General features: G+C 40.5%; 1 protein-coding gene across 1 annotated transcript; it reads left to right on the top strand.

Moving 5' to 3' along the window:
- The first annotated feature begins 25,083 nt into the window (after positions 1-25,083).
- MAOB (monoamine oxidase B) lies at positions 25,084-139,534 on the top strand. The gene is made up of 15 exons (XM_065915920.1): positions 25,084-25,244; positions 67,504-67,598; positions 69,195-69,332; positions 109,677-109,781; positions 110,474-110,565; positions 117,100-117,241; positions 118,701-118,850; positions 119,852-120,011; positions 125,380-125,476; positions 126,638-126,691; positions 129,947-130,004; positions 133,341-133,438; positions 136,357-136,468; positions 137,257-137,319; positions 138,532-139,534. Exons 1-15 carry the CDS (start codon positions 25,199-25,201, stop codon positions 138,682-138,684), a joined length of 1,563 nt encoding a protein of 520 aa, XP_065771992.1. The 5' UTR covers positions 25,084-25,198; the 3' UTR covers positions 138,685-139,534.
- The last annotated feature ends 4,645 nt before the right edge of the window (positions 139,535-144,179 follow it).

Here is a 144,179-nt window from a genome sequence, read left to right as displayed (position 1 = left end):
ACTCAGTTGTGTTCAACTCTTTGCAACCCCATGGACTGTAGCCAACCAGGCTCTGTCCATGGGATTCTCCAGGCAAGAATATTGGAGTGGGTTGCCATTCCCTTCTCCAGGGGATTTTCCCAACCCAGGGATCGAACCCTGGTCTCCTGCATTGCAGGCTAATTTTTTTTTTTTTTTTTTTTTTTTTTTTTTTTTTACTGTCTGAGCCACCTGGGAAGTCCCTCAAGGAAAGAAAGAAAGTTAAAAAAGAACTGCCTGCCCATTGAAGCTGTCACTGGGATGAGGCCAGAAGTGCTATAGGCTAATGGAAAGAGTGTTAAATTGAACTGAAGATTCACTTGAAAGCTTGTTGCTTATCATAAGGCAACTGCTTCTGGATCCTTTTTCTACTTGACCAAAACGCTGTATCAGACCCTTCAGGTGCATTGCCTCAAATCCTCCCAGCACATCGTTTATCTCCACTTTTGAAGTAACAACCAGTTTTGCCCAGGCATATGCTCATATTTCTCTCATTTATCAGTTGTATGATGCTGGAAAAGCCCCTATCCCTGGTATTCTTGATCTCGGGTGGCCCTTGGCCTACAGTGGTTTGAAGCGGGATTTCAGTTCCCAGCCAGAGACTGAGGTCAGGTCGTCGAGGTGAGAGCACCAAATTCAAGCCACTAGACTAGTAGTCAGTGACAAGGCCCTGGCCCTGTGGCTTTGCAGAAAAGATTTCCCACAAAGATGAAAAGCAGTGAAGCAAGTATTAGGGGGAGAAAAGAGTACAGTGTGTGTAGGTAGATACAACACATGGGCAGACTCAGAGGGAGGATTGTGCCCTCATGGTGGCTTGAGTCATGTTTTGGGGGCATTTCTTACAGGTTTCTTTTGGCTAATCATTTTCATTTGCTTGGTTCTGAGTTCATATTTGGTATGTCTCAAGGTCCTCCCATGTGTGCATGCTCATCTCTTAGCCAAGATGGATTCCAGAGAAGAAGTCTTTGGGTAGCTGACATCACTCATTATGAGGTGACTACTCCTCCTCCTTTTTTGACCTCCAAGGAGCCTTTCTGTGCATGCGTAGTTGGGGAGGTCTTCTTAACTTTGAGAATGAGGAATATGTGGCCTTTTATCTCTTATCTGGACAGGGCCCAGCCTCCTCCATCATCCTGCTTTTATGGAGTTTCTGCTATTATGGAGTTTCTGTCCACAGGGGAGAAACTGTTCAGTCTGGGGCCCATCTATCTCCTGCCTGCCAGTCTGTGTGTGTTTTTACTAAGGAGGTGACTTGGATTTCAAGTCACCTTATAAATAACCAAAGGTATTTCTGTGGCCTCTGGAATTTGGACTTTGCCATCATTGTCCCTCTGACATGAGGGCCTCTACCAGTTCCCACGCTGGGGTATGGTCACTCCCAGTTAAGAAGTCTCAGCCACTTTATTATTGCTTGCAAGGCTGTTATTTTTGCTCACAGTAATGGTGTATATATATCCTTTATTTTAGAATTATTTGTACCTTGGCATTTCTGGTTTTGTACACTCTTTATTTTGTTTTATTGTTGTTGTTCAGTTGCTAAGTTGTGACCGACTTTTTTGTGACACCCATGGACTGTAGCCCACTAGGTTCCTTTATACATGGGACTCCCCAGATGAGAATACTGGAGTGGATTGCCATTTCCTTCTCCAGGGGATCTTCCTGACCCAGAGATCAAATTGGCATCTACTGCATTGGCAGGTAAAGTCTTTGCCACTGAGCCACCTGGGAAGCCCCTTTACTCTGCTTAGCCTATTTTAAATTACTTTTTATGTATGAGTACACCATTTTCTAATCTTTGACTCTAAGATTTATTCCTTTAAAAATTCTTCCCTTTGATTATCTCTTCATTTTATATGATCTTTAATTTTAAAAATCACCTTTATAGTATTTTCATTCTTCTTTAATTTCAAGGCACTAACCAATTATTTTCATTTCCACTCCTTATATTTTCACCATTCTGTTTAATTTTGTGTAATTGTTTAATGTGCTAAATATCCCTTTTAATTATATGTTTTCAACTTTACTTTTCCCCATCATTTCTAGCATTCATTGTAACTGCAACCTGCTGTTACAGTTTTTTCAGAAAGAAACTTTCTTCCCCACATTCACATCTCAAGCTGAGATAAGTTCTTTTGCCTTTCATGCAGGTGGCTTGTTTTCAATGAACCCTTTCATTGAACCATTCTTTTCAGTGTTGTGGCTTCATCCAGTGGTCTCACCTGATGCAGCATGTATCCAAAGCACTGCCTCCTGCCCTGTGCTGCCCTTAAAACTCAATTCCCTTCATCAAGAAAATCATATAGCCCCACTAGAGCTATAGTTTCATATGATCACTTGCATTTCCATCTGTCTCTTAAGTTTTAGCTCCTCATGATTTCTACCACTTTATTATTAACCTGGCCACACATGTAAAAAGACGTCTGTTATGTCTCTCTCTGTTTTGTATTGAGAGAAATTCCACATAACATGAAATTAACTATTTCATAGTGTACAGTTTAGTGATATTTAGTACACTCACAGTGCTGTGCAATCACCACCTCTGTCTATTTCTACAAATTTTTATCACCCTCAAGGGAAACCCTGAACCCATCCAGCGGTTAATTCCCTGTTTTCCACCCCTCAGGCCCTGGCAATTGCTATACTGCCTTCTGTACTTATGGATTTACCTATTGCTTATATTTCATATAAATAGTATCATTCTATCTGTGACCTTTTGTGTCAGCCTTCTTTTGTGTTATGTGATGTCTGTTATATTTTATCTGGCATTTTTTTTTAGCTGTTTTGTATTGGAAAAATTTTCAGGGCATCTACTATATACATCATGTTGCTGGAAATAGAAATCCTATATCCAATTATTATCATGAGTAGGAAATTAAGGGACTTTACTGAAAATCCCTTTGACTGATTATCTCTTGGCGTTCCAAAACTTTCACTCAATGTTTTACTTTTTAAGGAAAGCAAGGATAAGAGAGTTTCTTCTAATATTTGGTCAATAATTCCCTAAAACAGTGTGCATTCAAAGTATACATTCATTTTATACATATCTTGAATCCATTAATCCATTGCACTTAATAAATTCCTAGAAAAAGTGATTTTTTTCTAACTTCACTAAAGGGAAATTTCTTGAATCAGGAAAAGTGTGCTATGAATACATCTTGCTTATCTCTCCCATAGAGATCAATTCTTAATGAGCTTCCAAATAGCAGTTTGCTGTTCTGTTGTTTAGTTGCTAAGTCGTCTCTGACTCCTTCGCTACCCCAGGCTCTTCAGTCCATTGGGTTTTCCAGGCAAGAATACTGGAGTGGGTAGCCATTCCCTTCTCCAGGGGCTCTTCCTGACCCAGGGATCAAACTCTCATCTCCTGCGTTGGTAGGCAGATTTTTCACCACTGAGCCACCAGGGAAGCTCCAAATAGTAGTTAGAAGTAGTAATTGTTTCTCAAAGTGAAGAAATGAACCCTCTAGGATAAGATAGCCAGAGATGAACAATATGACAACTACCTGTTTTGGTAGAATAATTTTGAATACGCAAAATTTTCAAGCATTTTTGAATTAACAGAAGTGTTTATCAGCTAAAGAGATATGCCTCTTGGGAGGGCCTCCAGATTTTCAAGGGTCTTTCTTTTTTTCCTTTATCATGGGCAATTTTTCTTCTCCCCCCAAATTGTAGATATAGAAGAATTTATTAAAGGTAATCATCTCTATAATTAGCCAGTAATGATTTCCCTTTCATTTTCAAATGCACTTATTTTAATGAGCAAGTCTGATGAGGTCAACACAGGACCACTGAAGTCAAGATCTTTGAAGTGAATGTGTGTGATCTTAATGGATATGATTCATCATTTGCCTTTTCATCATCATGTATTCATGTCTGGCAGTACCTTTATTCATCTTAGAAATGAGCTTTCCAAATGCATAGGCTTTATTTGCTCAAATTGTCCCTTATTTGTCTCAGTTGGATAGGAAAAAAATTATATTAGAGACTTGTTAGACATCTAATTCAATCAGTACAAGGTGCTTTCATCTAGACCAATGGTTCTCAGTGGGGGCTGCCCCCCCCCACCAGGGGACATTTGGCAATGTCTAGAGACATTTTTGTTTGTTGCATGCAAATGGTGGGGAAGGGGAGAGCAGTGGTGGTGCTACTGGTATCCAGTGGGTAGAAGCCTGGTGTATCATTTAGTGTTCTCCAGAGAAACAGAACCAGTAGAATGGAAATATATAGATGATGAGGAATTGGCTCACACCATTGTGAAGGGTGAGAAGTCCCACAATCTGATCTGCCATTTGCAAGATGGCAACCCAGGAAAGCCAAAAGATGTGATTCAGTCCAAATTGGAAAGCCTGAGAACCAGAAGAATCAATCAATGGTTTAAATTCCAGTCTGAGGGCTGGTAAAGATCAGACAAGATGTTCAAAGTCAAGCAAGCAGGCAGGAAACAAGAGGGGCAAATTCCTCCTGCCTTCACGTTTTGTCCTATTTAGGCCAGTGGATTGCACGATGCCCACTTACATTGGAGAGAGCAATCTGCCTTACTGAGTCCACAGATTCACATGCTAATCTCATCCAAAAACACTCTCACAGACACACCCAGAAATAATGTTTAATCTGGACACTCTGTGGCCAGTCAGTTTGACACAGAACATTGACCATGACACCAGGAGTCCTGCCAAGCATCCTGCAATGCTCAGGGCAGCCCCTATAACAAAGAATCTTCCTGTACAAAGGGTCAACTGGGCAGAGGTTGGGAAACCCTGATCTAGCCTGAAGCAATTTCAGAATTTAAATCATGTTCCTTTTGGTCTCAGATGATTTTAAAAGACTTATAAAAATGCATTTGAAGTCTTCCAGGCCAGAGAGTATGCTGTTCTATTAACACTTTCATATCAAAATGTTAGAGATTTAAGATTTAGTTTCTCACTTTTCAGTGTTCCAGTTCAAGAAACTTAACACCTATATTCTAGTTGGACATTTCCCAAAATACAATCCTTAAGCCACTAACGAGTGACAAGGGTTCCCTGCAAAGCTGTAAACATACCTAAAAATGTAAAATTTTAGTGTTTCTGATCACATATAATCCCATAGACTTTTACTGAATTTTGTTGCACTAGTTCTTTTCCCGCTGGAAAGTGCAATGTGTAGTTTCATCAACAGTTATGAAATCTTTTTCTCTGCTGAAATCTTTCTCAGTCAAAAAATGATTGAGAACCACTGCTATAAAGTTTTCTTTTGAACAGCTCCTCCCACTCAGACTCCTGCCAAAGTTAGTTCACTCCTTCTCTCTGCTACTTTTTACCAATAGATCTTGGTCTTCCTTCAAGACCCACCTCAAGTCCTCTAACACTCATGGATGTATTCGTTTACTTGCTCATTCATTACACACACTGAGAATCTAGTAAACACCTCTACCACTATGCCAAAGGCTGGGGACATCGAAAAACTCCCTAAAGACAGAGTTCCTTGAGTAACTCATTGCTGGAGGAATTCTAACCTCTGCTAACACTTCCCTTTCATTACAACCCACAATTTAAGAATTATATCTTGCTATTTATTACCCTCAAATTGACTTTTTTAGTATTGATTTCTCCTTCTGAATCATAACAAAATATCTTTTGGGGGCTAGGTTTGCCAGATAAAGTATGGGCCATCCAGTTAAATTTGAATTTTGGATAAACACCGTCTAATATTTTCAGTATGAGTATGCTGCAAATGTCATATGGAACACCTTTTGGGGATTTTCCAGGCAAGAATACTGGTGTGGGTTGCCATGCCCTCCTCTAGGGGATCTTCCCAAACCAGGGATTGATCCCAGATCTCCCACATTGCAGGCTCTTTATCCTGAGTCACCAGGGATGTTTTACCCTTATATTTTAAAAGTTTATTCAGACAACAAGATTCTACTATATAGCACAGGGAACTATATTCAATATCCTGTGATAAGCCATATTGCAAAAGAATATGAAGAGGAATTTATATATATATATATATATATACACACACACACACACATTGTATATTGCTGTACAGCAGATATTGACACAACATTGTAAATCAACTATACTTCAATAAAATAATTTTTTGAAAGACTATTCAAATGTAACTGAACATCTTGTATTTTTATTTGCCAAATGTGGCAATCCCATTTAGAGCAAGAGTTCTCTAGTATTTTTCCTACGTCTCCAAGGATATATGAGAGAGGTCTGGAATGTGCAGTCAGGACTCAAATGAGCACTCTTATTAGCAGTTGTCTCATTCCTTTGCGGAACACAGAAAGCTAAAATATTTTTTCCTCCAAAGGTAGGGACAGTGAGTAATTTGTTCTAGTTGATAGTGACATCATAGTTAAATCAGTTGTGATCTGATGCAGGAGCAGGCTGCCAGGAAATCATGGGGTTTAGGATGTAACTTCTAAAATATTAAAGTAGGAGAGAAGAGAATTCAGGCTCTAAGGATTTTTTTTTTCTCCCCCATAAGGATAGGGTGGGTGACAGTCTGTCTTTTAGTTCCATCCATTCCAGGGTGTTTCACACAGGGCATTGGTAATATTGATAATGCAGGGAAACAACTTGCTTCAGTCTCAATTATTTGGATAATCAATCATAGAAATTTAACCACAAATAGTATTTTCTTTTTATTTTTTTATTTTTTTTATTTTATTTTATTTTTTTTGACTATCTTTTTCAGGCCATATATTTTCTTTTTCTTTTTTTTTTTTTTAATAAATTTTTATTTTTCAGTGGGTTTTGTCATACATTGATATGAATCAGCCATAGAGTTACACGAATTCCCCATCCCAGTCTCCCATCCCATCTCCCTCTCCACCCGATTCCTCTGGATCTTCCCAGCCCAACAGGCCCGAGCACTTGACTCATGCCTCCCACCTGGGCTGGTGGTCTGTTTCACCACAGATAATATACATGCTGTTCTTTCTAAACATCCCACCCTCCCCTTCTCCTACACCATGGAATATTACTCAGCCGTTAAAAAGAATTCATTTGAATCAGTTCTAATGAGATGGATGAAACTGGAGCCCATTATACAGAGTGAGGTGAGCCAGAAAGATAAAGAACATTACAGTATACTAACACATATATACGGAATTTAGAAAGATGGTAACGATGGCCCTATATGCAGGGCAGAAGAAGAGACGCAGAAGTACAGTATTTTCTTTTTAATCTAGCACTTTGCAGTCAAAGAACACTATGCTTTCTCTACAGTCAATATTCTAACTGAAAATACCCAGAGTTGCTCCTGAAATCTCAGCATCGATGAAATGACTTGACTTAAATGCCCAGAAGGCATAAACAGCCATTGCTAAATAGCATCTATTTTGAGCCCAGCAGGTTTCTATTTGCAATCCCAACTACAAATATTGCTTTTTGGAGCCTGAAAATGCCCTGCTACATGGAGTGTAAGTGTCACACACACATAGATAGCCCAAGTATTGTATAAACAGGAATTACTGTCACACAAAATTATTGCCACGACAACTTCACGACGTGAGCTCTTTAATACTTGATTTTCATCGCCAGGAGTCCTGCACTCTAATCTTGGCTACATAAACGGTTGCTGCTGTTTTTAGGAGAAAGGGATGTCTGAGATGATATTGCTTCCTGTTCCTATTTAGAACCTTCTTTCTGTCCCACTGCCTCACTATTAGGGCCTACCTGACTCAGACCTTGGTCTGAGCCTTGGTCCCCAGGCTTACTTGTGGAGATGTAGACCAAATAGCTCCAAATGTCTTTTCTAGCTCTGTGGCCCACATCATCAGTCCTCTTAAGTTGGAAAAGTATTAACTTATCTGTCTTGAGGAAATGAAAATTTCATCTGAATTTGTTCCACATTATTCCAGGTGGAAAACCAAGTAACTGAATGATTTACAAGAGTAGGAAGTAAGGAAGTTGGAGAGGAAACTATTTCCTTTGAAATGCAGCAAATCCTCTATTATCCAACATGACTGGGCAGTATTTTTCAGATTAACACAAATTTATCAACCAATTACCAGTTTTTAAATCTTTTGAGCATAATGAAATATGCTTAACAAAATATAGTCAACAGATTTTTAAAACATTTAATTCTGAAAGTTTTCTTGAATGTACATAAGTAGAAATGTACACAAGTGAAGTAAGTCAAAGAAAGACAAATACCATATGACATCACTTATATGTGGAATGTAAAAAATGATACGAATGAACTCATTTACAAAGCACAAACAGACTCACAGACATAGAAAACAAACTTATGGTTACTAAAGGGGAAAGAGGGGGAGAGATAAATTAGGGGTTTGGGATTACCAGATACAAACTACTATATATAAAATAAATAAGCAACAAGGACCTGCTGTATAGCACAGGGAACTATATGCAATAGTTTGCAATAACTTATATGGGAAAAGAATCTGAAAAGGGTATACATATTATATTTTATATATATATATATATATATATACACACACACACAGCTGAATCACTTTGCAGTATGCCTAGAATATTGTAAATCAACTATATTTCAACTTAAAAATATAGAAAATAGTATAACTTTTTCTTCATGCACCTATCACCTAATTTCAATATCTGTCACTACTTTGCCAGTCTTATTTTATTTACATCAGTCACTATTTTCTATTTTCTCCTAGTGTATTTTAAAGCAAATCTTAAATATTACTTTGTTTTACAGTCTAAATATTTAGTATACATCTCTAACTGATAAGGTATTTTTATATAACCACTGTGCCCTTATCGCATATATCAAAATGAACAATAATTGCTTAATATAATCTAGCAGCCAATCCATAGTCAAATTTCTCCATCCATCCCCTAGATATAATTGGTTTACTCTAATTAAGATCCAAACAAGTTTACACATTGCATTTGGTTGAGTCTCTTAAGTTTCTTTTATAGTGAGCACAATTTAATCTCTTCACTGGACAATTTAGAAAACATTCCAGAATTTCAGAGACTTCTGGGATTCATAGTATAATAATAATTATAGTGCATTTGGCTGAATATCTGTGAGTAAGTGGTTAACAATATGCAGAATATGTGACTGTGGTTTAGGACTTTGGGATAGAGAGCATCTTCCAAGTGATACACAAAGAGAGATCATGGTTGGTCTTTGTCACGTAGTTTCTTTCAGAAAATGTGTAAAGGACTTAGTTGAACTTTGTTGACTTTGTCGTACAAATGCTTTAGCTAACATTTTCCATTTTAAAGCAAACACTTCCAAAATATCTACCTAAAATCAAGCCTTTTTATTAGAGAAATCGCAGTATTAGTAAAATTTGAAGAAGTTTTTACTGCAAAGTTTTTTATGGGTGTAAGCTATGTCAAGGAAGAGCTAATGGGTCTTTTGATTTGCTGAAAGAGAAAATACAGTATGTCCAGTAGGATAAGAGACTTCGTCAAAGCAGCTAGCTAGGTTCAGGAAATTGGGGAAACCACATGGCAGTGGACCAAGAGGGGAAAAAATCAAGCAGCAATAACACAGAAGGTACATGGGGCTTTAGCCAAATGACTCAGAAGAAGGTACCTGAAAAGGGCTAAGAGTAGAGGAGATAGAAAAATCCTGACATTGTGCATTAATCTGTCATAACAAAGTATCATACATTCAGTGGCTAAAACAACAGAAATGTCTCATTTTTGGAGGCTTGGAAATCTGAGATCAGCATGCCAACCTGGTTGGGTTGTGGTGAGGCTTCTTACCTTGTACTTGGCCACTTTCTCACTCCCTCTGCCTTCTCACTTGGCAAAGGGAGTGGGCGAGGGAGAGTGGGAGAGAGAGGAGAGGGAGAGAGCACAGAGGGTTTTGGTGTCTCTTTCCAACAAAGGCACTAATCCTATCATTAGGACCCTACCCTCATGACCTTGTCCAAACCTAAAGAAAGAAAGTGAAAGTGAAGTCGCTCAGTTGTGTGGACTCTTTGCATAACTACCTTCCAAAAACCCTACATTTAAATATCATCACAATGAAGAAAGGGCTTCAACATAGGACATTTTCCCATCTTTTCTCTTAATATTTCTGTATCTCAGTTATTGTTAGAAAAACTTTCCCTACTCCTAGTTTATAAAGTATTTCTTTGAGCACTTGTATAGTCTAATCTTTTACATTTAAATTGCTGATCTGTTTAGAATGTATCCTGGTATAAATGTGAGATATGGATTCAATTTTATCTTTTGCTTTAAGGCTATCTAGTTGTTTAAGTGCCATTTATTAATAGCTCAATCTTTGGGGAGACATATCAGAAAGACAAAGAAGTCAGCTTGAAGTGGCACCCCAACTCACAGACAATTTGAACATCAAAATAAATACAGTGTGGATTAGAATCTATTGAATAAAATAAGAATCCATGAGTTCATTCTGTTGTACATAATAAGGGAAATGCATTGACTATTTGATGAGGAATAAGATACAGGGTTTTTCAGATGACTCAGTGGAAAAGAATCCTCCTGCCAACGCAGGAGATAAAGGAGATGCAGGTTCAATCCCTGGGTTGGAAAAAACCCCTGGAGGAGGGCATGGCAACTCACTCCAGTATTCTTGCCTGAAGAATCCCCATGGACAGAGGATCCTGGTGGGTTACAGTTCATGGGGTTGCAAAGAGTCAGACACAACTGAAGCAACTAAGCATAGCACATAGTAGAGGTGAGAGCTTCCCAGGCGGCTCAGGGGTAAAGAATCCGCCCGCCAGTGCAGGAGATGCAGGTTCAACCCCTGGGCTGGAAAGAACCCTTGGAGGAGGGCATGGCAATCCACTCCAGGATTCTTGCCTGGAAAATCTCATGGACGAGGAGCCTGGTGGGCTATAGTTCATGGGGTCTCAAAGAGTTGGAAATGACTGAGCACATATGCATGCAAAATACAAGATATTTGTGTAGTCTCAAAGTAATTCTCCACTAAATAATTATTAACTACAGAAGAAAAAGTAACTTTATAAGAGGAGTCTAGAAGATACCACCTTAACCAAGAGACCAAAATTGATATCACTAAGAATGGGATCAATTGAAATTGTACCTGATAGGATGCAATTAGGAGAACACAGACAGGTTTCCGTGAAATTTCTGTCAAAGATGCATAAAATGAATCTAATCACAAGGGAATATTAGACAAATCCAAATTGAGGGACAGTCTACAAAATTCCTTGACTAGGGTCTTCTAAAGTGTCAAGGTGATGAATATCAAAGCAAGATTGAGAAGTGTTCCAAGTTAAAAGAGTCTAAAGAGACAGCACAACTAAATGCAATGTATGATTCAGGACTGGGTCATTTTTCTAGAAAGGACATTATTGGGACAACTGGCAAAATTTGAATGGAGTCTGAAGATTAGATTATAGTTGTGAGACAGTATTAATTTTCTAATTTTGAGAGCTGTATTATGGTATTGTAGGAGAATGACTTTGTTCCTAGGAAATACACACTAAAGTATTTGGGGGTTGTAGTAATGGAACATTGTGTCAACAGCTTATTCTCAAAAGCTTCAAGGAATAAAAGAATCCTTATACCATACTTGCAACTTTTCTGTAAGCTTAAGACTGTGTAAAACAACATAATTACAGGGAAAAAACAGTCTCCATCTTTTCCTGATTTGAGATTCACCCTTTTTCACATATAAATTTCCATATACAATTGAATCAATTTCTACAATTCTATTACATTGAGCTGTCTACTCATGAATTAATGCCCTCTGTTTTAATCACTGAAGCTTTTCTGTTAAAAAAAGCAAAATTCAACTAAGTTTAAAGATCAAATTGGCTTTATTCAATGATTCATGAATTGTACAGCATTTCATCTAGAAGGAGGGAGCTCTGTACAAAATAGAAGGCTTTTAAAGCCAGGGAGGGGGTGGGACAAGTAAATCATGAACAAAAGAATGGGGTTATTTCAGGCAAGGTCACCTTCCTTTGAGTGAAGGTGGGTCTCTTAGACAGATTATCTCTCTGGTGCTCCCAGAAAATTCTAGACTGACTAGTTATGGTTACCTTCCTGAAGAAGGTTGAAACTGCAATTAGGTAAGGTATTAATTCTTGATTTGGTGATATGGGTTAGCACATGTGACTCCATTTTGGGCATGTTGTTTCTTTTACTTTTTTTAACCAACACCTAGTAAGTTCAACCCTCTACTTCCCTTTTTTTTTTTCTTCTTTTTAAAGATTTTCCTAGCTATTCTAAGGTATTTGTCTCCATTTGCATATCTTTTTTGCAAAGCTCAAATCAATAGAAAAAAATGCAAATGAGAGATTCTTTTTACTATATATTTAAGTATAGTTGATTTACAATATCATATTAGTTTTAGGTGTAGAACATAGTGATTTAATATTTTTATAGATTACACTTTCCTTAAAGTTATTATGAAATATTGGCTATGTTTTTTGTACTATACAGTTTATCACTGTAGACAGATTTTAATAAAATAATAGGCTATAGAATAAATATACAAAAATGAAATTCCTCCATTTAAAATAAAGATATTATATTCAAAGATATAATGAGGACTTTCCAGGTGGCATTAATGGGAAAGAACCTGCATGACAATACAGGACACATAAGAGAGGTGAGTTCGATCCCTGGGTTGGGAAGATCCCCTGGAGGAGGGCATGGCAACCCACTCCAGTATTCTTGCCTGGGACATCCCATGGACAGAGGAGCCTGGCAGGCTACAGTCCATAGGGTCACAAAGAGTCAGACATGACTGAAACGACTTAGTACACATGCAAAATCTCAATAAAGCAATAGAAATGGAATATTCAAAGATATAATAAAACCAAAGACCTCATTCACAGTAGAAAAAAAATCTAGGCATAAAATTAACATCATACATCAAAAACCTATGTGAAAAAAATTACAAAACAGTTTGGAAATACACAAAATTATACTTGATTGAGTAGAAAAATATTTCATGTGCTTGGATAAAAAGAATCAATGTCATGGAAACATTGGTTTTTCCCAAGTTAATTTTATAAATTTAACAGATCCCAGTAAAATCTGTCAGCCTCCTTTAGGGATTGCCTCGGCTGTTAAAAGTCATGTCACCATCCCCAAGCAGCCCAAAACCAGCGGGGGATCAAGGCAAGAGTTCAAAGGCCTAGCCCCTGCTCCAAGGAGACACAAGTCTATAGGGGCAGTCCAGTCCCAGAATTCCCTGTGCAGTTGGCCAAACCTTCCAGTGGGATTGAATTACAGGTCAACTTCTTCAGCTTCCTGCTCCCTTGCTTTCCTTTTGGGGATCCTAGATCCTGAGAGCACCCCCTGAAAAATCTCCTGCTCACTAACCTCGGTTAAAGTGATTAAACACTCTGATGCTTTGCTAGCCTATGTGTGCAAACTGATACCTAACCCAGTTCACGCACATGTATCTGAGAAATGGAAATTTAGGAACAATCAGTCACAAACAGCCAACTAGGTTTTCCCAGATAGGCAACTGCTTAATCTCTAGCTAATTGAATGATTTCCTTGCTTTGCTTTCTTCTCTGCTGTGTAAAAAAGCCTTGCGTTTAGCACTGAATGCCTCCAATCACTTTCAGTTTGGCTTCCCTGGTGGCTCAGATGGTGAAGAATCTGCCTGCAATGCAGGAGACCTGGGTTTGATCCCTGGGTCATGAAGATCCCCCGGAGGAGGAAATGGCAACCCACTCCAGTATTCTGGCCTGGAGAATTCCATGGACAGAGGAGCCTGGGGGGCTGCAGTCCATGGAGTCGCAAAGAGACATGACTGAGTGACTAAGCACACCATTGGAAAAGATTTTTGCTCAAATAAACCCCTGAAACTTTACATGTTCCTCAGTTTATCTTTGAACACCTCTATTTCAGAGATTGTTTCCTTAGTAATCTAGGCCGTGACCCAGGCTGTAGGATTTGACTTGATCTGTGAGCACAGACTCCTCAATCCTGTGAGATTAGACATGGTACCCTCAGCCTCATGCTTTACTCTCTGTCCTTGAAGAAAATTATCTCGGTCTCAGTATGATACCACTATGTTCCTGAGGGACAGCAACTTCCTGCAGTGTCTCTAGTTTTCCCTCTCATGTGGAATATTTTTCTTCCTTATGAATGTGGGTGCCTGAATTTAAAAACATGATGATGTTATGTACATCTTCTAAAGAGCTCAGCTTTGCCTTCACATCCTCAGCTGCAGCTCTGCAGTCTGCCACAGACAAGAGGATTTCAGTGTGAGCTGTCAAACACCCATTTTAATTACTTGTGTTATATCTACTTAAGATGTATTATTGTGTGTGAATAGTTATAATACATAATTAATTAATATAGACCACATTAACATATGTATAAGTAATATATAGCTCTGGGCTTCCCAGGTGCCTCAGCAGTAAAGAATCTGCCTGCCAACACAGGAGACTCAAGGGATGTGAGTTTGATCCCTGGGTCAGGAAGACCCCCTGGAGATAGAACTGGCAACCCACTCCAGTATTCTTGCTTGGAGAAACCCCATGGACAGAGGAACCTGGTGGGCTACAGCCCATGGGGTTGCAAAAGAGTCAGACACAACTGAGCGACTAAAACAGCAATATGTAGTTCTATTATTATATTCAATATTACTATAGGTTATATATCAGAGGTATGCTCAGGTTTTCTACCTTTTGTAATACATTTCAGGTTTTTGCAGTAGATTGCCCAATTCCTGCCTCACTTATTTTTATAGTTATTTGTAGTTTAAATCCCTAAAAGTCACAACATCCATAGTGAGGAATAATTTTTTCCTTCTTTAATACCTTGATTTCAGTCATTTCATACAAAGTGAATGTCTACTACTGAGAAGAGTTCAAGTCAATGCAAACCTCAGGTATTAACATCATTTTGTAATGTGTAACCCTCCCCACCAGGAACATGTTTTGCTGTGGTAGCCATCCATAGGGGAGCTCCTCTTCTCATCCAATTACCATGGTTGCCAGACTTGATTGCAATCATCCTCTGGAGTCCATTTCTTAAAAGTAACACAAACGTCTATTTATAAGAAAACATGGCGGACTTTCCCGGTGGCCCAGTGGCTTATACTCTGCACTCCCAATGCAGGGGGCCTGGGTTCGATCCCTGGTCAGGGAGCTAGATCCCATATGCCACCCACAACTAAAGATCCCGTATGTTGCAACTAAGAGCTGGTGCAGTCAAATAAGTATTTAAAAAAAAAAAGAAAAGAAAGCATGGAGAGATTACTTAATGCAGCACTACATAAAGATAGCCAAAGGGTTCATTCTGCATCCATGACCTCACAGTATGAAATGAGAGTCATATAAAGAATAATTAATTGAAAATAACTTTATTGAATAACCAATAGCTAGCATATATAACGGAGAAGGCAATGGCACCCCACTCCAGTAATCTTGCCTGGAAAATCCCATGGATGGAGGAGCCTGGTAGGCTGCAGTCCATGGGGTCGCTAAGGGTCGGACACGACTGAGCGACTTCACTTTCACTTTTCACTTTTATGCATTGGAAAAGGAAATGTCAACCCACTCCAGTGTTCTTGCCTGGAGAATCCCAGGGATGGGGGAGCCTGGCGGGCTGCCGTCTATGGGGTTGCACAGAGTTGGACACGACTGAAGCGGCTTAGCAGCAGCAGCTTCCCCCAAAGAATTGGCGATAACGCTTAACACAGTGTTCTTGGGAAATGTTCTGAGCTTCTCTTCTTCTTGAGCTGAATATTTTGCAGTTTGCTCTTCATCTGTGGGTCCCCTACAATCCTTGTCTTCTGATAATCACCCTTGTTTAGGAAACTTTATTATGATTTCTGGAAATAGTCTCGACATACAGTCACTGTTAAAAAAAAATCACTTTGGTCCAGTTGGTTTAGCACTTATGTTGCAGATAAGAGTTGTTTTTCTTCATCAGACTCTGTAACATGTCTAGGTATGGCCTCTGTCTTTCTGAAGCCTTGTTGCTTTGTAGTTTTGGCTTGAGGCCACATGTTCTGGGGCCTGCCTCTGTCTGTTGTGCTCCTTTGTCCCATCCTTCTCTGTTGTGGCAATAAGGTCAAGGAGGAAAGAGCCATCCTTCGGTTCTTTGAGCAGCAAGAATCTTTTCTCTTCCCTCTCAATCTTGTGTCAATGAGCCAGCTCAGAGCATCCATCTTGCTGCCGGCCTGTTAAGGGAAGTCATGCAGACCCACCTGTTTTCTGCCTTGTACCCTGCCAACTGTACTTTGATCCAGTTCGTGACCAGTCCCTTGGCCTTTGGCATCTTAAACCAGCGTTTGGACTTTTGAGTTGGATCTCAAGCTTGTAGCCCAGTGCCCCATGAAGGGCTTTGACTTGGATTGCAGCTGGGCTCCCTCGACTCTCTGGCTGTTTGAGGATATGATTTCCCTCTAAAGTAAATCCTTGAAGCCAAAAGTAAGATCTTGGTCCAATGAAAGTTCCCCTACTGCCTTTTTGTTGTCCCCAAGGAGAGGATTTGGACACTCTCAGATTAGGATCCAAACTGATGACAGATTTTTTTTTACTGGGCAGAACCAGAGGTCCTATAACATTTAACCATTGCTAAAAGTTGTTAAAATTCATATTTAACATTGTTATAGAGAAGGCATGACTGAGACCCTTTCATCATTTGATCCTTCCATCTATGTTTCAAAAAAAGATTAACAGAGAAGTTGGGGAAAAGAAACTAGTAAACTCTAAAGAATCTAATTTTTAAACAAATTTTCTGTCCCCTGTCAAGCTTTCAGCATTCAAAAAAAAAAAAAGTGAAATGTACAACTTAGATAATATCTGGTGAACTCTGCTCTGCAGTCTGCCTCTTTATTGAAACCTCCTGTAGTATCATAGGAGACTCACTGAGATATCTGTTAATGAAAAGTCAGACAGCAAGAAAGAAGTAATAAGGACAGTTTATCTCTTTGGCAGGCTTCTAATAAAAAAAAATGAAAAGAAAGTAAGTTCATTTTAATTGATGAAAGAAACACGGATTTCATCAAGTTGGAAAAAGCAGATAAATACTGTTAAGGGCAAACAGCATTCCTCTGTGCTTCTTGGTTAAAGATGCTGAGCATCGTTCTATTGGAACATGAATTAGTTTCATGGTAATTGAAATTACCATGGAAATTTAAATATGAAAATATTTGTTTTTTTCCTAGGATTAGCATAGCTTCTTATTGATAAGGGCATATTTCCAATGATGAGCACAGTGACTGACAGAAAGTTGGTGCTCAACAAATCATTTTGGAATGGATGAATAAAAGATAATGCATGATCTCTTCCTGCAGGAATTTATTATCTACCTGGGAAGAGAAACATGCTTGCACACACACATACACACAATGGTTCCCACAATTTTATTCCTTGTTAATATTTTACTGTTGTTACTGATGCTTTCAAACTGTGGTGCTGGAGAAGACTCTTGAGAGTCTCTTGGACAGCAAGGAGATCAAACCAGTCCATCTTAAAGGAAATCAACCCTGAATATTCGTTCATATCAGAAAGGACTGATGCTGAAGCTGAAGCTCTAATACTTTAGCCACCTGATGTGAAGAGCTGACTCATTTAAAAAGCCCCTGATGCTGGAAAGATTGAGGGCAGGAGGAGAAGGGGACGACAGAGGATGAGATGGCTGGATGGTATCACCGACTCAATGGACATGAGTTTGAGCAAACTCCGGGGGTTATTGAAAGACAGGGAAGCCTGGTGTGCTGGAGTCCATGGGGTCGCAAAGAGACACACGACTGAGCGAGTGAACAACAGCAAGTTTGAGGGCAGAAGAAACTCAGGATTCTTTGGCAGCAAGTGGATATAGGCACTGGGGTGTGATAAGATGGGGGCTCACTTCAGGCTGTCATCAATTCACCAGACCTGGAGCCAGCCCCTTACCTGGCCCCCAGCTTCCCTATTTTGAACAGAAGAACTTCTGAATCAGTTCTTGAAAAGCCACCCTACATTGCTTCTTTCTGTTTTTGGTTCTCAGAGGTGGCTTTCTGAGTGGTCTGAAGAAATACACCTCTATTTTACTACTTCAGCTTAAACACCTGTCATCTTACTGAATCAACCTACTTTGGCAAAGCCCATATCCCAGGCTCATAGCTAATTCCCCCTTGCTGCTTCAGGGCAGGCTCTGAATTCCACTCTGCCCCTCCAAAGTCTTGCCTGGACATCACCAGTTTCCTGGGCTCCTGCCTTAGCAGCTCCCAGAGGGGACACACTGGGTTGCTCCAGGAGCAATTGTCTGTTTTGATCACTTGCAAACATGAGACTTTTTAAGATAACCTTTAGGTGTTGCATTTGCAACACTAGAGAAGAGCCTGCTTGAGTTCACTGGGGGCTTCAGGGCAGGGAGAATGGGGACAGAGTGGGTATCCAGAAGGAGGATGAGGGGGGCTTGTGCCGTGCTCAGTTGCTCCAGTTTGTCCGACTGTTTGCAGCCCCATGAACTGTAGCCCGCCAGACTCTTCTGTCCATGGGATTCTCCAGGAGACAATGCTGGAGTGGGTTGCCATTTCCTTTTCCAGGGGATCTTCCCAACCCAGGGATCAAACCCACATCTCATGTGTCTCCTGCACTGGCAGGTGGATTCTTTTCCACTGGACCACCTGGGAAGATCATGAGCGGGATTAAGGATTCCATTCAAGTTCAGTTCAGTTCAGTTCTGTCACTCAGTCATGTCTGACTCTTTGCAATCCCCATGGAATGCAGCATTCCAGGCTTGCCTGCCCATCCCCAACTCCCGGAGCTTACTCAAACTCATGTCCATCCAGTTGGTGATGCCATCCAACCATCTCATTCTCTGTCATCCCCTTCTCCTCCTGCCCTCAACCTTTCCCAGCATCAGTGTCTTTTCCAGTGAGTCAGGTCTTTGCATCAGGTGGCCAAAGTACTGAAGTTTCAGCTTCAGCATCAGTCCTTCAAATGAATATTCAGGACTGATTTCCTTTAGGATGGACTGGTTTGTTCTCCTTGCAGTCCAAGGGACTCTCAAGAGTCTTCTCCAACACCACAGTTCAAAAGCATCAATTTGGGACACTCCCCATCCCCCTTCTGATGTCTATGTCAGAAGCTTTCTCTGTCCATTTTTATACTTTAATAAAACTCTGCTACACAAAAGCTCTTGAGTGATCAAGCCTGGTTCCTTGTCCTGAAGTTAAATCTTCTTTGGAGATCATAAGTCTGAAACCATTCACTGTAAGCTATCTTGGGGGCTCATCCTGGGGGCTCATCTTGGGGGCTCATCTGGGATCTTCAGGACAAGGTAAGAACACTCAGAGCTCTAGCCTTTCTGCTTTCTCAGTATATGCATTTTTCTGCTTTACTTTACTAACTCTACAGTGTGCTTGTGTGAATGAATAACATGCCCTGCATGAAGCAAGTGATGAGTTCTGCTCTGTGGTTTTGCAGTGCCTCCTAATGACTGAAGGCAGTCCCAAAAAGGGGAGCCTTGTCAGGGGCTTATACCGACCTGCCAATGCTAAGAGACACCAAACATTCCTGTGAGGGGAGCAGCCAGAAATGGGCAAAGCAAGTGGGTTGAACTTTCCTTTCTTGGTCATCTTTTCCTGGTCTCTTTGACCATTTCATAATTATGTGGGGAATTAGAAGTACTAACCGAATCTGTCAGATCATAGATTTCTGAGGAACTTGTGATCCATGCCATTACTGTGTACTTTTTCTTAGACCCCAAGCTTGGAATAGTCATGTGACACCCAGACTTGCCAGGAGCACATTTGGGAATGAGGTGGAATTCTAGCTTCAGCAGCGTCTCTCTTGGCTGTCTGCCTCAGGGTCCAGCGACCTGAAAGTGAGTCTTTGTCATAGCTGTGCCTCCAAACTATATGGATGGAAGCACTGCTAGAGAGCATGAGGTTTCTAAGAACATAGGTCGAGAATCCCAGATTGGAAGTACAGCTGGCTTCTTCCTTTGGTAGCGCTGTTAGTGTATCAGAGGAGGCTCTCTGGCGGTTTTTGTCTCAACTCCTTAGATAATCCTTTTGTGGAATCTGTGGAAATGAACTGGAAGGATTGGTACTAATAATTTGAGGATGAAAAATCACTTTTTCCTCACTGGGTGACCCTTCACTACCTCTTTTGCTATCACATATACTGGTGTGGCAACTCTCAGAGAAGGGACATCTTGGTTGTTGCTCATCTCTTTGACTCACCGCTTCTACTATGGTCAGGACTGTACATAGAAATGTGCATAGACACACGTAAAGATGGATGCTTCCCCTAGTAGGCCTAGTTCAGGAAACATTTCTGGGAAAGCTACTCTGTTACACTTTGGGTGGCATCAGAGAAAAGGACAAATCAAGTCAAAGGTCTTGGTGGTATGAAACTAAATCAACTTGGGATGCCATCAGGTCTGCCTCTGGTGCATCTTCACCTCGCCTCAATGGTAGAACCGAGAGGGACAAGTAAGGCACCTGCATTGGTAAGGGACAGACCAAGTCCCTTGGAAAGCTTCAGTGGAGGAAAGCTTCAGTGGAAAGTTTGTCTCCACCCCCATCTAGAGCAGGGAGGGATGCCTTCAGTGGAAAGAAGCCACAGCTATGGAGGCCACTTTTTTCTTTCTTACAGTTGGGAGCTAACAGTCTCAGAACCACTCCTTTACAATGTATTTTTTAAAAACTGGGACAAGTTTGATTCCCAGAATTTAAAAAGACACACCTGATCTTCTGTGATACTGAATAGCTACAGTATCCTTTGGAAGATGGGGAATGCTGACCTGTTGAAGGATCTCAATTATTACTGTTTTACAACTGGACCAGTTCTGTAGAAAACAAGAGAAATGGGTAGAAGTGCCATATGTGTTGCTCTTTATTTCTCTGTGAGACATGCCAAACTTATGTCCTAAGGGTGAAGATTTGGGTGTAACACCTTCAGCTGCCTCCTGTTCTCTTACTTTGTCCCTGTATCTGGGGCTCCTGACTGAACAAACTGAGAATAAGGGCACTCTTCCAGGAGGAGTTGCCTCAGTCTCGGTAGAAATATTGCCGTCGAGACTATCGAGAGGATCCAGAAAGTACATAGAAGACTTTACGGTACTAACTTTACGTTATGACCTTACTTAGAGAGACACTTACTTGGGACAGACACTGACTCCTGACTCGAAAACTTGAGTTTTGGGAGAAGCTACTACTTTTGGAGATGAATGGCTTGGACGTGAGATAAGGGGAAAGAGGAAACACGAAATAGCCCTCCTCCCTACTGGGAGCCAAGCAGTTCCTATAACAGAGCCAGTTTGTCGGGTGTAGTCTTGAAGGACTCAAGTGAGCGCACATCCTGAGACTTTAGACTATGCTAAGTTGGTTAACATAAAACAGGGAGAGAAGAAACTCCTGGTAAATTCCTAGATAGACTACAGGAGGCTATCTGCAAGTTTACTGATGTTGATCCCGAAAGTTCAGAGGTAGAAACGATCTTAAAAGATAGATCACTCAGTTGGCTCCAGATACTTGCTGTACATTACAAAAACAGGAGTTTGGACCAAATCAGTCTTCTAAAAAACTGTTACAGCTGGCTCAGACAGTATATTATGGTAGAGAATACAAGGAGGAAAAAAGAACCAGACAAAAGAGTGAAGCCCCAACAATGACAGTTAGATCTGCTCTGAAACAGCCTGAGGAAAAGTGTCCAGAGGAACCCAGGTGAAAAGGGTTGGACTTCTTATTACTGTGGAAAAAAGGGGCATCTCAAGCAAGATTGCCTTCAGGCATCTAAGCTGCCCCTGGCTCCATGTCCAGTCTGTAGAGGACCATACTGGAGAAGAGACTGCCCTCCAAGGTGTAGGCCCCAGAGGTGGAATCTCAAGACAATTGGAACTGAAGGTGCCCAGGGGTCCCCACACAAGCCCATATTCTAATAACACCTGAGGAACTCCAGGTATTAATAACTGTGGAGGGCCTACCAGGGTCCTGTTGATATTCTTTTGGACACTGGGGCAACTTTCTGCTCACTAAAGCCCCTGGTCTGCTTTCCTCCTGATCCACTACTATAATGAGGCTGTCTGGATGACCCAAATGCTATTATTTCACTCATCCTTTAACCTGAAACTGGGACTCTGTGCTATTTTCTCGAGTTTCTAACCTTGCTAGAGTCTCCCTCACCCCTTCTTGGTAGGGATATACTAAGCAAGGTCCAGGCCTCTGTTTTCATAAATATGGAACTTGCCCTTTTAATTGAACAAAATGTAAATCCTAAAGTGTGGGCTGATGGAAAAACTGTGGGTCGAGCACAAAATACTGTTTCCGTCGTCATCAAGCTCAATGACCCTAACCTATTTTCACATTAAAGCAGTATCCATTAAAGCCTGAGGTGTTAAGGAAAGGTTAAAACCCATCACTGAAAATTTAAAGGAACAGGGGTTATTAATTCCCTGTAACAGTCCATACAACACTCCTATTTTGGGTGTAAAAAAGTCAAATGATAAATGGACACTTGTTCAAGATATACAAGTAATAAGTGTCTAATCCTTATACTTTATTGTCTGATATTCCTAAACAAGCCAAATATTTTTCAATCATTTATTTGAAGGATGCTTTCTAGAGTTAAACCTATGTTAGATCATCCTCTACCTATGATTTTAAGCCAATTGAGAGGATTCTTAGGCATTACAGGCTATTGCCGCATTTGGATTCTGGGTTATAGGGACTTGCCTAGCCTTTATATAAACTTATAACTGAGACTCAGCATGTGCAAACCCACTAGCTGGTTTGGTTCCCAGAGACTCAAAATGCTTTTAAGGCTCTTCAAACTGCTCTCTTGCAGGCTCCCATTTTGAGCTTGCCCACAGGATCAGAGTTTGTTTGTTACTGAAAAAAAACAGGCTATGGCCACATTGCTTAAGGGTAATTGTTACTATTGTTTTGCTAGCACCTAAAGCTCATAAGTTTACTAATGGGCGAAATTTTACTGTACTGACTTCTCATGATGTAAGTGGGATCTTAAACTCTAAAGTTCAGAGCAAAGATGCTCCACCTTTAAAGCTGCTGTAATTCAAGGGGTATCAAAAGCTCTAGGAATAGAATATCACTTACACTCTTCCTGAAAACCCCAATCTTCAGAAAAAGTTGGAAAGGCTAATGATATTATTAAAAGACATCCATGTAAGCTAATTCAGGAAACACAAGGCAGTTTAAAGCTTTACCCATAGCTTTAATGAGGGCTTGAACTGTCCCTAAGAAGGAGGGACTGTCCTAAAGCCTTATAAATAACTATTTGACTCAGATTTCAGCTTTTCAACCTCCTCATCTATTGAAGGCTTCCCATGGTGGGTTTCTCCACTTCAAGGAAAGGACTTTCTTCAGCTCTGCGAATAACTTTACCAACAACAATCATATGTGACACCTCTTCTTGGTCTGATGACATCTAGCAATCCTAAGATGGACTGATGTAATATAAACATAATGTAACTTTAAATTTTGATTAAGTTGTAACTTGATTTAATGATTATTTTGCCTTACATTGGAAACTACATAATGGGGTTTGTTTCTAACCGTGTGAAGGCTTTTAGGTTACAAATGGTTGTCCAGGCTCCTATGAGTGTCATAGCCTCCTCCAACTATTACTTAGGGCCTCTGGATCAGAAACCCTCAATATGAGGGTTAGGAGAAAATGTTGCCTCAACAATTTAGGGATGATGCCCTTCAACAGCAGGAAGTAGTTATGGAATGAGAATGATGCTCCTTTCCCTTTTCAACATAATTCTCCTAAAAGAAAAGGGGGAAATGAGAGAGTCAGTTCCTAGGCAGGTTGATAAGAAGTCCAGGGCCCTCAAGGAGAAAGGGGTCTGGGGCTCTCGAGGAGGAGATAAGGGTCTGGAATTCTCAAGGAGGAGGAAAGGGCAAACATCTTTTTTTTCCTCTACATTCCTTACTCTTAGTCACATAAGTTTTTTTTTTTTAAGCCCAGAACTGATGATTACACAACAAATAACTCAGTTTGAACTCTGTACTAAGGATTATATAACAACAACATATCCTGCTTGAGGACAGTTTCTCCTCCTGAAGACCTTCTGGCTCATCCTGTTATCTTAGAATGAAAGTTATGAGAGTGGATCCAGTAAAGATCAAGATCTTTACAACCTTGAGGCATTCTTTTGATTTATTGTAACAATTAATTAAAAAGTATATAACTCCCTTGCTAAAGACTAGCAGGGGGGCACTCTCTGTCCCCCTTCTGATGTCTATGTCAGAAGCTTTCTCTGTCCCTTTTTTATACTTTAATAAAACTCTGCTATACAAAAAAAAAAAGCATCAATTCTTCGGCACTCAGCTTTATGGTCCAACTCTTACATCCATACATGATCACTGGAAAAACCATAGCTTTGACTAGATGGACCATTGTCGGCAAAGTAATGTCTCTGCTTTTTAATATGCTGTCTAGGCTGATCATAGCTTTTCTCCCAAGGAGCAAGTATCTTTTAATCTCATGGCTTCAGACACCATCTGCAGTGACTTTCGAGCCCAGGAAAATAAAGTCTGTCACTGTTTTCGTTGTCTCCCCATCTATTTCCCATTCAAGCACAGTGCAAAGATGACAATCCTGGGTAGCAGATCAAGGTAGGGCTTGGAATTTTCCTGGCTCTCAGGAAATTGTTGTTTCTGACTCTTTATCGTGTCTTTGCCCCTCCTTAACGACTTTATCTCACTTACTTCATCCATAAAATGGGTTGTTGTAAGGTTTAACTGGAATTATGCATGTAAAATGCCGAGTACGGTGCCTGGTACCAGAAAAGCCTTCACACTAGTGAAGCAGGATACGTTGTTGTTATATAATCCTTAGTACAGAGTTCAAACTGAGTTATTTGTTGTTATTTGCTTGCCCTTCTCTACTGCTCCATTCCAGGGAGTAATTTGAGGTGCTGGAGGAGGACATCCCTATCTGCCATCCTCCCAGCCCCCCAACTGAACAGCGCACCAGGGAAGCTGATGGGGAAATACCCTGCAGTGCATAAGGCCAACGGGGAGTGGTGGCCCCAGGGATGGACTCTTGGAGGCCCTGGGTGACCTCTCTGCCCCGGTGTCCACCCTCCCCAGATTTAAGCCGCAGACCTCCGGGCGGGAAGGAGGGCGGTGCGCTCCAGCCCCGCCGGCGCGTAGGCGGGCGGGCGGGCGGGGCTCCGCGACCCGAAGCCCTCGGCCTCCAATATAGGCGCTCGGCGGAGGCGCTAGTACGTGGGGGCAGCGCTGCGGGCGGGGGCGAGATCCAGACACTGAAGCAGCTGGCACCCAGGTGGCCCGGAGAGGGGCGAGCAACATGAGCAACAAATGCGACGTGGTCGTGGTGGGGGGCGGCATCTCAGGTCAGTGGCGGCTGCGCGCCCTCCTTCCCCCTCCCCGGCTCCGACAAGTGGCCGCCCCGGGAGGCACGCGGGGCGGCCGTGCGGCGGGGTGTCCCCTGGAGCCCCTAGACAATCCGTGCGCAGGAGGGGATCTAGACGGTCCCAAGCGTCGTACACGGAATCCTCCCTCGGGGGGAGAAGGATTTGGTGGCCCCCTTCCCTCCCCGGACAGAAGCCGGAGGATGTCTTTTGAAGGTCTGGGGCTAGACTTTGAACTTCTGCCCCGGACAGCTGCCAAGCCTGAGACTGCTGGAATTTTCAAAGCGCCGAGGGGCGGGGAGAGAGGGCGGTGGTGGTGAGAAAACGGGCAGGGGAGAGACTCTTACTAGGGGGTGGCAAAAGGTCAGTCCCTTGCTCCCAAGCAAAGGTCAGTCCTTTTGCTCCAGCCCGACCTGGACACTCTACACCTTCACTCGGAGCAGGCATGGACCACGACGTGTTGTTATTCTGGAGCCAGGAAAACGACCTTGAACAGCTTCCCTTTCGAAAAGAAGGGATTGGACCCTGGGGCATCGACCTTCCTGACCCCGATTTTTTCTGATTCCACGATTGCCATGGGTCTGCCTGCAGCTGCAGGGCCTTCTTGTCAAATACCTCCTCTCCTTCTGCCCCTTCTTCTCCTCTCCCTCACACTCAGTGGAGGGTGGCCAAAAAGCTTGGAAGGGATGGGGGACAGAAAGTACCCTCATAGACACGGGGGAGGGAGGTGGGACTGGGCCTCAGGAAACAGATGCCAGAAGATGGATGGGGTCAGCAGGGGAACCCCCCCTCCCGAAGAGAGTCAGGCAGATCCTATGAGGTGGGGTCAGTGGAATATTAAGCGATGCTTCCAGAACAGCCTGTCTCACAGATCCCTGAGAATGCTTTGGTCCAACCCCCAGGACCTCCTGGTGCTTGAGCAATAATGAGGACACCTCCAAAATCCACCACTGTGTTGTCTAAGACGTGCCCTAACCAGACGTCAGGAGCCGGCCTCCAACTTGCTCCCTGGGGGGCGGGCAGGGCAGAGGCACTCAGATTCTCTTGTGGCAGGTTAAGAAAGCAAGGTGCTGGATGTTGGATGCCATGCCTCCATTCCAGCCTTCCTCACCTTTGAGTCAGATCTCAGGCTATCCCTTCTGTTTGCCTGGTTCCCCCACCCTCTCCCCAAGCTCACCCATACCAGGCTCTGTGCATGGTGCTACAGATGCTTTAAGTACAGCAGCATGCTGTGGTGGATTCTGGCTATATAGATTTCATTTTCATTCAGTATTTTTGACATCATCTCTCCTAGAGGAACTCAGTGCATGTCTGTGCTGCCTTGCACAGCACTCGCATCTTATGGAAGAGGAAACCTCTCTTTCTAGGCCTTCAAAGTCCTTTTCTTAACCAAACTATGTCTAACGTGTTCCAATTCTTCATTTCCCCCTTTATTTTGTTTTTTCTAATTCATTCTCCAAAACTTCACGCTCACTCAAATTATTCATGTAAGACTCGTACTGGAAGGATAGGTAAGGGTTTAGCTATCTTTTATAGCAGTGGTGAATCTCTGCTTTTGACTCCCAAACTCTCCAAACAAGGGACTGGTGAGTAGATCTTCCTTTTCTCAAGAATGTCACATGGAATAGGCATTGTTCTAAAAACTGAGAAAGCAGGGTTCCAAGGCCTTACTCAGTTGCTTTATCTGCTATGTGAGGATAACACCAACTAGTCATAGCTAGATTGCAAGGTCATTCTAAAAGGTAGGTGAAGCAATGTGTGTGAAAATGGCTTTGCAAAGTCTGACATATGTATGACACAAGGGATTACAAGAGTTTCGCTCATTTATTCAAACAGTACACATTAGGGCAGGCTGTGGTTGAGGATGCAAAACTAGATCATGTTTTTCTTGTCCCGGAAGATTTGTCAGTCTAGGAAAAGAGATGAAGTATCCAGACAAAGGCAATACAAGGTAGAAAGTGGTAGGTGCCACAAGAGAGGTCTATTCATTAGTTCATTATCCATTCATTCAAGGAACGTTTGCTTCCTGTCCCACATCCTATCCCAAAGGGAAGGAAAGATGAATTAGGCAGAGCCATTGCCCCTGGGATACTCACAAGCTGATGTGGGAGGCAGAGTCGTGAACAAGTGATACTAATGACCTATGATATATGCCTTTTCCTAGGACCTCCTACTGAAGGTTATAGGAAAAGTGAATGTTGAACTCTAGGTGAATGTTGAACTCCGCCTGAGAATATCCAGGCAGACTTCACAGGAGTGGTGAAGTAGATCTTAAGGAATGGATATGAATTCACCAGGAGACTGGATGAAGAAAGTATCTGAAGTTAAAGAATAGCTTAAATAAAATCACAAATATGTGAGATATTCTCATGCTTAGGAAAGATAAGAACTTTAGCACAGGGACTTCCTTGGTGTTTCAGTGGTTTAAGACTTGGCCTTCCAAAGCAGGGGGTTGCGGGTTCAATCCCTGGCCGGGGAGCTAAGATCCCACATGCCTCAAGGAAAAAACCCCAAAACATAAAACAGAAGCAATGTTGTAACAAATTCAATTAAGACTTTAAAAATGGTCCACAGGAAAAAAATCTTAAAAAAAACAACAACAAAATAAAGAACTTCAGTGTGGAGAACTGAGGGGGACTTGTGGGAGACCAAGCTACAAAGGTGGGTTGGGATGAGTTGTAGGTAGCCCTTGTATGTCATCACCCAAAGACTTAGCTCCCTAGTGGCTCAGATGGTACAAAATCCACCTACAATGCAGGAGACCCAGGTTCAATCCCTGGGTCAGGAAGATCCCCTGGAGAAGGGAATGGCTTCCTATTCCCACTCTAGTATTCTTACCTAGGAAATCCTATGGACAGAGGAGCCTGGTGGGCTACAGTCCACTTGGTCGCAAAGAGTTAGACACGACTGAGTGGCTAATTTTGGGGGCTTCCCAGGTAGCACTAGTAGTAAAGAACCCACCTGCCAATGCAGGAGACATAAGAGATGCCGGTTTGATTCCTGGGTCAGGAAGATCTCCTGGAGGAGGGCATGGCAACCCACTCCAGCATTCTTGCCTAGAGAATCCCATGGACAGTGGAGCCTGGCAGGCCACAGTCCATAGGGTCACAAAGAGTCAGACATGACTGAGTGACTTAGCACACATGTGGTCAATGAATAGCCACTAATGACTTTTTATTCACAAAGTGATATGTCAAGTGACAGGAATATGATGATACAAAAAGAGGAATGTGCAGAAGAGCAGGTTTGGGGAAAGATGGAGCATCTAGAGTTGAAGGTGCTGATGGAACACCCAGGGAGAGATGTCTAGCAGTTGGAAGTACAAAGAACAGGTTGGGCTAACAGATTTGTGTGACAGAGATGTTTTAGTTGAAGCCCCTGAAGTTCGTGAAATGACCCAAACCAAGAGTGGAGAGAGAAGAGAGGATGCCTAGGACAGAACTGGTTGAGGGGGTGCTCACGTCCTCCACTGGGAGGAAGATATTTCAGTCTTTATAGTTTGATGAGAGAGATGAGGAAACTGAGAAACTGAAAAATACTTGGTTAATCTCAAATCTTAGCTCATATGTCATTTACTGGGGGCAGCCTTCCTAAATTCCTCCAAATGGGTTGAGATGCCTTTGTTTAACTCTCCTCTGCCATCTTGTTATTTTCCTTGAGTTTTTAATTGCTCACATATTACTGTCATTTCTTGTTCAATCACTTTCTCCTCCACTAGGCTGTAAGCCCCTGGAGCCCTGGGAAGTGTTTCTATGTCTCTTGGAGAACCCCCAAACTCCAGCTCCAGAGCTCTGCCTGGCCTAGTTAGCACTCAACAAATGTGTTGAATGAACAAACTTTAACATTATCCCCACAAAGCAGCAATTGATTGCATCTGAAATTCACATCCACTTACTCCTGACCCTTTTGCATGTCCTGCCAAATCTTATTGAGTAAGGGAGAAATGGTAAAATCAGAATTTTAGGATTAGTTGGTGACTGACGCAGTTAACTTTGTTAATTATTAAACTTGGGCCATTCTGGTAGTTCTCTGATAGTTTTCGAAGCTGTCAGCAAATTTTAATCACTCCCTTTGGCATAAGCAGAGATGAACTGGGGGTATGGATGGTTAATATATAATCTTCCGTTTTAATGTTTGAAAAATTCCAAGGCGACTGTAGAACAGCTTTTTGTTTTGGAAAATGCATGTGGTATATAAACGCACACCTGCTGACATCTCTTTCACCCAAGGAGCAGATCATCTCTGGGGACTTGGCAGAGTAATGGCATTTCCCACATGGAGCTGGACAACAGCATACGGCTTCTGTTCCGAGTCTCGATTTTAATGTTTGGTTTGGTAGAACCATGGAAACTATCTTTTGTAATTCTGGAATGATTCTTGCTCAAGCCTCAAAATAAAACTAAAAAAGTGAAACTTGAAACAGAAAGGAGAATTTTTTTTCCAGGCTTGAGAGAAGTGATCTGGCTATCTGAGGGTGGCAGGAACTCGGCTAACAGCCTAGAAGAGTCAAAGTCAGCCTTCCAAGTGGTAATCAACACCTGGAAGGTGATCTCTGCAGTCAGAAGGGCTAGGAGGGCAAGGCTGCTGCAGGCTGGAGGGACTGGCCTAGACAGGGTGCATCAGAGAGGGCCCACAGGGGATCATGAGTTGAGGGATGTGATAGGCAGACGAGGCCTGTGTGTTAATGGCAAAGCTCCTGCCTCACCTTTGATGAAGAAAGATGGAGAACTTCCCTGAACACCTATAACCCACCTGAATGTTCTAAAAAATGGTAATTGGATGGAAGTGCTTGGAAATGTGTATATCCCAGTCAAAGACAGGATATAAAGAGACAGTATGCAATGTTAAAAGTGCATACGTCAGACATCAGACTCGTTATGAATTCCATTTCCTATACTTAGCTATTGTGTCACCTTAAAATTTTCCTCACCTCTCTGTTCTTCAGCTGCCTTTTAAAATGAGACTCCCAGTGCCATTATTGGCAGAGAGCTTGTTGCTAGGATTAGAAAGAATGCACATAACGGACTGTACACAGTGGCCATTATGGTGACAGCTTGTACCAAAAAGACAGCTTGTCTTTTTGGAAAAGACATCCGTTTTTTTTAGCTTCTAGGGTTTTTTAATCTGTGGGAGCAGAGGCAGGCATCTCTGTAATCACGTCTTCCTCTTTACTGACCAGTCATTTTTCTTGCTGTGAGGCATTTATGAGGTGACTACAGGATCCATACAGGCATCATTCCGACCTCATCCTGCCCCGCCCCCATCCCTTCAGTCCCTCCAGTGAGGAGCCTGCGAAGCTCAGGCTTACCCTGGGCTTCAGAGCCACCAAACCCATTGTGTTCCTTATCAGAAGAAATTTTCAAAGCCCTCGATCTGTATTTCATCACTACCCCAGCCTGGCTGCTCTTCCTCTTCCTACCTGGTCTTCATTTCAGCCACTTGACACCCGTCTTAATTATAAGAAATAATAAATGGGACTATTATTTCTCTCTTGAATAATATTAATTATTTAATAAATAATAGAAGAGTCAGCATTTTGAGTGCTGTCTATATGTTAAATTGAGTAACAGTGAGGTGATCTTAATATTAGCATCTGCCAGGCACCAAATGAATTCAAAATCTTAGTGTAGAAATCTGTTCTGTGTTTAGAATCTCTGACATATTTATCTCTTAACTATATACAAAAAATAGTTAGAATTTCAGATTTTTCTTTCAGTTTAGCTGCTACGTTTCTTACATCATCTGTGTTGGTAAATCACATACAAGCCAAGAAAGTAGGGCTGTGAAACAGCAGCCCTGTTATAAGACAATATTCCATGAGTGTGTGTGTGTGTGTGTGTGTGTGTTGGCACATGTACATGCACAGCCACTAAGCCACTAGCCACCTCCTCCAGCCAAAGTTTGACAGTGGAGTTGGCCGGCACGCTGACACTTCACTTCCACTAGTGGTTAGAGGCCATTTTGTCTGCCTGATTAGCAATAATAGCAAGGTCTACTGTATGCTTGCCAGATCCTAAGCCCCATTCCAAGCATTTTACATGCATTTTCTCCTTTAACCCTCTAGACCACTTTATGAAGTAGATACCTTTTTTATGCCTACTCTCCAGATGAGAAAACTAAGGCATCGAAAGGTTACCGATTTTGCTTAAGGTGACACAGTGAGTGGTGAAACCACAATAAATACCATGCTCTTAACCTCTGTACTCTACCACTGCTGATTTCTTCTGTTCCCAGTGATAATGTCACTACAGGAACAGTTCCTTCCAGTCTGTAGCAATAACTTAGGATTTGTTTTGATATAATTTGTTCACATTGGAACAGTGGAAAAGACATATATATTGAGTAATGTGAGTGATATGTATGTCATCAGTTTGAAAAATCAGTTGTTTTACAGCTCATACACCTTAATATAAAAAAAGTCTCAGTTAAAAAATGGGCAGAAGAGCTAGATAGACATTTCTCCAATGATAGGTGACCAATATGCACATGAAAAGATGCTGAATATGCTGATTGTTAGAGGAATGCAACAGAGAAGGCAATGACAACCCACTCCAGTATTCTTGCCTGGAAAATCCCATGGACGGAGGAGCCTGGTGGGCTGCAGTCCATGGGGTCGCTAAGAGTCGGACACGACTTAGCGACTTCACTTTCCCTTTTCACTTTCATGCATTGGAGAAGGAAATGTCAACCCACTCCAGTGTTCTTGCCTGGAGAATCCCAGGGACGGGGGAGCCTGGTGGGCTGCCGTCTCTGGGGTCGCACAGAGTCGGACACGACTGAAGCGACTTAGCAGCAGCAGAAGAATGCAAATCAAAACCACAATTAGTAGTTGATCTTACAGTAGCCAGAATGCCCATCATTAAAAAGTCTACAAATAATAAATGCTGGAGAGGGTGTGGAGAAAAAGGAACCCTCCTACACTGTTGGTGGGAATGTAAATTGGTGCAGCCACTATGGAGAATAGAATGGAGGTTCCTTAAAAAGCTAAAAATTGAGTTGCCATATCATCCTGAAATCCCACTCCTATACCCAGAAAAAACTCTAATTCTAATTCAAAAAGATAAATGCACACCAATGTGCACAGCACTGTTTACAATAGCCAAGACGTGGAAGTAGCCTAAATGTCCATCAACAGATGAATGGATTTAAGATGTAGTGTGTGTGTGTGTATACACACACACATACATACATACATATATGAGCTCCCTTGATGGCTCAGTGGGTAAAGAATCCACCTGCCAATTCAGGAGATGTAAGAGACATGGGTTCAATCCCTGGGTCATGAAGATCCCTTGGAAAAGGGTATGACTACTCACTCCAGTATTCTTGCCTGGAGAATCCCATGGACAGAGGCACCTGGAAGACTACAGTCCATAGGGTCACAAGAGTTGGACACAAGTGAAGCGACTGAGCACACACATGTATATTCAGCCATAAAAAAAGAATGAAAATACCATTTGCAACAACCTGGATGGACCTAAGTATTATCATACTAAGTGAAGTAAGTCAGACAGAGAAAGAAAAATTTATGTGATATTACTTATATGTGGAATATAAAAAATGATACAAGTGAACTTATTTACAAAACAGAAATAGACTCACAGACATAGAAAATAAATTTATGGTTACCAAAGGGGATAGTGATGGGGGAGAGATAAATTAGTTGTTTGGTATTAACAGATACACACTACTATATATAAAATAAATGAACAATAAAGACCTACTGTATAGCACAGGGAGCCATATTCAATATCTTGTAATAACTTGTAATGGAAAAGAATCTGAAAAAGAACATGCATATATATATATATATATATGCATACATATCTGAATCACTTTGATGTATACCTAAAACTAACACAGTATTGTACATTAAATATACTTCAACTTTAAAATGGTTAAGAGATAAAGAAAGGAAGAATATACAGATTACTGGATTATCACTGGGAAAAAAATCTGCTTTTAAATGCAACAAATAGGGCAAAAGAAAAAAGAAAAAATCAGCTGCTTTGTTGATTTCTACATTTTTGTCAATAAATGTACAGATGGGCTCTGACTCAAATTTATCCTGTGAACTTGATGAGATAATTTAGTTTCTAACTTATTTCTCTAACATTTTGGACTTCAGTGGCATTTTCATGTTCTAGTGACACAATAAAGTCAATAAAATGTTCCAGTATCAAGCATTTCTCCAGATATCAGTAATGACAACAAATGTTGCTATCACTGAATTCAAATGTTTGTACATTTCTTTATTCTTGTCAAGATTCAAAGTCTATATACACATGCCCTTAACTGATGTACACTGAATTAGAATTTCTGCATTTTAAATAACATTTAAAATTAGGTAATATTGAATTATTACAGGTGGCAAGGTCATATAGTATAATGTCACCTGGGACTGATGAAATGTGTACAGTAGCATGTCACTCTGAATTGGAACTCACACTAACTGTAGTTTCATCTTTGGATTTGATGGCCATTATACATATAGTCTTAGCAGTGTTCCGTGTGTGTCTATTACTGGATCTCACTTACCATGTTTAAATTACTTGTTTAACCATCCGTGAACCTTCACCTGATCATAGGCTGCTCAAAATCAAAGACTTTGTACAATGTGTCTCCCTATCTCTGGTGTTTAGCAAAAAACCCAGCTCGCTTTAGCCTTCAGAAATTGAATTAAATTGATAGAATTCCTTGATCAAAATTGTGGGTCTTCTCAGGCTTTGGGCTCAGAGAAGGTAAGCCTTACAACCAGAGAGCTGTTGGAAGAATGGGACTAACCTTTTACCTCTTGGAGGAAGCAGGATAACACAGAAGTTAAATGCAAGAACCCTAGGAGCCTAACACTTGGGTTCAGATCCTACCTGTGTCCCTAACTGTATAGCTTCGGTTAGTTACCTATTTCCTCAGCCTCCATATATTCACTTATTAAGTGGAGTGATGTTCCTGGGGCTAACTTCTGGGATGCTCAATCAGTGTTAACTCTGCTATTTTTACAAGTCAGCAGGCAGGGCTTAACTGAGGGGATCTTGGAAATGTACAAGATTGAATACACTTCTAGGTCCCCAAAACAGAGCCAAATGTAGAGGCCATATCCAAGGTGAGAGTTTTTGTCCCCATAACAGAATACTTTGGAAATTTCCTCATGTGAAAAGTACAGCATTATCATTTTGCAAGGACCCTAAGCCTCTTGGGCTTAGCTTTTTAGGGATGTATTCAGTAGCTCAGTTGGTAAAGAATCCGCCTGCAGTGTGGGAGACCTGGGTTCGATCCCTGGGTTGGGAAGATCCCCTGGAGAAGGGAATGGCTACTCACTCCAGTATTCTGGCTTGGAGAATTCCATGGACTCTTCCATGGGGTCACAAAGAGTCGGACACGATTGAGTGACTTTCACTGACTAGAAGTCGGTAATTCCCTTGATAATGGTATAAATTTTTTTCTTGACTTTAACGATCCAAATCCCATAAATTTCTTCTACTAAAAACATCTTCTAAGAAATTCCCTGGTAGTCCAGTGGTTAGGACTCTGTACTTTCACTTCAGCGGGGCATGGCTCCAATCCCTGGTAGGGGAATAGAAATCCTGCCTGCCATGTGGTGCAGAGAAAAAATTTTTTGCTCTAATAGAGTCATTGGTGACTGAAGATGGAAGCATCTTTAGTTTTATCTACTAGTGACAGCACCTGGTTTTCCAGTGAATAAAGTCCCTGTTCTGGAGGATGAACCCTCAGCTTTAGGAGAAAGGGCAGTTGGAACAAGAACCTGACCAAATGTTGCTATGTGGAAGATAAAAATGACTAACATTTCGAATGCACTGTTTTTACTTTCAAGTTTACAAAATGGATCCATGTTCAGTCTCTTCGGTTAACTCAGTAAACAAAGGTACTACAGAAAACGAAGATCAGTAAGCCATGATCTCAAGTCGTCATCTGACAGTTTACTTAAGGGGGATACAGAAATTCTTCTGTAAGACCAAGTTCTTACTCTCAGAAAACTTAAAATGCAATTGGAGACACAAGACCAGCACATACAGGCAATAAGAAATGACTAGAAATAATAAATAATTGAGTTCTGTATTGTGGGACCCAAGTAAATCACAGAAGAACTGGAGAAGTTCTTCTTAGAGGTGTGAAATTGGAACAGTTCCTGAAGAACAGTCAAGGTTTGGGGTTGGTAGAGAAGGAGAGGCTTTAAAGATGGGAAAGTGAAAGTGAAGTCACTCAGTGGTGTCAGACTCTTTGCGACCCCGTGGATTGTAGCCTACCAGGCTCCTCCATCCATGGGATTCTCCAGGCAAGAATACTGGAGTGGGTTACCATTTCCTTCTCCAGGGGATCTTCCTGACCCAGGGATCGAACCCAGGTCTCCCGCATTGGAGGCAGACACTTTAACCTCATAAGGCCATAGACTCCAGTTTGCAGGTGATATTTCTATTTATAGGAAGGTAGAAAGTGTAATAAGTCCAGGATAGTAGGCTAAGGAGATATGGGTGATAAATTTGGAAGGAGGAGGGCAGGATCAAGCAATGAAATGTTGAAAAGCAAAGTGAGTTCATTATGTTTTTCAGTGGTTGGAACTAAAGAAGCATTGACAGTTTTTGCTGAAAAGATAAGATGGGCAGTTGTGAAAGTGGGCAACCCTAGAGCCAAAGAAACAAAGAGATGGGTAGTAATTCAGGAATAGGTTGAGAGGTGATTAGCTGATTATAACAAATTGAGTTATCCTGAAGCTCAAAGCAGATTGCAAGAGAAAGAGAAGGGAGGCAAGAATAGGGAGAAGTTCTTCTGTTTTACTGAGAAAACACCTAGAAAAGAGGTATCACAAAAAGTAATTCGTATTTTCCCCCTGAAGTTTTACAGTTGAAATGGAAGGACTTGATTGTATTTAAAGTTTTCCTTTTTCAAAAAAGTAAGATCAAAGAGATTTTCTCCCTAAGGGTTGTGACCCAGCTTACTAAATGACAAACACACGTCTTGAGCAATTTCAAACACAAAGTGAATAGTTCATCCTATTTGTAATGTAAGAGTTTTCATTGAAACCTGTTGTTTTATGAGAGAGAGGGCAAAATCAGAAAGTAGGGTCAAAGTTTGACCTTTCGAATGTTAGTTATGTTACCAGACTCTCTGTTTAATGGCATCTTAAATGTCATATTCTGGTTATTTTCCATTTTAAGTCAGTTTACATTCTTGATCTTATGTTAGTCATCTCTTACCTGGGTCATTTTTCACTCTAGACTCATCATCAGCATCAATATTTAATCTAAAAAAATGATGCAAATGAACATATTTATAAAGTGGAAGCAGACTCCCAAACTTAGAAAAGGAAACTAGTGGCGCTAGTGGTGAAGAATCCACCTGCTAATGCAGAAGATGAAAGAGAAACAGGTTTGATCCCTGGTTCGGGAAGATTCCCTGGAGTAGGGAATGGCAACTCACTCCAGTGATATTCCATAGACAGAGGAGTCTGGTGGGCTATAGTCCGTGGAGCCACAAAGAGTTGGACACAACTGAGCGACTAAACACACACAGGGGAAAGTTTGGAGGAAAAGGATAGTTAGGGAGTTTGGGATTGACATGTACATACTGCTTTTAATATATATAATGATCTGTATGTTCATTCATTTTGAGAAGCATCCATTTGCACCTTGTACCTCAAGCTGTCTTAAAACCTTGTTATAAACTTAAAAAAAACACATTTGTCAGAATTGTACAATGCTAAATGTGTCCTTCTAGGTCCTTAGTTTTATTTGCTCTCCTTCCAACCTAAATAATACTCCCCTTTTTATTTATCTTGCAGACATTTCCAATGATTCATTTATAGTGAATTCAGAATCCTGACCTCATCTTTTGTATTTTTTTTTATTCCTGTGATCCCAATTGTGTTTCTGTCTTTAATTGTGTCTTTATAATCATGTTTAATTCTATCTCACTTTTTTGGGTTATTCTCCAGTTTTTTACATTAAAGCAACAAATTCTTTGGAAAAATTTTGTTATCCAACACAGCCACCTTTCAGATAACTTCAGGTAAAGAGTTAATAATCAAATTAATAACCAAAGTTCCCTCGAGAATTTTTAGGAAGCCAGGCCACTGATGTAAATGAAAGATGAAATCACATTCCTTCTTGGTTATTTACAGCTTAAGGAGCTTTTTTGGAGAGGTAGGAATGTTTTTTAATAGTGTGAATTGAGGAATAATACATACTTATTGTGAAAATGTGTAAATTAAAGAAAGGAGCAGAAAGAAAACGAAAATAGTCTATAATTGATTCCCACAAAAAAGCCACTGTTACAATTGTCACCTGTATTTTCTGTTTGCGAACCATCTACTGGATTTACCATACTCACTGGTAGTCCTTTTAACATAAATAACAACATATTATGAATGTTTAACCATGTCTTAAATGCTCTTCTATACAATATTGATAGCTTTATATTATTTCATCTGATTGTATTTATTTACCAGTCTTCTATTGCTGAACATTTGTGTTGTTTCCAAGTTTCTATTTTAAACAAAGCTATTGTGAATATCCTATACCTAAACCTTTGTGCATAATCCTGATTTCTTCTTTAGGAAATTCCTAGACATAAGTGCTGGGAATCATTTAAAGTCTTTTCTTAATGATTAAAAAATTGTTACTCCAAGAAAGTTTTGTCAGTTTAAGGTGGAATTTTAATAATGGGCTCCTTAGTTACTTCTCTAGGAAGCCAGTATTTTTCCATTTTTGACACAACACAAAGAAAATCAGGGATCTTCACCTGTTCAGAGTTGTAATTTAATGAAGTTGTAGGTACTAGTTTTTGTAAATGTTCTTTAGTTTTGTAAAAATTTCAGTGGTGGCATATAATTCTTGCTCTTTTTGCTCTCTATAACATGCAGGCAAACCACTTTTGCAATTAATGCTTTATGCCTACCACTATTTACTAGGTATTTATATATTATACAGTGCTTTAAAATTTTTTGAATACCGTTATCCTGTGCTTCTACAAGTTTGATATCATTAATTAGATCATTCTGTGTGTTTCAGTGCAGAAAAGAAAAAAGAATAGTCCTGTGGCAAACCATTTTCTATGATTATTTTTGCCCATCTATATAAGACATGAATATTGCCTATGTCCATAGTCCAACAGTCTGTTGTAAAAACTGATCAAACAGCTGCTTCATGTTTTACATTTTAATTTCCTCTCCAGTTTGCGTTCAAATCCTGTGATAGATTTTGGTTTGTTTAGGAGTCCTGTAAGATACAGTTGGCTGTTTCAGAATAGCCCTTTTATGCTATGCCAGTTTAAATGAAATAGCCCTTGTTAAGTAGTGATGATAAGCACCCATAAATGCATACGCTCAGATGAGTTATCCTCATTTCATCAAACATGTTTTATTTTGTTGTTTCTGCAGGGGAGGAAAAAAAGTCAAGTTTGTTCATTCAGTGATTCATTCATTCATCCAATAAACCCTTATCGAGGGCCCTATTTACCAAGCATGGGGCTAGACATGGGAATATACAGATGGGTAATCCATGTTTCTTTCTTCGAAGCATACACCAAGCAGAGGGAGGCACGTTCAGCTACATACAGGTGAATTCTCTAAGCGGTGGTGGGCGCTGAGAAAGATAAATTCATCTGGTTCAGGTGATACAGAAGAGAGGAATATGGCAGCTTCACCTCGGGGCCTCAGAGGACCCAAAGGAAGATTTGGTGATAGGATTTATTGGAGAGATAGTTAGCCAATTTAAATATTCTTTCATCAAATGGAGTGTTATGTGCTTGACATTTAAATCTACATTGGCATCTACCTCTATTCTTCCCCTAATCTACAATCATTTTATTCAGCTTCCTGTAGGATTTCTCACAAGGAATCAGAGATACTGAAAGTGATTACAGAAATGGATGATGGGATCCCAGATGAACAAGAGAGAAAGTGACACTGATAGGATTTAAGTGGAAAGGTTAATAGAATGAGGATCTTGGGTTAAAGGGCATTCATATTCGATGGATCTGAACAAGTGAACTAGAAAGATAGATCATGATTGCAAGGGAGAGTGCTATAGTGTTTTGACAGACAACCTTTTGATTGTACTTCTCGGAAATGATCATTAATAGCATTTATATGAGCTGCAACATCTTGAATCAGCATATCCAGAGATGGGATTCTCTGTGTGATTCAACAAATGGTTTAAAGGCCAGAAAAATGAATGCTGTAAAAAAAAGTAATTAATCTGATATTTTACAGTTGGGCAGAGGAGACAACTAGTCATTTAGTCTAAGTTTAGGGATGTCTGGAAGGCCCCTCTGCGGGACTGAGAAACACAAGAATCTTGAAGATGATTGGAAAAGCATAGAAAAAGGCAAGGACTATATATAATTCAGCATTACGTAAAGTCCAGTAGGAGCAACACATTGTCCCATTCCATGGCAAAACAGAGGAGAGAAAAAGAGAAAGTCCATTCTTCCCACGCCCCACCAGATCAAACATTTTAGAGCTAGACTATTAATATTATAATGACATTGACAATTGGAGGATTCTGTTCTCTGATTAAAAAAGATGAAGCCCATGACTTATGGAAATGTCTGTAAAAGGAAATTGTGTTCTAGTTTTTAATCCTGTGATTCAGCCTCTTTTGTTTACAATCTATCATAAAAATCTTGGCTGGAAGTATGCCAATCTGTCTCCATCCATCTGCTGCTAGTCTAGAATTGGGAAAACATTAAGTGAGAGCCTTTTTCACTCTCCTCTTTCACTTTCATCAAGAGGCTTTTTAGTTCCTCTTCACTTTCTGCCATAAGGGTGGTGTCATCTGCATATCTGAGGTTATTGATATTTCTCCCAGCAATCTTGATTCCAGCTTGTGCTTCCTCCAGCCCAGCATTTCGCATGATATAGTCTGCATATAAGTTGAATAAGCAGGGTGACAATGTACAGTCTTGACGTACTCCTTTCCTGATTTGGAACCAGTCTGTTGTTCCATGTCCAGTTCTAACTGCTGCTTCTTGACCTTCATACAAACTTCTCAGGAGGCAAGTAAGGTGATCTGGTATTTCCATCTCTTGAAGAATTTTCCACAGTTTGTTGTGATCCACACAGTCAAAGGCTTTGGCATAGTCAATAAAACAGAAGTAGATGTTTTTCTGAAACTCTCTTGCTTTTTTAATGATCCAGTGGATGCTGGCAGTTTGATCTCTGGTTCCTCTAACCTTTTCTAAATCCAGCTTGAACATCTGGAAGTTCACTGTTCATGTACTGTTGAAGTCTGGCTTGGAGAAATTTGAGCATTACTTTGCTAGGGTGTGAGATGATTACAATTGTGCGGTAGTTTGAGCATTCTTTGGCATTTCCTTTCTTTGGGATTGGAATGAAAACTGACCTTTTCCAGTCCTGTGGCCACTGCTGAGTTTTCCAAATTTGCTGGCATATTGAGTGCAGCACTTTCACTGCATCATCTTTTAGGATTTGAAATAGCTCAACTGGTATTCCATCACCTCCACTAGCTTTGCTCATCGTGATGCTTCCTAAGGCTCACTTGACTTCACATTCCAGGATGTCTGGCTCTAGCTGAGTGATCACACCTTTGTGGTTATCTGAGTCATGAAGATCTTTTTTGTACAGTTCTTCTGTGTATTCTTGCCACCTCTTCTTAATTTCTTCTGCTTCTGTCCTTTATTGTGCCCATCTTTGCATGAAATGTTCCCTTGGTATCTCTAATTTTCTTGAAGATATCTCTAGTCTTTCCCATTCTATTGTTTTCCTATATTTCTTTGCATTGATCGCTGAGGAAGACTTTCTTATCTCTCCTTGCTGTTCTTTGGAACTCTGCATTCAAATGTGTCTATCTTTCCGTTTCTCCTTTGCCTTTTGCTTCTCTTCTTTTCTCAGCTATTTGTAAGGCCTCCTCAGACAACCATTTTGCCTTTTGCATTTCTTTTTATTAGGGATAGTCTTGATCACTGCCTCCTGTACAATGTCATGAACCTCCGTCCATAGTTCTTCAGGCACCCTATGAGATCTAATCCCTTGAATCTATTTGTCACTTCCACTGTATCATAGTAAGGGATTTGATTTAGGTCATACCTGAATGGCCTAGTGGTTTCCCCTACTTTCTTCAATTTAAGTCTGAATTTGGCATAAGGAGTTTATGATCTGAGCCACAGTCAGCTCCCAGTCTTGTTTTTACTGACTGCATAGAGCTTTTCCATCTTTGGCTACAAAGAATATAATGAATCTGATTTCAGTATTGACCATCTGGTGATGTCCATGTGTAGAGTCTTCTTTTGTGTTGTTGGAAGAGGGTGTTTGCTATGACCAGTGCATTCTCTTGGCAGAACTCTGTTAGGCTTTGACCTGCTTCATTTTGTACTCCAAGACCAAATTTGCCTGTTACTCCAGCTATCTCTTGACTTCCTACTTTTGCATTCCAGTGCCCTATAATGAAAAGGACATCTTTTTTGGGTATTAGTTCTAGAAGATCTTGTAGGTGTTTATAGAACCATTCATCTTCAGCCTCTTCAGCATTGCTGGCCAGGGCACAGACTTGGATTACTGTGATATTGAATGGTTTGCCTTGGAAATGAACAGAGATCATTCTGTCATTTTTGAGACTGCATCCAAGTACTACATCTTGGACTCTTTTGTTTACTATGATGGCTACTCTATTTTTTTATAAAAGTGAAAGAGGAGAGTAAAAAAGTTGGCTTAAAACTCCAGGTTCAGAAAACGAAGATCATGGCATCTGGTCCCATCACTTCATGGCAAATACATGGGGAAACAATGGAAAGAGTGCGAGAGTTTATTTATTTATTTTTTTGGTCTCCAAACTCACCACAGATGGTGATTGTAGCCAAGAAATTAAAAGATGTTTACTCCTTGGAAGAAATGTTAAGACCAACCTAGACAGCATATTAAAAAGAAGAGACATTACTTCGCCGACAAAGGTCCGTCTTGTCAAAGCTATGGCTTTTCCAGTAGTCATGTATGATGTGAGAGTTAGACTATAAAGAAAACTGAGTGCCAAAGAATTGATGCTTCTGAACTGTTGTGTTGGAGAAGACTCTTGAGAGTCCCTTGGACTGCAAGGAGATCCAATCAGTCAATCCTAAAGAAAATCAGTCCTGAATATTCATTGGAATGACTGATGCTGAAGCTGAAACTCCAATATTTTGGCCTCCTGATGTGAAGACCTAACTCATTGGAAAAGACCCTGATGCCGGGAAAGATTGAAGGCAGGAGGAGAATGGACAGAGGAGGAGATGGTTGGATGGCATCACCAACTTGATGGACATGAGTTTGAGTAAGCTCTGGGAGTTGGTGATGGACAGGGAAGCCTGGTGTGCTGCAGTCCATGAAGTCACAGAGTTGGACAGGACTGGGCGACTGAACTGAACTGAACTGAACTGAAGTGAGAGCCTTCTACGTGCCAGGTGCTAGGAACAAACAGTCAAGAAACAGTTCCAGTTTAACACAGGTGCACACACAAGGAAAGATGTCAAGTTACATTTCTTGTGCCTATTTATTGTTATTGCATGTACCAAAATGTCCTTTTTTTCGATGAAAGAAGCTTCTGGGTACCTTTCAAGAGATCACCCTTGGACCAAGTCAGAATAGGTACTAAGATAACTTGGGGTTGAGTTTCCAAGTATTATGCTAGCTTTTAGTCTTACTCATAGATAGTGTGATATTTCTGGCCTCAGGAGGGGTAAGGAGAACATCACAAATGCCTTTTCTGTCATCAGAAATTGGGTTGCATGCAGGAACAGTCACAATTTGAAAGGAAATCACGTGGTCCACCCTAGTTGATAAAAGGCAGAACATCCAAAATACACTGTCTGTTGTCTGCTTTTCTCCCCTTGGTCCTTTCTCTCTGATTTCATGAAGAATATGTCCAAAGGGAAATGAGTTTTCAGTAGATAAATCAGTCTCTGGCCCACAATATTGCACTTCCAGTGGACAAGTCTGAGAAATGGGGAAAAGTACAAAAAGGTTGAGCTGACTGTAAGATAAGGGAGGCAAACATTTATTTGCAAAAGAAAAATCTTTTGGGTTTACGCTTGCTTTATTTCTGGGTTTTAGTTTGTAAACAGAATAGTATGAGAAGCGATGGAAATGAGACGAGATCGGACACGTTCAGGGTGGTATGGCCGTAGACTAGAAGTGATGGAAATGAGAAGGCATTTTCTTCTCCTACTGCATTCTTTTAAAAGGTATATTTCAGTAAACAGGTATCTTTTAAATCTGGCTTCCTTTCCATTAGGTAAATTTACAGGTTTTAAGATTATGCGAGAGCAAGTTTAAAACCAATCTTTAAAATTCTAAGCATTAGTGAATTATAATTTCCAATCAATGTTTGTGTGTTAGGGATTTTAATTTTCTTAGAAAAATAAGGATTTTAAACAGTATTAGCAAATAGAATTTAAATCAGTATTCAAATCATGCATTCTATATATAAACTCTTAGCATTATTTTTCAGTGTTTTTTAAATACAGTGGATGAAGACCTCAATGACAATGAAAAATGATGTCTGCATTTTTCAAGTTGCAAGTAATTGGTAAAGTGAGAACTTATTCCATCTTGTGAAACCGTTGGAACGAGATGTGAAGAACAAAGCATATGTGCAAAATATAGTAACAAAAATATCTGCCTGACATTGCTAAAGGACCTTGATTACAAACTAATATAAGGACCTTCTGTACATATAAGAACATATAAATAAAAGCAATTTTAGGATTTTTTTTCCTCCCCAAATACATCCTTCCTATAAGGTGGTATGTGCAATATATTGATTTGTATGATTTTACATATAGTGGAAGGTCAGAAAGAGGTGGACTGTGGAACTGCATTGGAAGCTTTTATTTCACTCACTGTGGGTTGTCTGGTTGAATAGTGTTTCCTCCATGTTTGACATCTGAGTCTTGTGGTACAGCACAGGATAAGGGTGTTTATTTTATGTATTTAACTAATACTGTGTAGTTTATTTAACTATAACCTTTTATTTAACTAATAACTGTTTTCCAAAAGAGTTCCCACTGTCTGAAAAAAGATTTTTCAGCTTCTTATGCTATGTATTAACCAAGAATTTTAAAACAGCACTTCTTCTTATCACTCCCACAATCCCACTGTTTTCTGCTTCCCTCCTCCTTCTCTAGCTGCTCCTTCCATCTCCTGTGGCAGCATTGACACCCTTCACCTCCAGTGTCCCCTGTTTTGGGAAACAGAATCACCTTCAGACCAGTTTTCCAGCCAAGACCCTTGACATTGGTAGCAGACATTGGAGGGGTCCCATTGTCCCCCCTGCATTCCCCTATATGGGGACCTATGGCTTCTGAGTGCTGCAAGTCTTTGCCTGAGGGCTTTCTCTGACCACTGGAAACCATAAGGGGCTTCCATTCAGGACAGGCCGGCAGTGGGGTGGGGTTAATGCCCCCAGGAGCAGCCATCTCCCTAAGACTGACACGATGGCTCACCGCTTAGTTGGAGTCACCGAGGCATGTTCCACGCAGTCTTCAGAGGTCCCAAGCATGATCAATCGTCAGTTGCCCACAGTGACAGTCTGGTGGATACTACACTTTTACTACCTCCCTTCCCTTCTTTGCCTCACCTCCCCTGAGCTCTACCTGGGCCTCTTGAGGTCTCCTTACAAATTAACTAGTGGCATCCAACTTCTTGTTTCACGGTCTGCTTTGGGATGTTAGACATTTTCTTCTTTTCTCCTTTTCTTTTTCTTAAAGCCCTGTTAGTTGCAGTTTCAAAATATAACTTGTATCTGTCCATCTCACCGCCTCTGTGTCCCTGTGAATCTGGGGTTCTGCACGTGGACCGCTCTAGTTCTGAGTCTGCTCATTTATGTCTGTCATTTGGTCCAGCCCTTCTCCAGGCCATTCTTTTTCTTTGTTTACAGTGATAATATATATAATGTAAAAAATACCATTTTAACCATTTTAAGTGTAAAATTCAGTAGTGTTATGTACATCTACACTGTACAACCATCACCACCAGCCATCTCCAGAATTTTGTCACCACCCTAAATTGAAACTCTGTCCCCATTTAACACTAACTCCCCATTCCTCACTCCTTTGAGCCCCTGGTAACCTCCATATTACTTCCTGCCTCTATGCATTCAACTACTCTGGGACTTCATGTAACTGAAATCATGCAACATTTGTCCTTTTGTGTCTGGTTTATTTCACTTAGCATAATACTCTCAAGATTCAGCCATCCAGTCCATTCTTACACTGAAGGAAGAAGAATAATTTGTCTTTAGTGGGAAAGCACAATTTGATGTTTCTAAGTGACAAAAAAATATTTATTGTCAGAAGTGATGTAAACAAAGTTGTTCAAAGACAAAGCTAACTACCTGTTAGACTTTACCCCATCTCAGTCCTTCAGAAGTGACTTGTCTTGACAGTCTGGCATGTATCTTTCCAGACTTTTCCCCTGGAAGGATAATCTTTCTAAAATATAAATTTCATGAGGTTACCCATGTGCTTCAAACCCTTCAGTGGCCTTCCATTACTCCCAAGATCAAGTCCAAAATGATGACTCTGGCCCAGACATGCTGCAAACCTGAGCCCTGCCTACAGTGGAAGCCTGATCTCCCACGACCTCTTTGGTTCACTCTCTAGCCACATTAGTCCACTTTCAAGTTCTCAGTCTACCACGGTCTCTGGCCATTGCACTTGCTCTTCGTGTGGATCTTTTCCTATCTCTTCTCCTTCCTACCTATCACTTTGGCAACTTGATTGTCTTTCAGAGTTTATTTCGAAACTCACTTTTTTGGGAGTCTCCTTATCTGACAACTTTCTGCACACTACCCTGCACCCCCCGCTTCTTCCTTCCTATAGCACCTTGTTTTATACCTTTCCTGCCCTCCCAGTAATCTACTTTCTGTCTCTAGATACTTGCTTGTTCTGGACATTGCATACAGATGCAATCATATCATAAATGGGTTTTGTGTCTGGCATTTTTCAGCATAAGGTTTTCAAGGTTCATCTACTTTGTAGCATGTATGAGCACTTGATTCCTTTTTATGACTGACTAATATTTCATTGTATGGATATACCACATTTTGTTTATCTGTTCATTAGTTGATGGGCATTTTGTTTGTTTCCACTTTGGAGTGGTCGTGGATAGTGATAGTGCAGCTATGAACGTTCATGCATGGGTGGCCTTATGCTTTCATTTTTTGGGGTGGTGGTTAGATGTCTAGAAGTGGAATTGCTAGGTTGTATGGCAAATCTATGTGTAACCTTCTGAGGATCATCTTCCTACGATTTCTTAAAATTTTATTGAAGAATAGTTGATTTACAATATTGTGTTAATTTCCTCTGTACAGCAAAGTGACTCAGTTTATATACATATATGTGTTATATTGTGGTTGTTTAGTTGCTCAGTCACGTCCGACTATTTGCAACCCCATGAACTGGGGCCCACAAGTCCCCTCTGTCCATAGAATCTCCAGGCAAGAATACTGGAGTGAGTTGCCATTCTCTTCTCCAGGGGATCTTCCCAACACAGGGATAGAATCCATATCTCCTGCATTGCAGGCAGCAGATTCCTTACCACCTAGCCACCTGGGAAGCCCCACATAGGTGTGTGTGTGTGTGTGTGTGTGTGTGTGTGTGTGTATGTGTGTGTGTGTGTGTACTTTTCCTTTATGGTTTGTCACAGAATGTTGAATATAGTTCCCTGTGCTATATGGTAGGACCTTACTGTTTATCTGTCCTGTATATAATAGCTTGCCTCTGCTAATACCAAACTCCCATTCCTTCCCTTGCCTATCCTAGCCCCCCCCCCCAACCTGGGAACCACAAATCTGTTTTCTATACCTAAGGTTTTTAAATGTCACCTTCAATGGTTTTCTGGATACCACATTGTATGGATGCACCTAGAAAGTTGGTATGTTTTGTTGCCTTCTGGGAGGAGAAGTTGACTGTATTAATCCAGAAAATTGGAATAAGACAGAGGGAACTTGACCAGCTAAGCTGCCTGCTTCTCCTGAATGCTTTCCCCAGATGATTGGAACTGAAAGAGATTCTTGGGGCAAAATGTTCCAACATTCACATGAAAACCCTAACCAAAGAAAATACTTACCTATATATTTAAGTATATGCTTATATAGAGAATGTGTATATTTACAGGAGTATGTGTATATTTAGATATTGTATTTAACATATAAGAAGTATTTTTCTCAGTTACAATTTTTCTATGAGCATTGGGGAATTTTAGCTGGCCTGTGAGCCTGGAATACAGATCATGATGCCAAATTCAGTCCTTTAATGGGTGAATGATAATTACATTGTATTCATCAGTTTAGAAAGCACAATATAAACAATATTACTAAGTTCCAAATTTTAGAGGGTAATCTAATAAAGATATATTGGTGGTGTTCAAAAAACAATTAAGGGAAGCAGGTCCTGAGCCTTGAAAAAATAATGTACATCCTTTGCTTTTTTCCCCCAATCCCATCATTAGGTTGTAATTGGAGTAAATTTCATAAAATATCAAGGAGTTGAGTTTATTAGATTTGACAGCTTTGGGTAAGCACATCTATGAATTTACTTGCATGTGATTTTCTTCTGAAATAGGGAGGGTTGGTGTCAATATAAAGGCAGACTATGATTTACAGAGAAGTTTCACAACTATGGGACTCTAAGTGCTTAATTTTAGGTCTCTAAAAAGTATAAATTTATAACAAAAAGTCAATCATTTACACAGTGAATCCTGGAAATAGCCCAATAAATTAAACCACTCATTTGGCATCACAATAATTTTTTCTTACTATTCCTGGATGAATTGTTTTCATAAGTTCATTTTTGAGTCTTACCATCCAAAGACAGCCACTCTTAACACTTGGATGTGTTTTCTTTCAGTCTTTTTTCATGCATTTGTTTGTTTTTTCTGCGTGTGTGTGTGTGACACATTGACATTTATAGTCATAATTTTATATCTTTTCACCTGATATTAAAACATGAACATTTTCTACATTTTTACAGTCTGTATGAACACAAATTAATATCATATAAGCTTACCATAGCTTACTTAACTAATACTAGATTATTGGACACTATTATTTTGCATGAGTGTTGTTATTATAAATGACATCAACCTAAAGATCTTCAGGAATAATATTTTTCCACATTTGATATTATTTCTTGGAATTAAATCATAAAGTAACAATGTCTGATTTAAAGATATGGACAGTTTAAAGGTTTTTATATATACTGCCAGATTGCTTTTCTCAAATGTTTTACCAATTACTATTCCAGCCAGCTTTGTTTCATCACATTGTCGGCAGCCTTTAATACCACCGTTTTTTTCCCAAAATTTCTTAAATTGTGAGTGAAAATGGTATTTCCCTGTTTCTCAAATTGAGAGGTGAACTGGTTGTTTGTAATTTTTACTTACTAAAAAGTTGAACATTTTTCTTGTACCTATTAGTCAATTACATTTTCTGGAAGGGCTACTATTATTTCATTATTTTTCTTAATTTGTGATTAGAATATGGGGTGGAATCTATTCTTTTTTAATAAACCAGTATTTATGTATATGTTTTGGAACTGGTAAGTAACTAATACTAGAAACATTTTAACCAAGATATTTAAATGCTCTTTGAGAGCCATTATGCATGCATGCATGCAGTCTTCTGTGAGCTTCTCAGTCCCTTTCAGGCTACAGATTTCACACCGAGGTGTATGGCCAGTAGCCATAAGGTGGTTCTGATGCTACAATTAAAGTGGTTTAATCCAATAAGTAAATGTCCTTGAACATGTTTTCCTTGAGGTATTATTCTATGCAAAATTTGTGCTGTGATTCTCCTGCTTTCACAAAGCACTCCTAGGGGAAAGGAGTGATTTCAAACTTTACCTGTGCTAAGAAGGGTCCCAAATCGCTATGTATTTTCAGCCAAAGTCAACAAATGGAAAAATGAATAAGTAACTATTGGCTTTGTAGTTGGGTCAGTTATCAGAGACAGAAGGAACTGGGGAAGTATGGGATATAGATTGACATAGTAAGACAGAGCTAAGAATGTATCAAATACATGGAGCCCCACACACTTAGAGGAGCCCCAGAAATGGACTCACTAGATCTATAGAAACTCAGGAGGACAGAGGAGCACAGAAAAACAGAATATCACAGCATAACTTTCCAGATTTAGAATTTTGTTACTAAAGGCTGTTAAATATTTTTGCAACTGCGGGTTATGAGTGGCGATGCTGGTATTTTCAGTTCCATTTGCTCCTTCATCTAGAAGGATTTTGTCAAAGATCACAGGATCCCCAGTTTTGGATTCTACCTCCCTTTAACAAGATGAAGTAGCCTTTCCCATTAGAAGTGGTTTCTCCTTTCAATTTGGAATGCAGGTTGATATTACAATTTGGGGCTATACCCACAGCTTGGGAGTACAGAGAGTTTGTTTAAGGTACTTAAACACACACACACAATTTCAGCTAGAATATATTAAAACACATTTAATGTATAAGAAATTTCTGTAAGTAGGTAGTTCAACATAGGCCAGGTACCTTTGTGTCCCATAATCTCATGGTACAGGCTTAGGATTTAAATGCCCCAGAGGATTTAGTAATTAACAAAGTCTTTAAAATATCTCTTTAAAATATCAGTAGCTCCAGTGATCTTTGATTGAGCTTAGTTTTCTGACCAGTGCCCATACTGTATTATTGATTAAAAGGAACTCTAAAGACTTTAGATGTGAGGAAGGCAGGCAGGTTATTGGAGCTGACATTGTACTGTTAATATTTGGGGGCCTATTTGAATCCTTAACCAGATGGAAGGCTCCATTTCTATACTGATACTTTTTCCCTTGAAAAATTTTATGTTAAGTTTGTGATTAAAAAGATATTTGGAACAGGAAATTTGGGGTTGAATATTTTAAAGGGCACTTGTGATCAAATGGTCACACTGACATTAAAATAAGTTTCATGATACATCAGATTTTGAGTAGAAATGCATTCTGATGAACCCACTAGAGTAAGTTCTTTGCAAGATGAGCCCCTCTTCGTCTTTCACAGCTGGGCTAACTAACTTGTCTGACTTGTTTCAAGCCAGCAACAAATATTGAGAATGCCTGCATGTCAGATACTCTCCCTGGTGCTGGGAATAAAGTAGGAAACAAAACAAGTAAGATCCATGCCTTCACAGAGCTTATGATCTAGTAAGGAAGATCGTACAATGGATAACCAATGAATCAACCAGACAAATTCCTATCTGCCTACATACATTTGTTGTTGTTGTTTAGTTGCTCAGTCGTGTCCAACTCTTTTGTGACCCCATGGACTATAGCCTGCCAGGCTCCTCTGTCCATGGGATTTTTCCAGGCAAGAATACTGGAGTGGGTTGCTGCTTCCTTTTCTAGGGGATCTTCCTGACCCAGGCATCGAACTGCAGGCAGATTCTTTACTGCTGAGCTGCCTACATACATATATACAAAGTACTACCAGTGGTAAGTAATCCATGAAAAATAAAATAGATGGTGTGATGGAGCAGAGTCAGGGAATACTTCTTCCTTAGACTTGAGATCAGAGATGCTGAACATGTAAATGTCAGGGGGAAAAAAGTATCATAGGAGATGGGAACAATTGATCCAAAGCCCCTATGGTGGGAAAACCTTGAAGTGTTCAAGGAACAGAAGGAAAATCAACAAACTAGAGTGGAATAAAGTGGGTAGGAAGGCAGGATACATAGACAAGAGTTCATATGTGGCCCAGTAAGTTAAATAATGAGGTGGGCTTGTCTCTTTGCACCAGAAGTCTTTGGAAGATTTGAAACAGGGAAATGTCATAAATTTGATTTTGCTTTAAAAGATATTCTATACTATGTAAATAGAAACTTTAGAGATGTTAGAGTGGAAGCAGTTGCAAGGCTATTGCAACAAAGGAGAGATTCTGTCCTCTTAGATCAAGGTAGTTGTAGTAGTAGTATGGGTGCTAAGAAATGGTTGAATTCAGGTCAAGTTGACTTACTGATGTATTGATTGGAGGGTGGAGTGGCCAGGGAAAAAAGAATCAAAGACAAATTCTGGATTTTGGCCTGAACAACTGGTTGAAAAGTGGTACCATTACTGAGATGGAAAAGCATGCACAAGAACTGATTTGGGGGAGGGGACTCACTCAACACCTCTGTTTGGAATAGGTTCAGTTTGAGATGACTTTTTAAATAGCTGAAGGCATAATTAAGGATCACCCAGAAATGATTTTTTTAAAAGGAGGTCCAAGAAACCTAGTCCCAGGGTTCTCCAACATTTAGAAGCTGGAAAGGGGAGAAAATCCATCCAGCAAAGGAGTCTGAGAAGGATCAGAGTTAGAGAGGAAGACTCTCAAGGAAGTGTGCAGCCCAAAAACCAGTGAAGACAGTGGGTCAAGAAGGAAGATAAGAGAGTTCCAGGTGGCCTAGTGGTTAGGATTCCAGCCTTTCACTGCCATGGTCTGGGTTTGATCCCCAGTCAGGGAAGTAAGATCCTGAAAGCTGCATGGTGTAGACTAAAAAATAAAGAAATCAATGAAGATCCTACAGATATTTAAAGAGAGAGGGAGAATAAAAAGGAGGACAAGACCAGAAGCTGCTAAGAGGACAAATAATTTGAGGACCAAGACTGGACTGTGGGGTTTGCACTGTGAAAATCACTGGCATCCTTGACAAGAGTAGTCTAGGTGGAACAGTAAGGAAGAAAGTCTGGTTGCAGTGAAATGGGGAAACAGAGGCAATGGCTGAAGATAACTCTTTGTAGTATTATGAAGAGATACAGAGGGAAGGGATTTTAGCTAAAGGAGATATAGGGCCACAGTTAGGGTTTTTGAAGATGGGAGATACCAGAGCAAGTTTGTGTGCTGATGACAATGATCCAAGAGAGAGGGAGAAATTGATGTTCAGGAGAGAAAGTGTATGATTAGAGGATCAAAGCCCTAGGGGGAATAGGATCCAAAGAGTGTTGCAAAGGTTGACTTTTTTCCTTAAAGAAGCCACTTCAAATGAGTTGTAGGAGGTAAAGCAGCACATATAGACACAGGTGAAGGTATATAGCTGGATTTATTATGAAAAGATGAAAGAGTTATTTTCTCAATAAAAAATGAAGCAGAGTCATTAGTTGAAGAGGGCTGGCATCAGGGGGTTAGTGTCATGGAAGTTTAAGAGGAAAAGGTATGAAATAGCCATTTTGGACAGTGGGATGTGTGAAGAGATCTGTCAAATAGGCTTCTCCAGTGGCTCAGCAGTAAAGAATCTGCCTGCCAATGCAGGAGATGCAGAGGAAGTGGGTTCGATCCCTGGGTCAGGAAGATTCCCCCAGAGAAGGAAATGGCAACCCATTCCAGTATTCTTGCCTGGAGAATCCCATGGACAGAGGAGTCTGGTGGGCTACAGTCTATGGGGTCACAAAGAGTCAAACATGACTGAGCGATGAAACAGCAATCTGTCAAATATGATGGTCTTAATTTTAGAAAAGAGATTGCAATATTCATTCCAAGGATGGCTAATCAAAAGATGTTACTTAGATTGCTCCAAGTCCATGATAAAAATGTTACCAACAGAGAAAAAAATTGCTTTACCTCTTCTCTGCTATGGTCAGTGGACATTCATACAGTCTATGATACAGTTTATCCATTTGTTTTATATAGGTTAAAAATAAGGTGGCTTAAGATCCAGTCATATTTTTTGTTCAATCAACTCTGCCTGCAAGGGACATTCCTGTTTTACAGACTGGAATTAGAAGGAGTTCGAAAGTTGCTTGCCCAAGATTTCACAGGGCCTAAGGGGCAGAGTGGGATCGGAACCTCATTCTTCCAATTTCAAGGCCAAATACTCCCGAAGACGCTGGATTCGTTCATCCATCGGTTATTTTCTGAACACAATGCAACAGGCAATGTGCTGAGAGCCTTATATATTTGGCCTCAATTTCTTTTTACAACTACTTGACGAGGTAGGAAGTAAATAATGGGGTGATAGATGATGAGATGGTTGGATGGTATCACTGACTCAATTGAACATGAGTTTGAGCAAGATCCGGGAAAGAAGGACCTGGTGTGCTGCAGTCCATGGGGTCACAAAGAGTCAGATACAACTGAGCGACTAAACAACAACAAATACTTCCACTCCTTTACAGATCAGGGACTTGAGGTTTAAAGAAGGAGGATACATTTATTTAATCATCTAACCCTGGTAGACTGTGAATATGAGAGGGGCTGAAATTTTTAGGAAGAACATTTCCTTTTTGAAGTGATACAAAGGCAATTTCACACAAGGAATTAATGAAGAGAATTAGACTAGTAAAGGTTGGGGCCCACTGCTCATTAACCACTGCTTAATGCAGAGTTCCAAAGAATAGCAAGTAGAGATAAGAAAGCCTTCTTCAGTGATCAATGCAAAGAAATATAGGAAAGCAACAGAGTGGGAAAGACTAGAGATCTCTTCAAGAAAATTAGAGATACCAAGGGAACATTTCATGCAAAGATGGGTTCAATAAAGGACAGAAATGGTATGGACCTAACAGAAGCAGAAGATATTAAGAAGAGGGGGCAAGAATACACAGAAGAACTGTACAAAAAAGATCTTCATGATCCAGATAATCACAATGGTGTGATCACTCACCTAGAGCCAGACATCCTGGAATGTGAAGTCAAGTGGGCCTTAGAAAGCATCACTACGAACAAAGTTAGAGGAGGTAATGGAATTCAAGTTGAGCTATTTCAAATCCTAAAGAATGATGCTGTGAAAGTGCTGCACACAATATGCCAGCAAATTTGGAAAACTCAGCAGTGCCCACAAGACTTTTCCAGGTCAGTTTTCATTCCAATCCCCAAAGAAAGGCAATCCCAAAGAATGCTCAAACTACCGCACAATTGCACTCATCTCACACACTAGTAAAGTAATGCTCAAAATTCTCCAAGCCAGGCTTCAGCAATACGTGAACCGTGAACTTCCAGATGTTCAAGCTGGTTTTAGAAAAGGCAGAGAAACCAGAGATCAAATTGCCAACATTCGCTGGATCATCAAAAAAGCAAGAGAGTTGCAGAAAAACATATATTTCTGTTTTATTGACTATGCCAAAGCCTTTGACTGTGTGGATCACAATAAACTGTGGAAAATTCTGAAAGAGATGGGCATACCAGACCATCTGACCTGCCTCTTGAGAAACCTGTATGCAGGTCAGGAAGCAACAGTTAGAACTGGACGTGGACCAACAGACTTGTTCCAAATAGGAAAAGGAGTATGTCAAGGCTGTATATTGTCACCCTGCTTATTTAACTTATATGCAGAGTACATCATGAGAAAAGCTGGGCTAGATAAAGCACAAGCTGGAATCAAGATTGCCGGGAGAAATATCAATAATCTCAGATATGTAGATGACACCACCCTTATGGCAGAAAGTGAAGAGGAACTAAAAAGCCTCTTGATGAAAGTGAAAGAGGAGAGTGAAAAAATTGGCTTAAAGCTCAACATTCAGAAAAGTAAGATCATGGCATCTGGTCCCATCACTTCATGGGAAATAGATGGGGAAACAGTGGAAACAGTGTCAGACTTTATTTTTTGGGGCTCCAAAATCACTGCAGATGGTGACTGCAGCCATGAAATTAAAAGACATTTACTCCTTGGAAGGAAAGTTATGACCAACCTAGATAGCATATTAAAAAGCAGAGACATTACTTTGCCAACAAAAGTCTATCTAGTCAAGGCTATGGTTTTTCCAGTGGTCATGTATGGATGTGAGAGTTGGACTGTGAAGAAAGCCAAGTGCCGAGAATTGATGCTTTTGAACTGTGTTGTTGGAGAAGACTCTTGATAGTCCCTTGGACTGCAAGGAGATTCAACTAGTCCATCCTAAGGCAGATCAGTCCTGAGTGTTCATTGGAAGGACTGATGCTGCAGTTGAAACTCCAATACTTTGGCCACCTCATGGGAAGTGTTGCCTCACTGGAAAAGACCCTGATGCTGGGAGGGATTGAGGGCAGGAGGAGAAGGGGACGACAGAGGATGAGATGGCTGGATGGCATCACCGACTCAATGGACATGTGTTTGAGTAAATTCCGGGAGTTTGTGATGGACAGGGAGGCCTGGTGTGCTGCAATTCATGGGGTGGCAAAGAGTTGGACAGGACTGAGGGACTGAACTGAACTGAACTGAACTGAATGGTTACAATTAAGACCACTGTATTTGAATACAATGTATTTAGAATACTAGATATTCTGGCTAAAAGCACCCAAATTTGTTTCTGATTTGGGATAACTGAGTAGATGTCCTAAGGTGAATAAGGAAACTAGATCCCAGCTACAGATACCCCTGAAATAATTGGCCCAGACAGCAGTAGCTATTGTTTACCTGTACATTTTGGCACTAATATTCATTTTTGTATGGCAGGCCCTCTTTTGATATTAACCTGACAATTGAGTCCAGGGCCTCTCACTGAGATTTAGAGATTTTTTTTTTTTTTACTTTTTTTTGAGATATAATCTTCCTTAGAAAGAATTGAACCTAATGAACACGTAAGTAATTTCATCCGAGTTCCATTTGAGGCCTTGTCTTCACAGACATTGCCAGCTCATTTTGGCTTTCTGAAAGCCTTTTTATCAAACCGCAGGCTGAGTTTTGAACAGACATGGAGTGCTTTCAACCTATCTCTGAACTGTTGATATGAAATAACAGGAACATCCTCTTTCCAAAAATAACTTGATTGAGAAGTTTAGAATTATAGGACCCTCAAAATAGTCTTGAGGATTTAGATGCGAATTCTGCCTCAGCCCCAAATGGTCTCCTCATTCTTATTGTAGGTGATCTTAAAGGGGGTAACATATTCATTGTTATAAAAACCTCAACTCTGGGCTCCTAACCCATCTTGGGGTGGGAGGCTGGTTAGGACAAATTGTCTAGAGTCTGAGCCAAATTTGGGGAGGGGGGATGAAACTAAGTGAAATCTTCCCAGTATAACAAAGGCCTGGAAACACTCAATAGTGTGGGATATGGAAAGAATCATGGGGAGGGGGGTGGGTGGGGTAGGATTTCAATATTGCTGGAGTATAAGGTCCAGGTGGGGAGCTGAAAGATACGGATAGAAAAGTTGGCAGGGACGAAGTCATGCTGGATCTTTAGGGCATTAAGGGTAAGATGGGAGAAGGGACCAGGAAAATTAAAAGATGAATTCCAGGTTTCATTCCATGGGCTCTTGGGCAAATGACTGGGCCCACATTATGAGTCAGAAAAAAAAAACCTGGGAAAATGGATAGGAGTTGATCATTCACCAGTTTCAAGTTTGTCAGTCATCCTTACATTGTAAATATGCTGAAAACTAGGGATTTCCTTACTGGTTTGATGAACAGCCCTGCTTTGTATTTGGAAGGACTGCCATCTTTGAAGCCATGTGAGAAGCTAATGCATCAGTAAAACCCAAGAAAATGGTGTCCTTTGCTGAAGCCATGTCACTGTTAATGAGTTGAGGCCCAGATAGTAGTTTATAGTAGAGGTTCTAAACTGGTAGCCCATGGGCCTTCCTACTGTAGTACATGTCTTGAAAGAGAAAGAAAGAGGGAAACTTCTAGTTTCATTCTTGGTAGGACACTTTTTCCTTCTCGTTTCACTATTTTCCACTTGGTGAAACTAAATATACTTTTCAGCCTCTCCAGGAAGCTCCCTTTCCAAATACATTACAGTCATCTTCTTCCCACTGCTCTGGTGCCTGTCTTGTTGGGCGTTGTTCTCATCTAGAAGCAAATCATGCTTGAGAATCAACTCCTTGACTACGTGCAGCTTAAGAACAATGGTGTGGTTGAGAATGCTTGACATGTAGGGGGGAAGAGAGGAGGACTCTTTCTGAGAGGGATTTCTGTGACCAATCTACCACCAGTTGTAGCCACATTGACCAAATGGACCAGTTACTTTAGGATAGTATTCCCCAAAATATATAAGAAGACATTTCTGCCTTTGAGAAAGTCACTTTCATCCCCAGTCACCCAATAGGTTATAGAGACTAAGAAATGATGTAAATAGTACATATAGCACCTGGGGCTTCCCAGGTAGCTCAGTAGATAAAGAATTCGCCTGCAATGCAGGAGATGCAGGAGACATGGGTTTGACCCCTGGGTGGGGAAGATCCCCTGAAGAAGGACATGGTAACCCTCTCCAGTATTCTTGCCTAGAGAGTTCCATGGACAGAGGAGCCTGGCGGGCTACAGTCCATAAGGTCGCAAACAGTTGGACACGACTGGAGCGACTGAGCATGCACGCAAGCACGCATATATAGTATCTGCTGATGCAGGTCTGCGTGTTAGTCACTGAATCATGTCCAACTCTTTACAACCCCATGAGCTGTAGCCCGGCAAGCTCCTCTGTCCATGGAATTCTCCAGGCAAGAAGAAGGGAATGGATAGCCATTCCCTTCTCTGGGGGATCTTCCTGACCCTGGGATGGAACCTGAGTCTCCTGAATTGCAGGCAGATTCTTTACTGTCTGGGCCACCAGGGGAGCCCTGATGGAGATATGCAGTATGTTAATTAAAGACTCTGAAAGTCCATCTGGATGGAAACCAGTTTAACTTGTGTGTGTTTGTGCGTGTGTGTTTATTTTACAGCAGCTTGGTAACATATTACTAACAGTCATTGTTGATATAGCAAATGTCAGCAAATATTTGAATGTTTGTACTTAAACAGTGCTTCACTCATCTTTATGTTGGGTGAACCCTAAGTATTTTGCAATTAAAGATAGACATATATATGTGTGTGTGTGTATATATATATATATATATATATATACTAAGAAAATCCACCTATTTCACACTTCAAATAATCATCCTCATAATTTTGACTTTATAGCCAGTTTTAGCAAATAGAGATATAATTGACATGTACCATTCATCATATCAGTTTCAGGTACACCACATAAAGTTTCAATATTTGTATATACTATGAAATGATCACCACAATATGTCTAGCTAACATCCATCACCACATAGGTGATGTGTGTGGATGTGTATGGAGAAGGAAATGTGAACCCACTCCAGTATTCTTGCCTGGAAAATCCCATGGATGGAGGAGCCTGGTGGGCTACAGTTCATGGGGTTGCAAAGAATCAGACACGACTGAGCGACTTCTCTTTCACCACACAGGTACAAATTTTTTTCTTGTGATGAGGACTCTGAAGATCTACTTTCTTAGCAATTTTCATATGTAAGTGTAGTATTATTAATTATAGTCACCATATGATGCATCACATCACAATGACTTAGTTTCTAACTGGAAGTTTGTATCTTTTGACCACTTGATTTAATGGTTTTTTCCCCCAGAATTTTCTTATTGTGAAAATTTTCAAGGAATTATACAGTCAACACTCATATACCTACCAACTAAATTCTGTGGTTAACATTTTTGCTGTATTTGCCTTATTCCGTATTGTCTATCTATCCATCCTGCTCTTTATCCATCAGTCCTTCTTATTTTGTGATGCATTTCGGAGGAAATCACAGCATCAGGACCTTTTACCTCTAATTATCTTAGCATGCCTATCCTCAACCGGCTTTGTTTGAATATGCATTTCCTGGTTCCAGCAGAGCACAAAAATCTCATGTTTTTTATTAACACCTCTGAAGGTCACTCAAATTTCATTTTCCACAGGGCAGGCTTTGGAATAATGCTTTGGGGTTGTGAAGACACCATCTATATCATGAAATCTTAGATTATTTAAAATTGTTGTCTTGTCTCATGTAGTCTAATCACAGAATGGAAAGGGGGTTAATCTAATCATTTTATTCTATAGATGGGGAAAATGAGGGCCAGACAGGTGAGGACTCATGTCCAAGGTCATACAGCTTATTAAGCCTGTTAGACATGGAGCTTTTCTACAGAATGCCTTGTCCTTGAACGAGGCTCTGTTTTCCCTTCACTCTAGTCCTTGCACACCACTGACTGCCTTGGTCTCTAGCTCACAAGAGTATTTCTGGGGCGAAGTAAAACTCCTGGGCCAGGCTCCAAACTAGACTCCCAAGGGACTGCCTTGTAACTTCATTTCTTCCAGTTACTTGTTAATCTCATCCAGATTTCTTTTCCTTAACAATGCCCACATTTTATTCTGTTCTGGAATTCCAAGTTGATCATCTCAGTTTTGGTGAATGGAGCTGTTTAAATGAGAAGTGTTTAAAGTATTCTACAGACTTCTGACCCTTTTCTGGGCATTTGTAACACCCAGCTCTTTCAGAGACTAGGGTGTAGAGAGTGGGTGAGCTGAAGTGGGAATGATATCTCTGCGATTTTATATTCCACCTTAAGGATGCTCGTGATTCTAAAACCATGTTGGTAAAAAAAATTGTTTTAATCATGCAGGTAATCCATAGGAGGGCTGCTGTCATGGCAATGAGATATTTCACCCTTAAATCATAGTCAAGGAAATTATGGTGGAATCATATGATGGTTTTTGATACTTCAAAAACAGTATTGCTAAAGGAGTATGTTTATTTATTTATATATATTCCATTGAATTTCCAAAAGGATTCAAGGCAGGTGAATTAAATGATTATACTTTTATGTGCCAATTTTAAAAATGAAGACTATACCACACATATTTGGGAAAGACCAAGCTGGAATTTCTGGGTTTGCCTCCTTTTTTCTTGGGAGATCATATTGAGGTAAGACAAGAACAAATTTTGTCCACCACAATTGTAGAACACAAAAGATAACCCCACTCCTTTCATATAACAAAGAAAGACAAGAGCTTGGCTATGAGACAAGACTCATGATAATGGCTGACATTTTAGGAAAATGCAATAATTTACATATAAAGCATGATAAAATGATTTGTATGGTTTTAGACATATTCTGAAAGGCCTTGAAAGGCAGTCTCATTATAGTATTTCAGAAGCAGCACATCTGGAGAAAGGTTTCTATGGCAACTCATGAAAGTTTGATTTTTCTTTTTCTCTCCTTTTCAAGAGCATAAATCATCCTACGGCCTAAGGCTTCAGTAAAGGTCTCCTGTGTTTTAGCAGCTATTGCCATTTGTTTTGGGGGTTGTATATTTTGACTGTCTAAGAGAAAACAGAGCAAAGGGCTTCCAAGAAGGTTTGGAGTCTTACATTTTTCGTATTTGGGAGCAAGATGTGAATAATCTTATTCTAGACTTTGCTTCTCCATGATCAAAAGGACAGTGCACATTGGTACGTTTGGTTCATATCGTGTGTTATTTCAGTTTTCAAGAAAGTTGTGGGACTTCCTTGGTGGTCCAGTGGTGAAGACTCGGCATTCCCAATGCAAGGGCATGGGTTCAATCCTCAGTCAGGGATCTAAGATTCCACGTGCCATGTGGCACTGCTCAAAAAAAAGAAAGAAAGTTGTGATCAGTGTGTTCTCAGGAAAGAGGAGTCAGTCTGGACTTAAGAAGGAGGAACTGTTTGGTCAAAGCATCTCCTAATCAGTAGTTTAGTGGAGGTGTCTTACTGTCTTCACGTCTGCCTGTAAATGACATGGTCCTGGGGTTTTGCACACTGATATGCTTAAGGTGGTTTTTTATCAATATCTCCTTTCCAAGAAAGTCAATAAAGAAATATTCTATTTTTTTTGAGATTTCTTTTTTTTCTTTTTTTTTTTTATTGTAGTGATTTTTGTCATACATTGACATGAATCAGCCATGGATTTACATGTATTCCCCATCCCGATCCCCCCTCCCAACACTTTGAGCAATTTTTTAAACAACTTTGGCCTTTGTATGTTATAGGAAGTCACGTGACTAATGAAAAACACCCAGGACACAGAAACAGAGCTAAACTTTAGACCGAGCTCTGCCATCGCTAATTGTGTCACACTGAGCAAGCCCTTGAGAATCTATGAGCCTCCATTTTCTAATCTGAAAATTAGGATAAACAATGCGAGCCTCAAAGGCTTATTGTTAAGAACTGAATGTGTGTGAGAATTGGAAACTATAGTGCTGTACCAATGTAAGGTGGTTATTATAACTGATTGGCTGGCTTTCTTTCCAGCTCTTTTTCTTTGGTAAAGCCCCTTTACCATTTCTGGTGTGACAAGAAATCAGTTTCAATGTGCATAAATATTTTAGCTTTCTTATACTATATTAAATATGGTTATATAGACACCACTCTGCAGCCAGTTATTTATTTCTTGGCTAAGTAATTAAATATCAGCTTTGCTGAAGGCTATTAAATGAATCCAGGTAAGTGCCAACTGTGTACTCACATTGAGGACACAAAGACTAGGTAATTAAATTCTTATCATTCAGGAAATAAGTTCTCTGAGTTTTGAGGCCACAGCATGAGCTATTCAGACTGATGCAGAGAAACAGGGGGAATGCAATCCAGCTCACACACTGCTAGCCAAGCATCAATGTGAGCTGTATTCACCTGAAGAAGGGATGCTTTTTTGAAACTTACCTGCCACGAGTGTAATTTCTTCTTTCTTCCTGTAATTTACACAAAGGCATGGAATGTGCTAGCAGTGGTCCTGGTATTTATGTGGTTCGTGATGTTCTACAGAAGGCTTTCAGTGTTTCATTGTTTAGTGTGAGGAAGACTGCTTTCCATGTTTGTTTTCTGGAGTTACACTGCCTAGATTTGAATACTGGCCCTGCTGGTCGCCAGCTGTGTGACCTTGGGTACGTTACTTGACTTCTCTGTGCTTTGTTTTTTACATCTGCCAAAGTCATAGCATTGTTAGGAGAATAACTAAATTCTTATATGTAAAACATTTGAAATTGAAACTGGCCTGTAGTCAGTGCTCAAAATATTTCCGTCTTTTGGGAACTAAACCACTAAACTATTCATTAAGAAATGCTTTGACCAAACAGTTCCTTCTCCCTAAGTCCAGACTGACTCCTCTTTCCTGAGAACACACTGATCACAAGTTTCTTTCTTCTTCTTATTTTCCTTTTTTTTTTTGGCAGCACTGCAAGGCATGTGGGATCTTAGTTCCCTGACCAAGGACTGAACCCGTGTTTACCTGCTTCTCTACTCTGTGTTGAAGAGTTCAGCAACTAACGTCTGAATTGTACCTATAAATGCCACTTTCCTTTAATGAATTTAGTCTCACATTGGTGATATTTTTTTCTTCTTACCCCAGCCTCTTTTGTGTGTGTATGTGTTAAATAACTGAAAAGGCATTCTTTGTAGAGACATCAAAGAATTCCAGTTCTTTGATTAGAAGGTCACTTGGTTGTTTCTAGAATTTTCTCATAAAACTGTTGCTTTGTCAGAAGTGACAGAGGTGATGAGAGCTATTTGCATGTTTTTGGCTTTTTTCTTTCCTAAGAGCATGCTTATAAGTTTTACTAGGGTTATAAGTTTAGAGATGCTTTGTGGTACTGTGATTTTTTTTCTCTCAGTTTTGGTCAACACGGTACTTTTTTGATAATTTTAAACTGAGAAAAAGTCTTTTGTAACACGGAAGTACTGATATTTGATAATGTTTTCAGAACAATTAGCCTTGCATTTCAAAATGCTGAAAAATTCTGTTAAATATAGTTTTTGATAGGAAGGACATGAGACAGACTGACAAAGTGAAGAGTGAGGCAGATGGTGATTTTGATTTTTATCTTCCTTCCAAATCCCAACTCCTTCACTGTTCTTAAGACTCTTAGAAGCCTTTTTGTTACTTGCACTGTGTACTTTTCAGTCTCCTACAGTCTCTAACTCTTAAGCCCCTTTCCATGGCACAAAACAGGAAGCATAGAATGTTAATAATGCTGCAAACCACTGATTTCTAGGTACTTACAATAATTTGGGTGTCTAATACAGATTGAAATATCCAAATAATTGAGATAGTCATCACTTTGAGGAAACATTTTCCAAGTGAACTACGTGGAAAGGGAGATGCAATATTTTGATCATTTCATGGCATTACGCTTTTGTCTACCATTTAGTCAGCTATGCCATACTATGTTTATTCTTCCAAAGGAGACTCCCTGAGCCAAAATACCATAGATCCTGCATCATTTAGAACTAACAAGTGAGATGATCTTATCAGGGATCTGTCTAGGACACATAGGCGCTACTTCTGAACGTGCCAAATAATCATTTGTTTTGTGAAATTTTCATTGATCCTGCATATTAAACTCAAATTCTTTTTAGCTTTTTAAAAGTAGGCAATGATTATATACTTGTTTCTAAACTGGTTGCCTAAACAGTCTGCCACAATGTGGGAGATCTGGGTTCGATCCCTGGAGAAGGAAATGGCAACCCACTCTAGTACGCTTGCCTGGAAAATGCCATGGATGGAGGAGCCTGGCAGGCTGCATGCAGTCCATGGGGTCACAAAGAGTCAGATACAACTGAGAGACTTTATTTTCACTTTCACTTTCAAACTGCAAAAATTAAATATCTGTTTAAAAGAAAAACCAATATTTTAAGATTCTTCTGTTTAGATGGGCAGCAGAATGTTTTTAAGACATTGCATCAATCTGTGTATAGAGTTACTGCATTTTTAACTTTTGCTTTTTGGTCCAAGGGTGGTGGCTAAGAATTCCAGTTTGGGGCTGAACCCTCACCATTTACTAATTGTATAGTCTATGGCAAGTCAGTGAATGTCTCTTAGCCTCCATTTTTTTTTTTTTTTTTAAAATGAGGATAATAATACCTGTCAGTACTGTGGTGAAAATCAAATGGGTTTTCTATGTGAAACACTGCTTCTTCACACAGAGCAAAGCAATGCTCAATGCTTTATGATGGCGTTTGCTATTATCATGGATATTTTCTTTCTCCTTTTTTTAGCTGTTACTGCATTGCGTCAGGAAATGATTGCCTAAGGGTTTCAACAGCACTGATGACTTTGTTTAGTGTTTCTACTTTATATTATTTTTCACAATAGTATTACATTTTAAAATTCTCAGATTTCCAAGAGAACACACCATCTCTCCTATTTTTGTTTTATGGCAAAATGTGTTAAAAGTTGCAAATTACTGACATAAACATGAACTCTTGGGAAACAACCTTGTTGTCAGCCCTGGGGGCTCTGGGTCCTTAGTTGTTTGCTTATCTTTTGATTAATCAAACCATTAATCCTTTTGCCAGTCATCAGTGAGGAATCCTTTGAAAGCTCAGTTGCTCAGTTGTGTAACACTGAACAACACCATGGACTATGGACTGTGGCCCACCAGTCTCCTCTGTCCATGGGATTTCCCAGGCAAGAATATTGGAGTGGGTTGCCATTTCCTCCTTCAGGGGATCTTCCTGACCCAGGGATCGAGCCCGCATCTCCTTGTCTCCTATATTAGCAGGCGAATTCTTTAGCACTGAGCCACTGGGGAAGCCCCTTCCTTGAGAGCTACATGTAGACAATCTTTTTAAATTTTCTTTATTAAAAAAATTTTTACTGAAGTATATAACTGGTTTACAACGTTTGGATTAATTTCTGCTGTATAGCAGTGATTATGTTATAACAGTGATTATGTATAACAGTGATTCTGTTATATCTATCTATCTATATATACATACATACATTCTTTTTTAAGTGTTTTTTCCATTGTGGTTTATCAGAAGATATTGATATAGTCCTCTGTGCTGTACAGTAAGACCATGTTGTTTATGCATCTTGACAATCTTACTAACCTCTGGACCAGACTTCAACTCCTCAGTTTCTTCGGTACCTTAAAACTCCCTCTTCCTAAAATGCAGAGGATGAGATGGTTGGATGGCATCACCGACTCAATGGACATGAGTTTGAGCAAACTCCAGGGGATAGTGAAGGACAGGGAAGCCTGGCGTGCTGCAGTCCATGGGGTTGCAAAGAGTCAGACACAACTTAGCGACTGAACAGAAACAAACTGCAGGGACTTTCTTAAGCCATTGTTATTTGGGTCAATTATTTTTCAAATCAGTCTTTGTCGGTTGATGTCCAACAAGCATTTTGAATACCACCCCGCATGAGCATGAGTGAGACAAATTGTGAGGTATTTCCCACAACATATTTTTGTATTGCTCTATTTAAAGATACTTTTGTAATTTCTATTTATGCTTTTCTAAGGCACATGAACCTAGAGAACTCTAGTCAATGATTTGATAAGACCCTGGCTTGTTCTAGTAAATGTTTCTGTATAGCATCAGGTACTTACTTAGTAACGTCTTTTGTGGACTATAAAATACTAGTGTATTTGAGTGATGTTGTGTTTCATTCTGAGCCCCTTTTTAAGCCTCAACATGCTTAGCAAGTCTATCTGAATTCCATGATAACTGTTGTTACTATGGCTGCATGTTATTTCATATTTCATTTGTTCAACTGATGCTTGATAAGAGAGATGGCATTGATTCGTGGGCAATTTTGACTCAATAGAAAGGTTATCTTTTTTTTTCTTTATGGAGGTAAAATTAGGAAACTGTAGTTAAAAACTCAAGCCTTGTATTTCTAAATTAGGGTTGTGCAATGCTTGTGCACACTGTGTGTGTGTAGGGGGGTGGACTTTGGCACCATCACCCCACCACCTGCTGGATGTTCTGGCCATGGCCCCAAGGACAGTTATCAGAAGGTGGATTAACTCAAATAATGAAATGTCACATAAGCCTCTTTAAAAAAAAAAGATGGGTTTCCTCTTTTAGGACAGCTCACAGAGGGTGAATGGAGCCTCGTCTTTTCATTATGGCTTCCACGGTAGACTCATATCTTATGTTCCACGGATTCTTATCAAACCACAAGATACAAATGTGCTTTCAAAACATGGTGACCCAAACAAAGTGAAAAACACTTTTGAAATGTAATTTCTCCTGAAGCAGAAATTGAGAGATGCGATTTATGAAAAGGATAGCTCTGAGGCCCCATGGAAACCAATGCTCATAGTGGTTATAGAAGCAGACACTGGCGTGAAACTGCCTGGCTTTGTTGCTGGCTCATTATGTGATCTTGGACACCCCTTTGTGCTTCAGTTTCCTCAGCCATAAAATGGGAATATCAATAGTACCTTTTTTTTAAACTGGATTGCTGTGAAAATTCATTGAATTGATACATTAAAACACTCAGAATAACATCTGAAATGTTGTGTGCACTATAGGAATATGAGCTATTTTCGTAGGGATTTTCGCTCAATCGTGTCTGACTCTTTGCGACCCCATGGACTGTAGCCCGCCAGGCTCCTCTGTCCATGGGATTTTCCGGTCAAGAATACTGGAGTGGGTTGCCATTTCCTCTTCCAGGGGATCTTCCCAACCCAGGGATTGAACCTGCATCTCCTGTGTCTCCTGCATTGGCAGATGGATTCTTTACCACTAGTGGGATCTAAAAGTTCCAGAGCTATTATTTTTAAAAGACAAGGTAGAAACTGTTTCATTTCTCTGTAAGGCACGGCATTTTGGCATTTCCTTGATTTTGTTCGATTTCATAAAGCAAATGAGTAAGGTATTTGTAACTGAGTAAATTCAATTCATTGTGGTAAGAACACTAGAGTTATCTTGTCTGAAAAAACTCTTACTAAACTCTGTAAGTCAAAGATGCAGAATTTGAAGATTGTGAGATCAAAAACTACATTCAGGATGTGCTTATACCAAAAATTACATATTTGAACTCTACACTAAGCTTTATACTTTATAAAAACTCACTGAACTCATTGGTTAAAATTTATTCTATATAAATGTATCTCAGTAAACTGTTTTATTCTGTTGAATTCATGATGTTGGAATTGTAGTAAGCATACAGTATTTTTGACTACATTAATAGATGAATAAATGAATGGAGTCATTTTATTCTTCAGTGATGGATCCTACAGGGAATGAGGACAATTAAATGAGTTGCATTTTATGTCTTTGGTTTTGTAACTTTACATCAACTTCCCAAAGTTCAGTTTTAATAGTGAATTTTAGGTCCTTTCACATGCTTTGAAGATTGACTCACCCCTTCACTCCTTCACCTAAATTTATTGGATTTTCAGATTTGCCTTGAGAATGAAGTCAGTTGCTCCATTTGGTCTTGGGTTTGCTGGGGCTTATACATTTCTTTTTTGTGGGGCTTTGTGTTTTCTTTTATGTTGTCAGACACATAATCATGTAATTTAGTCTTTAAAGATAAACATTTTGATATAGTGACCAAAGAAGTTTTTTAAGGTTTGAGACTTTTACTAAAAATGAAACCCTTTTTTATTCTTTCAAGAAATAGCAGTTGGTTTTGCAGACTTGGAATCTGGGTCTCTATTGAGAAACCCTAGACACCTGTAAGTTGGTTAAGTTGAACGTGATGATATGTTATGTGTATGAGCCAACATAGACTTTTCTCATTGGCTGTTAGCACGGGGAGCTTATCTGGAGTTGAGCGTTTGGTTCTGATTTCTTCTTGTATTTTCTACCAGGTATGGCAGCAGCCAAACTTCTGCATGACTCTGGCCTGAATGTGATTGTTCTGGAAGCCCGGGACCGCGTGGGAGGCAGGACTTACACCCTTAGGGTAAGACAATAAGAATGGCCTGGAAAAATGTGACCCTGAAACCGAGTTTCATTTTTTCTTTCTGAAAGTCTTGAACTTCACTTGACTCTTTTCAAGAGAGTGAAAATTACTTCAAAACACTCCACGGCCTCTCAATTTGCTTTCTTTCCATGTCTTTCTTCTGTCCATTTTCTCTTCTTGCCTCATAATATTTGGCACTTTCCCCATATACAATTGCATCAATAATTAGATGTTTGAAATACATTAGTGAGCAAAACAAAGACTCCCTGCCCTTGTGAAACATATATTTCCCCCTTTTTTAAGTGGGGGAGCTATAGTGACTCAGGTGATAAAGAATCCACCTGCCAATGCAAGAGACCCAAGTTCCATCCCTGGGTCGGGAAGATCCTCTGGAGAAGGAAATGGCAACCCACTCCAGTATTCTTGCCTGGAGAATCCCATGGACAGAGGAGCCTGGCAGGCTACAGTCCATGGGATCTCAGGAGTTGAATGCAACTTAGCGACTAAACCATACCATCATACAATAAACAAACAAAAACAGAAAAGAAGGACCTGCTCTGGTGTCCATGACTATTAGGAATCCAGTTATGTTGGGACATGTTCAAACAGGGAGTTTTTTTAGTCACTCTTTTTCAAAAGTTGGTCCTTAGTCATTGCAAAGGAAGCTAATTCAAAACCATATGAAAACCTTTCTACTGAACATAAGAGCAATTTCAAAGGTTTAAATTAGGACTCTAATGCTATTTTTCAAGTGTCTGGTTTAACAAACCACAAAAGAAACTGTCATTTCCTGGATGGACTTAGAGTTTATCATACTAGGTGAAGAAAGTCACACAAAGAAAGGCAATTATCATATGATATCATTTATATGTAGATGCTTTAAAAATGATACAGATGAACGTACAAAACAGAAACTGACTCACATAGAAAACAAACATGGTTACCAAAGTGAATAGAGGGGAAGGGAGTTTGGGATTAAAATTAGGAGTTTGGGATTAACAGATACACACTACTATATATAAAATAGACAAACAACAAGGAACTACTGTATAGCACAGGGAAGTATATAAAAAATTTCTAGTAACCTGTAATGCAAAATAATCTGAAAAACAATATATATATATACACACACATATATATACACACACACACTTTGCTACACACCTGAAACATTGTAAATCAACTATACTTCAATAAAAAAGTGGTCTTTTCCTTTCTTGCTTTTCCTCTAGCATTAGGTGCCTCAAAATTAGCCAGAAATGCTAAGTAAAGAGAAATTCATCAATAATTCATAGTTTACAAATCTAAGTCAGTAAAACCCAGAGCACGTTGTGGTACGTAGTAAGAATGATGGGGTTCAGAAATCTCTTATTTCAAGTCCAATCAATTTTAGTTTAAAATTAGGAATGATTCAATAACCATTTAGTTGCATGAATGAGGTAGAGTCGAGAACAGAGTCCAATTTTCTATAGATATTCCTCAAGGTGTGTCTAGAACCTGTGAAATGCCAATCTGCTTTTTTGAGGGCTGTCTTTTTTATCTTAAGAATAACAGTTTCACAAATATTTATTTTTATTTCTTCCCATGGGAAAACAGAACCAAAAAGTTAAATATGTGGACCTTGGAGGATCTTATGTTGGGCCAACTCAGAATCATATCTTAAGATTATCCAAGGAGCTAGGATTGGAGACCTACAAAGTGAATGAAGTAGAGCGTCTGATTCACCATACAAAGGTAAGCCTGGAACAACCTTTGAAGGATTTGGAGATTTTTCTATTGGTATTTCCATATATTAGTACAAATTCCAGATCCTCCCCTCAGACAATCTCCTTCATCCTTGAATGACACATATGTATTTTATAAGTATATGTCAACCATTCTAAGAATTTTTTTTACTGTTATCAAAGACTAATTCTAAACCTATTTGGGAAGGTTATTGATGAAGTGGTATTAACCATTTGGTAACAAGTTGAACAAAACCAATAGAGAAAAAACATTTATGATTTATTAAATACCTCTATTAAAATAATTAGGGCTGTTTCATGTATACAAAAACTTGTGTACAGTTTTACAAATGCTATCTTAGACATCACGTGATAGAATATTTGCTATATGTCTAATGTAATTATTTTGAAATTTGGTTATTATGTGCTATATATAGGCTAAACTCTCTCTTTTGGAGATTTACATAAAAATAGGTCAAGTCCAAAATTTCATCTTCTGTGGGAAAGCTCCATTGATCTCCCTCAAGTTTCTGTGAGTTTACTGGGTCTCACATTCTCATGATCATTTGTGGTCCATGGTTCTTGTTTCCATGACACATATGCTCATTCACATTCACGGCCTGTGACTCTCTTCTTTCCTTTGCTCTATGTCAACCTAGGTTCGAATTCACCTCTTTGTCTTGACTTTCTTTGGACCACCCCAGTCCAGTATACTGGACTGAAATTTTGAACGGTGGAGGTGAGGGGTTCAATCACAGAAACGACTTAGAACTGAATATCGGACATTGTAATTCTAGGAAGCTCTTCAAACAGGGTGCCCTTGGTAATTTCTCACTGGCCACATTTTTCTGTGGATTCCAGTCTCCCACCATGTTTCTCCCTTTAGACTCTTCTCACAACTCCCTGATCCTTGTTTTCCCAGCATCTCTCTCTTGGTCCAAAATATTACTGATGTTCTCTGACAAACAGTCACCTGTGCTGGACCCTACTCTGAAGTCCCACAGAAGGACTGGCAGAGAATTTTAATTTCAATCTTTCCTCTCTCTTCCTCACTTACCTCCAAAAATGAATTGAGCAATATAGAGACAAGTTTCTCACTGGAAAAAATTACACCCTTAGGAGACAGAAGAAACTAGCAACAGTTAGTTTTGAATCACATAATAGTGTCAACGTTATATTATTAGTGGGTGATAATATTAAGAAGGACAAACAATAGACTATATGTTGTGAATTGTTTAATGAAACAGAAAATAAAAATCTATCTGATTTGGTATAATGTGGGTAACATTTATAATAAATGTTTTGTTTGACCTTCAGATTTTGTTTTATGAGCCTTTTCAACTTGCTTCCATATGTGTCTAGTGGGAAAAGAGACACATGAATTAGAAATGAAAATGAAGCATGGTGATAGTGTGATTTATTGAACATTCATCAGCAACTCTTTGTAAACATCATTCATTGTGTTCCTGGCTTTTATATGTAGATCATCTTGACTGATTTCTTCTGTCTTCATATCCTAACATTTAAGACTTGCAGAGACTGAATTCCCAGAACATTAGGATCTCTTTTAGATTTCTCTGGACAAAGGAGATGATGACTAGAAATTAAATTCATTTTTCTGTCTTTGTGTGGGCAGGGTTTCTTGGCAGTCAGGGGCTATGTTCAGGACACTTTGTTTTTCTGGAAATCTTTCCGCCAACACTATGTTCCTTGTTTGAAAGAGATTGCTCACAGTCATCAATTGTGGCAAGGATGTTATACTTGAATTTTTCAGAATGATGACCAAATATGCTTCTTTCTTTAGCTATTTCATATAATCCACATGCAGTTAAGAAAATAATTAAGCACTATCTCTGATTTGATAGAGAATAAATATATATGCCAACATTGGTCTTCATGAAATTCAAATGAATGTTATTGCTTTCTAATTATTACAAAAAGAAAGCAGGTTTATTGTAAAAATATAAGAAGAAAACTTGGGTAGAGAAAAACAATTAAAAAACCTCTTCAATAATCTCATCTAGAGAAATTCGCTCTAAAATATTCTTTTGGTACATAGATTTTCATGTTCCTGTGTTGCTATTTTCTGACCTCTGCTGGAGGAAATAAGAAATATCAGTACACTTAAAAATATTGTATACATATGCATATGTGTATATGTTTGATATACTTACTCTTTAATTCTCATCCTGAGACAATTAAAGCACTAATGAATTTATGAAACAAAGCTTTCAGTTTTTAGTCCACTGAAAACTGGTTGTATCCAGTGAAGTGTTACATGATAATAAATAATAATAAAGATTTTAGAGCCAAGAAGTCCTCCCTAAACTAAAAATTTGTTCTCCACCATCATCACCTCCATGTCTTTGCTCATATATCATTTTTCTTCTTTTGAATCTGTAAAAAGCATCTCAGATGCTTCCATCCTTTTCTGGAATTATTGACCAGAGCTCTGACATCTGATCTCTGACAAAGAATGTAGTTCAGAAATTTGTTTCTTCTGTAATGGTAGGAGATACTTTAGCCATTTGGACATTACCTATTACCTATTTCAACAACTACTGTTCCCAAATGCAAACAACGATTCATGCAAATATCTAGTATATTTGTGCCTCATTTCTTCAGTGGACCTGCATTGTATTTCTCAACCCAAAGCCTAAGAATGTCAAGAGTATCAAGTGTGTTACTTCTCATATTGTCAGATCCTGCTATTCAAATCAGCCTGCTCAAGGACTCTGTTTTTTTCAATTTCTTACATGATTGTTAACGTTAAGACAGAGTTTTACATGCAGCCTTAATAACATTAAGCTAAAGAGTTTGAAGGTGGTGGTTGGAATTGAAGCTGGTGAAATGGATGGAGCTACTCACATAGAGGGGTGAGGGGCTATAGCAGCCCGTGATAGGCTAGCTATCCAAAGGAAGGATGTTTTTTCCAAGAAACGAGGACCCCCAGTATCACCAGTTCTCTGATAGTACTAGAAGTGGTCTGTTGACAGTTGGGCTGTGCCCATGATAGTCCCATAACAAGCATGCATCAACCCCTGGTGTGTTGTGATATACAGGGCGTTTTGCTCTCTGCCTCTAATCTCCGGAAATGTTTCTGTCTACTGAGTGATACTCATTTTTTTGTGCTACAATAGATCTGTCTTATGTTGCTAAAAAGTGCCTTTCCAAACCCTTGTTCGTGAATTGAAGATGTGGTACCAAGCTATATGGGGATTAAATTATCAGTGGGAAAATGATCACTTCAGCTCAAGTTTATATAATTTAGAAGGTGTTTTCCACACTTCTCAAATCAGTGATACAGTCCTTCATGCCTAACAATTATTGTGAAACATCTACTCAAGTTTATAATCTATTTCACAGATAGTCATGCTAATTTCTGCTAGGATGACTTAGAAGGCAGTTGTTTACATGCCTTGGAAGTGATTTATGAAAAATGTCCCCTTTAAGGGACTAACTCATAATTAAAGAGAAAAATACAAGAAATATAAACCTCTTAAGGAATGTTGCTTCATTTTGCCTTGCACCTCTTCCTCTTTTATCTAGTGTGTGTGTATGTGTGTGTGTGTTTGCATGCTCACATGTGTGGTTATTGTGTTGTTTGTTTTTTGTTCTTTCAGACTCATACTTTGAAGGGGTTTTGTACAATGTAGGCTATTGACGTTTAGTGTTTCTCTGTCTCAGGAGTTTTATAAGTCTGAAATTTAGAATTAGTGTCAAGTGAAAGTATGCATGCAACTGCTTTAGGCCCAAAGGCTGAACTGTTAGGAGTCTGGTGAATGTAAAGATGTAGCATGACTTAAACTTAAGAATCCAACTTCACACTGGTAGTTGTGTGTTTCCAACGTTCAGCTCTTGTGATAAACTGAGAAAGAAAAAAAAAAATATGCTCTGGTCTTAGTCTACTTCCCAATGAGCAGAAGCCAAGATCACTGTCAAAGTCGCTTTTGTGTTGTATGTGGTCAATATCAATGCTTGAAGGGATGAGGAGCCATTTCTAAAATACTTTGCCTACGTGTTGCTGCTACAACTGCTATTGCTTAAACAACTTTGTGGAGGAGGCACCATTTGGCAGAACTTTTCCATTTGTTAAGAACGGTGAAAACCAATAGAAAATACGGTACCCCCAGAGCACATGAAGGCATCGAGTGGAAACTAGATCTCTAGCGATCAGACCAGTTGGGTGAACTTCTTGGAAGAGATCACTGTCTCTCCGTGTTAGGGAGAGAATTAGAGGAGACATTGAAAAAGAAAATATTCAAATTTGAATTGCATTTGGAGAATGAAAACCATTGTAAGATGTTGGACCTCAGTATCTTGCAGAAATCAACAGACCAGGAGCGTCCAGTCTTCTTCAGACTCTTAGTATCCCCTTCAGCATGCCTCTCCCTCCAACATTATTAATCCAGAGAAGCCTGGATCAAAGTCAAGGGTGTACTTGCTTTTCTCACAATGACAGAAGAATCCAGGAACAGGTTGGACAAAATTTTGTATTTCACCCAGGAACAGCTGCCATTTTCCCATGAACTTCACACATGTCACCCAGAGCTGGCTGGTTCTGAGGTGGGCTTCCTGAACATTCTCTTCCATACCCACCCCCACTCCACTTCATTTCTTATTTGTTGGAAACAGATATATCTTATAATCACCGGAATATCCCCCCCTCTAAATATGTAGAATAGTAATTTCCTCTTTAGCAGGCAAAACCTGTTTGTCTAGTGATCATTCTGAAGCTTATGTTAGGCTCTTCTGGAAATCAAAGTGCTCATTTGTGTTTATAAAAGACAGGCAGATTTTTGACATGTAATTGATGAGGATGATGCTTTCAGTGGCTGAATGTGGGGGAATATTTGGGTATACGAGAGGAATTTATTCTAAGCCTTCAAGATTCCTTTTTAGAATTTAAAATATGATAAAATCAGTAAAGAAAGTGAAGTCGCTCAGTTGTGTCCTACTCTTTGTGACACCATGAACTGTAGCCTTCCAGGATCTTCAGTCCATGGTATTTTCCAGGCAAGAATACTGGAATGGGTTGCCATTTCCTTCTCCAAAATCTGTAAACATAGTTTCTATGTAAAAACACACATGCACACACATCTGGATAAATTTAACAATGGTTAGAGTTGTGGGTAACACAGAGTTTTAAATTATAGTGGAGGTAGAGGGTAGAGAATGTATAGAATTCAGTTATGGTGGTGAAGTTCACGAAAGGAAACAAGCCTGTGGCTTAAAATCTTGTGGGAAATGTTTACAGCAGCTGTACCATATCATCATGGAGTATGGCCAAGTCATGTCTGACTTTTTGCTACCCCATGGACTGTAGCCTGTCAGGCTCCTCCGTCCTTGGAATTCTCCAGGCAAGAATACTGGAGTGGGTTGCCAGGGGATCTTTCTGACCCAGGAATCAAACCCTAGTCTCTTGTGTCTAGGGCATTGACAAGTGGATTCTTTATCACTGTGCTGCCTGGGAAGCCAAGTAGTCCAAAGGAGATGCATTGGCAGAGGCCCAGCTCATCAAAGGATGGTGACTAACAAGGGTGATCATGTAATAAGCCAAAGCTTCAGCAGCCTGTAGGGATTGGCAAAAAGTAGAAGATGGCCTAAAATATGTTAGCCTACCTTGCCACACCCTCACAGAGCCCATGCCTTTCTATTGGCCTCTGCTTCAACTAGTAAATAATAACAATGGGAACGTTGCTATGGTATGGACATCTAGAACCTTCCAAGTGCTTTCACTCATGACCTCTTTTTTAATTATTATTATTTTTGACTGCTTGGTATGTGGGATCTTAGTTCCCTGACCAGGGATGGAACCCACACCCCCTATAGTGGAGTCCTCACCACTGGACCACCAAGGAAGTCCTCATGATATCTTATTTGGACCTCACAAATGTGAGTCTCAAATAACTAGAAGTTTTGTCCCCATTTAACAGATGAGAATGTAAAGGCTAAAGAGATTAATTGCATATGGCAGGAAACGATGCAGTCAGAGCATGAACTGAGATGCCAAGAATACACATTAAAGAGCTCGCTGTCCTCTGTATGGGAGACTTTCTGTCATTTCCATCTGAACCCCAGCACCTGCCTTTGTCCTCCTTCTTTCCTGCCAAACTTACACTCTAGCATCTTGGAAAAACCCTGTTGAAGATCCTCCCTTCTTTAAAATTATCTGCAATTGACTCCAGTTATTCCACTGACTTCTTCCCAAGTCCTGTATCCTCCTCACTTTCTTGATTACATTTTGTGAAAAGTGGTTTGGAAGTAGAAAGTGAAAGTCACTCATCATGTCCGACTCTTTGCGACCCCATGGGCTATACAGTCCATGGAATTCTCCAGGCCAGAATACTGGAGTGGATAGCCTTTCCCTTCCCCAGGGGATCTTCCAAATCCAGGGATCAAACCCAGGTCTCCCACACTGCAGGCAGATTCTTTACCAACTGAGCTGTGAGGGAAGCCATTGGAAGTAGAAAGAAGTCTGTTATTTGTACTTTAAGATTAAGCACCCTGCCCCCTACCTCCCACACACACAGAGAACATATTTTATTTACATTTGACATTCTTGGATTCTTATTTTTGTATTTTCACATAAAGTTTTTAGGTTTGCTTTTTTCACTTACAAATATTCACAGATATTTCCTAATGTCCTTAGAAGTTCTTTGTAGATACCATTTAAAATAGATATACAATATTCTGTCCCAAGAACATTCTGCAATATAGTGGCTATTTTGCCAATTGGTTGCATTAATTAAGCTTCTCCACTCTATTCAGATGGTCTAACATGTAATACAGATCTAATATAGGTTACTAGTATGCAAGGCACAGGACTAAATAATTGAGTTTGTGACAATTTGAGGTAAAGTCGTTGTGGGATTTGTGGAATCAAATTTTTTTTAATATGAAAAGAAACAAAAAAAGGCACAGTGATTAAATAAAATAAAGCAGGGAAAAAAATATTTCCATGGTGCAATTAAACCAGGAAAAGACTGCAGCCATAGATCATAAAATTTGAGAATTGATGGCAAGAAAATTGGTGGCTGATGGCAAAAAAAGTTCATTCCTGACTCTTCAATCCCAGAACTATTTTTTTGCTGAAAGCAAACATGTTACAAAGTAAAAAATTACTAAGGACTCCCACAGTTTCTCTTGGCGCTTCAAGGTCATTACTTGGTCTGCTTTCCCAATCATCCAGGTGACAGTTTTACCAATGCCTTACCACTTTCTCTGGCGGCTTAGACGGTAAAGGATCTACCTATTAATGCAGGAGATCCAAGTTTGATCCCTGGGTCAGGAATATCACCTGCAGAAGGGAATGGCTACCAACTTCAGTATTCTTGCCTGGAGAATCCACACATGCCATGGACAGAGGAGCCTGGTGGCCCCAGTCTATGCGGTCATGAAGAATTGGATGCGACTAAGCTACTGCTTTCTCTACCTTTCAATCCTGTGCCATTTCTTTTCTGGGCACTTGCACCAGGTCCACTAAGCTAATGGTACACAATTTAAAATTTTGTCCTAGCAATGCTCCACTTCGAGTTATCATCACATGGTGACTCCAAATAAAGAACTCTGGAATGGACCAGCTTGGATGAAATTGGCACCGAACATTAAATACATTTAAATAAAGATTTAAACATAAAGAATTAGAAGAATTATGATTGTAGTACAAAATGTACTAGTTTGTTTTTTTAAAAAAAACTTTTATATGGTAAAACATTATGGAATATATAAAATCAGAATGTGAGGAAGGTGAGAAAGGAAGAAGTATAGGAAAGATGAGTGTTACTTGAAATTTTCCATCATAGCATGGAATCAGTATATACCAAAATTATACTTGTAGCTAATAAAAAAAGAGTCAAATCTCTTAATGATCTTTATGATCTTTTGACTTTATGCTACAGGGCTCTTTCTCTTGTTTTAGGCAACATGCATTTGAAGTTTAACCCTTTCTTCAGTTCCCTTCAGTTTGTGTTTCTTCTGACTGAAGCGACTATGTCACGCATGCATGACATTAAAATAGCAAATATTATCTGATTTAATTCTCATATATTTGTATTTCTTTCTTTGCTCCTTCTTCTCTTCATTTCTTACTTTTCTGTTTCCTTCCTCTTTCTCTCAGTCATCCGTTGGTTCACTTGTCCATCCATACCAACCGTCCATCCATCCTTCTTTTGATGTTGTAGATGCATACACAGAGCTCTGGAATGTCATGTTATAAGCTAATTTTTTTAACCTGGAGTAATACGATTTGAAGTAATTTGTGGCTTTCTTCATTGTATTTTTGAGTACTGCTCAAACTTTTTTTGAAGAGTTCCTTTCATTTTTATTTTTAAGATGTAATTAGACAAATACTCTACTTTTTCATATTCTTTTCCATTATACTTTATGACAAGATACTGAATATAATTCCCTGTGCTATACAGTAGGAATTTGTTGGTTATCTATTTTGTATATAGTAGTATGTATCTGCTAATTCCAAACTCCTAATTTATGCCTCCCCATACCTTTCCCCTTCAGTAACCATAATTTGTTTTCTATGTAAAGATGCTACTTTACATAGCATGTAAAGTTCATGGTCTCATAGCATGAGAGTTCATGGTCTATGAGAAGAGGTTAGGCCCAGTGTTTCTAGCAGATCTCTGTTATTCTTACATGCCCAGACAGCAGTCTCTTGGGTGACATAACTATTAACAAGAACCAAACTGCTTCCAGCCAGGCTTAGCTACTGAGCTTTGACCCTTTGAGTTTAGACAGTCTAGATCCCAAAGCAGTTGTTTGAATGCAGACCCTCAAAGATTGTGATCATGGTATTAATGGACTGCAGAATTTCCCCAGTGTATTCTACACACACACACACACACACACACACACACACACACACACTTCATCATTGACTTTTTTCATGACCTTGGCCATGTTATTTCTGCTTTGTACTTTGATTTCCATTTGCAAAAGGTGGATATTTGTACCTGTCCTATTTAGTGCTTTGAGATGTTAAAGAGAAAAGAGAACAGAAGACACTGATTAACATTATTTTCACCAATAAGACTACTGTGGGACACTGAAGATACCAAGAATGTTTTGATAGAGCCTGTTTCCTTTCCTTTTGAAAAGAAACTTTTCTAATAGGCTCTGAGGGTTCTTACTACCAAGTAAAAATTTAAATGGTGAAGCACCAGATAGGATAAAGCTATACAAATTCTTTTCAAATGAAAACCAGGTCAGTAAACTCACCCTGAAAATATTTTCACAGGCGCCTTATACAGTGAAATATAACTTCTCTTACTGTAAAATCCAGTCTTCTTTATTTATTTCTCATATTAAAAAAAAAAAAACTTGTATTTATTTGGCTATACTGGGACTTACTTGTGGCACATGGGATCTATTTCCCTGACCAGGGATCACATCCAGACCCCCCTGCATTAGGAGTGCACATGTTAGCCACTGGACCAACAATGTGTTGGCTGTTCAATTGTGTCTGACTCTGCAACCCCATGGATGGTAGCCCGCCAGGCTCCTCTGCCCATGGAATCCCCAGGCAAGAATACTGGAGTGGGTTGCCATTCTCTTCTCCAGGGGATCTTCCCAACCCAGGGATCAAACCCGGGTCTGCTGCACTGCAGGCAGATTCTTTACCGCTGAGCCACCAGGGAAGCCCATTTGGACTATACCCATACTAAGTGCTCTAGTGGCTACTGTATGGGAACAGCAGAGGCCTAGAAAGTTAGCAGATTCTGTGTATTTTTCCAAATGTTTCCAATCCAGCTTCAATTTTTTTAAAAGTCTGTCTAAAACATGTCTAAATATTACAACAAAAACCCTGCATTGTGGCATAGATTAATTTTGCTTATTCTGGCAACTCCAAATGTATGGCATCACAAAGAACTTGGAAATAAACAAAGAGTGAAATTCCTTATGTGCCTGTTGCTTCCTAAGAGCAAACCAGCTTAGAATCCCTTTTTAAAAACCCTCCTAGGTACCCAGAAAGAGGCCATGTCCCTGAGGTTTTCATGTATAAGACAGTGAGCAAGTTGGAATTAAACAGGATTGAGGTAGTCAGAGATGCTTCCTTGGAGAGTGCTTTGGACACTTCTCAAAACCTTGAAAGACACTGCTAAATAAATTTAAGGAACTAACTTTGTGGAGAGCATAAATACTTTTCCTATGGTGGCATTACTTTAATATTATTTTAATGAAATTGTTAAACTGTCTCTGACTGTGACTGACTCTGGAGAAACCATGGAACTGGCCCAAAGTGTTATAAATTATTATTGTTTTAAAATAGAGTTAAGGAAAATTCCCACAAGTAATGAGCTATAGAGAAGATAAGGCTATAGTTAAGTGAAAGATGTTTATTCATTTCATCTTTTGCTCCATGCAAAGCTTGGAGCAAAAGGGCTGCAGAGTGACCTGGAGCCTTTTACTGCTGACATTTACTGTTCCCTCTTTTATAAGTTGGCAAATGTTAAGGGCAGCTGGTGCAGACAGTGTCTAGTCACATACAAACCAAGAAAAAAAAATTACAATTCACAATCACCTATAGTTTAGGTTCTCACATGGAATCAAACACATATGTGCCTTGTGGTTCCTGGAAACTCAGTTCAAAATTGAATGTAATAATAGCCAACACCTTTTGAGATTCAAATATGTGCAAAGCACCATTCTAAGCATTTGATATGCATTATCTTAATCCTCGGGAAAGACATATAGCTATTACTATCTCTTATTTACAAATGAGGGCGTTTCAGCACAAGATGTCTGGGTGATTCGCTCAAGATCTCTCAGTTGGTAAGAGATGATCCCCTTCACTCCAGAGTTTGTGTAGTTGGCTCCATAGCTGCAGTGCTAACCCCAGAAATCCTTATGTAAGAGGAGCGGAAGTCTCAAGAAAAACAAAGGAAAGGGTAAAGGTGCTCAGAACTGAACTGCGGACTCAACCCTCCTCTTCTTTCTGCTCAGAGTCTTGCTCCTTAAGGCTACCATTTTTCTGTCTTATTCCTCATTGCTGATTTTTTAAACCTCCATTTCACCTCCTGAGGTCTCAGGAGGTGATCTCCTGGTGGCATTAGGAACCCATGGAGGCCACTGACACGAACTCTCCTTTTGGTTTAATCAGAGGCTCTCAGTATCTCTATCTCAGAGAGATATTGAACCATCTCATTTCATTCATATCCAGGAGTTTAAGAAAGTATTGAAGTTGCTCATTCTGGTAAGACTGCTGGAACTCTGTTATACCAAATCAGTCTGAGAGTAGACAACCATACATGTGTCTCACATTTATTTCATTTTCCCACTGCAAATTGTAAACATAATATAGTTAGAAGAAGAAGCATTGCTCTCTGTCTAATTTGATGCTAAGGCAGAAAAGAAAAGGTAAAATTATATATTTAAGGGTGACCTATGTAGGGTAGGTGTTCTGGCAGTTAAATGGGGTCATTATGATACATAATGACATTGATCCTTTGGATTAGAAAGGATGAGAGTCCTTCTAAAAAACAACAGGTTGTTTTAAGCTCCTACCTCTCTTTTCTAAGGCCAGGATGGTTGTACTGCTACTATTTTAGGGACCTCATATTTCTCCATTATTACTTCCAGGCATTTTTCCCAGGTCATTCTTGACATTTTGTCTATGAATACAGGCTTATTTCTTGACTGTAGAACCCTGGAAGAAAAACAGCAGTAAAAAATAAATTAGAATGAATGAAACTAAATTTTTGTTATGGCTTACAACTACCTACATGCTATGCCCCTTCCAGTGTCCTGACCCAGGTCACTCTAGTCTCCAGCCACTCTGGCTTCTAGTATGTCAAGTTTGTTCCTATCCCAGGGCTTTTCCACTTTGAAGTAGATTAAATATGAAACAATGATACAAATGAATTTATTTACAAAAGAGAAACAGACTCACAGGCTTCAAAAACAAACTTATGGTTACCAAAGGGGAAAGGTGGGAGTGAGTGATAAATTAGGAGGTTGTAATTAACAGATATACATCACTATATATAAAATAGATAAACAAAAAAAAATTTACTGTATAACAGAGAACTATATGAATGTCTTGTAATATCTATAATGGAAAAGAATCTGAAAATAATATATATGTAGATATATGCATGTATATGAATCACTTTGCTATATACTTGGAAATAATATAATGTAAATTAACTATATTTCAATTTTTAAAACATTAAAAAAAAGTGACTAGATATTCTTTGACACCCCTCCCATGGGGAGGGGGAGGGGGATCCTATGACCTCCCCCCCTCCCCACCGCTACTGAGAGGGCTCTGTTGCTGATTTGACAAGTAGAGTATGATGGAAGTGATGTGGTTCTAGTTTGGGGGTCCAGGACTTAAAAAAACTGGCAAAAACACTTTTCTCTTGAAACAGTCACTCTTGGAGCCTTTGAGTTACATCATATGTGAAGTCCAAATACCCTGAGACCGCCGTGCTGGAAGAAACCGCATATGCACAGTCTCCTGTCCCAGCTGAATGCTGCCTTCCGGCCTTACCTTTCAAGGCACTAAACTTGGCAGTGAAGCTGTCTTGGATGTCCAACACAGTCAAGCTTTCAAATAACTCCAGTCCCAGCCATTCTCTGACGTAAGCCACACTAGTAACCTCAAGCGACAACTGCCCAGCTGAGCCCAGTCAATCCATAGAACTATAAGAGATAGGAACAGGCTAATGTTTTCTGACATGGACTATTTCTTTATGCATCAATAGATAACCAACACATACTTGCTGTTTTTTCCATTTGGAATGCTCTGTCTCAGGTCTCAGCTCAAAGATCCCCTCCTGAGAGACCTTCTCTGATAACCTCACCTTAAGGAGTAGCCTCTCCCACTCCCACCTAATATTCTCTATTCCTAATTTATCCCTTCCCTGCTTTATTGTTTTTCCAATGCATTTATACATGCTTAGCATCATTTATGTATGTATTAGTGTTTTTTTTTAATACTTATTTATTTTTGGTTGCCTTAGGTCTTGGTTGCGGGCATGTGGATCTTTCATTGTGGCCTGCTGGCTTCTCTCTAGTTGCGGTGTGGGCTCTGTAGTTTGTGGCACTCGGGCTCTCTAGTTGCAACACACAGGCTTAGTGGCCCCACAGCATGTGGAATCTTAGTTCTGTGACCAGGGATCAAACCCACATCCCCTGCACTGGAAGGTGAATTCTTAATCACTGGACCAACAGGGAAATCCCCATGTATTCAGTTTTTATATGCTTTCTCCTAGTAGAATATAAGTTCCACAAGGGAAGGATTTTGTTTCTATTTTGTCCACTGAGATACCTCCAACACTTGGATAAGGACCTGGTGCATGTTAGGCTTTAGGTAAATGTTTTTGGCATGAATGACTGAAAGAATGGATCTTTGACCCCATGTGAGCCTATCTTTTAGGAACACAATTGGGCGGACTTTGATTTGGTGTTGCTCTTAGGAGCAAAGTGAAATATTTTAGTCACAAGAAATCTAGTCTTATAAGATAACAAATGCCTACCTCATTTGATGTCAAGAAACCAGGAGACCCTACCCCCACCTCAATACATCCACCACCAGTTCCCACCAGAATTTCACAACTAAAGACTTGTTCACCATTAAGTTACAAATAAACTTACAAATACAGAGGCAAACAAAACATACAAAAATCCTTGTGTTCATGGAGCTTATGTGTTAACTGGGTAGGACTTGTAGTAAACAAACAAAATATATAGAAAACCCAACTTATATACCTAAAATAGAATTAGGATTAACCATGTTTGGTTTTATATTACTTTTCAGGCACAATCAAGAAATATGAAAAAGTGCAAAATAAAAAAGGCTATAAAATATGGATTTTATTAAAAGTGAAGTTAATTCAGATGTACCAAAAATTCATATATTTCTTTGTCTGAAACTTTTTTTAAAAGTTCATTTATAATTTAACACTCTCAACTCTAATAGGTATATGAGTTAATTTTCAAATATATTTTAGAGTTAAAAATCAGTTAACCACCAACTTGTGGAATTATGCAGAAAGTTTTGGCTTTTAAAACCTGTTACTTTTCCCATGTCAAGATTTAATTAAATTTTTATGAAGGGTTTAAACTTTTTAACCAGATCTGCTAAATCCCCCGTATACATTAAAGCAATGTGTAATAAAACATCTGCTCAACCATATTGGGATGAATATATATATATATTTTTTTCAGAAAGTCCCAAGTGCTACAAATAATTGGAGGTATGGGAGTGTAAGAGAGTGGGATCAAATATCAAATAAAGTAGGGCCTCACCCAGGGGGTGACATGCCAACAAAAACCTAACTCTAATTAGTAGGGTTTGCATGATGTAAATACTTCACTGTGGCTCAGGTCAACCTACCAACATACTGTTAATTAATATAGACTTGGGAAGAGATGAGCACGGTGGATTTTCCTGACTCAGTATGCACAAGCCCCAGCAACCCCACTGGAAGGTCAGTTCTTATAGGCAGTTATAAGAATACTGGTTTTTATTCTGGGTGTTATGAGAATCTATAGGAAGATTTTTTTTTTTTTGGCCATCCCATGGCATGTAGTTCCCTGACCAGGGATCAAACCCAAGGCCCCTGCATTGGAAGCACAGAGTCTTAACCACTGGACTGCCAAGGAAATTCACATTGGAAGATTTTAAGTAGAGAGGTAACATGATCCTAATTTTGTTTTAAAAGTTATATTCTACAGAAGTTTGCTCATGAGAAAATAGATACTCTGTGTGTGTGTGTAGGCACATATCCATATATGCACATGACCACATGGTTATGTGTGTATTTCTTCTTCATAGATGTCAGTTCCCCTCAGCCACCACTATGCTTTTTCTTTGGGGCAGATACAAGAGAAGAACATGCATCCTTTCCTGTGAAGGACTGATCCTTTTGCTTCATTGAGGCATTTAACCAAGAGCCTTGCTGAAATAAAAAATGCCATATATTATCATAGCTTTTTAGAATATGTGGCTTATTCAACCCTAGAGCTTCTCATAAAAGCAAAATTCAGCATACATGGTGAAGCCTTAAGCTGTCATCACAATTAGTTATATTCATTTCATTAAAAATATTCTTAGGATCCTGCTCTGTCCTCCAGCTTGGAAGCTCATAGCATTCTATTTTATGTACATTTAGGAGACATAAGGGTTGTCAGCAGACATTCAATAACTTTGAAGGGGAGTGTTTTGAAACTATACTTTGACAGTCTGCATTTCTCATTGCTATGATCATCCTTTAAATCTAGTTTCAGTCAGCATAAGTTAGCTAGCACCTTGTGGACTGTTTTGGAATTTAAAACAACCGTATGAGACAGTATCCCTGAATGGAATTTTACAATTGAAGCTATGCATATGAATGGTGTTAGAGGTATTTTAGGAACTGTCTCAGTTAATAGATTAATTTCAAGTGAGTCTAAATGATACAGATCAAAGAAAGAAAAAATACTTGTATGGTGACAGACTTCCTGAGTGTAAATACATAGACTTGGAGACAGAAAAAGTGAGATGGTTGAAAATAATGTCCAGAAGAAGAAAGAGGTAGATGCTTATAAATTTAACAGAGACCATGAATATGTCTTAATTACAATAAATCTTAAATATAAGACATCTTAAAGAGTATCTCTCTTAACTATGAATGAAACAGCCTTTGTCTCAATGGTCTTTTGCTATGATCTTCCACCGGCTTGAAGATATGTTGGCAGTATCATATTAAGGTTCTCCATAGCCTTGAAAATACATTTTGGGGACAAAAGTCAAAAGATAAAAACAACTCTCCCATCCATAATAGTATAAAGATCGGGAATGAAATAGTGCCACTTGCAGTGACATTGATGGACCTAGAGATTGTCGTACAGAGTGAAGTAAGTCAGAAAGAAAAAGACAAATATCATATAACCTCACTTATATGTGGAATCTAGAAAAATGGTACAAATGAACTTATTTGCAAGGTATAAAAATAGAATCACACACATAGAAAACAAACTTATGGCTACCAAGAGGGGAAAGGAAGTGGGCTGAACTGGGAGGTTGGGACATACACTGCTATGTATAAAATACATAACCAATGAGAACCTACTGTACAGCACAGGGAACTCTACTCAATGATCTGTGGTGACCTAAATGGGAAGGAAATCTAAAAAAGAGGAGATATATGTATAACTGATCCACTTTGCTATACAGCAGAAACACAACATTGTAAAGAAACTACAATAAATATTAAAGATTAGGATCATAGGCTTAGAAGCCAGAGGATCTGAATTTGAATTTGAGTCACTACTTATTGGCTCTGCAATTTGAGGCAAGTTTCTTAATCTTTCTGCACCTCTATTTCTTAATCTAAAATGAAGATAATGATAACACCTTCCTTGTAGGGTTGTTGAGAGAGAAATGAATGAAACTTGTAAAATCCTTGGAAGAATGCCTGGTCCAGAATTCCTGGTCCAGAAAGTGTTATACATGGTGATGATGGTAATTATGATGCTTGCCTATCACAATCCTTATTTCTCTTACCCACCTTCTTCTTGCTCATGACTTCCTTTCTGCAGTGGTGGGTTGTTGTTGTTTTTTTTAAGCATATGGACATCCATCAGAAGTACCCCTTAAGTGAATTTCTTTGAAAACTCTTTGTTTCTGATAAGAATTTTTTTCAAATGAACAGATACTTCTGGGATATTCCTTTCATCTCAGGCTGGTTGGTAAAGTTTGAATTCCCTTAAAGTGTCTACAGAGTGTATGTAAAATTCACGAGTGGCCTCTTTGCCAGATTTGCCTCGTTCTTCATCTGAATTTCACTCCAAATTTCTCCTGCCATGTCTCTTCTCTACCAGATTCCACCACAGGGATTAATGTCCATAGCAGCAATGTTCATTTTGGGGCCAAGGAAACCTTTCTATTTATGCATAAAATCTCTTTTGATTTATTCCAATGTGGAGTTCTTATTTCAAAGCATTGCATTTGAAATCTTGAAATCTTCTAACTCATCTAAAGTGAATCATCGTTTTAGTCTGTACCGTTAGAGAAAGTAAATAATTTGCCCCAAACTATTTATGGAGTGAAAAGTTGAAATCTTTACTGGCATTAATCAGTGGCGGACTTTGGAACTGGATGAGTTATTCAGTGGAAAGTAGAATACATGTTGTGTTGGATACATTCAAGAATATGAATTTCCGTCTCGGGAGAGGACCTCTCCATAGACGAAGGCAGACTAACTCTGGAGTCATGGCCCTTCGTTAAGTCCTGGGCTTTCAATAAATTCACTATGGACTCCAGATATATCACTTACTGTTTCTTAGAACCCTTAATTTCTAGTCTGTAAAGAGGGACTACTAGTTTCCACTCCCAGTGTTGTCATGGAAATTAAATATGCTAAGATATAAAATGATGTTATAAATATCAGGTACTTTTACTATTTTATAAAATCTTATGTGGCAGAAAAACCTTTCAGGTGGGTTTTTTTTTTATAATTTACTTTTTAGACACAATTTTTCCAGACATAGATCATCATATATCCTCAGATTTCAAAATGATAGTGTGGTAACCCAAAGAGGGTAATAATTGACATCTGAGGAAAAACCCATTGGGAGAAAAATTATTTCTTTTAGGAGACTTAATCTCTCTCTTTCTCCCCTTTGATGTTCTGTGTGCCCAAGTTACAAAGAGCTTTTTCATCTTCTCATTACTCTATATAGTTTAGGGACATCAAAAGCATTTGGATAATACCTTTGAAAGACTAGGGACGCACCTGTCGTCTGGCACCTGTGAGCCCAGTGAGGCTACAGTTGGACTAGGAAAGGGGTGCAGTTGTTTGGGATTAGTTGAGCTGCTCTCTGAGGCTGGAGTTCAGGGTCCAGGTCAGGAGGTTGAGAGAGTCCTTGACAGAGAAGGTGGCTGGATGAACACCTTCCCTGACAAGGGTGTTTTGGGGTGAGCAGTGGGGATTGATTGTTTTCTGCTGGTAAACCCCAGCATGCTGAGTGACACCATAAGGGCAGGAAGCTTTGCGCCTTCTGCTGCAAAGTCCTCCAGGGACTCACACAGTGGAATTTCCCTAGAGGACCCCAGGGCACTGTGTTTGTAAAGTTCAGTTCAGTTGCTCAGTCGTGTCCGATTCTTTGCAACCCCATGGACTGCAGCATGCCAGGCTTCCCTGTCCATCACCAACTCCAGGAGCTTGCTCAAACTCATGTCCATCGAGTCAGTATGTGTTTGTAAAGAGATATTATATTTACTAAAATAATAATACTAGTATCCTTCTTAAACTTCACATATAGTATCTTATGTAATCCTCTCTTCAGCCCTGGAGGTAGGTATTATTACACACATTTTATAAATGATGAAAGTGTCAGTGGTGTAGAGTAACTTACCTACAGTTGGTCAGAGAATCAGCCTCTTTCTATGCAACCTGTTTCTTTCAGTCTCTTGGCCTCTAAATGACAGTTGGTAAATAAAAATGAATGAAATAATGCCATTTGCAGCAATATGAGTACAACTAGAGATGATCATACTAAGTGAAGTCAGAAAGAGAAAGACAAATAGCATATATCACTTATCTGTGGAATCTAAAACATGACATAAGTGAACCTATCTACAAAACAGAAACAGAATCAGGGAAGTAGAGAACTGACTGGTGGTTGCCAAAGGGGAGGGAGTTTGGGGAGAGATGGGGTGAAAGGTTGGGGTTAAGAGCTTTGAGCTATTATACACAGAATGGATAAACAACGAGTTCCTATTGTATAGCACAGAGGACTATAGTCTGTATCCTATGGTAAACCAAAATGGAAAAGAATATACTTTAAAACATGTATATGTATGTATAACTGAGTCACTTTGCTGTGTAGCAGAAATTAACACAACATTGTAAATCAAGTATACTTTAATTAAAAAAAGGTTAATTGGTGATACTTTTTGTGGAAAGAAAAGTGTAGGGACAGTAGTGATGATATTAGTCAGTATTTACCCATTTGCTATAGACAAGGCACTCTGTTAAGAGATGTACTGCTTCCCAGCAACGACACCATGACATTGGTTCTATTTAAAGTCATATTATACAGAGATTAGACAGTGGAAGTTGCTTGCCCGAGTTCATATGGTTGCCTAGTGCTGGACATCACAAGCTGTGTTCTCATCTCTAATCGCGTGTAATTGGGCACAAAAAGGGATCTTTTTCAAGTGACTTCTGATGTCTGAATATTCTAAAATAAGAGTTGGCCACACTTACTACTAAGCCAGTGTCCCTTTTTTGCCAGGACTAATTGTGTTTAATTTTTTTAATGTCCTACAATTCAGTCACCTGTGATCTATTTTTTTTTACTCACAACCCCTCTGACACAAAATGTGTGGGTTTTTTTTTTCCCACACCAGCCAATTCTTTATCTCTTTACACATTGACTGGGTAACCTACAGTTCAACTCAGTTCTGACACTAACTACTTGAAGTTCGCATAAACCCCACAAGTTAAGGGCTCAGTCTCACAAAACTGCTCCCTCTTCCGATGCCAGTTGAAATTTCCAGGCCTCACCTACTTCCGACTGACCAATAGAAATCAAAGGTTCCCAGGACACACTCTTCAGGTTCAAAAATTTGCTAGAACAGCCCACAGAATTCAGAGAAAACAGTTTACTATTACTGGTTTTATTATAAAGGATACAGATGAACAACCAGATGAGAAGGTACACAGGGTGAGGTCTGGAAGGGCCCTGTGTGCAGTAGCTTCTGTCCCCAAGGAATTGGCGTATACCACCCTCTAGGCGTATGGTTGCATTCTAGTTCACTGACCTGAGCTCTCTGAACTCCCTTCTTCGGGAGTTTATAGAGTTTTCATTATGTAGGCGTGATTGATTAAATCACTGGGCATTTGATTATATCAATAATCAGCAACCCCCTTCCTCCCTGGAGCTTCTGGGGCAGGGCTGAAAGTTCCAACCCTCTCATCATGTGGTGGGTTCCCTTGGCAACCAGCTCCCATCCGGAAGCTATCTAAAGGCCCATTAAGAGTCACCGTCATTAGCATAAACTCTGGTTTGGTTGAAGGGGTCTTGTTAGGAATAACAAAAGGCACTCTTCTCACCCCTGTTGCTCAAGAAATCCTAAAGGTTTTAGAAGCTCTTGTGCCAGGAACTTGAGACAAAGACCAAATATATCTTATCACAATATCACACTATTAAAGTAGCATTTTCCAAATATCTATATAAGCTCTTACAGCTCTTTAGTAATGGCTATTTTAATAAGCATTTGATGTATTTTTCCCCATGAAAAGCCACATTGGATTTATTAAACTCTAATATTAGAACTGAGAAAACTATATTTCATGTAAATTATTTATGGAGGATTTTATAAAGTCTTTTAGTGAGACTACAATGAACTTTTCTCTGATTTAAGATTGTGTATAAGTTAATGCAGCTAACAGAGCATGTTAAAACTGCATGGAAGGGAAGATTTAAATATTTAGATTTGTTTAAAATTTATTGGAATTTGGAGACCATGTGGATTATAACTCCCAGGTTCTTGCCTAAATAACTCAAAACATTCAATAGGAATTATTTTTTTTAAGTCCTTGGAGATACTTTTATGATAGCAAATTCACTCTTGCTCCTGGTGCAAACCAAACCTCTATGTGACCTTAATGAGATTTTAAAATTATGACATATGATATAAAAGTGAGTTTTGCTTTGTAGGCCTTCAGTCACCTGAAAACTTGGTTTACTCATGGGTGTCAAGCCAATAGACACACCCAAGTCAAAGTGAAGGAGAATTTATTATTACTTGCAGCAAAGAAGAACACTGGGGATCTTTCCCAAATAAGTGTCTCCCTACAGCAAAATTGTGCTCTGCTTAGTCACTCAGTCGTGTTTGACTCTTTGTCACCCCATGAAATGTATATATCCGGCCAGGCTCCTGTCCATGAGGATTCTCTAGGCAGAAATACTGGAGTGGATTGCCATGCCCTCCTCCAGGTTATCTTCCTAATCTAGGGTTCGAACCCAGGTCTCCCGCATTGGGGTGCATTCTTTACCATATGAGCCACCAGGGAAGCCCCAGAATACTGGAGCAGGTAGACTATCCCTTCTCCAGGGAAACTTCCTGACCTAGAAATCAAAGCGTGATCTCCTGCATTATAGGCAAATTCTTTACCAGCTGAGCTACCAGGGAAGCCCCCAACAAAATTGAGGAAGTTTTAAGTTAAAGGTACATGCATATTCATGAAAGGGCTTGAGCAAAGGAGAATTCAGCATAGAATTGGGACAAAGGTTGACAGAGGCCAATTGAAGTCTGGAGGGTCATGGGGGCCTTAATTCCTGCCGAAGACCTCAAAGATATAATGTATATTCCTTGAGCAGAAACCAGGACCCTGCTTTAATGGCCATGCTATTGTTTCTTATTCAGCTGCAAAGAGTTGGTTAGGACTTAACCACTGAACAACAACAACAAATTGTTTCTTGATTGCTCTTCCTTTGTTTCTGCATTCCCTCCCTTCCCTGATCAGCACCTGTTTGAATCTGCCTTTTGGAACTCTGAAAAGGTCAGGGAGGCTGAATGAAGCCTATTTCCTGTGAACATGAAACATGCATGCATGCTTAGTCGTGTCCGACTCCTTTGGACCCGTGCACTGTACCCCACCAGGCTCCTCCATCCATGGGATTCTCCAGGCAAAATACTGGAGTGAGCTACCAATTCCTCCTCCAGAGGATCTTCCATACCCAGGGATCAAACCCATGTATCCTGTGGCTTCTGCATTGGCAGGCAGACTCTACCACTGAGCCACCTGGGAGGCCCCACAAACAAGAAACAGGGACTGGGGGTGGGACTCGGAAAGGATTTGTACCTGGAAGTCCTGCAAGGTCCTGCTCAGTTTCACTTAGATTTGATTACAGTCTTTCTCCTCTCAATTCCCCCTATCAGTCTGTTAACCTATCTGAATATGTTTGTAACAGCTATGGCTGTATGTCTTATTTCCTTTAGCAAGTCTCTGGTCAGGATCACGGAGAAGAAGATTGGGACCTCCTCACTAATCCTCCCCAAAGAAAACCCGTATTCTCAAAGGGGGTCCCACTGTACCTGGTTCTATATATTTTCCTGAGATTTACCCCCTCCCCCACCCCCAGAGTCTGGAGATTGAGAGTCTTTAGACATTGCTACAGTCTGTTGTGTCCATTCCGTTGAATGGCTGTTATGAGGGAGTTTCCCAGGAAGCACATCTCTGAGATGGAGAGGAGCATCGCTTCACTTCACTTCAGACGCTCAGTCATGTCCAACTCTTTGTGACCCCATGGACTGTAGCATGCCAGGCATCCCTGTCAATCACCAACTCCTGGAGTTTACTCAAACTCATGTCCATTGAGTCGGTGATGCCATCCAGCCATCGCATCATCTCTCGTCCCCTTCTCCTCCCGCCTTCAATCTTTCCCAGCATCAGGGGCTTTTCAAATGAGTCAGCTCTTCACATCAGGTGGCCAAAGTACTGGAGTTTCAGCTTCAACATCTGCCCTTCCAATGAACATTCAGGACGAATTTCCTTTAGGATGGACTGGTTGGATCTCCTTGCAGTTCAAGGGACTCTCAAGAGTCTTCTCCAACACCACAGTTCAAAAGAATCAGTTCTTCGACGCTCAGCTTTCTTTATAGTCCAACTCTCACATCCATACATGACTACTGAAAAAACCATAGCCTTGACTAGATGGACCTTTGTTGGCAAAGTAATGTCTATAGCATGCTGGAGGGTTATTGGGGCCTGCTCTGGGCATCAACAGCTGTGGATGGAAGGGGAAAGAGGCAGGACGCAGCAGAGGGAGAAGTCAAACTGTGATATATTTTCAGTGGAATCCTCAGCCCACCCTGCAAGGAACTCTGAAGATGGGGTGACACTTCAGAGCTGTCCTGACCGGGGCAGGAGGACAAGACCTCATCAATCAGTCACTGGAAGTGCGTTGCTCAGAGAAGGAAACATGACCTTGGGTAAAGTGGTTTTTTCTGCAGCTGGGGTCATCTCTGAAGGAGGCTAAGAGCCAAGGGCTGCCTATCGGGAACACTCTTAGCAGGTAAAGAAATAAGACCCTTACTTCTGGGTGGGGAGATGGGCAAGCTCATCAGCATCCACCATATTGACCATTTGGGTAGACCACTCTGCTCTTATGTAGTTCTAGACCAAGTTTTACTTATTGGAGCTTTTGTAGACTTAGCCCCCTGGCTAACAGAATGACTCTAGATGGATATGCATAGGGGTGTTTGGGGTAAGATAGGTGCAGTCACAGTGCTTCCTTTGTGGCTCAGGGGTAAAGAATCTGCGTGCAGTACAGGAGAGGCAGGAGACGCAGTTTCGATCTCTGGGTCAGGAAGATCCCCTGGAGGAGGGCATGGCAACCCACTCCACTATTCTTGCCTGGAGAATTCCCATGGGCAGAGGAGCCTGGCGGGCTTCAGTCTATGGAGTGGCAAAGAGTTGACATGACTGAAGCAACTGAGCATGCATGCAGGCAGATGACCTCATGAATCCTGCTGACTGCACTCTGCAAAGCTCCCTTTACAGCCATGTAGCCAAGTGACACCATGAAGTCAACCATGTGCCATGTTGTAATTATGGTGCTGTAACTGTTTCCATGGACCTGCTCTCCAACTAGACTTTGAAGCTCGTTGAGCCTGGGATTGTGTCTTATTTCATTTCTGTGTCTTCAGAGGGTCACATGGTGCTTGTCTCATATCTGTGGTCAGTATGCTGTCAGTGATTGAAATAAATTGTCCTAATGTTCTTAGCACTTAAAAATATGATGCCTAGAGATTTTTTTTCTGGGCGTATCCAAGCCTATCATTAGGCTTCCCTGGTGGCTCAGATGGTAAAGAATCTAAGTGCAATGCGGGAGACCTGGGTTCGATCACTGGGTTGGGAAGATCCCCTGGAGAAGAGCATGGCAACCCTCTCAGTATTCTTGCCTAGAGAATCCCCATGGGCAGAGGAGCCTGTGGGCTACAGTCCATGGGGTCTCAAAGAGTTGGACACGACTGAGCGACTAAGCACAGCAACATCCAAGTGTATCAGTAAAATGATCTTAATTCTCTTCATCATTTAGCTAAATATAGTCTCAGTTCTAATTTGATAGTTATCCTTTGCTTGGGACTTTAAAAGTCACAAACACATTTAAGCAGAGTGGAATGACAATGAGGTGGGCCACATTGGTGCCTGCTGTTGTTTATGCCCTTGTGACCATCCAGATCTTGGATCTCCTGCTGTTACCGAGTCCAAGCTCACTTTGCTTGCTGCATGACAGGCCAATGAATCCGAGAGATGAGGTGTTGAGGCAAAAAGAGACTTTAATTGGGGAGCCAGCAGACTGAGAAGATGGCAGGCTAGTGCCTCAAAATCACCATCTTATTGGGGTCCGGATGCCAGGTTCTTTTATAGATCAGAGGGAAAGAAGCAATAAGTAACTAAAGTAAAAAGGCAGAATAGAGTGGGAAAGGCAGTGGGGAAGTAAAGTGAAAGGGTCTTCAGCCTTGCAAAACATCTCCAAAGGAGCAGCCTTTGGAAGGGGTGTGTTAATCTCTTCTTTTCACAGGTGGACAGGGACAAGCTATCTCTCCAGGAGCTGAGCAAAGACCCTTTAGTTCACAGTCAAGCAGAGGGTCAGGGTTCTCCAGGGAAGCCATTAAGTATGATTATAATAACAAGAGCAACGAAAAGCAAGTCAAAGAAACTGTTTCCAACTTGGAGTCAGAATTAGCTTTCTCCCTGCAACACTGCTGCATCATGAGAGGTGGCATGAAGTGGGGAACCAGCTTGATTTTAAACAGCTTGATTTTAAACATGGCTAAACTTGAACCCCTCTCATTAGCTGGGTGATCCTGGGGAAGTTGTTTATCCTAAGACTCACTCTCCTCCTCTGTAAAATGGGTCAATACACAAGTGTTCGTGGACATTTCACATTCTTGTGTAGGTGCTTGGGGACCATTTTCTTGCGTGTTTACCTGGAAGTGAGTCATAAACTGTGTGCATAAGCATCTTTAGTAGATACTGCCAAAGAGTTTTCCAAAGTGGTTATACTATGTTGCACCATCATTATCAGGGCATGGCAGTTCTGGTTGCTTCTTAATTTCACCAACACTCAGTGTTGTCATCAAACTTTCTCAACCTCAAATTCGTGACTCTTGAGAAAGGGCTCAAGTTAAGTTTCAGTTATACTCTGGTTTTATATACAGAATTGTTTGTATGTGTGTGCTTTACTGGAGAGATTACATGGTTTTCTACAGAGCTTCAGGGGGACCCTTGTCCCAGAGAAGGGCAGGGACCACAGCTTCAAATTGTTGGCTTTCTTGTAATCCTTAACACTGTAATGGTACACGTAGTGTTTATTTGAGCCAAGATTCCTCTTGGGAAAACTAAAACTGCTGGGTAGCTGTCTCTATTTTTGAAAAGCACATTATGGAAGGCCAAAGCACTCTGGCATTTTGCTAGTGCTGGCGGATGTCAGGCAGTGTGCTGGCAATGTTCAAAATTTCATGCCGTAAAAAAAGAGATGATATTTATTGGGGTATTTTAGGTGTCTGTGCTAATTTGATCAAATAAACACGTGTCTACTAACTGAAGGAGTGGAAAAAAAGGCTCAGGAAGATAGATTTTAGCTGTGGGCCTTACTCTGCTTTGGAAACAACCTCTTGACATCAGTGATGTGTGCTGATGGTTTGCAATGTGATACAGCTGGAAATGGCTAATACAAGTAGCAGAGGATTAGGGGCACAAAATTCTGCATCCTTCTCAATACACTCTTATTCTTTGAGGTAAATGTATGGGCTTATCTTGGGAACTATTTCCTGTGGAGGTCTCCATCTCCATCAGCAGGTGTATTTAGAAAAGATTAGGAAAGTAGAGAGAACAAAGATACTGATAAAGTTTTGGTGGGGGGAAAAATTACAATTTTCAGTTTCCCAGTTGAAACACTTTAAGTTTTTTTTCAGAAGATATTAAGTTTCATGGTGTTTAGAAAGCATTCAGTCGCTCTTCTGTTTCAGACGGTGAAGAATTCCTCTACTTATTTTAAAACTATTTGCCTTCATCCATTTGGGTTGCTATAACAAAATACCATAGACTGGATGGCTTATAAACAACAGAAATTTATTTCTCCCAGTTCTGGAGGCCGGGAAGTAAAAGATCAAGGTCACTGGCAGATCTGGTGATGGTGTCTGCTCGCTGTGTCCTTGCTTGGCAGAAGCTTCCAGACGTTCTTTTATAAGGGCGCTGATCTCATTCATGAGAATGAAGCCCTCATAACCATCTCCCAAAGACCCCCACCTTCACATACCATCACGGGGCGGGGTGGGGGGTGGTTAGGCTTCAACATACAAATTTGAGAGGGAAACAAATATTCAGTCTGTAGCACTATTCATCCAATCAATCATCTATCCATCCATCCAATCATCCCATTATCCAACAATTGTCAAACACCAGTCAAATATACATCACCCTTAAGCATTATCAGTCAGTCAATTTAGTCACTCAGTCGTGTCTGACTCTTTGAGACCCTATGGACTGCAGCACACCAGGCTTCCCTGTCCTTTACAACCTCCTGGAATTTGTTTAAATTAACGTCCATCACAAAGGAGGCAAAGGTATACAATGTAAAAAAGACAACCTCTTTAACAAGTGGTGCTGGGAAAACTGGTCAACCACTTGTAAAAGAATGAAACTAGAACACCTTCTAACATCATACACAAAAATAAACTCAAAATGGATTAAAGATCTAAATGTAAGACCAGAAACTATAAAACTCCTAGAGGAGAACATAGGCAAAACACTCTCCGACATAAATCACAACAGGATCCTCTATGACCCACCTCCCATAATATTGGAAATAAAAGCAAAAATAAACAAATAGGACCTAATGAAACTTAAAAGCTTTTGCACAACAAAGGAAACTATAAGCAAGGTGAAAAGATAGCCCTCAGAATGGGAGAAAATAATAGCAAATGAAGCAACAAAGGATTAATCTCAAAAATATACAAGCAGCCCCTGCAGCTCAATTCCAGAAAAATAAATGACCCAATTAAAAAATGGGCCAAAGAACTAAACAGACATTTCTCCAAAGAAGACATACAGATGGCTAACAAACACATGAAAAGATGCTCAACATCACTCATTATCAGAGAAATGCAAATCAAAACCACAACGAGGTACCATTACACGTCAGTCAGGATGGCTGCTATCCAAAAGTCTACAAGCAATAAATGCTGGAGAGGGTGTGGAGAAAAGGGAACTGTTACACTGTTGGTGAGAATGCAAACTAGTACAGTCACTATGGAGAACAGTGTGGAGATTCCTTAAAAAACTGGAAATAGAACTGCCATATGACCCAGCAATCCCACTCCTGGGCATACACACCGAGGAAACTAGATCTGAAAGAGTCACGTGCACCCCAATGCTCATTGCAGCACTGTTTATAATTGCCAGGACATGGAAGCAATCTGGATGCCCATCAGCAGACGAATGGATAAGGAAGCTATGGTACATATACACAATGGAATATTACTCAGCCATTAAAAAGAATTCATTTGAATCAGTTCTAATGAGATGGATGAAACTGGAGCCCATTATACAGAGTGAAGTAAGCCAGAAAGATAAAGACCAATACAGTATACTAATGTATATATATGGAATTTAAAAAGATGGTAATGATAACCCAATATGCAAAACAGAAAAAGAGACACAGATGTACAGAACAAACTTTTGGACTCTGTGGGAGAAAGCGAGGGTGGGATGTTCTGAGAGAATAGCATTGAAACAAGTATACCATCAAGGGTGAAACAGACCACCAGCCCAGGTTGGATGCATGAGACAAGTGCTCAGGGCTGGTGCACTGGGAAGACCCAGAGGGATGGGATGGGGAGGGAGGCAGGAGGGGGGATCGGGATGGGGAACACATGTAAATCCATGGCTGATTCATGTCAATGTATGGCAAAAACCACTACAATATTTTAAAGTAATTAGCCTCCAACTAATAAAAATAAATGAAAAATAAATAAATAAATGTTAAAAAAAAATAAATAAACTAACGTCCATCAAGTCGGTGATGCCATCCAACCATCTCATCTTCTGTTGTCCTGTTCTCCTCCTGCCTTCAATCTTTCCCAGCATCAGGGTCTTTTCCAATGAGTCAGTTCTTCACATCAGGTGGCCAAAGTACTGCAGTTTCAGCTTCAGCATCAGTCCTTCCAATGAATATTCAGGACTGATTTTCTTTAGGATTGACTGGTTGGATCTCCTTGCAGTCCAAGGGACTCTCAAGAGTCTTCTCCAGCACCACAGTTCAAAAGCATCATGGGAGGAGGTAAATGATTGATTCTTTTCCTTGAGTAGCTGGGGAAAGAAGACAAAATCACATGGAACACCTAGAGAATAATGTCGAGCTGACATGGGCAAATATTAATATAAGTTGCTATGGTAAGAATTCAAAGTGGAGTGAACTTTATGTTTTGAACAGTAATGGGGGGTGAAGTGAATTTTTGGAAGGCTTCCTGAAGAAAGTGAGTCTTGAGCTGGGTGTAGAAAGTAGTTTAAGCTTTGCACGGCCAGAACTCAGAAGCAAAGGAACATTTGAGGGCACATGGAGCCATGATGCAGGGGTGAGGTTGTCCTGCAGAGATCAGAGCATGAAGGCCTCTCCTCAGCAACCACCTCCTTCCAGCCTGGATTATTCCAGTGAGCAGAAGAAAGAGGATGAAACAGACCTCCTTTCTGTTCTTTGTGCATCTGTTTCATCTCAGGATGCTTGCCGGGGCCTCTAACTAAAGCACTCTTTCCTCTCTTGCCCCACCACAGAGAGTCACATGGTTCCCTCTTCTCGTGTTTTCCTTCAAACAGTACCTTCTCACTGAGGCCTTCCCTGACCACCTTATTTAAATTACAATCAACCCCAAACCACCAACACTCCCTCTTTGCCTTTCCTACTCTCTTTTTCTTTCTGCTTTTAATTAGAGTGTAATTACTTTACCATGTTGCATTAGTTCCTGCTATACAATGAAGTGAATTAGTTATATGTATACATATATCCCCTCCATCTTGGACCTCCCTCCCACCCACATCCCCCATTGCACTCCTCTAGGTCACCACGGAGCACCCAGCAGCACTTCCTTCACAGCGCTTATCATCTTTTAATATGCCACATGATTTTCTTCTTTATGTTTTTAGCCTCTGCTTTGTTTATTTTGTTTCAGTCTATTACAGTGCAAGCTCCCAGGAGAGCAGAGACTTTTATCTGTTGTCACTCAGTACTGTGCCCCCAGAGCCTGGAATAGGTGCTTAGGAGGTGGTCAAGAAATATTTGTTGACCTATGTAATTTTAAAATTTCTTTTTCAAAAAAATTTATCTATTTATTTTGATTGGAGGATAATTATTCACAAAAATGTGATGGTTTTTGCCATACATCGACATGAATCGACCATAGGTATACATATGTCCCCTCCATCCTGAAACCCCCTCCCAGCTCCCTCCCACCCCATCCCTCTAGGTTGTCACAGAGCACCAGCTTTGGGTGCCCTGCTTCATGCATCAAACTAGCAACTGGTTATCTATTTTACATATGGTAATATATATGTTTCAATGCCATTCTCTCAAATCATCCCACCCTCTCCTTCTCCGAGTTCAAAAGTCTAAAAGTCTGTTCTTTATGTCTGTGTCTTGTTTCACACCCCAAAAAAAGAAATAAAGAAAGAAAAAGAAGTATCTGTGAGCTAATGAACTGGCATGGAAGTCATCCGAAGAGGGGGGTGGACTGGTCTTTGCCTGGAGAGTAACAGAGAAGATCTGGCAGGTTACTGAACCCATCATTAGCTTACACCTGGTTTGTAAGAATCTCAAGTGGTTCCTGAATCTAAATATCTTCCAGAGACCTTCTTGAGCAGCGACTCACAGAGCAGAGATCTAAGTAAGTGCTTGAGCTCTAAATGTACAAACCTGAGGTTAAATTCTGTTCTACTTGCGTGCAAGCTGTGTGACCTTTGAACATATCACTCAACCTCTGTGTGCTTCAGAACGCATCTGTACAGTGAAACATACAATTAGCAATTTACTCACTGGGTTGTTGTGAGAATTAATTTAAGTAAAACCATTAACCTAGTGTCTGGCAAATGGTATTCAATAATTATAATTAAAGGCTGGAAAGTTTCATGATCAAGAGCATTGGCTTTTGAATGTCTGAATTTCAATCCTGTTGCCACTTAGTAGTTGTGAGACTTTGATAATTATTTTACCTCTCTGTGTCTCAGCTTCTCCATCTGAAAGGATGGCTGTGAAGGTTAATGAATTAATACATGCAAAGTATACAGAACAAGGCCCAAATGGGGTAAACATTCACTCTCAGTTGTTGCTGTTAATGTTTGTTATTATAATTCCTGTAGAGCTTTGCCTAATGTCTCAGCCACTACCACAATCACCTTCCCTATTTCTCCCTACATGGACAGTTCTGTTGCAGGAAGAGGGACCCTTCAAGGGCCCAAGAGTAAGCTCCTATCTAACACACTGAAATGGATTGCCTGAAGAGATACACGTGCTGACAAAGTGAGAGCTTTATTGGGAAGGCGTGCCCAGGAGGAGAGCAGGAGGGTAAGGGAACCCAGGAGAACTGCTCTGTCATGTAGATCGCAGTCTCAGGTTTTATGGTGATGATGTTAGCTTTCTGGGTTGTCTCTAACCAGTCACCTTGCTTGGTCTGACTCAAGGTCCTTTCTGGTGGTGTACATCTCTCAGCCAAGATGGATTCCAACATGAGGATGTCTGGGAGGTTGCTCATCTCCTCCCTCTTTCAGTTCAGTTCAGTTCAGTCACTCAGACATGTCCGACTCTTTGCAACCCCAGGAACCACAGCACACCAGGCCTCCCTGTCCATCAGCAACTCCCAGAGTCCACCCAATCCCATGCCCATTGAGTCAGTGATGCCATCCAACCATCTCATCCTCTGTCGTCCCCTTCTCCTCCTGCCCCCAATCCCTCCCAGCATCAGGGTCTTTTCCAATGAGTCAGCTCTTCGCATGAGGTGGCCAAAGTATTGGAGTTTCAGCTTCAACATCAGTCCTTCCAATGAACACCCAGGGCTGATCTCCTTTAGGATGGACTGGTTGGATCTCCTTGCAGTCCAAGGGACTCTCAAGAGTCTTCTCCAACACCACAGTTCAAAAGCATCAATTCTTCTGTGCTCAGCTTTCTTTATAGTCCAACTCTCACATTCATACATGACTGCTGGAAAAACCATAGCCTTGACCCTCCCTCTTTCGACACCTCCCAGATTCTCCTGGTTATTTTTTGGAAGTAGCATTCTATTCCTTATCAAGACCTCCTGTTGTGAGAAAGTCAGGCTGGCCTGGCCAAGGCGAGTGGTTTCAGTCAACAGTTACCTAACCTCTCCAGGCCTTTCCTGTACTAAGTGTCATTGTTGTCTGTGCCTCCCTCCAGCTTCACCCATGTGATGATGCAATCAGAACACAGTGCTGATGCCAGGCTCCAAGCACTTAGAAGAGAACACATTAACAGAGCAAGAAAGCCATTTGCCCAAGTAGAGCTTCCTGCCCTCCTCCCCCATGGGGTAGATTAAATTTCTTTTCTTCCAAACTGGAAATATAGATCAAAAGTTAAGCTCAGTCCTCCTCCTGTTTTGTCTGTGACTCGATTGGAGTCCTTACCAAGAGCTGTAAAAATGATTGAGTTCTAGAGGGGCTGGGTGGCTGGCTCTGGCTCCCAGCCGTGAGTAAGGCAAGATTTCCATGAAGAGCAGAGGAGATACTGAGAAGGAATCTGTTTTGAATCTGTTGTTTGGTCTTTTAAAAGTCACCCTGTATCCCTTCTCCTGTGGTTGTATTCCAGCCCTTCTCAGACTTTTTTCATTCTTGAAGATTACTGAGAACTGGAAGTAGCTTGGGCTCACCTGTCCTTACTGCAGAGACTGGGGTCAGCATGGGAAGTTCAGTTCATTCACTCAGTCGTGTCTGACTCTTTGCGACCACATGGACTGCAGCACACCAGGCCTCCCTGTCCAACACCATCTCCTGAAGCTTGCTCAAACTCATGTCCATTGAGTCGGTGATGCCATTCAACCATCTCATCCTCTGTCGTCCCCTTCTCCTCCTGCCTTCAATCTTTTCCAGCATCAGGGTCTTTTCCAATGAGTCAGTTCTTTGCATCAATGTGGGAAATAAGATGGCAAAAGGGCATCCCATATGGGACCAAATTCAGGGTGGGCAGTCTTTGCCTCCAGAGAAGGAGGGTCAGGAGAAGGGCGAGAACACCTGGAACATCAGGATTGTCGCTGTCGTTAGTGATGAATGTGCCTGCCAAGCCAGCCCATCTCATTACGGGCCGAGAAGGCAGATTTCAGGTGTTTTCACTGGCTTGCATGGCTCAAAGTCTACAAAATAAGGCCATGGGATAATCAAGTTGGTTGCTGGTTGTCTGCAAGTTTCCTTTAAAATGTCACTCATCAATCTCCGAGCCAGGTTTTCTGATTCTAGGAATTTACCCAAAGGAGACTAATTGATAAACATGGATTTATGGGTAAGAAGTGGTTGTATAAATGACAGGGCATGCCTCACGATCCTAAAACCGTCAACACCATCCATTTAGTGAGTGCATCCCATTTGCTATGTATCACTTGGTTTAATTCTTACAATACCCCTGTGAGATGGGTACCATTATTCCAAATCTAAAGATAGGAGTACACAAATGTTGAGCAACTTGCCTGTAGTCACACAGCTATCAAGTTTCAGAGACTGTTTTGAACGCATTCTTTGGTCTTTTAAAGCCACCCTGCATCCCTCCTCCTGTGCTTCTGTTTCAGGCCTTCTCAGACTTACATTCTTGAAAATTACTGAGAACTTCAAGTAACTTTGGCTCAAATGACTCCATCTGTTTGTATGTTCCATATTAGGAATCAAAACTGAGAGTTTTAAACAATATCTATTAATTCACCTAAAGTGAAAGTGAAAGTTGCTCAGTCGTGTCCAACTATTTGTGACCCCATGGACTGCAGCACACCAGGCTTCCCTGTCCATCACCAACTTCCAGAGCTTGCTTAAACTCATGTCTATGGAGTTGGTGATGCCATCCAACCATCTCATCCTCTGTCATCCCCTTCTTCTCCTGCCTTCAATCTTTCCCAGCATCAGGGTCTTTTCTAATGAGTCTTCACATCAGGTGGCCAAAGTATTGGAGTTTCAGCTTTAGCATCAGTCCTTCCAATGAATATTCAGGACTGATTTTCTTTAGGAGGGACTTGTTGGATCTCCTTGCAGTCCAAGGGACTCTCAAGAGTCTTCTCCAACACCACAGTTCAAAAGCATCAATTCTTCGGTGCTCAATTTTCTTTATAGTCCAACTCTCACATCCATACATGACTACTGGAAAGACCATAGCTTTGACTAGACTATATATAGTCCATTTGACTAGACCATATATAGTCCACTAGACTATACAGGCCATGGAATTCTCCAGGCCAGAATACTAGAGTGGGTATCCTTTCCCTTCTCCAGGAGATCTTCCCAACCCAGGGACTGAACCCGGGTCTCCCGCATTGCAGGTGGATTCTTTACCAGCTGAGCCACCAGGGAAGCCCAATTCACCTAAAGTAACAATAATACCCCTATGACAAGTTAACATAGTTTTACGGGAAAAAATGATGTTTTCTAAAGCAAACACATGAGTGAGTGGCATTGATTTTCATTTTTGTGCATCTTTCCCATCTTGCAGAGGAAATAGCTGGATTCTCCTATCTACATTTGGCATTCAATCTGTGTGATATGTTGCTTTGTCCTTGAGCTGAGAACTTACTCTGATATCTTCCCATGATTTCCTCAGATGAGACAGGCCTCCCTGGACAATATTCTAAATAGTAATAATCACTGGAATGTTTCTACAAAAGCCAAATCTGAGGCACAAAAGTCTTGCAGTATCTTTGGTCATGTCAAATAAATTTAGATATTTTCCTGCTTCCCCTACTTATCCCCTGAAGCTTGAAGACTTGAGTTTTTACGGCTCTAATAATAATTATTTCCTGGATTTATCATAAGATTTCTGTAATTTTATACAACAATACAGTTGGCTCTCCATGTTTGCAGATTCAACCAACCACAAATCGTGTATTATATTTATGATCGTGGTTGGTTGAATCCATGGATATAGAACTCACAGATACAGAGGGTCAGCCCTGGGACTTGAGAATTCATGGATTTGGGTGTCTGCTGTGGGTCTTGGAAACAGTACCCCAAAGACACTAAAAGATGTAATCGCTTTTATAAACTTAGCTAAGGTGCTACTTGCTTGGATGTAAGACACCCAGCACTGTCAGTAAATGAGCACATAAAAAGGGTAAAGTGTTTTATTCTTCTTCATCATGGTGATCTTTATACATTGTTTGGTTTCCATTTACTCACACAGAGCTCTTTGTGGTGGTCACTTCTCACTTTGGTTTTGGCTTTAGAGTTCTGAACACACCCCCTATCTAAGAGCATTTCTGATTTAGGAGGGCTTTGACAGCTGATCTCTGACCCCATCACGTTGCTGGAATGATTGCTGTTGGTGCAGTCCCCACTGTGTTTAGGACCCAGTTGAATGCTTGGCCTTTAGTGGGGGTGACGTCTCAACTGGGCTGCTAAGCTGGCATCTATCAAGTGCAGTCTTGGAAGCCACTCCCCCACCTCCGTCATATCCTTTCCATATGATGTGTGCTGTACAAAGGTGTTATCCTTGAGAAAGGAGGGAGGGATGGTGGAGAGGTACCCATTTCACAATGGGTTGAAGGTTAACCAGAAAGGAGAAATAGGTCACTGTTGTTGGATGGGGCTCTCTGTGCAGGTCATGGTAACTCTGCCCTCACCCAAAAGGTGTTCTTCACCTTTTCCTGGGCCAAACCACATGCATCCGTTGGAAGTTCCCAGTTTCTGAAGCCATTACTCTTATGTTCCGAGGAGCTGCTGTGGCTGTTGGTGCAGACCTTGGCAGTGACAGAGCAGACACCAATTAATCAAATCTGCTGGGCTCACATGCTTCTTCAAGTCATCTGCTGGTGATTTCTCGCAGAACCAAAGTGTTTGTGAAAACAAGCACACTCAAAGCACTGAATAAGCTAATTGTCTGTCTGATTACTAATTTCTTCCCCTCCATTCTTGGTCCTGGAGCATGGAACAACAGACTGGTTCCAAATAGGAAAAGGAGTACATCAAGGCTGTATATTGTCACCCTGCTTATTTAACTTATATGCAGAGTACATCATGAGAAACGCTGGCCTGGATGAAGCACAAGCTGGAATCAAGATTGCTGGGAGATATATCAATAACCTCAGATATACAAATGACATAACTCTTATGGTAGAAAGTGAAGAAGAACTAAAGAGCCTCTGATGAAAGTGAAAGAGGAGAGTGAAAAAGTTGGCTTAAAGCTCAACATTCAGAAAACAAAGATCATGGCATCTGGTTCCATCACTTCATGGCAAATAGATGGAGAAACAATGGAAACAGTGGCAGACTTTATTTTCTTGGGCTCCAAAGTCACTGCAGATGGTGACTGCAACCATGAAATAAAAAGATGCTTGCTCCTTGGAAGAAAAGTTATGACCAAACTAGACAGCGTATTAAAAAGCAGAGACATTACTTTGCCAACAAAGGTCCATCTAGTCAAATCTATGGTTTTTCCGGTAGTCATATATGGATGTGAGAGTTGGACTCTGAGCACCGAAGAATTGATGCTTTTGAACTGTGGTGTTGGAGAAGACTCTTAACCAGTCCATCCTAAAGGAAATCAGTCCTGAATGTTCATTGGAAGGACTGATTTTGAAGCTGAAACTCCAGTACTTTGGCCACTTGATGTGAAGAACTGACTCATTTGAAAAGACCCTGATGCTAGGAAAGGTTGAGGGCAGGAGGAGAAGGGGACGATAGAGGATAACATGGTTGGATGTCATCACCAACTCAATGGACATGAGTTTGAGTAAACTCTGGGAGTTGGTGATGGACAGGGAGGCCTGGCGTGCTGCAGTCCACGGGGTTGCAAAGAGTCATATACGACTGAGTGACTGAACTGAATTGAACTGATTCTTGGTCCTAAAGGTTTTTGCAGCAAAAATGGGCTGTTCTTCCCATTTAAGGAGTGATTTTTCAACCTGCTTGTGATTTTATCTCTTTCTGATCTCCTTTGTCTGTGGGCAGAAGGCCCAAAGAGTCCAGGGAGAGGTCTTCGAGTGCCAGCCTTGGGTGTACTCTGTCTTTGCAAGGTAGCCTGACCTGTTTCTTTACTGCGGAAGTTCTCTCTCTCACCTCCTTTTATAAGTGCATCTCTGGGGTGTGGTGGAAAGGGGGACAAAGATTGATGGTGGGGAGCTGCAGGGGCCCAGGGAGGGAACTTAAAAGCAGTAATTAGCCTCCAACTAATAAAAATAAATGAAAAAAAAATCAATAGCATAAAAAAAATTTAAAAAAATAAATCACAAAAAAAAGCAAGGAAGTTAATAATAGCATAGGAAACGGGCTGTAAACCAAATGTTTGTGCCCTCCCTCCAATTCATATACTGAAATCCTAACCCGCAGTGAGATAGTATTAGAAGACAGAGCCTTTGAGAGGTGATTAGGTCATAAGGGCAAAGGCCTCATGAATGAGATTAGTGCCCTTATAAAGAGACCTAGAGAGCACCCTTGTCTCTTCTAATATGTGATGATACAGCAGGAAGATGATCATCTGTAAACCAGGAATTTGGTCCTCACCAGACACCACATCTGCCAGTGTCTTGACCTTGAACTTCCCAACCTCCAGAACTTTGAGAAATAAGTTTCTGTTATTCATAAAAACCCAGTGTATTGGTTTTTTTTTTTGGGGGGGGGGGGAGTTGTTGTTGTTAGAGCAGCCCAAAGGGACTAAGACCAAAGATCTTTCTTAGAATTTAGGACATTGTGTGTCAAAAAAGTAAGTTCAAGGTCACACACCTGAGATGATATCCAACATTTATTCTGAACTTACTGTGTGCCAGCAATCTATGCCCACAGGTCCTAGACATGCAAAAATAATAATTAGAGCAGTGGTAACTGCTGCAGGAATAACAGCAACATTGTTTGTTGAGAACTGACAATATGCCTGTTGTCAGAGTGACTCACGTGAGTCATCTCACTTCATCTTTCCAGTACATCTATGAGGTAGTGACTGTCATCCCATTTTACACATGGATAAACTGAGGACAGAGAGCTTAAGCAGCTGAACACCGCTAGTGAGTGGCAGAGATGTGACTTGATCATAAGATTGGCTCCAGAGTGTGTGATCTTGTAGCTTAGAGTCCAGTGGGTAACACAGAGTGGTAAATGCATGACACTGGTGCAGTGTAGTTAGTGTCAGGAGAGCTCTGGGACATGGAGAAGGCCCCCAACCCAGCTGTTTATGGTAATCTGGACATACTTCCCAGAGGAAGATGATGGGGCCAAGAGTTGTCAAGTTGGAAAGATTGATATATGGGGCCTAATGAGATCAAGCAACTTACTTGTTCCATGTCAATCAACTTTGGAGAGGCAGTGCTGGGGTGGGACCCACATGTCCTTTGCAACAAATGATCCTGTGGATCCAAGTTTTCAGAAATGTACAGTGGTAATGTACAATATTAGCATTAGGGAAAACTAGTCAAAAGGTATAAGGACACTTTCTGTACTGTCTCTGCAATTTCTCCATAAGTCTAATATTCTAAAATCAAAGGGGGTACTTAAAGCATAAAAGTCAGCCAAGTGTTGATCAGACTTTGGGGCAAGTACAACTCTTGTACATTTCTGGTGAGAATGTAAAGTGGTAGAATCACTTTGGGAAACTGTTAAACTTGAAAAGTTCAATGTACAGCTACCATGCAACTCAGCCATTCCGCTCCTAGGCATTTATTCAAGAGAAAAAAAATACATATGTGTGTGTGACAAAAAGACCTGTACAAAGGTGTTCATAATAGCTTTATTCACAATGAATCAAAACTGGAAACAATCATCAGCAGAGGAATGGATTAACAAACCATAGTGCATCCATACAGTGAAACACTCAGCAATCAAAAGGGACCATTGCAGCATGGATGAGCCTGAAGAACACCATGTTGAGCAAAAGAAGGCAGATAAAGGTGGAATCATACATACTGCATGATTCCATTTGTGAAAAAAAAAAATTCTAGAACAGGCAAAACCAATCTATAGTGATGAAAAACTGATCAGTGGTTGTCTGGGGGCAGAAAGGGAATAGGAATTGACTGGGAAGGGGTAGGAGAGAACTTTCTGGTGTGATGGAAATGTTTTATATCTTGATTGTGATGATGGTTACACAGGTACAATGTGTCAAAAACTTCCCAAATGGTTCATTTAAAATAGTTTCATTGTATGTGAATTATACCTTGTGAAAGTGTTACTCAGTTGTGTCCCACTCTTTGTGACCCCCTGGACTGTATCCTCTGTCCATGCAATTCTCCAGGCAATACTGAAGTGGGTAGCCATTCCCTTTGCCAGGGGATCTTCCCGATCCTGGGATCCAACCAGGGTCTCATGCACTGCAGAAAGATTCTTTGCCGGCTGAAATGTGTAGTAGTTAATTTTATGTGTCAACTTGGCTAGGCCACAATACCCACATCTTTGATCAAACACTCTTCTGGATGCTTTTGTGCAGGTATTTTTCTAGACGAAATTATCATTTAAATTAGACTTGGAATAAAGCAGATTCCCCTCCATAGTGTGAGTGGACCTCATCCAATCAGTTAAAGGCCTTAACAGAAAAACACTGAGGTTCCCCAAGGAAGAGGGAATTCTGCTAGCAGATGGTCTTTGGACTTGAACTGCAACTCTTCCCTGAGTTTCCAGCCAGCCAGCCTGCCCTGTAGATTACGGAGTTGCCAAGCCTCTACAGTTGCTTGAGCCAATTCCTTAAATTAAATTAATCTCTCTCTCATCACTCCCATGCGTGTGCATACACACACACACACACACACACACACACACACACACACACACATTCAATTGGCTTTGTTTGTCTGGAGAATCTTGACTAATAGAAGAAGAAAAGTAAGTCTATATGATAACTCTTCCCTGAGAACCTTAGGACCTTGTTGGAGAAAGAGCAATATGACCATAGAGTTTGTAATTAAAATTATTTCTGTGAGCACAAAATCAGTATGAGATGCAACTTTGCTGAATGACTGAGATTATTGTGAGATTTGGGTTGATTGTGGACCTTCAGTTACTCCAATTTGGTTGCAAGATGATGTCAGAATACACAGCCTAACTTCTGACTCAGGTTTTCAAATCAACCAAAAGTGATTAATGGTTGTTTTCTTCCAGCATTAACAAGTTAAGTTTCCCAGAGATGTCTTACATGCTGCCATATTATTGATCCTTGCAGAAATATTAATATATGCCTTTTATCTCTGTGTTGAGGTATCCCTGCTCTCTTGGAAGCACCAGGTAGTGTAAACATGTCACAAAGAGAGCCTTAAAGTCATCTCTTATTGTGTGTGTGACTGTACTCTGCTTGCAGGATCTTAGTTCCCCAACCAGGGATTGAACCTGGGGCCATGACAGTGAAAGTTAGGAGTCCTAACTGGACCACCAGGGAACTCCCTAACTTGTCTCTTCTTTTTGCTTTGACCTTGATCTTTGGGAACTCCTGTGTTGACCTAGTGTATCTGTTCCTGGGAAAAACTTGCTGGGCCCTCTTTTGTGACTCTCCCTAGAGATATTTGCATTCCTGCGATTGGTTTTCCTTCCCCTTCTAAATTGTGTAATACTTATAGTTTCCATTTTCTGACCCTCCACCATGCAGGGATGTCCTGGCTCTGAGATATTTGTAAGTACCATTGGCAAATGAGATTAGGTAACCTCACTTCTGTACTAGCATTTATATTTTACATGGTAAGAGTTCCAGTTTCAGAAAGAAGCTTCTCTGTTGTGCTGGGTGTGGCACCAAATCTATTTAGTAACAGAAAATTCTGCTGGAAATCTTTATGCTGAAAAGTGAAGTTCTCAGAACACAAGGAACTAAAACATTTGAGTGTCTATCACAAACTGATAAGGGGCTTCCCAGGTGGTGCTAGTGGTTAAGAACTTGCCTGCTAATGCAGGAGATTTAGGAGACCTGGGTTCGATCCCTGGGTGGGGAAGATCCCCTGGAGGAGGATATGGCAACCCACTCCAGTATTCTTGCCTGGAAAATCCCATGGACAGAGGAACCTGGAGGGCTACAATCCATAGGGTTGCAAAGAGTCTGACATTACTGAAGTGACTTAGCATGCACATACTGATAACATGATTTTGCTTACAGCTATTTAACAGCTTAACATATTTAACTACTCTTCCATTGAAGTAAATGTTTCCTTTGAAAAATATCTTGTATCTTACAGGGCAAATCCTACCCCTTCAGGGGCTCATTCCCATCTGTGTGGAATCCTATCGCCTACCTAGATCATAACAACCTCTGGAGGACAATGGATGACATGGGACGAGAGGTAAAACTTCCACCAACTTGTTTGATGACATTTGTATTCTTCATGATAAGTTTATTCCTTGAAAGAAGGTGAAACATGTTACCAATGCCTAGCACATTGTGTAGCACAGTGACTCACAGTAAAGATTTGTGAGATGAATGAATGAACTTGTTTCTAACCCTTGAAAGAATGAGATGTCCAACAGGCTCCTATTTGCATACTACCAATGGTTGGGGGGAGATTTTATATCATTCAGCCTTCCTGTGATAATGTTTCTAATTTAGAATATCTTCAGAAATAGCAAATAAGATTTCTGGATCTTTGAGTCATCACCATGCCCAAACCTGCATCTCCTAAGTAAACACAGACCGAGTAAACACACCTGAAGGTCCAGTTTAAACATGATTTGGTGCAACTGACTGATCTTTGTTAAGGCATTGAATTTCTATATTGTTCTCTCTAAATTAGTAACTTAGTAGTTATTTGGAAACTGCCTGATTACAGCATTGCCTCCATTTATAGTAGAGGAAAGGTTAGCATAAATTAAATATGAATTGAGTGAATAGGAATAGGAAATAGATTGTGCAATAAAAACCACTATTGAAGGAATTTGGAATTTTGTTTAAGTTAGAGTTTTTAATACTATTGAAATGGTTATTTAAAATGGAAAATTGCATTTGTTTTTTCCCCTCTGAATCATCACCTGAATGTAGATTCCCAGTGATGCCCCATGGAAGGCACCCCTTGCAGAACAGTGGGACCTGATGACAATGAAGGAGTTGCTAGACAAGATCTGCTGGACAGAGTAAGACTTGCCATGAGGCCCAAGCATTGACTGTGACCCACTTTCAGATGTATTTAGCAATTCCATTCAGCAGCTCTGAGATAAAGAGCTGTTTTGTGTCTAAAACCACAGTTGGTCAAGTGGAGGGCGGAAAAATATTGGGATCATGTCCTAAAGGTGTCTATACATCAAACCTACTTCTTTGAAATAGTTTTGCATCACAAAGGTGATATTGCCCCATAAAGTCCTCAGGACAGTCTAGAATGTGCCATCTTTTTTATTTAGAACAGCTTAAAGGGAGACTTCTCTGGCGGTCCGGCAGTTAGGACTCTGTGCTTCCAGTGCAGGGGGCACGATTTTAACCCCTGGTGGGGGAAACTAAGATCCTGCAAGGCATGGCCAAAATAAATGAATAAAAATAAATAAATGTGTTATGTGTTTTTTTAAAAAAAGGAACAGTTTAAAGATCTCATTTATCAAGCTGTTGAAGTAAAGATAGTTTTGTACTCCTTGCTAAAGGTCAGGTATGGAGATAGTGTATCAGGATATACATTTCAAACACCTATGAAACGGTATGCAACTCTTTAAGGCTTTGAAGAGGAACTTCTAGAGAAGTTCTCTGGATCATTCACAAGTATCCAGGAAACATGGATGACTGGACTGACTACCCCCCATTAGGGAGATATAGGTAGCATTGAAATAAAGTGTGCATGAGTCAAGTATTAAATTGCAGTTGGCAGAGTTGTGGAAGCTGTATAGACAGACAAGATGGAGAGGCCTCATTGATCTTGGACATCAGGAAAAAGGGATAGGATTAAATCTCAAGCATGTGGTGAATTTGTGGTAAGCAAAGTAAGAAAATGGAATTGCAATGAGGGTATTTGCCCATGCTAAACAGCATTAGTTGGGAATATGACTCTGCAGTTGATAGCTTCATCCTCTAGGCATTGGGGAGGGAAGTTGGAGCTCTGGCAACTAAAAGTGAAAAAAAAGATTTTAGGGATATCTGAATCTGAGATATGGAAATAATCAAAAGACATAAAATGTACATACTTTTTCATATGCAAATTCAGCTTTAAAAATTTAGCTTAAAGAAGGAGAGAGAAAGGGAGATTCAAAGCATTATTATTATTCTTTTGGTCACATGGCTTGCAGGATCTTAGTTCCCTGAACAGGAATCAAACCCAGGCCCTTGACAGTAGAAGCACAGAGTCCTCACCACTGGATCACCAGGGAATTTCCTCAAAGCATTATTTTTAAAAGGAAAAGCTAAAGGTCTTGTAATTGAAGATTGGTTAAATCAATTATGCTTTGTCTGAAAATTGGAATACCCTAAAATCTTTAAAAATTTTGTTGTAGAAGACTATTTAATGGCTTGGAAAATTTGTATTATTAAACAAATAGGAAAGCAGGCTATAACCAAGTATGTACAGTGTGATCTCATTTCTAAAAAGAAAACAGTATATGCACTGCAAGCAAAGGACATCCATCAGAACTTTTTTTTTAACATATATTACAATGCAAACATTTGTCCAAGTAATTAAAATTCTTCATCAAACACCATATTTCATGGTTGCAGACTATTCCATGAAAAGTGAATATCATAATGTTGTTTATCTATTATCATTAGACATTTTAGTTACTTCCAGTTTTTAGTCATTGCCATTATTATTATATAATAGTTTGTGATGAAAATGTACTACTCTTATGTCTTCAGCCTTTGAAAGCAACCAATTTTGAAAGAGTAAAACCCTTTTATTGTCATGAAATCATGCCTATTATTAATTACATCATTTTAACACATGTGATTTACCACATTTTTTGAGAATGTAGCTTGTGATGCAAAGTATTTTTTTGTAATAAAATTGCAATATTAAGTTTGAAATTTTATACATGAGATTTTCAAAATACAATGAGCATTTATTACCTGCATTTATTTTATAACTCCTGTTATAGAAAGCTTTTAATAAATTCATGAACTCTCCAGAGAGCCTTAAAGCTCATTGAAGATAAGACTAATTATATTTCTTTGGTCTCATAGAGATCTGAGTTTTTCTGTCATAGTCCTTGGCCTTGTCCTCCCGTTAGTGAATATTTCAGGTTGTTAGCTGACAAAATACTGCATTCTGAGATGTTAGGACTATATGAACACAAGCTAATTTTTAAATTTTTCCTAAGCAAGATAACTATGATATCATTTCCTAGTTTCAAAGGAAGTAACCCTTGGGACTTCTCTGGTGGTCCAGTGGCTAAGACTCTGCTCTCCCAATGCAGGGGGCCCAGGTTTGATACCTGGTCAGAGAACTAGATCCCACATGCTGCAACTAAGACCCGGTGTAGCCAAATAAATATTTTAAAAATAAATAAAATAAAGGGAAGGGGACAACAGAGGGTGAGATGATTGGATGGCATCACTGGCTCAATGGAGATGAGTTTGGGTAAACTCTGGGAGTTGGTGATGGACAGGGAGGCCTGGCTTGCTGCAGTCCATAGGGTCACAAAGAGTCAGACATGACTGAGTGACTGAACTGAACTGAACTGAACTGAACTAAATCCTCACCATATCCAACCTACTGTGATTCAAACTAAAGTACAATCATACATTCAAAGATTAATGTTGATCATTCTGTCCGTTATTATCATTTTATAATATGCTTTAAGAAACACATCGAATTTATGATATAGTCACAACTATGTAAATATACTTTTTAAAATCTGTAACTAGAAAAAATGCACCAAAATGAGTCTGGGGATTATCTTTGGAGGAGGCAGAAATGTGGAAGATACTCATTCTCTCATCTTTTCATTTTTATGAATTTTCCAAATTTTATATAATATATATATTTTTTCCACGTAGAAAATATAGTAACGTTTACCTTTTAAAAAGTCAACAGGGCAAGGAACACAAAAATATTATTGCACTCGCTTCCTTGACCTTCCATCCCTCAGATATTTTTCTTCTCATTTCTTTTCCCACTGAAGCTCCCAGAGTAAATCAAATAAAGCATTAGATATGGCCTGACCCTCCAGAGAGAATGACTTATACATCAAACCAGTTATTTTCTTTCTCACCAAAGTGGCAACAACAACAATCACAGCACCATTTTTATGTTTGATATTGGTTATCTAGCTAGGGCAATATTAGATTTTAGTTATTTATGACTCCCTTTACCTTATATTGTCTGAATTCACCTATAAATTAAAGAATAAAGGAAAAAAGACGTCAGGAAACAGCAAAGGATATTTTTACTTTGAAGTAATATTTTAAACCATTCTTTGCTTTAGATAGATGACAAAAATTGCCTCTGCAAAGAAAGCATGAGTCAGCAATTTCTGTCCCTTCAATTATCATGAGGAATCTTGCAAAGCTAACTTTAAGTCACTTCAACATATATATTACATTATTTTCAGGCTTAATGATGGGGACTATCACAAAAGTGCTGCTGCTGCTGCTGCTAGGTTGCTTCAGTCATGTCCGACTTTGTGCAACCCCATAGACGGCAGCCCACCAGGCCCCGCCGTCCCTGGGATTCTCCAGGCAAGAACACTGGAGTGGGCTGCCATTTCCTTCTCCACACAAAAGTGCTACCAGGTGGTTATGGTTGCAAACATTGTCACAAGTAACTGGTGTGTGTTATGTGATTCTACAAACTTCCAGAGCTAAAGTAGAGAGGTGTCCCTTGGTAAGTATTCGTCCCTTCGAGGTCAGCTGATTAATTATAAAGCATTTTGAGGTATTAAAAGCATGAGGTTTGAATCATGTATGATGTGGTTTACAGTGGTACCATTTAGTGAGCTCCCTGAGACTCAGTTTTGGGGCTTATGAACTGGGGAAAAATAATAACTGTCATTTTTATAGCAAATCAGTAAGACAGTGGGTTTTAAAAAAACCATGGAGTATGAAAGAGTTCAATAAGTAGAAGACGGTATTATTTATTCCATGCATTGTCAGCATTACCAGGTAGCAAATTCTGCCTCAGATGTAAAACAACATGCAAACTTTATGTTGAAGTCAAAAGCAGGGTTGGTCCTAACTAAAGATATCCCAGAGTACACATTACTCCTGGTGAATTTTAGGATCTGTTAGATGTAACTGAGTTGTTGGAATTGCATGAGATCTTTCACCTTCTGGTGTGGCTATAGGTAGGACATAACCTCTCATCATTTACCTGCCATCCTCAAGCAAAAGTTCATCTATTTTTTGCCTCTTCCATTCTTTGGGCTAGTCTTCCATTAGGTGGTAAAATAACTGAATAGGTAACTGTGACTAATTCTGTACTTAGTACATCACCTAGCATATCCTTTGAGCATTATCAGTTCAGTTCAGTCACTCAGTCGTGTCTGACTCTTTGAGACCCCATGAACTGCAGCATGCCACTCTTCCCTGTCCATCACCAACTCCTGGAGCTTGCTCAAACTCATGTCCATCAAGTCAGTGATGCCATCCAACCATCTCATCCTCTGTTGTCCCCTTCTCCTACTGCCTTCAGTCTTTCCCAGCGGCAGGGTCTTTTTCAATGAGTCAGTTCTTTGCATCAAGTGGCAAAGTATTGGAGTTTCAGCTTCAACATCAGTCCTTCCAATGAATATTCAGGACTGATTTCCTTTAGGGTTGACTGGTTTGATCTCCTTGCTTATAGATCATTTAAAAATAATTTTTAGGGAGTTCCCCCTAGTGGCCTAGTAGTTAAGGATTCCAGGCTGTGGCACAGCTTCAATCCCTGGTTGGGAAACTGAGATCCCACAAGTTGTTTTGTTGTTTAATTGCTCAGTTGTGTCCAACTCTTTGCTACCCCATGGACTGTATCCCGCCAGGCTCCTCTGCTCAGATTTCCTACGCAGGAATACTGGAGTGAGTTGCCATTTCCTTCCCCACAGGATCTTCCCAAGCCAGGGATCGAACCTGGGTCTCCTGCATCTCCTGCACTGGCAGGTGGATTCTTTACTCCTGAGACATGAGTGAAGCTCTGCAAGTTGTGTGGCATGGCCAAATAAATAAATAAAATGAAAGTAATGTTGAATTGATATTTCTCATCAATGTGTGTTCATTCAGTCATATAACAAGTAGTCTATTAAGTGTTTACTATGTGCTAGACACTATTTTATTAAAGAGGACACTATGGTGAGCAAAAAAGTTAAGATTCCCGTCTCACTGATGATATTCTAGTGTGGGAGACAGCAATAAAAAATAATAAACCAATAATTAAGATAAGACAGTGAAAAGAATTTAAATGATACTATGGTAAAATGAAAGAGAATGCCAGTGTGCTGGGAATATAGAAGCTGGTGCTCACTTTCATGAACGTGTAAGAGTTCATTTGGGGCTTCCCTGGTGGTCCATGGGCCTGGTTGCTCTGTGGCATGTGGGATCCTCCTCGACCAGGGATTGAACCCATATCCCACATGCCACAGAACAACTAGGCCCATGTGCCACAGCTACTGAGCCTACACAGTCCTAGAGCCCATGCTCCACAACAAGAGAACCCACCACAGTGAGAAACCTGCACACTGAAACTAGAGAGTAGTCTTTATCTGCTGCAACTAGAGAAAAACCCACATGGCAATGGAGACCTAGCACAGCCGAAAGTAACTATATAATTAACTAACTAAAGCTCATCTTTCTGAGGAGATATTAGAATAAGTAGAGAAGGTATGGGATGAAGTAGAAAACACAGAAATGGGTTAGTCCACTTAGGGCTTTGAAGACTGTGGTAAAAGATCTGAATCTTATTCTGGTTTTGAAAGGATGCCACTGGAGAGTTTTAAGCAGGGGGATGACGTGACTTTACACTTTAAAAAGAGCATCACAGAGGCAAAGGCAATAAAAAGATTTTGGCTTCAAACATGGTAAATAGATACTAGGTGAGGACAAGTGGAACCTTGTCCAGGAACCAGTCTGGAGGAAATAATTGCGATAACCTTGGCAAGAGATTGGTAGTGATGAAGATGGAGTGATGTGGTGAGAAACAATAGGACTTCCCAATGGATTGGATGGGGGAGGGGAATGATGGAAAGAGAAATTAAAGTTGATTTCTCTAGTGTTGGCCTTAGCAAGTGGATAAATGGTGATGCCTTTTACTGAGATGGGGATGACTGAAAGAGTAGCAAGTATGTGGAGAAAAATCATGTGTGTATTAGTTGCTCAGTCGTATCTGACTCTTTGTGACCCCATGGACTATAGCCCACTGGGCTCCTCTGTCCATGGGATTCTCCAGGCAAGAATACTGGAGTGGGTAGCCATTTCCTTCTCCAGGGGAATCTTCCTGACCCAGGGATTGAACCTGGGTCTTCTGCATTGCAGGCAGATTCTTTACTACCTGAGCCACCAGAGAAGCCTGATTCTGAGTTAGGTCTTCTGATGAAGGAGAAAATATATCTCATTCCCCAAATCTCTGATGTCATGTTTCATAATATTAGATTCTAGTGACGAATTTCTGCAACTTGCCAAATTGCATTCCACTTAGCCAAGTAAATTTGCTGTTTGAATAATTTCCAGACAATGAAGAAGATGCTCCCCTGCATTTGCCAATGTTGCCCTTATTTCTTTCTGAGCAGATCTTCGAAGCAGCTTGCTATTCTCTTTGTGAACCTTTGCGTCGCTGCAGAGATCCATGAGGTCTCCGCTCTCTGGTTCCTGTGGTATGTGAAGCAGTGTGGGGGCACGACCAGGATCTTCTCAACATCCAATGGAGGGCAGGTACCCATTCATACCCGGACCATTCCAACAGAAAACCACCACTGCCTAATTGAAAGATTCCCATCATCCATCCTTCAGTCATGAACAGATGGAGCTGGAGGCACACTTGTGGCTTTTGGAATTTAAGCATAGCAGCTCAAAGTGACTTTTGAAAGGGGGAGTCTGTTGTTAGGTATCAAATGTGACAACCCAGTGGCCAATAGCATTTAAAAATTAGGCTTTTTAATGTACTTTTGCACTCTTCCATTTGGATATACATCCAATGATAGTTTTAATAAGTTTGTAAGAGACCAGCTGATGAACTGGGTACTTCTTAGAAAGCTCAACAGAGAAAATCAGAAATACATTTTCAATTAAAAACACATGCACCATGTGGAATTCATTCATTCACTCATTCTTATTCATTCACTCATGCTTATTTCCTGAACCCCAGCCTTGTATAAGGGGCTGTGCTGGGCACTGTAGGAAATGGATTAGAGTTCTTAGATAATCTGATTGACAGCCACTTTCCTCTTCTCTCCTTACTCTTCCTCCCCCTTCCTTCCTCTCATCTCCCTTCTCCTTCTCCCCCTCTGTTCTCTTTCTCTTTCACCTTCTTCTTCTGAGAACTATTTGAAATAGTCTTTTTAAAATTCAGCTGAACTGAACATGTAGGAGGAGGTGGTCAGTTCAACTGTGTATACAATCACACAGAACATTTTGAAGTGTTTTCCTGGGCTCGGGACAAGGGGGTGCAGGGAGGTGAAATGACCTCAGTGACCACAGAAACAGCAGGTACCTGACCCAGGGTGAGACAGACAGACTGTAACAGGGAGTAAGCTGGCCTGGGGATGGGTAGGCCAGCAGGGTTCTGAGACTGAGTGACAAGGAGAGGGGAAACAGGCCTACGCAGGCTCAGGCAAGTGGTTGGCCCAGCCACCCAATCAAAAGATGTAGGACACAGAGGGGGTGGTGGCCAGGCAGGTGGGACTTGGGAGTCAGGCTGAGGATGTCCACCTGAGTTTGGAGCCTAGGAGCCCATCAGAACATAGTATGAAATGTGACTGTTAGAAAACCTGTGATTTTGTTGAAAGCAGCTTCCCAGGTGGCGCTAGTGGTAAAGAATCCACCTGCAATGCAGGAGACCCAAGTTGGATCCTTGGGTTGGGAAGATCCCTTGGAGGAGGGAATGGCTTCCCACTTCAGTATTCTTGCCTGGAGAATCCCATGGACAGAGGGGCCTGGTGGGCTACAGGCCATGGGGTCTCAAAGAGTCATACACGACTGAGGCGACTGAGGACATATGCATCCATCATTAGTTAGAAAACAATGGTGAAAAAAGCAGCCATGAGAGCAACAGGAAGCTAAATAAAATAAAACCTCACACAGTAAAGATGTGTGAGGAAAACTAGCAATTTGTATCTATTCTTATATTTCCTACTCACTTCTTGGGTCTTTTTTTTTTTTTTTTCCTTTCCAGGAGAGGAAAATTGTGGGTGGATCTGGTCAAGTGAGTGAGCGGATAATGGACCTCCTGGGGGATCGAGTGAAGCTGGAGAGGCCTGTGATCCACATTGACCAGACAGGAGAAAATGTCCTTGTGGAGACCCTAAACCATGAATTGTACGAGGTAACCAAGAGCCTTAAACCAGGTGGAGGAGACCAGAGTCCCCTAGGTAACCAGAGCGTAAATAAAGCTAAGAACATTCCAGACTTCACAGACAATGTCTTTGCCCAAAGTGAAAAAGCTGCCTCTATCTGAAAGAAAGGAAAAGGGAACCATAATATTTGGGGCTAAGTCGGAAGATTTATAAAATATATATTATCAATCCTCTGTATTGGGCTCCTGCAGATTTAGAAAACCAAAGAAATCAATGATTTGATACATATTAAGTGCTTCCTATGTGCCTAGCATTCTTCTTGGAGTTGGAAACATAGCAGTGAACAAAACAGGTAAAATTGCTTGCTTTCATGTGACTTACGTTCTAGTGACGGAGAAAAGCTGTAATCAAATATATAGTTAAAACATAGACAATGCCAGATAGTGATGAGTATTGTGGGAAAAACCAAACAGGGAAGGGACGGGGGGTTGGGGGGTGGTGCCAGAGGCGGGGTGGGCCACTGGTTACGCAATTTGAAACAAGGTCATCAAGGATGGTCTCACTTATAAGGTGATGTTTGAGGGCAGAACCCAAAGAGATGACAGATTGAGCCAGGTGGCTCTCTGGGGAATAATTTTTCAGGTAGACTGAACATCAGTGCAAAAGCTCTGAGGTAGGAGCAAGCCTGGCATAATGAAGTAACAGCAAGGTAGTGAAAAAGGTGATATTAAGAAGATTGTGGGGAAGAGTAACAGAAGATGAGATCAGAGATGTGACAGGGGCTCCTCTCATGTATGGCCTTGAAAGTGACTGTGAGGAACTTGGCTTTGACTCCAAGTGTGATGGGAAGTCATTGGAGGTTTTGAACTAAGGAACAATCAGAGCTCATTTTGATTTTAACAGGGCCCTTCTAGTTTCTCTGTTAAGAAGAGATTGAGTGGGGGGACAAAGGTAAAATGAGGGAGAAACATTAAAAAAAGAGCAAAAACAGCCCACCAACAATGTTTAATCACATCATTTTTTTTTCCAGGCTAAGTATGTGATTAGCGCTGTTCCTCCTGTTCTGGGCATGAAGATTCACTTCAGTCCGCCTCTGCCAATGATGAGAAATCAGCTGATCACTCGTGTGCCTTTGGGTTCAGTCATCAAGAGTATAGTTTATTATAAAGAGCCCTTCTGGAGGAATATGGGTGAGTACTTTTCTTTGGTAAAAGGTCCAAAAAACTTGATGCAAAGTTACACATTTGTGTATAGCTGTTTTTCTTAGCATGTGAGCATAAAACATTCATCCAGGTTCTAAGGTCAGTTCCATCAAGTAAAGTACATTGGCACAAACTCATGGTATTAACTTTCCTTAGAATATGATTAACTCTTTTTATGATTCAATATGGGCTTCCCAGGTGGTTCTAGTGGTAAAGAACCTGCTTGCCAATGTAAGAGACTCTGGTTCAATCCCGGGGTTGGGAAGATCCCCTGGAGGAGGAAATGGCAACCCACCCCAGTATTCTTGCCTGGAGAATCCACAGGGACAGAGTGGCCTGGTGGGCTACAGTCCATGGGGTCTCAAAGAGTCATACACGACTGAGGCAGCTTAGCACAGCACATCATAATTCAATATAATGTTTATTTAATCCTTTCACATAATTTTGTGAAAATAGATTATTAACTTTCTGATACAGTTATTTTTAAAGTACAAATTTATAGAGCCATTCACAAAGATGGGGATTCTAAAAATCTCCAGGCAATTTCTCGCTTGTGTCAGGATTCTACTTTGTAAAATAGATATTCAATAAATGTGTTGCTCTGCTGGATAGAACATTACAGAGATGCCCACTAAAATACTAGATTCTACAATGATGGAAATGTTCCAGAGTGGTTCTCTCCAGTATACTGGTCCCTTGTGTTGAGAACTGAATACTTGAAATGTAGCTAATGAGACTGAGGACCTGAATTTTTCAATTTTGTTTCATTTTAATTGCTTCAAAGTCAAATATGAGAAGCCACACATTTTAATTGCTTTAAATTTAAAAAATATTATGCAGCCACTAAAAAGAAAGAAATAATGCCATTTGTAGCAGCGTGGATGGACCTAGAGATTATCACACTGACTGAAGTAAGCCAGACAAAGACAAATGCCATATGATATCACTTATATGTGGAATCTAAAAAGAAAAAAATACAAATGAACTTATTTACAAAACAGAAACAGACTCACAGACTTAGAGAACGAATTTATGGTTACCCTGTGGGGAAAGGTTGTGGGGAGGGATAGTTAGGGAATTTGGGATTGACATGTACATACTGCTCTATTTAAAGTGGATAACCAACAAGGTCTTAAATGTATAGCACAGGGAACTTGGCTCAATATTCTATAATAACCTAAATGGGAAAAGAATCTGAAACAGAGTAGATACGTGTATATATATTAATGTATTAACTGAGTCACTTTGTTATACCCTTAAAAATATCACAACACTCTTAATCATCTTTACTCCAATATGAAATTTAAAAGCTTAAAAAAAGAAAAAAATTCAAATTTAAAAAACCATACATGCATACTGTATTGAACAGCACAATGCTAGAGTCTTCTGGCATTTACCCTCATCACAGCTCCTTTTCTTCCAAGAGGAGGCCAGGTAAGAACAGCAGTACCTGAGACTGAGGACAAAGGGAAGGGTGGACTTAAATGAGGACCTAGTTACAGAAGATGAGAGGAAGGTTGTGCTGCAGGCAAAGGGGGGAAGTTCCACAGTTTTTCTCTTAGGACAGTTCTTATTGTATCTACCCCTTTCCACCACATTGCAGCCTCCTAATCCTCCGCCTTTGCAGGACATTATATTTAGGACTGTTACTGGGCTGGTGCATCACTTGAGCAAGTAATCTATGTTTTCCAAAGAACCGGATGTGACCCACCATGGAGAGCTTGCTGGTGCTAAGCTGCTTCCCTCCGTGACCACAGACATTTCTCCACATCTTGGCATTTAAATCTACTTTATTTCAACAAGTGAATAAACAATAATTCCCTGTATGGCTCTATAAAAATGTGTCCAGTATTTATGCTGATAATAGGCATTTCCATTGTTTCCAAGTTTTTGCTATTATATACGATGCTGCAATAAACAGCTCTTTCCATATCGCTCTGAAGATTTGAATAGGAGCATTTCTTTTTGATAAAATTTGTAAGTTTTATCATTAATAAGAGTTCAGAACTATGTAAAATCATTTTGTCAATTATCTTTTTATCCTGTGCTCATTAATTTTTTCCTGCATCTGTTGCAAATATTTTCTTCCAGTGTATCATTTTTAAAAACGTGTTTATGATGGTTTCATCCTACTAGGAAATATATCTACATGGGGCTTTTCTGGACCAACCATTCTTTTTCTCTGATCTTTGTCACTGGGTTCCAAATGTTTTTTTTTGTAGTACTCTATATAAAAGGGGCTTCCCTAGTGGCTCAGCAGTAAAGAATCCGCCTGCAGTGCAGGAAATGCAGATTGGATCCCTGGGTCAGGAAGATCCTCTGGAGGAGGGCATGGAGACCCACCCCAGTATTCGTGCCTGGGAAATCCCGTGGACAGAGGAGCCTGGTGGGTTACAATGCATGGGGGTCGCAAAAGAATCGGGTGTAGCTTAGCGACTAAACAAAAAGCCACTGAATATATTATTTCTAAAGTATGTCGGAGAAAAGATATCTTTATTATAAGATATACAAAAGTAGTCAAAACAGCTAAAATTGTAAATAAGAATTTTCTCCCCTACCAGATGTGCAATCTAGGTGTGCACATTCCACTTTAGAGAACATAGATTTCCATTATCTAGTCCTTTGGCAGCACTTGTACTATTGTAATCCCTGTGGCTTTATAATATATATGTTTGATATGTGGTACAAGAGTCTCTCTTTGGCTTCCCAGGTGGTGCTAGTGGTAAAGAACCTGCCTGTCAATGCAGGAGACCTAAGAGACTTGTGTTCGATCCCTGGGTTGGGAAGATCCCCTGGAGGAGGGCATGGCAACCCACTCCAGTATTCCTGCCTGGAGAATCCCATGGACAGAGGGGACTGGTGGGCTACAGTCCATAGGGTCACAAAGAGTCACACACCACTGAAGCAGCTTAGTACACACACACATTCTCTCTTCATTATTTTTCTATAATTTTGTCCTTGGTAAATATCAGTTATTCTTCCAGATGAATGTGATCATCTGCTCAGCAGTCCTTCCACACTCTCACACTAAAAAAAGCTGCTCATATGTTATTTTATTCTGAATAGTCTTTGCATGCGTGTACTAAGTCATTTCAGTCGTGTCTGAATCTGTGCGACCCTATAGACTGTAGCCCGCCAGGCTCCTCTGTCCATGGGATTCTCCAGGCGAGAATACTGGAGTGGGTTGCCATGCCCTCCTCCATGGCATTTTCCTGACCCAGGGTTCGAACCCACATCTCTTATGTCTTCTGTGTTGGCAGGCAGGTTTTTTTTTTTTTTTAAACCACTAGCACCACCTGGGAATAGTCCTCTTTGTCAACGACCGTAGGTATGATATCTTCTTTTTTCCCTGAGGATGTTACTTGCCACTTTACTCTGTCTTTTTTTTCCTGAGGATTCCTTTTTGTTTGTTAGTTTGTTTCTGCTTTTGTCTGCTTCTATTGTTAAAGGACTTTGTTAAATGTCTAGATGTCCTTGAATGCCCCTTTTTAAGAGTAAGGCTGGAGCAAGTTAATCAGAAGTCCCCATGCATGGGCAGAACTCCTCAGCTTTCTACCTACAAATGACAAAAATACTACTGTTGTCACATGATTTGTCCTGGCATGAACAGGACTCTTCTCTCTGCCCCTTGGTCCTTTGCTTCCTCCCAGCGCACCTGGGTGGTGCAGAGGCCAAGAAGCGTCTCTGCCCAGGAAGCAGGGCCTCCACCCCAGCCAGTTCAGCTGACTGTGTGACCAGTGTGCCCTTGCTCTTTCCTCTTATCACATCCTGTCTTCTTCCTTGTCTTCTTATAACACGGTGATTCCTTACCTATTTCTCTTGTATTCTTAAATCTTCTTAAATTCTCGGACATACTTTAAACATTTCTTCTCCCTGTAGTTCAGTTTTTCTCAATGTTTTTCCTAGCCCCAAAACACCTGCTGCTGCTGCTAAGTCACTTCAGTCATGGCCAACTCTGTGCGACCCCATAGACGGCAGCCCACCAGGCTCCCCCATCCCTGGGATTCTCCAGGCAAGAACACTGGAGTGGGTTGCCATTTCCTTCTCCAAAGCATTAAAGTGAAAAGTGAAAGTGAAGATGCTCAGTCGTGTCTGATTTTTCGCGACCCCATGGACTGCAGCCTACCAGGCTCCTCCATCCATGGGATTTTCCAGGCAAGAGTACTGGAGTGGGGTGCCATTGCCTTCTCCGCCAAAACACCTTAGGGACATGCAAATGTCCCTCAATCCAGTGACCAACTAGGACACTGATTCTCACAGATGCCAAGTGGGGAGGGTCATGAAGGGAGACAGAGAAGCAAATGCAGGTTAAAAGGCCTACAGGTGTGCCTGCTCACACACAAGTTGAGGGCATTGCATATCCTCCAAGTTCTTTCTCTAGTCTTTATTCCTTATTTTGAAGCCCTCTCATTGGATTTTCTATGCAATCTTTGTTCCAAAGTGTCCCACCATAATTTTGTTCAAACAAGCCCAATTTCCTAGTAAATGATGGAGCAGGAAGAGTGGTACACTGTAGTAGGATCTTATTCTAACATTTAAAATTCTGCCCTGACATTTTCACCATTGCCCTGTTGTATTCTTTTGTTAAAATTACATATCGTTTTTGTTCAGGAGGGGAATCAGATAAGCACTTTGTCCAGAATGAGTTGAAATTGTTTCCCAAGTTGTTCTGGAGGTGCTGTGTGAAATGCTTTCTGCCCTGTCTATAGATAATCAAGAATTAGTTAGCCTAAGTACGTGTGTGCTATGTCACTTCAGTCATATCTGACTCTTTGCGGTCCTTTGGACTATAACCTCCCAGGCTCCTCTGTTCATGGGATTCTCCAGGCAGGAATATTGGAGTGGGTTGCCATACCCTCCTCCAGGGGATCTTCCTGACCCAGGGATTGAACCCTCATCTCTTATATCTCCTACATTGACAGACGGGTTCTTTACTTCTAGCGCCATCCAAGTGGCCCCTCATAAAATGTGAATGTTCAGTGCCTTCTATTTTGCAGGAATAGAATAGCATGTCTTTGACACATCTTTGGTTTTATGTGATTTCTTGTGAAAAAAGAAATGGGGACACATGTGGTAATGGTAAGGGAAAACAAGATTGCGTTTAATGGTGGCCTGGATTAATTCACGATATCATATTGCTTCTTTGCCGAGAGGAACTTAGCATTTGAGTTTTTCACCAAATGTTGGCTTCTTCGCTTTTCAAACATCAGTTTGATTTGCCTTCATATATTTAGAGTATAAGGTCTTATTTTCATCCTTTGGGCTTCTCTAATTGAAAACTGTGTGCTTCATTGTAACTGCTACAGGTAGTTTGATAGGGTGATGAATGTCTTTTTCCATTTTGTTCTTCTCCAAGATTACTGTGGAAGCATGATTATTGAAGGAGAGGAAGCTCCAGTTGCCTACGCATTGGATGATACTAAACCTGATGGCAGCTATCCTGCCATTATAGGGTAAGGCATGCTTGTGGTGGTGTGATGATCTTCCATATTGATAATGTATTCCTATACTATCAATAATTGTGTCCCAAGCTTTGTTCAATAATTTTTTACCCAATGTCACTTTTCTCCAAATCCAGCAGTAAGAAAGATCTTATTGATTTTTTACAAATAATGTCTTCTGGGAATTACCTGGTAGTCCACTGGTTAGGACTCCATGCTTTCATTACAGGGGACACAGGTTTGATCTCTGCTCAGGTCCTGCAAGCCACATGGCAAGGCCAAAAAAAATTTAAAATAATGTCTTTCAAGGAATAAAAGTTTAGAAAGGAATTGGAATATCCATAACATTCTAAAATGTGTTATACTAGTTTTCTTTTTCATGTTTAGCACTGAGAGTTGATATATTATGGTAAGCTATCTTTTGTGAAAGTATGATATGAAGATTTGACTTAGAGTGTTCCACTAAGAAGGTTTCTTGTGGAGGCTACATGAGCATCGATGGTACTTATGTGGGATGCTGAGATTTCCCATAAGAGAGAAGCCAAGACCAGCCCAGTCCTCAGTTTGGTAGGGAAGAGCAACACAAATGCGGATGTCATGGGGATGGAGAGGTGGTGATTACCTGGAGCAGCCAAAACTGAGATGGGTCTTAGGATATGTATGAGTTTATTTCAGAGAGAACCAAAGGTCAAAAGAGGGAGATCAAAACCAGTTGGTTAGTTGAAGGCAATCATAGGGCTGGAAATGGAGGCAGATTCTAGAAGGCTGGGCACTAGGGGGAAGCATATTGAAGACAAAACCAAAGAACAAGGACTGGATGGAACCGTAACGTCTCAGGCACACTTTAGATAGGCATTTGAGACCCAGAGTGTATTCCTATTGACTGCCAGTCATATATGGGGAGATGGCTTAGTCATGATAAACCCCAAGGCAAAAATTATGGCCAGTGATCTGTTTTTAGTCCCTTGAATTCCTAAAACTAGAAGGTATCTTTTAATGTCAGGAATGTAACACCTAAATAGTAAAATATGGAACATAAAATAAGATAGTGTGTTGTTTGTTTCTTCTGGTTTACTTTTAACTTGTACACTAGACACATGTGTAGCTATAGAAATGAGGCCAAGATGATAGCATCCATTGATTTCCCCCCATTTTATTGTTTGTATGTTTTAGATTTATCCTTACCCACAAAGCCAGAAAACTGGCCCGTCTTACCAAGGAGGAAAGGTAAGGAAAAAGTATCTGTTCTTTCTTCCCTCCCTCTCTGCCTCCCTCCCTTCCTTCCTTTCCCCCTCTCTCCCTTCCTGCACTGCCCCATACCCCTCTCCTTTTTCCCCTCTGTTTCTTCTTTCTACCTACTTTCAACTTCACTTAACTTTTTAACTTAAAGACTGCTTAATGTGTATTCCTAACACGACATATCTGTTATGTTTCATCATGAGGGTCTTGTAGAGAGGCACAATGCTGATAACTGAAGAACCAAGTGTTCAAAATTCAAATTTGTTGAGTTTATCATGCATAAGATACCATGCAAGGAGCTATGGAGAATACAAAAATGGATATAGTCCAGGAGTTGAAAACTTACTGGGGGAGGAGATAACCAGGTAAACAAATAACCCCTTGCAGGGCACTCTGCCGTACATCCTGCATGAAGGATACATAACAATGAAAAAGTATAGTTACAGATGGACTAGGTTCCCTGAAGGTGGCAATTTCTTTCAGCAATTTGTATTCACCACTACCAACTATTTATTCCCATACCACCCCTGATAACATGGTGTGCTTCTGGCATGGTGTGCATGCTTAGTCATGTCCGACTCTGCAAGTTCAAAGACTATAGCCCGCCAGACTCTTCTGTCCATGGGACTTTCCAGGCAAGAATACTGGAGCAGGTTGCCATTTCCTTCTTCAGGGCACATTCCCAACCTGGAGATCAAAGCCATGTCTCCTGTGTCTCCTGCATTGGCAGACAAATTTTTTACCACCCTGCCACCTTGGGAGCCTCCCTGATAACATATTTACCAACTAAGAGCCCCTGGAGGGCTTTCCAGGTGGCACTAGTGGTAAAGAACCCGCCTGCCAATGCAGGAGACGCAGGAGACATGGGTTTGATCCCTGGGTTGGGAAGGTCCCCTGGAGAAGGAAATGGCAACCTACCTCAGTATGCTTTCCTGGGAAATACTATGGACAGAGGAGCCTGGTGGGCTACAGTCCATGGGGTCACAAAGAGTCAGACATGATGAGCGTGCACACACAAGAGCCCATGAATACATTATGGCACATCCTCTCCTGCCTCCATCCCTAGCTTGCTGCTTTATGACTATTGCCACCACTGTGCTTGGCCAGTGCTATGGAGGTCTGATTGGACCACTTACCTAAAAAATGTCCCCACTAGAATATTAAGATCCAAAAAGGGATGGATTGGGAGTTTGGAATTAGCAGATGCAAACTCTTATACATAGAATGGATAGACAGCAAGGTCCTGCTGAATAGCACAGGGAACTATTTTCAATATCTGGTGATAAACCATAATGGAAAAGAATATGAAAAAAAGAATGTACAAAAATTACATACAATAAAACATATTATAAACCAATAAGAAAGTAGTATTATCTGTAAATATTAATAATTACAGTATTAAGTAAAATAAAATGTTGCAAAACAGTAAAAAAAAAAAAAAATCCATGAAAGTAGGAAGTTTTGTCTGATTGGTTTACTGTTGAATCTCCAGTGCCTGGAACAGATCTTTTCCCAATATGTCTTTTGATCATATTTATGGGTTATTCATTTTATACTATAATAAAGATTTAGCTTTTTATGAAGTTAGGTTGATCTGTTTTTAAAATCATTGCTTCTGAATGGTCTATCATGCATAGAAAAGACTTTTCCGTTTCAAGATCGGTTTAAATTACTTATTTTCAGTGCTTTTCTGTTTTCATCTATTCTGTGTGAATCTTTGATCCTTCTGAAATATATTTTGGTGTAAGAAGTCACATAGGAGTCCAATTTTGCTTCTTTCATGGGTAGCCGTTTGTCCCAGCGTCATTTTATTGAATAATCTATCTTTTCTTCATGAGTTTAAAATGCCCGCCTTTATGATTCTAAATTCCCTTATATATTTGGTTCTATTTAATTTTCTTTGTTCTGTCTGACTATTCCTTTGCTTCTGCCAAATTAGTCCGTTTATGTAAAAAGAAATTAGAAAGAAAAAATGAAAGAGAGAGAGATGGCAGGGTAGAAAGAAGGGAGGAAGGATGGAAGGAAGGAGGGATGGAAGAGAGGGAAGAAGGGAGAAGAAATTAGGAATTTTCTTTTTTAATTTATTTTATTGAAATACAGTTAATTTACAATGTTATGTTAATTTCTTCTGCACAGCAAAGTGACTCAATTATACATACATATACTAGGCATTTTCATATATTTTTATTTGTAGAAAGAGTTCCTGTATTTAAAATAATAATCATGATAATACTAATAATACTTTTGAAGGTCATTGGCCTAACTTTATATCACCTATAAGATCCTGTTTAACAATATTATTCTATAAAAATCAGAATGGAAATAAGTCTAATCTTATAATTGACTAATTATAACTTTTGGCTTATATACGATTCCCCCATAAGACTAAATCTCTTAAGAGCTATCATTTATCAAGCATTATTATGTATGTACCAGTTGTTGTGGAGATGGTGAGAGACAGGGAAGCCTGGAGTGCTGCATGAAGTCCATGGGGTCAAAAAGAGTTGGACACGACTGAGCAACTGAACAACAATAACCAGTTATTCAACTGGAAACTTTATATGCTTTCTACCCATGGTTCTCAAACTTAATCACCTAGAAGGTTTGTGAAAACACACATGCTTCCACTGCTGTTTCTGAGTTGGCAGGTCTGGGATGAGATCTGAGAGTGTGCATTTCTGACAAGCTCCCAAATGATGCAGTTGCTACTGGTCCTGGGGTCACACTGTTTTACCGTGATTAGTGAAAAAAATCAGACGAGTTTGTGGACAAAACTAAAGGTCGGAGAGCTTAAGCAACCCGCTTAAGACTTCACAGCATGGAAGAGACAGAAGCAGAATTCAAAGTTGTTCTTGCTCCACTTTGCCCATTTCCTCTTAGTGGGATGAGGAGAGAAGGAAGGTAGCAGGAATCCTATCTTGGTCCTCTCAGAATCTCCAGTGCTTAGGAGATTTACAACAGGTACACAAGGTTTCCTTCAATGAATGAATAAATTGCCTTGTGCCCCTGGTGATGCAGGCAATGCATCCCTTTCTTTTCATTATAACTTTTTGTGACCTCATAGATTTCAGATACTAGAACTAAAATAAAGTGCCTTGCTTTGAAAAGTTAAAATCAAATGTCAAGTGGGAGCAAAAGTTCAGAGGCTCAGAATCTTTTTGAATGATGAGAATCATAGACACCTCTTCCACTTTTGCTTCCTTCTTCATTTTCATTTATTTTTTTCCTCCCCTCTTCCCATAGGTTGAAGAAACTCTGTGACCTCTATGCAAAGGTTCTGGGCTCACAAGAAGCTTTGCACGTAAGGCTTCCCAACCCTTCCCTATGGGGAGAGAGATCTTGCTTTTCTCTTTCTTTTTTTCTTTCTTTCTTTTTTTTTTTTTCAACTTTGGCAGCACTGTGCAGCATGTGGGATCTTAGTTCCCTGACCAGGGATTGAACCTGTGCACCTTGCAGTGGAAGCTGGGAATCTTAACCACTGGACCACCAGGGAAGTCCCGAGAGATCTTTCTTTGTTGTCTTGGGCCTAGCAGTGATGGGTTCATGCAAGTCAGGTTCTAGAGTTCATATTTTCCTTGATCTATTCTTGGTGGGGTGTGCACAACAGGGCTGATCAACTTATGAGTTGTCCCGGAAGGCATGGGCCTGGCTAGTGGCAGCTTGAAAAGTGAAAGTGAAGTCGTTCAGTCATGTCTGACTCTCTGTGGTCCCACGGACTATAGCCCACCAGGCCACTCCATCCATGGGATTTTCCAGGCAAGAGTACTGGAGTGAGTTGCCATTTCCTTCTCCAAGTGGCAGCTTATGGACCCTGCAAACTAATGTGTTTTACATGATGCTACCCTTGTCCCTGAGTTCAGAGCTCTTCCTGGAGCAGGGAAGACATGCTGATTGGCTCAAGGTGAGCCTTGTCAGCTGAGCTTCCTAGACATCTTTTTAGGTAGTTCTCCTCCCCTCCGCATGGCTAAAGGCAGGATGATATGGGAGGCAGGGCAGTAGGGGCATTTGGTGATAGTCAAAGGACCCAATGTGCCCATAACCAGTAGCCATAACCACCACCCCCATCAATATTTAAAACAGGCTGACATTTCCTTCCATCACCAGACTGCTGGGTTTTTAATGTTTTGACATGGATTACATCACCTTTTGAAAGTTATTATTAAATCCAGTTATCCATGAAGCATTTGAAGACAATGGAAAACAATGTACGAATGAATGGTTAAAGCATAAGGAAAATCTAATGAAGGGGCTAAGAATGTTTAACTTGTTAAGCCTCTTAAATCTAAATCTCTACACCACACATCATGACCTAGTTGAACAGCTCAAAGGCTTCATCTAATCCCTTGAACATTTATTTTGCTCAACTTTGCAATGCCTGACTTCCTCCTAGTCAAGTTGTTGTGGTTTTTTAATTTGTCGTTTTTGTTCATCCTTTTAAAGCAAGAGTTACTTGTTATAGGTGAAACACATGCTCTTGAAGCTTCGAAGAATTCATCCTCAGCAAATGAACAAGAATGACAAATTGATTGGTTTGGAGAGAAACATAATAATAATGAAGAATGGGTTTTGTTTCATTTTTCATTGTCATACACCATTTAACAAGATTAAGTATAAGCATAGCCTCTGGACACAAGGATACTATGAGTGAAGTAGCAAAATCCAAACTATACGCACATTAAAAATTAATCCTGTCACAGCTGCTGAAATTGGCTGGTCTTTCTATTTAAAAAATACAGTTCAAGATATTTCTCCCTGGTAGATATTCAAGCTTGTTTGAAGTTATGTTCTGAGACACCCTCAGGCTGAGGCAGTGCAGAGCTGAGAATCCTCCAACCAGCTGTGAGATGGTTGTTTGGGGAACCCCAGTGGGAGGGGAAAGCAGTTCTCAAATTCCCAAAAAGCTGATCATTTTTAACAGGGGGACAGTCTCTTTTTCTTAGAAAAATATGGATAGTTAATTTCTGATGATAAAAGTGAGTTGTTTGTTCTTGGCATAGAGAGTGGCACTTGCTTTGGCATTTGTCCTGGGAGCAGGGAAAGGTGAAACGTGAAATCCAAACTTTCTTCTGATTGGCTGACTGGATATAGGCAGAGAAGAATGCTTATAAGGTGGTTATCACACTCAGATGCAGAGAGGGAAGAGGGCTGGGCCAGAGGCATTGGAGTCACTTATACCTAGCATAAAGGGCCTTGTGCTTTGTTCATTGTTACAAATAGCTATTCAAAGTCCCATGTGTGACTGCAATTGTTTTAAATGAAACAACTTTTCCAAGTCTCTTTTTACAACTAACATTTTTCTCTTAAGACTTGCCATGTTGATTTTATTAGTAACTTTTCAAAATAATGCTTAATGATAACACTTACGTTTACTTTTTTTTAAATTAAAACTTGCACTTCACAAAACCTCAGCTAATGTTTTGCCTATTCATGGAAAAAACATATTTTTCAGGCTGATCATTGCCTGCATGTATTGCCACCAATGGGCTTCAACTGGTAAAGAATCTGCCTGCAATGCAAGAGACCCCAGTTCGATTCCTGGGTCAGGAAGTTCCCCTGGAGAAGGGATAGTCTACCCACTCCAGTATTCTTGGGCTTCCCTCATGGCTCAGATGGTAAAGAATCTGCCTGCAATGCAGGAGACCTGTGTTTGATCCCTGGGTTGGGAAGATCCCCTGGAAGAGGGCATGGCAACCTACTCCAGTATTCTTGCCTGGAGAATCCCCATGGGCAATGGAGCCTGGCGGACTACAGTCCATAGGGTCTCAAAGAGTCGGACATGACTGAGCGACTAAACACAGCACAGCACCGCACATTGCCATCAACAGAATTGCCTACATCCCATGAAAACATTAATTTGTCTGTCCTAACTTCTCTTAACCAAGTTGACTTGCATCATAAACGTGAATCTGGTCATTCTTTTTACTTAACATTCAGTCTTTCTACTTTTTTTCCTCCTCCTTACTCCAGTAAGCATAAATACTTTTTCAAATTTGTCCTGAAACTATTAGGCACTAAAAGCTTCTTAATAGCTAAGACTACTTTAAACATGGAGCTAGACAGTTGCAATATATGAACGGTACCTGGGACATGAATGAAGCAAGTGTGAAAACTTTCTAAGTCAGAATTTCTTAGAAGTTTATAACCAAGGACATTTACATGTTCAAAGTCATATCTCTAAAAACATTAGAACAATAAGTATAAGGCTTTATTTTAGACATAGGGCTTCCCTGATAGCTCAATTAGTAAAGAATCTGCCTGCAACGCAGGAGACCCCCGTTCGATTCCTGGGTCAGGAAGATCCCCTGGAGAAGGGATAGGCTACCCACTCCAGTATTCTTGGGCTTCCATTGTGGCTCAGCTGGTAAAGAATCTGCCTGCAATACAGGAGACCTGGATTTGATCCCTGGGTTGGGAAGATCCCCTGGAGTAGGGAATGGTTACCCACTCCAGTATTCTGACCTGGAGAATTCCATGGACTGTATAGTCCATGAAGTCGCAAAGGTTTGGACACAACTGAGTGATACTTTAGATATATGTTGGTTCTCCAGTATGAAGCCTACTGTGATGTGTTTGATTTATTCTGGATGAGATCACTTCCTTTGATTCTTCTCTGAGTTTTTGTCACTCTGCCTTGCAGCCGGTGCACTATGAAGAGAAGAACTGGTGTGAGGAGCAGTACTCAGCAGGTTGCTACACTTCTTACTTCCCTCCTGGGATCATGACTCAATATGGAAGGTAGAGTAAAAGTGGGCTCAGTTCTAACTGAAATTCCCTGAACCTGAATCCATAACTCTAAGAAGGTTCATGTAGCTCTTCTCTCTTGTTTCTTGTAAATGCTTGGAAAAAATCCCCAAATCCCCGGGTTCCTTTGTATCTTGTCAATCTCATTACTGAAGTCTTGGCAATGCCACATCATGGTGGTGCTTTGGACTCTGAATTCCTCTGAAGGAGCAATTCCAGTCAATAGAACCAAAGAAGATTGCAGCCTAAGATTAGGAATTTAGATAGGGGGTTCATGTATATTGTCAGAAGAACTGTCTCTATAACAAGTGTAGGGCTCAGTGAAACTTCCTCAAATGGCACCACATAAGTGCCAACATGGGTACAGCATTATAAAAACAAATCGAGTTCTAGACTGGGGATAAAGGGACTTGGGTTCCACTCCTGATTCTACCAATAACCAACTTTTCCATCCTGGACAGGCCATTTCTCTCTGAACCTTATTTTCCTTATCAGGTGTATGAAAAAACACAAGGTAGCATACAGTAGACAAGAATCAGTATATTAATGAGAGCATACTTTTTTAAAACATCTTTATTGGGATATAATTCACATACCATTATTTTGCCAAGAAAGGTCTGTCTAGTCAAAGCTATGGTTTTTCCAGTAGTCATGTATGGATGTGAGAGTTGGACTATAAAGAAAGCTGAGCACTGAAGATTTTTGAACTGTGGTGTTGGAGAAGACTCTTGAGAGTCCCTTGGACTGCAAGGAGATCCGGCCAGTCCATCCTAAAGAAAATCAGTCCTGAATATTCATTGGAAGGACTGATGCTGAAGCTGAAACTCCAATACTTTGGCCACATGATGGGAAGAACTGATTCACTGGAAAAGACCCTGATGCTGGGAAAGATTGAAGGCAGGAGGACAGGGGGATGCCAGAGGATGAGATGGTTGAATGGCATCACTGACTCGATGGACATGAGTTTGAGTAAGCTCTGGGAGTTGGTGATGGACAAGGAAGCCTGGTGTGCTACAGTCCATGGGGTCGCAAAGAGTTGGACACAACTGTATATGTTGATTTTAGACTATGTCAGTAATAATTATTTCATTCATCACTTATTACCTATGTGCCAACTATTTGCCAAGCATTCTGCTGAAAACTTCAGTATAGGCAGACCTCGAAGATATTGAGGGTTCAGTTCCAGACCACTACAATAAAGTGAGTCACACAATTTTTTTGTTTGTTTGTTTCCTAGTGCATAGTTTCCTAGTTAGTGCAGTGATGAGTATCCCCGCCTGTCAGGTGGGAGACTGGGGTTACATTCCCCGAAGCAGAGGTGAGCTCTTTTGGAGCTTCCCAAGTGGCACTGTGGTAAAGAGTCTGCCTGCAATGCTGGAGACTCGGGTCCGATCCCTGGGTTGGGAAGATTCCCTGGAGGAGGGCCTGGCAACCCACTCCAGTATTCTTGCTTGGAGAACCCTTCCTGAAGACCCTTAGGCTCTGCAACCCATGCTGGCTATGGGTAATTCCAGATGATACTGTGTATTGTTATTAGCATTCTAGTCTTTTATAATATCTTCTATTCTCCTCCTTTTTTTTTCTTGATGACTGCAATAAGGGTAGGTGAAAGAAAACCCACCAGTTCAAACCAATTCATTTGGTTTTGTCTGAAAAGTTCAGTGGTGTACAGTGGTGGCTAAGAGTCAGGGTATTAGCTCTGGACATCCACATCCATTATCTGGAATATAATGGAAACATGGACTAGGATGAATAATGCCATATTGATGGTGCCTCCCTTATGGTATTTTTGTCAAGGTAACAGCAAACTACCCCTCTTAGAAACTAAATGCTGTGACCTTCTGTACTATTATGTAGCATATGGGCTTCTTGTTGTTGTTGTTGTTTAGTCACTCAATCATATCTGACTCTTTGCAACCCCACGCACTATAGCCCACCAGGCTCCTCTGTCCATGGGGATTCTCCAGACAAGAATACTGGAGTGGGTTGCCATTTTCTCCTCCAGGGGATCTTCCTGACCCAGGGATCAAACCTGCATCTCTTACATTTCCTGCATTGCAGGGGGATTCTTTACCACTAAGCCACCAGGAAGCCCGGGGCAATTTTCTTTAGTGGAGGCAGTAGCCAAACAGTGCTGACATCAGAAGACTACCTTTCAGCAGCTGGGAGTAAGTCCTTCATTCTTGAAGGAAGATCTAGGTGGACCTAAAGTCCACCATAGTTCCTGTACCTCCATATTCTCATCTGCAAAATGAGGATAATGATAGTATTGGCCTCTTAGGGTTGTGGTAAAGATTAATGCACTTAGAGGAGCTCTTGGTGCCCTCCAAAATGTTAACTGTTATCATTTAATGCAATAAAACTCTTCACACTGATAAAGTGCTCAGTGAATGGTTATTGTGGAGCCATAGTGATATGCACAAGTTTGTTGAATGTTGCTGGTAAGAAAGGTTTTAAAAATCATTGGATCATGCCCCTTGAGGGATGGGGAAGCTGGAGCTCAGTGAGAGAACACTTTGCCAAATTCACTGGTGGAATGACCAGGTGGGAAACTGGGGGCACGGGTCTCCTTGCTTAAACCTGGTGAATCATAAAAGGAACTATCCATGACCGGGCACATATAGTCCCTCACTTTGTATACTGGAAGCAAATGCTTCTTTTACCTCGGTTGATGACAGCCCCTTTACCTGTAAGTTTCTTGGTGCAGGAGTGAATTTTGGCTTTTATTCCACTTTTGCCTGTGACAGAGATCATGCAAGAACTGAAGGAAACTATGAACTTCATTCCAAAATTGTGATTGGACCTCCTGACATTTAGAATCTGAGAAAAGTGACCAGCCTTGGTCTTTGTAGGAAGGCTCTCCTCTGGCTCTCTGAGACTGACCACTGTTATCTCTTTGCTTTCATTTCAAGGGTTCTACGCCAGCCAGTGGGCAGGATTTTCTTCGCAGGCACAGAGACTGCTACACACTGGAGTGGCTACATGGAGGGAGCTGTGGAGGCTGGCGAGAGAGCAGCCCGAGAGGTAGGGGCTGAGGTCACATGCTGTGGGGAAGGAAGTAACTCAGGGTCCTGACAAGCAGGTTAAAGATGTCTGAGATCCTGGAGGCCAACTCCCCATTAACCCCCATCTGAAAAACCACAGAACACCCTTTTAACAGTAGTCTTGGGTGAAACGAACAACTTAACCCCAAAGTAATGAGTCCAAGGTAAACAGAGTCCATGGGGCAAACTATCACCATGGCTATACTTGAGAGAGAGCCTCGGTCTAATATTATGAAACCAAACATGTTTACCCTAGGACTCAGAATTCATTTATATATTTCCTGACAGTTCCTCTGGTCTCATCCCTATTAAGACGTGTTTGCGGCTATTAAAATTTATTGTGAGTCTAATGATTGTGCTTAATCGCTCAGTCGTGTCTGACTCTGTGCAACCCTATGGACTGTAGCCCACCAGGCTCCTCTGTCCTTGGAATTCTCCAGACAAGAATATTGGAGTGGGTTGCCATGCCCTCCTCCAGGGCATATTCCCAACCCTGGGATCGAACCCTAGTCTCCTGCGTTGCAGGCAGATTCCTTACCACTGAGCCACCAGGGAAGCCCAAGATGCCGCAGATGAAAGATCTTTTGGATCTTTTTTGAAGGTTCAGTGGACTACACTGGCTTTTACCCTGGGGTGTTTAATGGATATCCCAAAAGACACTGTTAATCTGTATTTAAAGAGCAGATTAGGAGATTAAGAGAAAGATTAGTAGATGAGGAGAAAGACAGTGTTGTTTTTGTTATTCAACAAGATGCTCTTTCTTTTCAGATCCTGCATGCCATGGGCAAGATCCCAGAGGATGAAATCTGGCTGCCTGAACCGGAGTCTGTGGTAGGTTCTATTTTATTTCATGAATTTAAGTCTCTTTCCTTTCAGAACAGTTATTTGCAAATAGAACACACTTGCATATATTCACAGACCCTCCCCATAGTGATTCAACCCATGGATGTTTAAAGGGATTTCATGGGTGAGGGCAGAGGTGAGGGATTTAGAAGAACTTTGATAAATTTGTAGCTGCCACATGCCTTGCAGATTATTAGGAAAAATATTTTTGGGTCGGGTAAGATTATTCAGAGAATTCTAGGCTTATTAAGAACTCAATAAAGGTCTCTTGAATAACTCTCTAACCTGGTGATAGGGTGGAGGAAATGAAGGGAAGATAAGTCAGTATCCTCTGTTAGGAGGGCAAAGAAATGGAATGAAACAGGGCAGATTTAAATTAAAAATGCATTTTCAATATGCCTATCATTTTGTAATAAGACCCCAGGAGATTTTCCTGACTGGAAGGAAGGATACGTAGGGGGATAGAGTGAAATGCATTGTAGAGGACAAGTATCTGAAAGGTCAGAGTTACTCATCTATCAGGTAGAAAGTCAAAGGCAATAGCCTGGTCACTCCAAAGTCTTTCTCTTAGTGCTTCTGTCAGAGATGGGATTGAGGACTGAGTGGACCACAGATCCATTCACTCAACATATATTTATTGTGCAACCCGCCACTGGCACAATACTTATTGTGTCATCAGCCACTGGGATAATGGTACAACCATACTTTCAGAGCTCAGCACGTGGAGGAGAAAAGAGATGACAACCAAAAAGCCCCATGTGTGATGAAGATGACATGCTGAGAATGTAAACAGAGAGAGTCAACTTAGCTTGGGGATATTGGAAAGGCTTCCGGAGGAAGTGAGGGGGAAACTGAGGCTTGAAGTTAGTGGTCAGAGTTAACTAATTCAAGGGCCTTGTGGTTGGAGAGCATCACTGACTCAATGGACGTGAACTTGGGCAAACTCTGGGAGTTGGTGAGGGACAAGGAGGCCTGGCATGCTGCAGTCCATGGGGTCGCAGAGAGTTGGACGTGACCAAGCAACTGAACAATAACAACCAGTGGGGAATGGAGATGAATGTTCTGAGCAAAGGGAATGTGATGTTTCGTGGCCTGGAGGTTGGCAAATGTGAGCCACATTCAGAGAACTGGGGGAAATACAGACTTCCTGGAGCAAGGTGCACAAGCCCTGTACTGACACCAAGTATTCTCTGACCCCAGGATGTTCCTGCAAAGCCCATCACCACCACCTTCTTGCAAAGGCATTTGCCCTCTGTACCTGGCCTGCTGAAGCTGATTGGATTGACCACCATCTTTTCAGCAACTGCTCTTGGCTACCTGGCCCACAAGAGGGGGCTCCTGGTGCGAATCTAAAGAGAGGGCATCTGTAACCACACCCTGGTGTGTGGATTTGGGGGAAGGCATTGTAGTAAAGTTCCACAAAGACGCAAAGAATGTAGAGTGAGGCGGGGAGCATGACGATCAGTCAGACTTTCTGACCACAGAATACAGTCTCTCTTTCTCCATTTTGACACCTGTGTATTGTCTAGTACCTAGCTCTGTCTCACCCACTTCCAAGTTCACTGGCTCCAGAATCTTTACAGTAGTTAAATTGGCTTGTGAAAGGTCCTTGCTATCCTACTATACATTGCCCAGGCACACACACACACACACACACATAAAACACTACTTTTTTCTTACCTCTATGGCTTTGTGCTTGTCCTTCCTCTTTCCTGTAATGTCCACAACCTTCCAGGCTCTCTGCATTTGTCTTTAGAATCCCTTATTGTTACAGCTGGAAGAACGTAGACACCATCAAATCCTTACTTTCTGTTTTAGAGTTGAGCAAACTGAAATGGAGAGAGGAGGAACTTAATGGCTTAATGTCCACAATAAGCCACTGATATTTTGGTGACTAGGACACAGGTCCATTGCTTTATCCCATCTCTCAGGATGGATTGCCCAATCAGCCTTCTCTACTCCCTGCCAAGGTCGCTGATAGTGTCCCCTTGGGTGGGTTTACTCTGTACTAAGTTGTTTGTGCTACTCAGATGCTACTACTCAGTATATATCCTTAAGTCTTACTGTCTTGGGCAGTGTGTCTTCAGCTCATTGCACTTTTTTTTATGGTAAGAGTTCTTGTCTTCCTCTTGTATCCTCCACTGAGTCTAGATACAAAGGTTGGTGCACATTTGGGTAATTCAAATAAAGTTGATTGACCAGATGTCTGTTGTCTTTCCTTTTTGGGTAATGACTTTCAGGGTTTTGATAGATCAAATCAAGATTCAGTATTAGGCATATAATTGAGGCTTAAAAGCATTTAGTCAAAATTTCCTTGAAGCTCAGATGATGCATGCATTTTGATTGTGTGATCCATCATGGGTGGCGTCTATGTGAGCACTTGGCAAGTGATTTATAATGATATGATAAGGATGCTAAAAGACAGAGCTCCTGGTTTCTGCCCCCCAAAAGGCTGTCAAAATAATTGACATATTAATAAGCAAGATGCTTTAACAATTAAGATAATTGTAATATTTCAGTTGGCCTTTCATATGCCTGTTAGTGCAAAGCTTTTTACTAGGTACACTCATTAATTTAAAACCACAGTTCCACAGTCCATTAATCCTATTTGAACTATTTTTTAAATGAGATCTTTATTTCAAAGTACTCATACATCTCAACTCCCAAGGTCAGCTTTTATCAGGATATATTTTAAATGCATAAATGACAATTCTCACATGCTCCTTTAGAAAATGAACGTTATTATTCTTAGCATAAATGACATTTAAGAAATCTCCCAGGATTAATCAATAATAATATAGTTTCTGATTTTACAGTGACATTTACACTTGTGAATTTGTAGGAACTTTAGAGACTAAATGAGGAGATGAAAAAACTAACTAAGACTTCTGAAGTGATTTCCCTGGCAGTCTGGTGGTTGGGACTCTGAGTTTCTACTGCAAGAGGTACAGTTTGGATTCCTAGTCAGGGTACTGAGGTTCCTACATGCTGTGTGGCACGGCCAAAATAAAAAGACTTCTGCAACAATTTTGGTTTTTGGATCTGTCTAGAAATATAATGTATTTGTCTTAGGAGTGTCTACTTGAGCATGTTGCCCTTTAAAACAGACCCACCCACCCTGAGAGTTGTCATACTACTCAACTCCAGCATATCCATTAAGTGAAAAATGTTTGTTGCTCACCAGGGTCCTCTGTCCATGGAATTCTCCAGGCAAGGATTCTGGAGTGGGTTGCCATTCCCTTCTCTGGGTCATCTACCTGATCCAGGGATCAAACCTGGGTCTACCGCATATACAGGCAGGTTCTTTACCATCTGAGCCATGAGGGAACATCCATTATGAAAGAGTCAAGTAGGGGATTACCTTCTTCGGGAATCTCCTGGACCACTTGTCCTCCAGCCAGGCCAGTGGAGGATGCTCAGTGTTCTCCCAGTATTACTTCTTGTCCTGTACCGACATAGAAAAGAAAATGAAAGTGTTAGTCGCTCAGTCATGTCTGACTCTTTGTGACCCCATGGACTGTGGCCCTCCAGGTTCCTCTGTTCATGGGGATTCTCCAGGGAAGAATACTGGAGTGGGTTGCCATGCCCTCCTCCAGGGGATCTTCCCAACCCAGGAATCGAGTGTGGGCCTCTCACGCTGCAGGCAGACTCTTTACCGTCTGAGCCACCAGAGTAGCACTTAAACTGTGATACTGCAATTATGACATCTTGTTAAATTACATGATTTGAGTTGCCAAGTTACATTTGATATTAATTACCAAGGTAAATCCTGAGATAGGTGAAAATGGGAAACTTTAAATGAAAGACCTAAAAACCAATTTCTTGTCTGATGAAACCTCTCACCAGTTTTAAGTGTATGAAAAGAATGGGAGTTAAAAAAATTTTTTTTCTTGAAATATAGTTGATTTACAATATTCTGTTTAGCTTCAGGTGTAAAGCAAAGTTATTCAGTTACATATATATATACATACATACATGTACATATATTCTTTTCATTCTCTTCTGTTACAGGTTTTTTTTTTTCAAGAAAATGAATATATGTGGGATCTAAAAAATGATACAAATGAACTGTTTTACAAAACAGAAATAGACTCACATAGTACACAAACTTATGGTTACTAAAGGGGAAAGGGGGGAGGGATAAATTAGGAGTTTGAGATGAAAATATGCACACTACTGTATATAAAATGGGATTCCCAGGTGGCACTAGTGATAAGGAATCTGCCTGTCAATGCAGAAGAATTAAGAGATGCAGTTTCAATCCTTGGATCAGAAGATCCCCTGGAGGAGGGCATGGAAACCCACTCCAGTATTCTTGTGTGGAGAATCCCATGGACAGAGGAGCCTGGCGGGCTACACTCCATGGGGTTGCAAAGATTCAGACACGACTGAAGTGTCTCATACATACATGAGAATATAAAATAAATAACAAGGCCCTACTGTCTAACACATGGAGGGGATTTGAAGGGGTAGATTCATGAAGAGATCTCTTTAGAGAGAGTTACCATTCTTGAGTCCAACCCACCCCAAAAGGGAGGGCCAAGGTTTTACCTTCTCATCTGAAGCCTTGTGAGAAGGGCTTCAAGGATACCCTTTCTACCACTTGAAACACCCCAGAGGAATTTAAAGTCTTGGCTTTTGTTCAAGACACTTTTGACTAGAGAGTGAGGGTATGTCACTGAGACTGCCAGGAAACAGACACTGCATGGGGATCAACATTGAGGGACAAAGGAGAGGTCTTCCTGTGTTATGGTAGTCAAAGTCAGAAAAGGCCAGTGCAAAATTCCCTGAAAAAAAGTCTGTAAGTGTCCCCACAAGAAAAAGTCAGTTCTCATAACAGCCAGGCCCAGAGCATATAAAGCTATCTTAGAAGAGGACGGGTCAAGTAGAAATGTTCAGGAGCCCTTTTCCCTCCTCACTTTCCACACTCAACCCATGAAGTCCCAGAATTCACAATTGGCAAGATAAGGAAGGAGAGGAAAAGCTAACCACAGGCTCCTGCAAGATCCTAAATCAAGTTTAGAGGTTTGCTTCTTCCACAGTATTAGACAGGCTTCCCTGGTGGCTCAGAAAAAAAAAAAAAAAATCTTCCTGCAATGCAGGTGATGCTGGTTAGATACCTGGGTTGGAAAAATCCTCTGGAGAAGGGAATGGCAATCTACTCCAATATTCTTGCCTGGATAATTCTATGAACAGAGGAGCCTGGCTGGCTACAGTCCCTAGGGTCACAAAGAGTCGGACACGATTGAGGGACTAACACTTTCACACTTTCAATATTAGACATTCAAAGTATTGAATTGAAGCTGTGCTTTGTGATTTAAAGAAATCTTAGGACTGCTTCTAATTTAAGAGTGATTGGTAAAATCATAGACCTGCCCAGGTTTTCAGCAAGAAGGGAAGACACTTCTCTCACTGTTCAGGTTTAAATGAACAACAGAAGATAAACTTGTGATTTCTATGCATCCTATTCAATGCACTGGTGTTATTGTCACCTATTCATGAGAGCAGAGACTGTCTTGTATTCATCTTTTCATCTTCCTTATCACTATGGTGCATAAGCCATCAACATTTCTCAAAAATAAATGGGGAATACGTGTAACTATATGGCTGATTCATGTCAATGTATGACAAAACCCACTGAAATGTTGTAAAGTGATTGGCCTCCAACTAATAAAATAATATTAAAAAAAAAAAATAAATGAATAGATTCCTGTAATTTTCATTATAATTTTGGATTTGATGATCCTATCATACCTACTCTTTTTAAAGAGAATGTATCAGTGAGAGCTAATTTTCATATTTCCTCATATTCATTTTGAAAGTATCACTGCCTTGATCATGTTTTAGTTGAGGTAGCTCTAATAAGTGGTTGGATCTGATTTTCTTCTTGAGTAGGTGATGAGTCTAAAGCAATGATTCTCAACTGAGGGTACACACCAAAATTAGTGGGGTGCTTTGGAAAGACCCACATGTCTTCATGCTTTACATGAGAAGTTTAATTTAGCAGGTTGAGAAGAAGGCAAGTCTCTTCATAGAACTTTGTGAAGGTTTTGCGTGAATGCTAAGTCACTTCAGTCATGTCCGACTCTTTGCAACCCCATGGACTGTAGCCCACCAGGCTCCTCTGTCCACGGGATTCTCCTGGCAAGAATACTGGAGCGGATTGCCATGTCCTCCTCCAGGGGATCTTCCCTGACCCAGGGATCAAACCCTGGTCTCTTACATCTTCTGCATTGACAGGTGGGTTCTTTACGACTAGTGCTACCTGGGAAGCCAGCACATACACATAACTAAAACTAAAACTGAAAATTAAAAACATTTTTTTAAGTGGTCAGAAGTGGATCCTTGCAGGTAGGACACCTTCTTTTGTGATCCTACTACTCTGGCCACAACAGATTGGACTAGGCTTGATTTCCTGAGTCAAAGATAGAACTCTATGAGAGGGCAGTGGCCCATGAGTTGGCCTGACCCAAAGTCTTTCTGTGGCAGTGGTGAAGGTAAAATGGACACAAGGAGGGGCAGACTAAGGCATAGGAAGGGAGAAATGTTGGCTGATTCCAAAGGAGTGACAGTAGAGTGGTTTCTGTGTCACTCGACCTATTGACGCATCTCAGCAGCAATGGCCAATGCTCCACGACATTAGAAGTGTCCTGAACCCTAGTGGCCTAATCTCCCCGACTTATTTACTTCTTCTAGTTTTTCTATAGAAACTCAGTGTATCTAACAGAGATGTCTTTTTTCCTGCCAACATTCACCTCCCTCCTATCTACTTCCTCTCGAACTTCAACTTCTGCTTGTCCCCAATGACCCCTGTCACTGTATACCTTTTAGGGTCTTGTCTCCTGGAT

This window comes from Muntiacus reevesi, chromosome X, assembly GCF_963930625.1.
Source record: "Muntiacus reevesi chromosome X, mMunRee1.1, whole genome shotgun sequence".
Taxonomy (NCBI): Eukaryota; Metazoa; Chordata; class Mammalia; order Artiodactyla; family Cervidae; genus Muntiacus; species Muntiacus reevesi.
This window is presented reverse-complemented; position numbering and strand designations above follow the sequence as displayed.

What these genes read in the sequence shown, in the direction of transcription:
- MAOB (XM_065915920.1), top strand. Translation starts at nt 25,199, where the DNA reads ATGAGCAACAAATGCGACGTGGTCGTGGTGGGGGGCGGCATCTCAG. An exon ending in GCAGGACTTACACCCTTAGG is followed by an intron (nt 67,599 to 69,194) that starts GTAAGACAATAA and finishes ATGGGAAAACAG; the next exon opens with AACCAAAAAGTTAAATATGT. An exon ending in AGCTATCCTGCCATTATAGG is followed by an intron (nt 125,477 to 126,637) that starts GTAAGGCATGCT and finishes TGTATGTTTTAG; the next exon opens with ATTTATCCTTACCCACAAAG.